Source organism: Cryptomeria japonica, chromosome 11 (genome assembly GCF_030272615.1).
Source record: "Cryptomeria japonica chromosome 11, Sugi_1.0, whole genome shotgun sequence".
In the NCBI taxonomy this organism is placed as follows: Eukaryota; Viridiplantae; Streptophyta; class Pinopsida; order Cupressales; family Cupressaceae; genus Cryptomeria; species Cryptomeria japonica.
Genome location: NC_081415.1, coordinates 617,310,940 through 617,455,118, shown reverse-complemented (window position 1 = coordinate 617,455,118; position 144,179 = coordinate 617,310,940).

Below are 144,179 nucleotides of genomic sequence, written 5' to 3'. Positions count from 1 at the left end.
CTTACCTCTCCAATGCATTCTGGTGTAGGCTATTCAACAATTGCTCTTACCTTCAATAGATCCATTTTCAATCCATTTGCAGATATCACAAATCCCAAATACACTAACTCTTCCTTCATGAAATTGCACTTCTTAATGTTTATCAACAACTTTTCTTCTCTCAATCTCTGCAAAACTTGTCTCAAATGCAACATATGTTCTTCCTTGTTCTTACTAAATATAAAAAATGTCATCCAAATACACAATAACAAACTTACCCAAAAATTTCTTCAATACCTCATTCATCAACCTCATGAAAGTACTCAATGCATTAGTCAATCCAAAAGGCATCACCAACCATTCATATAGTCCTTCATTTGTCTTGAATGTTGTCTTCCACTCATCTCCTTCTCTGATTCTGATATGATGGTATCCACTCTTCAAGTCTATCTTGGTGTAGTATTTGGGTCCACTCAAACAATCCATTATGTCATCGATCTTAGGTAAGGGAAATTTGTACTTCACTGTGATCTTTTTATTTCTCTAGAGTCAGTACACATCCTCCATTCTCCATTCTTGCTAGGTGCTAACACTGCTAGCACTGCGCAAGGACTCAAAATTTCTCTGATCAAACCTATTCTGAATGATTATTGCACTTGTCTATTTAGCTCCTCATTCTCTGTTGGTGTCATCCAGTGTGGTGCTCTATTAGGCAAACTAGCTCTGGGAATTAGGTCCATGCGATGACTGATATTCCTCTTAGGAGGTAATCCATCAGGTAAATTATCTAAAATGATGTCTTTATATTTTTTCAACAACTCCTTTATTTCCTCTTGTTGTTCTTCTTCATGCTCCGGTTTGCCATTCTTCTTAGGGACCAAGGAAAAACACACATTCTCATGTCTCATCCCATTCAAGAAATGTCTTCCATCCACCAACTAGATTCTAGCACTAGGATAAACTTCATTTTTTAGAGGCTCCTGCAAGGCTAACAAGGTCCGCTTCATCCCATTTGCAACAATAGTGTATATGTTCTTCCTCCCATCATGTATTTCCTATCTATCAAACTGCCAAAGTCTACCCAACAAGATATGACATATATCCATAAGCATAATATGATACAAAACTTCATCATGATAAGATTTAATCTTCAATTTCACCAAACATTGTTCACTTACTAGTATCTTATGATCATCCTGAATCCATGCTATCTGATAAGACTTAGGGTGCTTCAATCTTTCCAAATTTAGCTTATTCATCATCTCCTCTAAAACAAGGTTATCTAAACTACCACTATCAATAATGACTTCACAACACTTACCGGATACCTTACATTTGGTCTTAAACAAATTCCTCCTTTGCAAGGGTTCCTCGTCATCTCCAGTATGGCACAAATCTCTCCTCATCACTAGAAATTCTCCATCTTTCATTTTTTTTAGCTGATCTGGTATGGTCTTCTTCTACCAATGCTACTCTTCTAGTGTGCTCTACCTTCTTACATTCCCAAGAGCGATGTCCTTATCCTCCACACTTAAAGAAGGTTCCTCTAAACACTCTTTTATCTTGTCTTCTATCTTCTTTTCCATAACCCTCATCCCGATATCTATTAGGTTCTCTTCTCTAGATAAAAATTTCTATCATCCTTCCTGAGTGAACTACCATCTCTGCTAATTTCCTTTTCTTTTTTCTGATTTGTAAGGGGTGCTCTTCCTCCAAAATAGCTCCTTCCTTCTTGAAATCTTCCTCTAGAAAACCTTCCACTTCTACCTCTTTGCTTCTTCTCATGTCTTTTGTTTAACTTTTCTTCAACCTTCAAGGCATATTGATAGGCTTCCTCAACACTCTGTAACTTGATTAAACTAAGTTCATATTGTATAGACATCCATAACCCATTCAAGTACCTAGAAACTTGTTCAATCTCATCATCAACATGTCTAGATCTAATATTCAACTTGTAAATGTTGGCAATTGACACTCAATTGGTTGGTTTCACTATGTTGTCATTGATGGAAACATTGTATCTTATTCTGGCTTCATATTTTGGGTCAGTTGTGTACTGACAAGCACTTCACCGACATCGACATTGGCAGGATGGAAGGATTTCTTTGGTTACCGATAATGCAGGCCGACATGGTTTAGAATAAGGTTATCGGTATTGGAGGCCAACATCTTTTGGATCCAGCATCAACAATTGTTTTTGATTTATTTTATCTAGCCGACATGTATTTTGATATTGTAATTATCTTTGTAAGCCGACATAAGGCATGATAAATTGTATAGGGTATATAGGTCAGTTGGTTAGATCATTTGTGATATCATCATATGAATATGTAATTGGAAGGAAATAATGAAGGAGATACAATATACATCAAAGAGATCATGTATGTGAGGATATTAAATTGTAAAGGGTTATTTTGGTAAAGGGTTTAGGGTTTCAGACCCGAACAGATAGAGCTTAACTGGAACTGTATTCTAGCATAGATAGAAGATGCTATCTTAGCAGTTCACTTATTTCTCTGGATTATTGTCTAGATTTATATGTAGTTAGTGAGACTCCTTTTGTGATTGAGCAGTGTGCTCTAGGCTGTAAGCCTTCCTACAAGTGCATGCCCCTTATATTTTGTAATATATCTTCATATGGCTAGTGAATTGATACCATGAGTCACAAATCCCACCATGGTTTTTCCTCTTTGAGGTTTTCCATGTATAATTTTGTGTGTTATGGTGTTCATTTATGTTATTGGCTTATTTCTTTCTTTACTTCTTTCAATTCTTTATGTACTGGTATACCGGTTGGTGTATGCATGTTTTAATAAGGCTAAAATTGATCTTACCGATAGAACACTGATTCACCCCCCCCACCAGTGTTCTTGGATTCCAACAGTAAAATGCTTTGGTAAAGTCCTTCACACTAGATTCCTACTGCCTTAGGTTATGCAACTTCCAGAACAAATTCACTTGATAATCGACATGCATAAACTTTTATTTTAACTTGCTAACCATTCACTCCCAAGATTTAATCTTCTCTTTAACTCTTCTGTTTCTATCGACCTACAAATGTTCCCACCAAAGAGATGCATGTCCTTTCAACTTGGTGCAAGCATATCTCACCTTCCTATCTTCTGCAGTGCCTTCAAAATTAAAATACTTTTCTATCTCCATGATCCAATCTAGCAATTCATCTGAATCCAACTTGCCATCACAGTTTGGTGGGGTTAAATGTGGTCTGGTATTTGCTCTAGACAATGCTCTTATAAACCTTTCTTGATTTGGATCATTCGCGTGTGGATTTTCTCCTTTTTTTCCAGCTACCACTTCTTCTTCATCATCTTTGCTCACATCTTCAATATGTTGACCTCTTCTCTGGGTCGTTTTAATAGCTTCTAAATGGGCTGCAATTCCTCTCAATATTTCCATCACAATAGGGCCTTCATTTCCACGTGCTCCACTATATCTATTTCCTCTGTATTCCATCTTCATGCAAGTCTTCTATAGTTGTAGGTTAGATCCGCAATCCACCACCATACAAAAAAATCTTACAAGACAAAACAATCTCCAGAATGAAATCTCACTCTAATACCACTTGGTGCAGTCACAATGGGAGGGCCCTCAAAGAGAACAATCTGGACCATGCAACAAGAGTTAACACAATAGAAGCGACACAATGGTATGGAGGCAATGCAAAAAAGATTGAATTATATCAAAAAATCAATTACAAAATGCCAACAACATGTGGGCTTACAAGATTCAACACACAAGCATGATCATAAAACATGCATGTTATGCAACATTCAGGCTCAAGCAAGTATGCGATCCAACTCTGGACCTCCTAACCTTCAGATCTATCTTCTATGTTCTAAAAATTGATTCTAAATGCTTAATTACATTGATTTATATGATCAAGGGTGATCCACGCCAGTCCAAGATGAAACAATTATCGATGAACAAGATGGAACATGTAAAACAACAAGGTCAGCCTCCGTTAAAGAGATCCATCTAAAAAATACATAGGATGAAGTGCAGACCCAAAGGAAGGTTGGCCACATACTGAGAAACATTGGAAACAACAAAGTGAAGCTCCACAAGGTATGAAAATGATCTACAACATCCATCGAATGCCTTCTAAGCTAGAAAATTGTCTCAAATTCCAAAAGTAATAACTTGTTGGGAAAAGATCCAAACGTCTCGTAGAATTAGGATATGGAAAATGAAAATGTCCCCAATCAAATCCTAGCTCCACAAGATCCGGTGAGTAAATGCAAGAAAGATAGATTGAAATGTTGAACTGCAAAGGAACAAACTGAAAAGAAAATGTTTTTGGTTGATGCAAGATTGCCAAGAACCAGAGATGCTGCTACAACAATCGCAATCAATATTTTCATCATTATTCGCATCAACATTGTTAGCATCATTGAAATTATCATCCATATCATCATCTAGATTAATCACAATAGGATCTTTAATGTGAAAAGAATAATTATCATGCTTAGATAATTTGATTTTCTTAAGATTTTCTTCCTCACTTAGGTTGGTCATATTTTGGTCAAATGGGATCAAAACATTGGTAGTTGTCTTAGGGGAGGAAATGGTTTGAGAACCAATTTCATGGGCATTGGCATGGCGTCTTCGATGTCAATCTCGCTTTGTTCAGCTTGGAATTTGAGAAAGGTTGGGATCAACCAACATTGACTCTTTTTATTCCCTTGTAGAAGGAGGAATGAAAGGAACCTCAATAGGTTGAGAGCTAGAGGATGTGGGATGTTTGTATGATATAGTAGGTGGGATTGACAAATAAATAGGAGGAATGGTAGGTGTAGGAAGGACTCCGGGTCTAGGATGAGGAAGTAGAATATTTTTAGGTTTTCTCCAATTGGAAATAATTTTATGTTTGTATTTTTGGTTAGATAGGAAGAAAATATCTTGACAAGGTTGTAATGGTTGAGGTGTTTGAGGCTAAAAGAAGTCAAAGGTAAAGTTTCCACAAATTGCTAAAGGCTTATAGAGACTATAATTCATTACGATAATTTCTCCATTATGGGGGAACTTGAAATAATTATAGATAGGAGAAGCAATAGTTTTTATGGAAGTAAGCCAACAAAGTCCTAGTCTTACATAGAATTGGTTGGAGCTTGGGATAACGATAAAGGTCACATCTAAGCACTTCTTACCAACTTCAACAAGAAGGGTAATAGAACCATGAGTAGGACAAGTAAAACCATCATGAGTCTTAGTCCTCACATCATATTTATCATAAGTTTATTGATGAAATTGTCATGTAAAGATATATTATTCAATTATAACATTGACCATACACATGAGATCAACAAGAACATCTCAAGAGAACTTACCATTAATCTTTGCCAAAATGTAGAGGGGCCCATTGGGTGCCTTAATAGTCTCCTTAAGATTAAAGGTAATGCAAACTTTAGGACTAGATTTGGGGTTGGGTTTGGGTTGATAAATAATATTAACAACATTGTTGGCATCAATACAAGTATTATCAATATTCATTATGGTAGGGTTTATAGGAACAACAAAATTGGTGGAAGGGGAAGGTATAAATTGGTAGGCTCGATGCAATTGGTAGAATGAGAAGGAAAAGGATTGGTATAGATTTTCAAATTTTGGTTACTAGTGCAACTTATTTGTTTCCTTTGTCATTAACACCCGCAACAGTTATGGTATTGGAATCAATGAGGTCTTGGATAATATGTTTCAACATATAAAACTTATTAGTATCATGGCTAGGTTAACAATGATATTGGAAAATGGTTTTGGGATCATGGGAACTTAGCAATAGTTTAGAAGGGTCATGTAGCTTGATGGGATGAAGTTTCAAAATATTAGCATCAATCAATTTCAACATTTAATATTATACAAAGATTTAGAAAGAGGTGTAAAATTATGACCTGGTTTAAAAATGGATGACAAAGGAGCCACACCTAGTGTTGCAGCTACCACTTGTGCATCAAAATTATTTGAGGAATTCTTTTTTAAATACTATGAGAAGCAATAATTAAGCTAGGATATAATATTGATCATAGATCACATGAAACTTGAAGCAATAGGTGATCAAGAATCAAAATGTTGGCAGTGGGCCAACGTCCCTCATGGGGATTCATGACATGGTTTAACAACCTCATGTGGATTCTATAATTCTAGTGGTTGTATCAAGCATTGACAGGTCGATCTTTTGATGCAAAGACAACCATAGCTTGTAACAAGTGGTATCAGAGCTTGGTCACAAGTTTGAGTCACGCAAGCCACAATGAGTGACTTTGGGAGGGGTATTGTTGGCAGTGGTCTAGTGTCCCTCGCAGGGATTCACGACATGGTTTAACAGCCTCCTGTGGATTATATAAGTCTAGTGGTTGTATCGGGCATTGATAGGTTGATATTTTGATGCAATGGCAACCCTAGCTTGTAACACAAAATAGTTGAATGAAGATACATTTGATATGAGAGAAAAAAGTAGAGACAAGAGAATTTGGAGAAGACTCTCATTGAGCTATCATTGAACTAGTGAAGGTGAGAGTATAATGCATATTATATAGACAAATAATAGCATATACATCCAAGGGGTGCATTTAATCCTATCCCCCATAAAAGTGGGAGATTTTACCTTCTTGGTAAATGCCAGAACATGTGGCATGATCTCTTTACATGAAGATAGGAAAGGAGTTGAGAAAATTTGAATGTAATGCCAAAAGAGGATGAGAAACCTTAATACCCCATAACCCATGTAATGACCTGCCAGGAAACCCCTAAGGGTTTAAGTTAAAAACACTCGAATAGAGTGTAAATAATTTTTTTTTTTTTTTTTTTTAATAATAATATTTAAGAGTATTACTGATAAGTTACAACATTAAGATAATTTGGAGCTATCTGAAACTTAGGTAACACAGTGGAAGGCTAAATGAACCTAAGGAGTTTCCCAACGCAATTACATAACCTTACACCTAGCTCAACTTGAGTCAATTGATCCGATAAACTAGATGAATTAATTATGAGATAATGCATACGACATGGTCATACGTATGTTCAATGAATTGATGTCTTAGAATAGTTAGGAAGCGTTCATTTACTTTGGGTGATTAGGAGGCCGTTGTGAGGTTATTTACTCAATGCATATTAGCACCTAATTAATTTAAGAGGCCTCCCTTAAGGTTCAATGCAATTAATATAACGAAGTTCATTCATTGGTTTTAAGATAATCACCCACAACTGATATCTTTCTTTATAATTAAAAGTATGGCTAATAAGATGAGATTCGTTCATTAAGGATTAAACTTCCATTAATAGAGTGAGGTTCCCTCATTAAAGTTTAAGCATCACCAACTAAAGAGTCGTAGTTCTTTTATGGAGGGTAAAATGTAATTAGCCATAGGGTTCATTCATTGGAGTTTTAATAATGCTAATAGAAGGAGCTCAAATCACTAAGGTGAAAATGTATTAGGAACACATGAGTTCATCCTTTAAATTAAGATATATTTAGCAAGATGATATTCATCATTACAGGATTAAAATATAAGTTCATAGTGACGTTCTCCCTTTAGGATTTGAATATAACTATCTTATTGCATGTCACTCCTTTTTGTTAAACAAAGTTAATATGAAGAGTTACATTTACTAAGATTAAGATACAAACAACTATACAAATACTTCTCTTTTTAGTTCATTATTAGCAATCATAAGAGATTATTTTATTAGGGTTATAGTTATGGATAAATAGTTGAGTTCACCCAATTACCAAGTTAATTTGGTAGGGATTATTTGTTGAGATTTAAAACATGTATTAACAAAACAATTCATCCAATATAGTGAAACATAATTAACATGGCGTTACTCATTTACTAAGATAAAAAGGTAGATATCTATATGATGTTCATCCTTCAGATTTCAATCTAGGAATTATAACATTAATTCTAACTTTGTTTTCCATTCACATTCGTTCAATTTACATGCCTAATAACAAGTTAATCCAATGTTGGTAACCCAGCAAGATTCTTTCCACTATTATTACTTTTAATTAACATTATCAAAATACTTTTCCATAATCTTACTTACAATGTTCTATGAACCTGATTACTACATTTGTCAAGATGAATGATTTTATGCACCTTGATTTAAATTCGTTAATTTCCCGTCATACACTTATACAAGATAACAACCATACAAGATAACTTAAAGCATGAAACAAGGGAAGCTAAAACATCGCATAACACAGATATGATCTCGGAGTTCACCCCTAAAGGGCTACATCTCTGGGTTTGCTCAACTGCAAGACCCCTATGGCATTTAATATCGTTAGGATTACATAAATTACATGTCTTTTACATCTTTGCCACTTAGGCGAATACAACCAATATACAACTGACACCTCGGTCGGAATTTACATAATGATCCCTTTTGAAGCGGATCCAATTTAACACTTCAAAGAAATTACAAGTACTAATGACTGACGATACTCTGACTAGGGACGTAACCGGCTATGACCAACACAAGAAACTAGATGACAGGGTCCAAGCAAGCCTATCTAAGCCTTGCCAGTACTTAACACAAGCGAAAACATAAAATAAACTTGCCATTTTTTTTTTTCATAATCTATTTCACATCATCGGGGAAGAAATAACTAAACTATTTATTTTACTAAAAGAAGGTTTCATTTTCTTCCAAACTTCCAATCGTCACATTTTTAAGTTTCTAGTGGTCTTGTTACCATATTATTTGAGTTTTTTCCAAAATTACCATGACGAACTTCAAATACTAATACATTTTAGATTTCTACTTCTAAGTTCTCAGAATGATCAGATAAAATCACTATGTGTTTCCTGAATACTATACTAATTAAAAATCACCAGTTATAAATTTACTATTCAATATATTTATACAAATTCCCTTAAAAACTATATATATTAAAAAAAATATTGTTTACTAATGTTCAAATTCCAAATTAATTATTTATTAACACATATATTAAGTTTCACATTAAATAAATGCATTAATAAAACAAATTAACTATTAACTAAAAAAAAACATATTAAAAAGGGAACACTGTCATAAAAACCATTTTTTTTTAATTTATTGTATTATTATGTTTTATTTTTTTTTTAAACTAATAAAAAAAAATAAAACTAAAAAAAAATTAAAATAAAATAAAAAGGAGGGGGCACTATGGGGCCCACCTTCCAACCCGGAAGAGGCGGAAACCCCACAGTCTCCCTCGCTGCCGAACGGTGGCATAGGGACTACCTTGCGGGCTGCCGTGGACGCAGGGTTTCCCTGCAGAGACTGTGGTTGCAGGTTTTACCCTGCGGCCACAGTGGACGTAGGGATTCCCTATGGCCACAGTGGTCGTAGGGTTTCCCTGCGGAGCCACGGGGGAGGGGAGGAAATGGGGGAGGGGGCGGTGGCGCGAGCCGAGCTTCGGCTCGTCCGCCCGCCAAACCCTAAGCCCAAAAATATATTTTTTTTGTTTCTTTTTAATATTATTTTTTATATTTATTTATTTTTCTGTGTTTCTTCTTTATTTTTGGAAGATTCACAGTGTATAGCTAAGTCAAATCCTTTTTTTTTTTTAAATAAGGATACAAAAAAAACCAAAACACAGTCACAACCATTTCTCCTCTCTTTTTTTTTTTTCAGAATGTTTAAGCCAAGAATGGGGAAGATTTTCTCCTTTCAAAATGTCGAAGAAACCATGACAAACCTTGAATCCAAGAACAACCAAGCTATTCAAAAACTGAAACTAAATCTTAAAGACATTCATGGGCATTATCATTTCTTTTTCCAGCATTTCATGGAGAACATTCCATCACCAAATTTTTTTGATTCAACAATAAATAAAAGGGTAGATTGGAATCCTACCTCCAAACACATTCCGGGAAGAGTTTTGATGAAGAGCTCCACCTGCAACTCAAAACAAATCTCCTATTTTTCCAAAATTTCCCCATCTCCATTTTTTTCCAAAAAGCTCTCAAGAAAGAGCCCCCCAAAAATATTCAAAAACTAGGTTAAATGAGAAACCTCTTTTTTGCCCTAATTTTCAATTTCAAATTTAAGCATTTTTTTTTTTGAAAATAAAAGAAACATGAAAATGGAAATCATTATTTTCCACTACTCAATAAATCTAACCTGTTTTATTCTAATTAAAATTAACATGCTTCTATTTCTTATTTAATTCTAATTTTAATCTCTCAATATCAATTTAGGCCTACATTTATATTTTGAACTGTTAACAAGGGTGAGGTATTTAAATTAATTTAAATTTCAAAAATCAATCCTTTATACTATATCAATTTTGCAAGTAAAAAGAATAATTTCCTTTTAAATAATAAAATCTACCCTTTCTATTCCAAAATGCAAAAATGTAAATTTATTTCTATTTCCCAAATGACTTTAAATCTTTCCTTTCTAAAACCGCATAACTAATTGAATTTCGTTATTATTAAAATTAACTATTAAACTAACTCGCTATAACATAATAAAGCGACCTTTTTAAATAAATGACTAATCTCATGAAGGAGATCTATTTATTCTAATTTTCTCAACCACAAATGCGTAAATGAGCACATTAATCCAAGTTAAATACCTTAAGCTTGCTACAATAATAATTAAAGCAATCTCTTTAAATTAACGATTAATCGTATAAAAGAAAACTACCTATTTTAAATTTCTAAATTACAAATGCGCACATCCACACATTAAATTGAATTGAATATTTGGGATAACAAACTCCACTTACCCCGCGCTAGGCATGCAAATTGAGGAAGTCCACCAAATCACACGACACGCAACCCAATGAAAAAAAAACCACACACGATGCTCACCTGACCATGGTTAAGGCAAGACGAGAGTTTTATGACCACCAAATCCGAATTCTAAGGATGAAGGAGGCATTCTCAACCTTGCAAATCCCAAAGGAGATGAACCTCGCCCTAAGCGGTGTTGTACCTGCAATCTCCTGCACCCATGAATTCATACAAGCATACATATACATATACATATTCAATAAGGGCGTTAGCTCAAGATTTATCATAGGAGTTAGGAAACAATTACATTTACACAAGAATCGACGCAAGAGCACAATAATAAGTATGCACAATTATTTATATTATCTAAACTACACATTGCATCACGGTTAACCTACCATTCAAGAATGCCACATAGGAAGTCAACCAAGGTCAAACAGGTTTTACAAGTCCGACTAGGGTAGGGCATTACAACCCACATATGAAATGACAACATAGTGATTATGAGAGGTGGCACAACAAGTCAAAAGAGGATGTGTAACTCAACTACCCATGTGAGGTGGAGAGTTACAGATGTAGCTAAAGTATTTCACCACGTTACCTCATATTAACCACTCCTAATAACCTAAGAAAGCTTAATAAAATATGGGTAGGAAAAATAAATACCCCCTAATGTAAGGAAAATAAAAAACCTAGGCTAACACCCTCCTTAAGCATAGCTTATGTGGGAGAAAAGATGGGTCCCAACAAATGAGGCCATGGTAGGTACCCATGTACATAGAGAAACCCCCCAAAAGAAGAACCCCCCCATAAGAGGAATACCCCCCTAAATAGAGGGAGAAAAAATGAAGAACTAAGAAGACCTTCCTAAAGTAGATACCTACCACATCTCAAGCAAAGATTGAAAATGAAGGAACTTGATTTTGGTGAAGGGTTTGGTGAAGATGTTTGTAGTCTACTCCTATGTAGAAAAATACTCAAGATCAATGATGCCTTCCTGAATTATCTCCCTTATGTAGTGCATTTGTATCTCAATGTTTTTCGTCCTCTGGTGATGAATTGGATTTCTTGAGATTTTTATAACACTCTAATTATCACAAAAGATGATGGTAGGCTTTCTGATAGGAATACCAAACTTAGTGAGAATATTCTAAAGCCAAATAGCCTTAGTGGTGGCATTAACTACCCCTCGTTACTCAACCTCTATCGATGAAAGAGAAATTGTAGACTGCTTCTTGCTCGACAATAAAGTAGACTGGAACCAAGTGAAAAGAAACACCTTGAAGTAGACTTGTGATCCTTTGAATCACTTGCCCAATCTGAATCTGTATATCCCACTAGGTCAATATCCACACTTGCTGCGTATTGAATTCCATAATTGTGAGTACCCTGAACATAGTGAAGGATTTTCTTAGCTACTTTCTAATGCAACTCATGTGGCTCCTACATGAATCTAGAGACTATACCCACAACTTGTGAAATGTCAAGTCTCATATGAGTCAAGTAGATGAGGCTCCCAATAAGCTATTGATATAAAGTGCCATCAACCAAGGGTGAAGAGCACTTAGCCTCAAGTTTGACCCCTGAAAAAAATGGAGTAGGTATAGGTTTACAACGAGCCTTGTGAAATATGGAGAGCATATCAAGTGCATACTTGGGCTGTCCAAGAAAGATACCTGAAGATGATTGAGTGGTCTCAATTCCCAAGAAATAATGCAGAAGACCCAAGTCTGACATAAAAAATATATCATGTAGAGCAATTTTCACTACCTTGATGGTGGATGAGTGACTCTCTGTGATCAACAAGTCATCAACATAGAGAATCATAAATGTGAGAGTATCATCTTGCTATAGAATTTATATGTTTGAATAAGAATGACATTGAGTGAAACCAACTGTTAGAAGAAATGAGTCCATTGTTGGCATATCATCAGTTAGTATTGTCATTGATGACAAACACTTACCGGTGAATAAGGCCAAGCTCACAGGCAAGGAGGTGTGGTAACCCTCAATGGTTTAGTCATGGCTGCAAATAGTATGGAGGACTCAGTGCTTCCCTAATAAATATTATTGACATACTTAAGCAGTGTGTTGGTCAAAGACTAATCGGTTGAAGGATAAGTAGAGTTGCTGACCAGTCAGTCAAGCATTTGATAGGTGTTGAGATTAGTTTCTTAAACTGGTAGTTGAAATGATGATGGGGTCATAGGAGGCAACTCAGATTATAATTTAGTAGTCTTATGTACAACCAGAACACTCTGGACAGACAGGTGATCACTCTTCTTGATGATCAGTGAACGGTGGCAAAAGATGAAGAGTTACACCGATGATACAGGTTGAAGGATGCTACCCACCAAGAATCTCGAATCAGTGACCAGTAAGTTGGATGCGATGACCAAAGGTGAGTCAATTAGGGTGAGATATCATCAAAAAAACTTCTAGTGAAGTCTACAACAGTTAACAACCAGTTAAGGCAAGATTTGTGCGGATTTTCTAGTTCACATTAAAAAGTCAGAACACGACCCATAAGTTGCTAAAATTATGATTTGGGTTTGCAGATATGGATGAGTTACTAGCAAGAATGATGGAGAGCACATAGAGAAAGTGCAGGAAGATTTGAATTTCAAATTTATTGAGTTTTAGGTTTGAACTCTTATAGGAAACAATAGTTATGTGTTGGCAAAACACGGTATAAAGGTTTTTGGCAAAAACCAAAAAGTTTGATCATAAAATTGCTAAGTGCAATTTAGAAGAAAGGCGATCCAACAAGGTGAGAAGAGTGCAAAACTACTAAGTGAATAGTAGAGTGGTGAAGAGAGTGTGCAGAGGTTGGATAGTGTGAAGGGTAGAGAAAGAATGCAGAGCACCAACAGAGTGCAAAGCAAGTGTAACCGGTGGTCAAAACAAAGAGCTTCAATTGGATCTGATTAAGCTAAGAGTAGATATTATAGAAGATCATTCTCTCTATTGTTTTCTAATAACTACAATAGTAAATTACCTTAACCAGGTGGAATTTAATAGGTCCCTTTGTAAATTCCTTTAATCGGGTGACATCTTCATTGATGATCCTAAGTCCTTTAACAAGGCTACCTCTAATAGCGTAAAGGTTCTAACAGGCCTTGAAGAAAATCCCTTAACAAGGTGGCACCTGACAGTGTTTTTGTAATCTCCTAACAGGGATGGCTCCTCACCGAGCATACTCCAAAAGAGTGCAGATTTTGTGAGTTTTTGCTCACATCATTTTTTTCTCCCTTTTGGGTTTCCATGTGATAAACCTTGGTGTTCATGTATGATTGATTTTATGTGTGCATGTTTCTTATTAATGCTTCTTATACTGATAAGTGTTAAGTTTGAGTAGAAACTTTGATTAAGGTTAAATCTGGTAGAACCAATATAGTGATGATTCACCCCTCCCTTCTCAGCACCAGTTGGGACCAACATCCATCTTGGCATACCCTCCTTGAGGAGCTTTTTTAAGGCCATAGAGATACTTTTGAAGTTGACACATAAGTGAAGGATCCTGAACAAACCCCTATGGTCGTTGCATGTAGATTTCCTCCTTATGGTCACCATGAGGAAATTCACTCTTCACATCCATCTGATGAAATTACCAATGATGGGCTACAACTATAGAAAGGACAAGTAAGATGGAATTCATCTTAGCAATTGGAGAAAAAGTCTTAAAGTAATGAACCCCTAGAACTTGGGAGAATCCTTTCTCTACCAAGCGAGCCTTATACTTATCAATTGACCCATCTGCTGATTTTTTTTTGTTAGATCCACTTGCATCAAAAATTTTTCCTTCCCTTAGGAAGAGGAACTAAGTCTCATGTGTGATTCCTTTCCAAGGAATTGAACTATTCTTGTAGCATTCCACACATGAACACCTGAAGCTTCTCGAAAAGATTGTGGATTAAAAGCTGAAGCAATGAATATATGTAGACCTTTCTCAAATTGTGACCTTGTTCTTCTAGTATTTGATGGATCACCAAGCCAATATCCTGATAAATCAAGTGTTTATCAAGCCCAAAGAGGCACTGAGGCTAGAGAGTCTAGGGGAGAATCATTAACCTCTAAATGATGAGTATAAGAAGAATGTGAATCCTCATCATCACTACTACTATCTGAAGTGAAGGAAGAAGACTCCTCATCAAGATCAAGAGGATTAAGATCGTAAAGGAACTGTCATCATGATGCAATGTCTCCAATGTGATAGTGGATAGAGACGTGGTATGAGAAGAACTGAAAGAATCATCCTCAAAATGAATACTCCTCTCAATGAACAACTCATGGGTAGTGGGGTGGAGAAGTATATACCCTTTAAATCATCTAGATACCCAAAAAATATGCAAGGCTTTCTCTACATATGCATAGCCTTGCATTTATCAGCTGGAATGTGGGCCCATGCAAGAGAACCAAACACTCTAAAGTGCCTAACTATAGGTTTTTAACCAGTCCAAGCTTGAAAAAGTGCTACCCACTTCACAACTTTGTGAGGAACTTGGTTCTAGATGTAACATGCATAGTTGATGGTCTCTACCCAATACTGAGGTGCCAAAGACTTGGAGTGAATCATACAATTGACCATCTCCTTCAAAGACATGTTCTTGCATTCTGTGACACCATTCTATTGAGGACTGTATGGAACTATGTGCTGCATGTTGATACCTTCTAAAGTACAAAATTGTTCAAACTGATTGTTAACATATTTACCCCCATTATTTGTACATACAATCTTGATTAACTTCCCAAATTATTTCTCTGCAAAAGCTTTGAAATCTAGAAAATTCTCAAAGACTTCATACTTTTGTTTCAAAAAGTAAACCCATGTATATCTAGAAATGTCAAGACATATCTAGCATTGTTGAAAGATGGTTGTGGAAATGGCTTGACCAAGTCACTGTGTATCAACTCCAATAGATGTGTAGCTCTCCATGCTTTACCTGTCGCCAACAAAATGTAGGAAAACTAAGAGGGGGGGGGGGGTGAATCAGTTTTCACCAAACTTAAACAAATTAACCTCAACTTCATATTTGATCAAGAACAACAATAGAAAATATAAACACCAAATCAAAAACACAAATAACACACAATTTTTTGATGTGGAAAACCCGGTTAAGGCAAAAACCACGACGAGAACCTACCCACAATATGATGATACTCTGTAGTAGTATGTGTAAATATTACAAAGGGGAACACATATTCATTCAAGAACATTGCCTAGAGCTCACTACTCAAAAACAATAAAGGCCTACAACCTTGGGAAGGCTCACTACCTTATAAAGATCAAACAATAATCCAAATTACATGAATTGAAAGAATAGCATCTCCAAATGCCTGATCACAGTATTGGTTAAGCACATATACTCAAACTCTTCTCTTCACACTTCTGCACACTCTTTCACACTTCTTCCCTTTTCTCCTCTACTGCTGAAGGATCAAAACAATATTCTCACACGTAGATGCCTCTCTTAAAAGAATATTACATGTATTTATACAATTCATTAACCTATATTTCAAGGTCGGCTCAACACATAAGATCTAATTAGAAAATTACATCATACAATACATAAATCAATATGCAAAACAATACAATGTTAGCAAGGACATAACATGGACCCATAAAAAAACCTCAAACATGCAACACCACCAAATATCTCACCAAGATCATCCGCAATACACAAGAACCATTGCATTGACCACAAAGTTGTATAGCACAAAGAATACCATCAGACCAATAAAATATTTTATAACACGCACCACAATCAATGCGGACCACCAAAACACATAAACCATGATCGAAGAACATCAACAAGCAATGTGAATTCTGTTGGCACTATACACTCAGATGAGAATGGTAGATGTTGTCATTGATGGCAACTAGGTTCAACTAAGTGGCAACTAGGTTCAACATGGTTCACAGGTTATGCCGACAAAAGACTTCACCTACCAGCACAGACAGATACTACAAGGTTTATTCACACCGACATCCAACTGTTTACATCGGCAACAGATCATACCAACATCCAAAGCCGACTTGGCAATAATATTGTTTATGTAATGTAAATTGTAATTGCATGGCTGACATGATGTATTGTAAAGACTCATATATGTATGAGATCTTGTAGGTCATTTTGTGAGTAGTTGTATGCCAAGTAGGTAATGAAATGTATGTATGATACCAGATAATTGTATATGCACTTTGATGTATTTATTTTAAGAGCGAATAAGAAGCAGAGCAGAGAAAAGACTATTTACCAGCAAGGTTTTGGTAGAGGTATCAGACAAAGCTTAAAAACTAGTACTGAATCTAGCATTGAAGATGCTATTTTGAAGCAGTATATTGTTATTGGATTTAACCATCCAATTGTGTAGTCAGTGGGACTCCATTTTGTGTTAGGCAGTGAGCTCTAGGAAGTTGGCCTTCCTACATGTGTAGGCCCCTATTGTACTGAGTAATATGATAACTCAATGATGAGTAAATAGTACCAAACTGGTACTGAGAGGGGGGGTTTGAATCAGTACAGGCAAAAATACTATCTTAAACCGGCTTGACAACAAACACTTCAAAAGACTGGTAGATAGAGATACCAGTTGAGCCAGAGTGCAACCGGTAAAGCTAAGAATGTCTGAGACAAGCATTAACTGGTATTTCACTTAGCCTTTCACTCAACTTGAGACTACACTACCATTTCACCCTTATGCATAAACAGGTGATCTATCATCAGATCACAATAATTGCTAGTTCAACATGTTTTATTGACAGGCATAAAACATAGAACCATCATATGCTTGACAAACAATAGCAAAGCATCACAAGATAAAACCATCACACATGACACACATATTTTTCATGTGGAAACCCAACTGGGAAAAGCCACAGTGGGGATGAATACCCACAAGCTATTTTTGAACTCTTTGGAAGTCCGCTCTATTAGGAGCCTTGTCTGGTTAGAGACATTACAATAGGTTCTACTAGGAATTGATCCTGTTAGAGATGACCTGGTTAAGGGATGGCTACAATACCTGATTAAGGGTTAAACCTTTTTAGAGGTTACCTTGTTAGAGGATTTCAAGAACTCAATAGCTAAAGGACTTTGAACTTAGTAGCTTAGAGTTACCCTGTTAAAGGATTTACAACAAGCCAGTTAAGGCTACCCTGTTAAGGGATTTTCCAACTGTTGAGGTGGTTAGAGATCAACAAGTATTACAATGATCTAGTAACAGCACTCAATGCCAATGCAGATCCACTTAAGCCCCTCTTTTCCTTCTGCACTTACACTCTACAAGTATCACTTCTCTCCATTTGGTCTGGCAAGAATCACGTATCCCTTCTCTTGGATACACACACACAACTTTTGCCAACAACCCTAGAAAGAGTCACAACATTGACCTTATAGAAAATACTTAGGTCAGTAGCATAAACCCTAAACCCTAAACCTAATAGGTTAAGGAATTCAAATGGTTTGATCATGACCATTGAGCATACTGCATTAATCTCCATCGTTCGTTTTCCGCCATTTTCATGGCGGCTGATAACCCATCACACGTTATCTTCATTTTATAGTCTTCTCATATTCCTGCGGTAGATAGGCAAGATCTTCTTCATGCACAATCCTTCATGAACACAAGGCTTATGTGGCAACATGATCTTGTTCTTTTTTATCATGCTAACTCATCATACAAAGTCCCTGGTTGAGCCATACGGGCTTGAAGCACTTCAATCGGAAACCCTAAAGTTGAGACTACAAACCGGTAGTCATTCAACGCTTCCATGTGCCAGTTCCCATAACCATATGCCAATTCACCTTTGAACAAGCACACCGCTTCACTTTGGCGCAAATTCTAGTTCACAGTGTTATAGCAATTCTCACATATGCCGGTTCACACCTTTGCAACATATTGACATCAATGACAACATACAATATCATTATGTCCATATACCAGTTCTCATAATGCCAACAATCTCCCCCTTTGGCATTGATGGCAATATACAAATATATCTCTCCGCTTCACATCTTTTCCCCAATTTCTATAGATATCTTCTCCTCTCTACTTCACATCTTCTCCCCCTTTGACAACAATGCCAAAGTGGAGGCACAAGCTTCCCTGCTCCATTATGCTACTCCCCTTGAGGAGTAGCATCCTTCAACACATCAATCCAAAATTTTTTTGACTATGCAATACCTCACTCATGTGGAACATATGCTTTTAGTTCACCTCCTGAAGGGGCAGTACCCCTAATTCACCTCTTAAGTATGTAAATGTAGTGTTTGGGAGAGGCTTGGTGAATATGTCTGCTAACTGCTCCTTACTGGAAACATGCTCCAGTGCAATCTCTTTGTTCTGAACCTTTTCCCTCAAGAAGTGATACTTAAGCTCAAAGTGTTTGGTTGTAGAATGTAAAACCGGATTCTTGGAGATATTAATTGCACTAGTATTGTCACAAAATATACTTACTGGTCCAGATATAGGAACTTTGAAGCCATTCAGTACATGCTTCATCCAAATTGTCTGAGTGTAGTTCATGAAAGTTGCAACATACTCCGCTTCTGCTGTAGACTGAGAGATACAACTCTACTTTTTACTCATCCAAGAGACCAGTCTACCACCAAGAAAGAATGCACCACCAATTGTGCTCTTCTGGTCATCTACATTACCAGCCCAATCAGCATCTATGAACACTTTAATGTTGAAATCCTTGCTATATGGATACCACAATCCATAGTCAACAGTTCCCTTCAGATACCTAAGAATCCACTTGACTACAACCAAGTGGGATTCTCTTGGACTTTTCTGGAACCTTGCAGTAATGCCAACTACATGTCCAATATCCGGTTTGCTATGCACTACATAATGCAATTTACCAATCATTGATTGGGATTCCTTCTCATCGACCAGTGTTGAGTCATCCTCTTTGGATAGTTTACAACCAGTCACCATCGGTGTACCAACCAGTTTGCTATCTTCCATGCCAAAGGTCTTCAACACCTCTTTGACATACTTGGACTGAGTGATAAAGATTCCATCTCTCATTTGCTCGATCTGCAGTCCAATGAAGAACTTAATCTCCCCTATGAGTGACATATCAAACTCTTTCTTCATCTCATCTGCAAACTCATGACTCATCTTGTCATCTCCATCAAAGATAATGTCATCAACAAATACCTCACAGATCAGGATCTGATCTCCTTCAGACTTCAGGTAGATATTGCTATCTTCACTTGTTCTCTCAAATCCAATCTTCACAAGATGGGAATGCAGGGGCTCATACCATTCTCTAGGTGCTTCCTTTAGACCGTATAAGGCTTTATGTAGCCTATACACCATGTCACTATCTTCAGATAGGGAAAACCCATCTGGTTGCTCTATATACACCTCCTCTTCAAGTACACCATTTAGGAATGTAGATTTTACATCCATTTGATATACTTTGAAGCCTTTAAAAGCTACATATGCTAGAAGCATACAAACTCCTTCCAATCTGGCTATAGGAGCAAAGGTTTCACCATAGTCTTCTCCTTCTTCTTGGGCATATCCTTTGCACACTAGTCTGGCTTTGTTTCTAATCACTGTGCCACCCTCATTCAGCTTATTTCTGAAGACCCATTTGGTACCAATGACATCTTTGTGCTCTGGTCTGGGTACCAAGGACCATGTACCATTTTCTCTATTTGGTCAAGTTCCTCTTCCATTGCCTTGATCCAGTCTTCATCCTTATGTGCCTCTTTGAATGTTTCAGGCTTGAATTCAAAGATCATGCATGAGTTTTCTCTGACTTTTCTTCTTGTAAGGATTCCTACATCCTTATCTCCTATGATCTGCTTAGGATCATGATTTAGCTTAACATACCGAGGAGTGGTCTTGATAGATTCCTCTTGCTTTTCTTCTTCATCCTCATCTCCATCAGTATCAGCATCTACATCTACCGGTGTAGGAACAGTGTTATTGGTACTTGGTTGACTGACAACTGGTTCCTAGAAGGTTGCAACCGGTTCACTTACTGCTTGCTTACTATCAGTTTCCTCATTTTTCTCAGAGGTTTCATCAACTTTTACATTGATGCTTTCCACAATTCTCTGAGTCCTGTTGTTGAAACACTTGAGAGCTTTGCTCTTGGTGGAATATCCTAGGAATATTCCCTCATCACATTTTACATCAAATTTGCTCTGGTGTTCACTTCTCTTGATGTAAAATTTGCTACCAAACATTCTAAAGTAGCTAACCACAGGTGTCTTACCGGTCCAATACTCATAAGGAGTTTTATCCTTACCTTTCTTGATGAGTACTTGGTTCATTGTGTAGACTGCAATGCTCACTGCTTCTCTCCAAAAGGTGTGAGCTACCTTTCCTTGAATCAACATGGTTCTAGCTACTTCAACCACAGTCCATTTATTCCTCTTTGCTAGACCATTCTACTATGGGGTCCAAGGGGCAGACAATTGCCTCTTGATGCCATGTTCTTGACAATACTTGTTGAATTCACCGGAAGTGAATTCCCCTCCTTGATCAGTTCTCAGGCACTTGATCTTTTTACCACTTTCATTCTCCACGAATGCTCTGAAAGCTTTAAACTTTACAAAGGCTTCAGACTTGTCTTTCAAGAATGTGTCCCACATCATTCTTGAGCAGTCATCAGTGAGAATCATGAAGTACCTATCACCCTGCACACTCCTAGTTTTCATAGGACCACACAAATCAATATGCACAAGATCAAGCAAGTTGTCAGTAGTGAAAGATTTACCTTTAAAGGTTGAGGAAGACATTTTCCCCAATTGACACTTTTTGCACAATGTATTATCCTTTTTTCTTAGCATCGACAACCCTCTAATTGCCTTGATCTTACTGGCCTTTACAATTTTATCAAAGTTTACATGACAGAGTCTCCTATGCCATATCCAGCTATCATCAAATTTAGCCATAAGACATGTACTTATATTTGCATTCAAATGAAATAGGTTACCTTTGGTCTGCATGTCGGTGGCTACCAATTCACCATCTTTTCCTTTGATTCTGCAAACTCCATTCTTGAATTCCAAAGTGAGGCCACTATCGTTTAGCTAGGAAACACTCAGAAGGTTGTGTTTGAGACCATCAACCCAGTACACATTGTCAGCACTACTCTTTCCATTTAGAGAGATGGACCCTCTACCTTTGAGCATGCATGGTGTATCATTGCCAAAGTGAACCACACCACCATCATACTCCTCCAAGGATAGAAACTTGCTCCGGTCACCAATCATATGGTGAGAACAACCATTGTCAATGATCCACTCATTGGAATTATCAAACCGGGAGACAAGATCCTTCTTGTCTGACACATCTTCTTTGATAGAAACAAACACAATATCTTCATTTTCTTCATCCTCTGATTCTTCATCTGTGACACCTTCATCAACTACCACAAAATAGTTTCTCTGGTTTCCTCCTTTGAATTTATTGAACCTTTTCGGTTTGTCCTTGTTGTCACCATTAGGAAAGTTTACAACAATATGTCCTATCTGGTTACAAGAAAAGCATTTCAAAGGTAGCTTACCTTTGTATTTTCTGGTTCCCTTAGGAAGTTTCCTGGCAAGGAGAGCTTCAAATGCCATCAAAATATCCTCATCATCCATTTCTCTACTCTGTCTTGGTTCACCACTAGTGCTAGCTTCTTTTCCTTTTCTGGATGGTGTAGCAAAAGCTTTAAAAGCTAATTCAGTATTTTGAACATTGCCATGAAAACTATTTAGCTCATAGGCTGTCAACTTTGCTATGATGGAGTCCAAGGATACCTTAGTCTTGTCTATTGATCTCAGCTCCTGAATAGCAGCAACCCTTATTGCATAGACCGGCAATAGGGATCTCAGGACTTTGCTTACCACAGTGGAATCTTCAATTTTACCACCTGCACTCTTGATATCTCCAACAATGGTTTTGATTCTTATTCCATACTATTGAATGGTCTCACCTTCAACCATCCGCATATCTTCAAACTTCCCTCTCAGGCTTTCTTCCTTAGCCTGTTTTACATGTTCATCATCGCCATAGATATTTTCAAGAGCATCCCATGCCTCTTTGGGATTTACCTTGTCCTGAACATCAATAAACTCAATGTCAGATAAACTACTAATTAGGGCTTCCATCACTTGCCCATTTTCTTGTATCTCTCTCTTTTGGTCATCGGTGAGAGTACCGGTAGGGGCAACATAGACATTCTCAACATAGCTCCAGTGTTGAGCACCCATGCTTCTGATGAATATCTTCATCCTGTCTTTCCATATACTCAAATTTTCCCTATTAAACTTTGGACCTTCCCTCTTCATCATTTGACTGGGATCTTTACCTCAAGCAGTTAAGCTTATAACACAAAGGACGTAGAGGATGCTCTGATACCAATTGATAACTTAATGATGAGAAAATAGTACCAAACCGGTACTAAGAGGGGGGGGGGTGAATCAGTACAGGCAAAAATACTATCTTAAACCGGTTTGACATCAAACACTTCAAAAGACTGGCAGACAGAGATATCGGTTTGAGCCAGAGTGCAACCGGTAAAGCTAAGAATGTCTGAGACAAGCATTAATCGGTATTTCACTTAGCCTTTCACTCAACTTGAGACTACACTACCATTTCACCCTTATGCATAAACAGGTGATCTATCATTAGATCACAATAACTGCTAGTTCAACATGTTTTATTGACAGGCATAAAACACAGAACCATCATATGCCTGACAAACAATAGCAAAGCATCACACATGACACACATATTTTTCACGTGGAAACCCAACTAGGAAAACCCACGGTGGGGATGAATACCCACAAGCTGTTTTTGAACTCTTTGGAAGTCTGCTCTGTTAGGAGCCTTGTCCGGTTAGAGATCACCCGGTTAAGGGATGGCTACAATTACCGATTAAGGGTGAAACCCTATTAGAGGTTACCTTGTTAGAGGATTTCAAGAACTCAATAGCTAAAGGACTTCAAACTCAGTAGCCTAGAGTTACCCTATTAAAGGATTTACAGCAAGCCAGTTAAGGCTACCTTGTTAAGAGATTTTCCAACTGTTGAGGTTGTTAGAGATCAACATGTATTACAATGATCTGGTAACAACACTCAATGCCAATGCAGATCCACTTAAGCTCCTCTTTTCCTTCTGCACTTACACTCTACAGGTATCACTTCTCTCCATTTGGTCTAGCAAGAATCACGTATCCCTTCTCTTGGATACACACACACAAATTTTGCCAACAACCCTAGAAAGAGTCACAACATTGACCTTATAGAAAATAGTTAGGTCGGTAGCATAAAACCTAAACCCTAAACCTAATAGGTTAAGGAATTCAAATGGTTCAATCCTGACTGTTGAGCATACTGCATTAATCTCCATCGTTCGTTTTCCGCCATTTTCATGGCGGCTGATAACCCATCACATGTTACCTTTGTTTTATAGTCTTTTCATATTCCCGAGGTAGATAGGCAAGATCTTCTTCATGCATGATCCTTCATGCACACAAGGCTTATGTGGCAACACAATCTTGTTCTTTGTTATCATGCTAACTCATTTTACAAAGTCATCGATTGAGCCATACAGGCTTGAAGCACTTCAACCAGAAACCCTAAAGTTGACACTACGAACCGGTAGTCATTCAATGCTTCCATGTGCCGGTTCCCATAACCATACGCCGGTTCACCTTTAAATAAGAACACCACTTCACTTTGGCACAAATGCTAGTTCACAGTGTTATACCGATTCTCACATATACCAGTTCACACCTTTGCAACATATTGACATCAATGACAACATACAATGTCATTATGTTTGTATACTAGTTCTCATAATGCCAACATAATATTTATTCATATTGGCTAGTGACTAAATATTGTGGATCACAAATCCCATCGAGGTTTTTCCCTTACCAGGTTTCCTTGCTAAAAATATCTGTGTTATGGTGTGCATTGATGTTGATTCTTTTGTTTCTCTTTACTGCATTATTATTTGCTTACTGGTATATTAATTTCAATTATAAAGTTGCAAATAAGTTTAAATCTTTCATCTATCGGTCAAGCACTGATTCACCCCCCCTCTTAGTGTCTTTGGGGCTAACCAAATATCGAACAATTGGTATCAGAGCCTGGTCCTCTATTTGTAGAAGCATAACAGCTTGAGGAAGATTTTGAAACGAGTACCGATATAAAGCTTGAGACAACATTTGGAAGGAGCTCTTGAAGATTTTGATGTAAAAAATTGAAGAATATCAAACTAGAAGATGAACTCAGAACTACTCGGGAATTCATCAAATAAATTCAAGAAAACCTGGCCAGGGCACAGAACAAAAGAAAAGAATTACATGAGCAACTGCAAAAACAAGATGATGAAGAAAAAGAAACTCTTAGAGATATTGCAGAGAAACCGAGACAAGAGAACAATAACATGAAGAATGAGATGCAAGATTTAACCATGAGACTATGTAAGGATATTGAAGATAGAAAGAAGAATGAGGAAGATTTGGCTAGAAGACTTAATGAAAGATCAGATCAATCTCTAAGGCTTAGTTATGAAAATGATATTCTTAAAACAAAATTGATTCATATGCAACATGACAAAGAGGAACTTATGAGACAAGTCAGCACTCTGGAAAATGAGTTGGTCACTGCAAATGAATACAAAGACAAATTCAAAAAGAGTTTAGACAAGCTTGATGATATGCTGAAAAGTCAAAAACTTGATGGAGAAACAATTGGAGTTGGATTTGAACATGGAGAAAGTTCTAGAACTGCAAACAATCATGATCACAGCAAACTGGTAAGGCAACCTAATGCTTATAAATTCAATGGAAAATGTTTTAATTGCAACAAATTTGGTCATAGAGAAAATCAGTGTAGATTTAGGAATAATCAGAATACAAACTCATCCATCGATAAATGTTCCAAATGCAATAAACATGGTCATAACTCAGACAATTGCAGAAAGAATTTAAAATGCTATGTTTGTGGTAGATTTGGACATCTATCTAATCAATGCAGAACTCAAACTGATCAAGGTTATGGAAAAGCTATTCAAAGAAATAGTGTAACCCGTTATGCATGCAACAAGATTGGGCATATTGCAAGATTTTGCAGAAGCAAGAATGTACCGACAAACAACAAAGGATATAATAACAAAGGCAAAGAAAAGGTGAATGAAATCAAGAAAGAATTCATTAAACAATGGGTCAAGAAGAGAGATCAGAGAAATGATGAATCTATCTTTGCACCGGCAGAACAGAGCAATCCTGCACCGGCAGGAGATTCTTCATCTAACTAAGGAATAATCCTTAGGGGTAAGGAAACTAATTGAAGATCATGCATTTTACCCTCAAATGGTGGTAAGAAGTCATAATTCTTCTTTACCAGCACATATGTTGAGTTACATGGAAATTCACTTAACCGATGAAGCATTTGATGCGGTTGTAAGTTAACATTTTGGTTATAAAGCACTAGAATTTCTCATTTCAACTTACCAAAGCATTCAAGCATTCAAAGAGTGCAGAGTTGAGCACCAACATTCAAGGAGCAAAGCAACAAGATTTTCAGGGCATCCAAGATTTTTAGTTAAAAGGTATTTATCTTACAACATGGATTCTTCAACTTCCATTCTTGAATTCATTGCAAACCCTACTATTGTGGAAAATATCAAGCGACCTAGACTAGTCTTTAAGATCATCCCTAAGATAGCTAAGTTGGATGACTCCATTGGTGCATTTTCAAAAATCCCAAAGGGAGTTGCATTTGCTGAATACCCTAGGGCATACATTCACTGTAACATCGAAGATTTAGGGTTCGAGGATATAAAGAACATGTTCATGAATGTTATCACTGACAAACAAGGTGTAGTCAAACCGGAACATAAGATTGTGGAAGATTTAGGGTTTATTGACATCCTTCACATGCCTGAATTTTTCAGATGAGACTATCTGTTATGTTCTTAGCATGGTTCACGGTGGATTTTTATGGCTAGGCTCAGTTTTCAAAATCACTAAGGAAGCAATTAAGGCTCTTATTGGTTTACCTTCTACTGGCACTAGGCCTGAGAAGAAAAATAAAATTCCAAACAAAGAGGTTATGAACTTAACCAGTGCAACATCAAAAAATAGATCACTTAGGGTTAGCGATATAATTCATAACAATGTCAAATATGCTAGTATGGTTATTGGATATAAGGTGGCACATACTAATAGGCTGAATTTCGTTTCAAGTCTATGCATTCATAGTGCCTATGAGATGATAATGAACAATGCTAAAATTGATCCGTGTGAATGGTTGAAAGATGAACTGATAGAAAATTTGGATAAGATCAAAGGTGATAAGAAGGGAACTTTCAAATTTGGCAATTTACTTGTATGTTTAATGCTATACTTCTCAAAGGTGATTCCTGGTATAGGCCACAAAGACTTTGCCTATGATATTTCTATTGGAAAATAGATAAAGGAGGTAATTACTAGCATGGGCTCTGATGGTGACAAGTAGGTAAAAGAGTATTTCAAGGACTTTCATGCTAAAAGGAGACAAAGGGAAAGAATCCCTCAAACCATTGTTGATAAATATGAAAAACATATATGCTTTGTTGTAAAAAGAGATGAAGTATGGATGGAGGCAGTTAGACCTAGAACTATCTGGATAACTGAGATGGGTTATGAAGTGGATTCAAACATTTTGGAATCTTATGCCAAGATACTCCTAGATGCTCCTAGATGGGCACTACAAAAACTATACAGAGTGATGTTACTATTCATAAGCAAAGGAAGAAAAGAGACAAGATAATAAAAGATGCTTCAAAGTTTGTTGAAGTTGTTAAAAAGGGATTGTTAAAACTTGATCCGATGAGTGGTGTTGTTGCACAAGAAACAAAATCAGAAAAGCAACCGATAGCACATATTTCTCCTGTGGCTACCTCATCTGACTCTGACAATGACAAGGCTTCTGAATTCAAAAGGGTGGATAGGAAGAAAAGAAAAACCTCACTGACACCTGCTCCTTTGCCGAAGAAATCAAGGACACTTAGAAAGAAACAATAGGTGGTGAGAGAGCCCAGTAGTTTGAAGAAGAAGAAGGTCACACAGAAGAAACCAGAACAAAGGTATCTGATACTCTTTCCTTGGAAGAGCTTATAAATGAAATAACTCGGGAAGGAAATCGTGGTAATGTTAGCAAGTTCTATCATTCTTTCAAAGATTCTGATAAGGATACTATTGAGGAGAGTATACTGTTGTATCTAGTTATATATAAGAAGGTTCTTATTGAAGTTATAGATGTTATTCCAAATGATTTATATCTAAGACTTGAAGCCAAGAGAATGTCTATTATGGAATTAGATAAGAAACTAAAGGTTGAGGCACTGTTTGCGGTTCATCCTATTAACTCTAAGCAAGAAATTGATGATTTAATATCTGAAGCTAACATGACTATTTTTGCAAGTGGTCATCGATAAGTTAGCCTCATGGCCAATAGAATAAAAGAGATAGTGGATGAAACAACAGATAAGTGGGACATATTCTTTGTAGAGAAAGAGAAAAGAGAAGAAAATGAAAGACATAAAGCCGACAAACCCTTCACTATGGTATATCAGAAAGTAGATAAGGGTAGGAGTAAGGTTGGCAGTGTTCCTAATTTCACAATAAAAGATAACTTACCCCCACTGGCACAGGACACCCCACCGACAGTAGCAGAGGAACCGACAGAAATGCAAAATTAGACTAAAGAGAAGTCAGAGGAAGTGAAAGAAGATGATATTGATCCTAATTCAAAAATTCTATTCACAATGAATGTTGACACTCAGGACATCAATATTGTATTGGATAAAAAAATTGCCGAGGAATAGAAATTTGAATCTGCAAATGTTGAGAAATCTGAATCATCAGTAAAGTTAGTTGACACTCAACAGAATGTTGAGATACTGATAGAAAAAGAACAAGAACAAACAAAATCTGAACCAAAATAAAATAAGAATGAGAATACAGATGAAAATAAGGAAGAGAAAGTGAATAAGGAAGTGGTTAAAGTGGTTGAACAGGTATCTAGAGAAGAGAAGAAACTTAATGCAGAACCTAGCACTTCTCTAAGTACTTCTACTGTGGATTTTAGACCGACAAATGTCACTAATGTACTATTGGATTCAATAAAGAAGATAACTGAATGCAATGCCTTAGCATTTAAGGCTATTGATGAATCTCTACCGATTTTGCAAATGATTGCACTGGAGTGCAAGGTAGATCACATTGTTGGCTCAATAAGTAAATTGGACACATTGTCCAAATTCATTTCTTCTAACATTTAGTCTGTAGATAAAATAAATGAGAAAAATATTCAAAAAAGAGTTAATAAAGAAAAGGAAGATTTCTTTGACAAAACAATAAAGGATTGTACAAGATAGATTGATTCATTTCTACCAAAATTGAATTCCACCATTTTGGAATACAAGGAATTGTACCGGGAAGCCTGCAAACCTCATCATTTAACTGAAGATATTGATGAACAAATCAAGAAAACTTAGATGGAGATTGATGACATTGCAGATAACATGATTGGTTATTCAGAACTAACATCAGTTTTGGATTAGGTAATGGCTATTTATGAAGAGAAAATTGAAAAACTGGAAAGAGAGAAAGCAATATTGAAGATGAAAACCTGGGAGTTAAAGAATAAACTTGGTCCTAGATTGGATAATCTACTAACACACCAAAATGAACTATCCAAGGCAACAATTCAAGGAGACAGATCACTGGAGCAACAGATGCATTACCTCACCGGGATGATCAAGAAGATAGAGACAATAATTTCCGACAGTACAAAGTTTTTGCAGAGTCATAACTTGGTTTTGGCGGGTATTTTTCAGATTGTACATAACTGGCTACAAGTATCTAAGTCATTTTTGAATTTTGATACTTTTGACATTCTTTGTCATTGATGTCAAAGGGGGAGTGGTATAATGAGAAAAATGTACAAAGTAAGGCATGGTGACGAGTGAACAGAAGGAGATCATTTGCTCAAAGGGAGATTGTTGGCATTATACACTCATATGAGAATGGTAGATGTTGTCATTGGTGGAAACTAGGCTCAACTAAGTGGCAACTAGGTTCAACTAAGTGGCAACTAGGTTCAACATGATTCACAGGTTATACCGGCAAACAACTTCGCCTACCAACACTGACAGATACTACAAGGTTTATTCACATCGACATGCAGTTTACATCGTCAACAAATCATACTAGCATCCAAAGCTGACTTGGCAATAATATTGTTTATGTAATGTAAATTATAATTGTATGGCCGACATGATGTATTGTAAAGACTCATATATGTATGAGATCTTGTAGGTCATTTTATCAGTAGTTGTATGTGAAGTAGGTAATGAAATGTATGTATAATACCCGATAATTGTATATGCACTTTGATGTATTTATTTTAAGAGCGAATAAGAAGCAGAGCAGAGCGAAGACTATTTACCAACAAGGTTTTGGTAGAGGTATCAGACAAAGTTTAAAACAATATTGAATCCAACATTGCAGATGTTATTTTGAAGTAGTACATTGTTATTGGATTTAACCATCCAATTGTGTAGTCAGTGGGACTCCATTTTGTGTCGAGTAGTGAGCTCTAGGTAGTTGGCCTTCTTGCATGTGCAGGCCCCTATTGTACTAAGTAATATTTATTCATATTGGCCAGTGAGTAAATATTGTGGGTCACAAATCTCATCGAGGTTTTTCCCTTACCGAGTTTCCTTGCCAAAAATATTTGTGTTATGGTATGCATTGATGCTGATTCTTTTGTTTCTCTTTACTGCATTATTATTTGCTTACCAGTATATTAATTTTAGTTATAAAGTTGCAAATAAGTTTAAATCTTTCATCTACCAGTCAAACACTAATTCATCCCCCCTCTCAGTGTCTTTGGGGTTAACCAAATATCTAACAAATTCATCCACAACAACTTGGATAGCTAGAATCATCATTATTTCATCATTGGAGCTCAAGACCACCAACATAACTTACTAAAAAACTAAAAGATACGCTTGTGAAGTTCCAAATCATGAACCACCCAAACTGAGGACACACATGAACGTCCCAAATACTCTCCAAAATCTACTTGACATAATGAATCAATTCTAGAGAAATACAAATTAGAAATCACAAATCTTCAATATAGAACCAACAAAAAACCAATCATCACATTGGATGACATAACTAGATCAAATCACCTTCTGGAACACTGAAACTCATACTAAATCAGCTAGAGATAAGTATCTCAAAACCCATTAATCCACATCAACATATCTAAAACCAAACCAACTCTCTGCAACACAATAATATGGTGACAACAATGACAACAACACATTCCAACAATTCTAATATCCAACATTACCTTTATCATACTTATCCTAAGGATTCTTACCAAGAATGCATCCCTAGCAATATCCATCAAAAAATTGAATAGAAGGCAACCTTGTGTTGGTGCCCCAAATGGGGTTTACATTGCAAGAGGGAAAATACCATGTTGATTCTTCAGATTATCTATGAAGAAGCCAACTCCAACTACCAATATCTTCAAGGACTTGGACCAACTATGACAAGGATTCTATAAATCCTTCTACACTTTGGGCTCTGTAAGAACCAAGAGGGTGATCCCTTGGTGAATCTATAATCTTTGTGCCATGCTCACAAATTACAACAAAACTAAGCAGATAATCTCATATAAAGGCTCAACAAAGAGGGAGAATGCTCAAGAATGGTGAATTCTTCAATGATCCTCAACCTATTGGAGTATGAGATGGATAAAACATGAAATAATCATACAAAAACTGAAATATATTTTGATAATCAATAGTTTGCAACAAATACAAATGAAAGGAGCATAAAACAGACTGTAAAAACTTAAGACTAGCTAGGGCCAGTGCCTTACTCCATTGGGTGCTTGAATTCAAAAGACGTAAATGATTTATAGCAAAATTTATCTAATAGCATTCAGATCTAGGATAATATTTCCTTACAATATTTCTTATTTGCAATCCCAACTGAGACTACTTATCAAATCCTTGAACAAGCCCTATCACTCTGCAATTTTGTTTTAGCATTTAATTGATCCCTTAGATCAAAGCATAAACCAAAACTACATACATCTCAAGAATGCACTGAATGAAAGAAATCCTTGATCATATTTCACTCAAAAGATGATAGGATTGTACAATGGAGAGAAATACATCAGAATTGTATTTCTATTTGAATAAATTTTCTATTTTTGTCATAAAACAATTTACATATAACTCCTTCAATAACCTACAAAAAGTAGACACAAGACTCAATTACTTATTATAGAAAATAAGGGAGAAAATAAGCTACTGGCCAGAGGAGACAATAAGGGAGAAAATAAGCTATCGGCCAGAGATCAATTTCAGAACCCTGTCTCTTGCCCTTGAATTCCTTATTATAGAAAATAAGGGAGAAAATAAGCTACCGGCCAAAGGAGACACCTATTACTCAAAAATGACCGGTTACCCATAATTCTATTACAAAATATCCCCCTTAAGGAATGTCACAACCAAGACCAAAATCTCTAATTGCTTCAAAAAAACTTTCCAAGTAGTTTATCCCTTTTGTTGTTGCCGATGAAGATCTGATACGGGCCCACCTTGCTATTGCTCATGTTAAAAAAGGTAACTGCTGCAAGAAGACAAAACCGTCTGCCAGAGTGTCACAACAAACAACTAGCTAACTAACTATTTGCAATCCTTATTCCTCCTTTAAGTAAGTATTACTCCATTCGCCATATTCTTCATCTAATGGCCATTTGAAATTCATAATGTCATCAGATTTTTCTCTGTATGGAGTATACTTAACTGCCATTTGATTTGCCTCTCTTTCAAAAGATTCAAAGAATGTTCTTGTACATATTATTTTGCCCATGTTGTCCTCCAACATGCCAGTATCTGGCGCCTCACAAATCAAGTCCACTTGAGTGTTGATGACTCTTTCTTCCTATTCCTTCCAAAATTGTAAAGGCTTAATTCCCCCACTCTCATCTTCAATACCTGGTAGAAGAGTTTCATTCAGCTCACTGAAACTTCTAATCAACTCCCTTATCTTCATTTTAATAATTTCTAGCAGCATCTGAGCCTCCTGCATTGATTTTACCAACAAATAAATTGGTTGAAGTGTGGGTGGCCTCTCAACATGGTATTTGGAAGCCATTGACATTATTCTAAGTTCATTTCACCTTTGTAACCATTTTGTAAACAAAGGGATTGCCACTTCCTTATCTCTACCAAAACGTTTAATAGCATTAAACAATAAAGAATATAAATAATGAATTCTATTTAATCTACTATCCACCTTCTCATTCTAATGTGTTAGCACCGAGCTAACTATCTCTCTCTTCTTAAAAGCAAACTGATTCTCTTACTCCTTTAGCTTATTTTCCAACTCATTGAATTTCTCCAAAATTTGGGCTCTTGTCGGGTCAGTTGATCTAGTGGGTTCAGACTCTTTATCAACATACGACACTAATGGTGTGCTTGGAACATCTCACTATGAAATTGAACTGCTGCACCTACATATGAGACGGGTGGAGACCTAGACGTTGATGGGACTGATGCAATCGTAGGAGCTGAAGAAGATGCTCCTATCTATCTTTTCTGAAGAATTTGAACCTTAGTTTGTAGCTCCACACAACTCTGTTGAACTGCATTATAATCATTGAAAATATTTTCAAACTTCTTCATTAGCTCGTCTTTTTCCTCTAGCCTCCCTCTTTGAAGTTTCATGGGTCAATTTGGCCACATGAACAACTATCTTTGAGGCCTCAATATTTTATGTATCAGAGGCTCATTTTATAATGAGGCTTCCCCTCAAGTTTGGATTTATATCACTGATATTAGGCCTCCTAGGCCCCTATTCTAGTGCCCATATTTCCAAGGTAGCATAATCATCTACAAATTCTAACCCTTTTAGTGCCAACCTTGCTTCTTCCTCTTAACTAAATTATTGATCTTTTGATTTTCTGATTGCATCAAAGGCCACTGCATGAGCTATATCCCACTCTAGAAAAATTAAGACTCTGACCTAATTTATAATCATCTTGCCTTCATCTACAATAATTCCTTTAAATTCTTCCATCATTTCATTTTTGACCTCCTATTGATTTTCCTAATCAGATCTATCTAGCCTTTGGGCCTTTCTCTGAGTGCTTCTCTTATATTGTTCTATCTTCATTTTCCATACAAATTGCAGGAAGGTCGGGCTTCTTACAAAGGCTTGATCTTCAAGAAATCCATCACACGCCTCCTTCCTAGCATCTCTAAAGGCTCTACCCTGAATATCGAAAGGAGTAAGGTCCAATTCTAAAGTGAGTGGCACAAGAGAAATACCAATCTGCATCTCTGCATTCATCACTACAATGGTATCTTCCTCCTATTGTTCTTCCATGTGCTACTCCTCTCTTTGTTCTTCAACCTACCCTAGAGGTGAAAGCGGCACATGAGGTGGTGAAGGACTTTTGTCCGATTCTTCAAGATCAATGATCTTGACCCGTTTAAAAGGTTGTACTTGTGTTTTTGGGGGTGGTTCCTATCTTCATTATTGTTTTTCCTTTTCTTCTTACCAACCTTGCACTATCACTGCTACTCTTCTCTTCACTACTTGTTTCTTCTCTTACCCCTTTTATTAAAACACCACCCTTTGGAGGAGGCACATAGCTAGGTCTACCTTCTACTAGCCCATCTGTTTTGTGAGGTGGAGGAGGAGGTGAACCGGGTTGTTTCTGAAAGGAAATTCGCAGCCAATTTTATGACAATTTCCACATAACCCAAATTCAGATTTTAACCAAATCAACACATAAGATCCACATGCAAAGAATAGACAACATACTCACAAAATGTGACACAAGATATACCCTGGGAAAACCCTCATGAGGGAAAAACCCAGCCTCCAAAAGCATCATCCACCATGTATTATCAGCAATGCGTCCATTACAATACAACTATGGAAAGCCTTCAAAACCCAGCCATAACCAAGCACTCCATGTGATCAAGCATGAATCCACACATCCCATGCCATGCTTCCTTCTTCACAAATGCTAACCTGGCTTCTATATCAAACAACTACCCTTGTGGTGCTTTTATAGAATCAAGCAACCACAAAACCACTAAGTGGTATTACATCAAAACCATGTGCCCAAAACCATGTGACAATAAAATAATATTTTCCTTAACTACCCATGACCCACATTTAATATTGGGTACTTTATCACAATTACATTCCCCAATATAAAATAACAATACCAATGTGTCAATACAACTCATCAAGTGGTTACAAGAATATCCAAAAGGATCTCTACATGTTGCACGTCCATCTAGGTGCTCCTAGGTGCAACAATACAATGATATTACAATTTAATTCTTTGTCCACCTCACACAATAATAAAATAATGCAATAATAAACCATTATTATGCAAGGTGTACAACACCATTTCCCAACAGTTTCATTCTCATCTGATGAATCAGGGTTGCTTCTTCCGGTGTGATGGGTGTAGGCCACTGCTAATTTCTTCTCTCAACTTTCCAGCCATGAACTTTCTCAATTCTAGTTCTCTTTTCCTTTAATGCAAGAATTAGTTCATCAAAATTGTTCGTGACAAAATCTACTTTGGCACAAAATGTATTGAATTTTTTTACTAGATCATAACCGGGATCCATTTTCTGTACTATAGCCCATAGCTTCCTAAAAGCTATCCATTTCTCCTTCCTCCAATCATGAGTCATGAAATCAAATTCATTTCTTATTATATCCTCAGGTAAATTATGTTCATGGGGCAATGGGTTTCCTTTTATTCTTGCCCTGAAAACATTATAAAACCCCTTCTGGGTCACTATGTTTGATTATGCTAACCCCTAAATGATATGGTGCAAAAAGCTTGTCAAAATGCACATATCCCCCTTTTATAATCACAAAGTATGGGATGACAGTATAATCAGGGAAAAGAGTCCCTTTTCCTCTACCCTTCAACTCCTTATCATGTATACAACCTATTTGCCACAATACTTCAGCAAAACCTAACCTCAAAGGAACATTAAAAGGTAATACATGTGGCTGGCCAAGGAAAACATAAACTCTGATAACTGTACTGCCAGGATAAGGGATAATGTCACCCTAGTTGTTTCAAAAGTGGCAGCCTATCCTTTGGTCTTACAAAATCATGCAGCTGTGTGGGAGTCCTTGGTGGATTCACTGTAAATCTCTGCCTTAGTCTAGAAGCAAAACTATTATCAAACCTGATAAAACTTGCTTCATGCCTGTCCCAAGACATGTCTATATTCCAAAGCTGCACCGACACCTCAATATTGTCAACTGTTCTCTTAAGATTCATGGTACCCTCAAAATAATCTGCATTTCCATTTAAACACATGTGAATTAACAATGAATACCAATAGAAATGAGTGCTAAATACACCATTCTTAATATCTTGCAACCCCTCATTAATCTTCTCTTCAAAGTATGGGGAAAAGTCAAAAACCACTATAAAATTGGGATGCTCAATTTCTATATCCATATACATAAAATCAGATGGCATGACTGTAATAGGGTTGAACCCTACAATCTAGCACTGATGAAAGAAAGTGGCCTGCAAATATTTGGCAAAAACACCAATAGGGAAAGGCTCTTCTAAACTAGGGCTAATATGATAGGTTGTATCCCCTTCTTTTTCCAAATGAGTTGGAAGGAGGTTATCTCTAATAAAACCTTTCATTCTATAATACTCTGCCTTTAGTTCATTCAAATCTATCTGAACATAGGTAGCAGAAGGTTCATACAAGTAAAAAATATCTTGAAATTCCTCCCTCCTGATTGTCAACAAAATTTCTCCCTCATTTCCCCTTATAACTATAAATGGGGTCATATCTGTCTGCAACAACTTTGAGGAGGTTGACATCCATGAATACATTGGGCACCACTAACCTGCCCTGATCATATTTCCAAGCACTTGAAAACGAGGATTGCACTTTTTTTTGTCCATACCACAACTTAAACAATTCCACACCAGTCATTGGCACCCTAACATCTGCGATGTTATATGCCTTATCAATTAATCCTTCTCCTAGGTTTTTTCCTTGTACAAGTCTCTGTCCTTGATATTTATCATTTGTTGAGGGCTTTAATTGATTAAGAAAATCATCAAAAACATTTATGTTTAGATACTCTGTCTGTCCTGAGTGGTTTCTTAGGGGAGCCATCCTATTTGACTAGGGCTTCTTACAATTACCCACATAAGGAAAATATAAACTAGGGCTTAGCATGAGACTATCAAATTCAACACAGCATGTGGGAATTCTCACCCCCTTTTACCAAATTAGAAAAACCTAGAGAAAGTTGCAATATTTTCACTACAATTTCATACAATTTTCACTTTCAACAACTCTGAAAACATAGAAGAAGGATTTATCAACTTAAAACTTCATACGCAACATATGAAACCCAATTTTGTACTACGAGGACTCACACTGATCTTTTTTTTCTCAGGAACCACCTTCTAATAATCTTTGAATCACTTTGTGAGTCAGAAATGGCTCTAAAAATTCTTTTATTACAGTTCTAGAGCGAAGCGTCACCGTTTCATCCGCCATTAATGTTCACGCAAGTGAAGAAATGACTTGAAACTATATTTGAATTAAGGTTGAATCTCCACCATTGATTAATTCCTTGCTGGCAAATCGCATGAACAACAGTGGTCCATTTGACATTGACCATCACATGTGAAAAGCGGGCTCGTCAAAGGTATGATGCGACATCTCCCACTCACCTTCCACCTCACCTCGATCAGTGGCCCCCACCTTCTGGTTTACCTTGGCCTGCCTTGGACACGTGGCATCATCTCATGATGTCATGATCCATAACCTCTGAACATGTTCGACCATGAGGTTGCGAGAACTGTTAGATCAGTTCAAATTTTATCTCTTGGCCATGGTGTCCACCTTCTTTAGCCAATTAACGACTGAGCATCTTCTTGACCAAGATTAAAAAATATCTGTCCATCAAAACACGTGTAGATAGTAGGAACTTTTAGTAACTCGATTGTTAAACAAAGACAGGCAAAAATATTAATGCTAGACTTTAGGAAAATTCATGCCCCCAATGAAAATTAAAAGGGGACCCGCCTAGGGAAATTAAAACCTAGACTTAGGAAAACATAAGGGACCGTAAAATAAATTAATGCCTATGAAATGAAATGGCCCTGCCCACATTACTACAACCCTCAGACTTAAGTGAAAAAGGTAAGACAAAATTAGAATAAGTTTAGGGATTTTTAACTAGAACTTAATAAAAAATACATAAAACCCTAAACCCTAAGCATGAGGTCAAGAATAGAGAACTTTAAACATTCAAAATGACCAAAATATTGACTAAGGCATAAAAAATATTTGCACAGTCATTTTGAGGACTATCAGTGGCTCTGGTTGGGAACAATAATTAATCAGGAATGGTGCAAGAATCCATAATCTCAAGTGGAGCAGACCATCACAGAGAATACCAAAAGGGAAGTTATTTGGACAGGGTAACTCAAACAAAAAATGAAACTACTCTACTTATATATATGACTTTATCTAATGCTCATGTAAAATGGATACTTTAAGAAAAGTAGAGCTTCAAGAATTGTTCATGAACAAGCGATTCAAGACTATCACCATTTATATCTTAGAGAAAATATGAGTCTTCTCCCCATTTACTCTAGATTAGATATGGGCCAAGTCAAATGGCATCAAACTTGCCATGTTTTCCTTTATCTTCTATCCTAGCATTCCACATTAGAACCAAATCATCAACCTGAAAGTTTCTTGCAGCTATTCTTTTATCATACAAGTTCTTCACTTGCATCTACACTTTTGCATTTCTGGTATTAGCTTCTCTTCTAGTTTCATCTAACTCTATCAGAGCTTCAATCGTCAACTGCATATCATCATCATAAGTTTGGAAAAACTTGTACAACTGCATCAAATTATTTTGGGGCAACCTTGCTTGTATACCATACTCCAAGTCAAAAGGAGCACATCTTTTTGCTTTTTTAAACTGTTACCCTGTCTGCCCAAACCGCCAACTTTAGCTTTTAATCCCAAGCTTTCTTGTTTTTCTCTAGGATTCTTTTAATTATTTTCATCAAGCTCTTATTGCTTGATTGAACATGTCCATTTCCCTGTGGGTGGTAAGGTGATGAGTATGAGATTTGGATACCATACTTACTGCAAAAAGCTTCATATTCCTCCAACCTAAAACTCATGGCATTGTTAGAAACTATTCTTTCCGAACATCCAAATATGGTCAATATATTATCTATCAAAAAATAAATCACCACCTTACTTGTTTCTTTTCTAGTTGGTATAGCTTCAACCCACTTAGTAAAATAATCTATAGCCACTAAGATTGAAGAGTGACCACCACTGGATTTACACGCGATTTCTGCAATTAAATCTATACCCCACTGTTGAAATGGAGCCTGCACATTTACATGGCAAATTTCCTAAAAACCTCTGGCATGGATCACATATTTTGACTAACTGATGTGTATCCTTGAAGATTCTTGGCCAGCAAAACCCAGCTCTCAATATTTTATGTGTAGTTGTTTTGGCAATATAATATCCTCCACAGACCCCACTATGCATCTCTGTCAGTAATTTATGAGCTTGATCTTGGTTCACATATTTTAGCATGACACCATCATTGCTTCTACACCAGAGTTTGCCATTTACAATAACATATTTTATGGCATGCAACTTCAATGTCCTCTTTTTGTTGTCACTCATGCCTTCATGATATTTCATCTTTTGTAAGTAGCATATTATTTTCACATACCATTCACAGTTATCCATATCACATAGATAAGCTCTGTGTTCCTCCTCTATAACATTTATTTGATTGGCATCCAAGTTTTTGTGAGCCATTAATTTGTTCAATCCTTGTCCTCTCACCAACTTAGTGATCTGGATGTTAATATTGAACTCTTGGATCATGTTGATTTATCTACATCTCCTCCCAAATACTTTCTGCTGTGTGAACATATCTTTGACTGCAACACTAGGCACATATGCAACCACTGTTGCTCCCATCGGATAACTCCTAAAAGCCTTCATTGCCTTTACTAGTGCATAAGCCTGTTTTTTCATTTAAGTCATACTTCAACTCTACAACTTGTAAAGATTTACTGAGAAATGTTATGGGTTGTTCAAAACCCTTTGATTTCTTTTGTAGCAAGATTGCAGCAACAGTGTGAAAAGATGCAAACAAAAATATTTACATAGGTTTTCCATAATCAGGTGTCTTCAAAATAGGTGCATTCTTAATAGCTTGTTTGATTTCTTGGAATGCCTTGGTTGTCTCTCCTTCCCATTCTAACTTTGCACCCTTTTTAACAACTTAGAAATAGGTCTATTGATTTCTACAAAGTTAGTAACAAATCTTTTGAGGAAATTAATTTGCCCAAAGAAAGACTGGATACCTTTCACTATCTTGGGCTGAGGGATTTTATCAATTGCTGCTACCCTTTCTGGGTTAATTTTCACACCATCTTTTGAAACAATGTGGCCCAATAGTCTACCCTCAGTCATCCCAAAAGTATATTTCTTTGGGTTTAAAGATATTCCATACTCAATAGCCTTGTTAAAATATTTCCTAAGATGATCACAGTGATCACCTTCCTTCTTAGAATATGTTGTTAGATCATCCTGATATACAACTAAGAATGTATTTATAATATCAAAAAATGCAACATCCATAGCTCTTTGGAATGTCACTCACGCGTTTGTTAACCCAAAAGGCATTCTTACATAAAAATAAGTCCCCCAAAGCATAGTAAATGTTATCTTGAACTACTCTAATTCTTTAACCATTACTTGGTTATAACCTGAAAAACCCATCCATAATAGACAAAAGCTCACACCCTGTGACCCTCATCAACATTGCTTCCATATTAGGCAATGGATAGTTGTCTTTCAATGAAGAGATATTTGGATTTATAAAATCAACACACAGTCTAATATCACCATTCTTCTTTCTCACAGACACCAAGTTAGACACCCGTGATGAATGTCTGATAAGCTTAATGATTCTAGTATCCCTTAGCTTGACCAGTTCTTCTTGCATTTTGGTTGCTAAGGTTGGATTAATTGACCTTTGATTTTGTCTAAAAGACTTCACATCTTGCTTAAAAGGGATTTCATGTTGAAACAAGTCTTCCCTATAAGCTTTTAAGTCATCATATCACCAATCAAAGACATGTCTATATTTCCTTAACAAATCAATCGGTATTTTCCTTACCTTGGGTGAAATATTCTTTCCAATGTACACCTGTTTTGGGGCTCCTTCTTTTCCAAGGTTAATCTCTTCTAAATCCTTAGGGTGTGGGGTAGTAATAGCAAACTTTGCCTTATCCTGATTATCAAACACCCCTTTTAATACAACCAATCCTTTGGGAATATGATTTGTCTTTAATTGAGTTACCTCATTCCCAAAGATTGTTTTCTTTCCATCTTGTATTTGTACAAAGGCACCAAAATCAATCTCCCAATGTTCATACTATTCCACACAAGTTAGGAACCTTATAATATCATCATCATCATTGAAAACTTGCCAGCTCTCAATGTTGTTAGGGACTGAAGGTCTGGTTTGAACCTCAACTTTTGATATTTCTGCAAAAGTTATATCTTCTGGCCTTAAGGCAATGTTAGCTAGCAAGTCTATCATCCTGTTATGACTTCTCTCTTTCCAATCAATGCTAAATGCATTAAAATTCTTAATCTCATCCCACACAACACTCCTATACTACTTCAACATTTAATTTTTTGATGCATACTTTGACCTAATTTGGGATATGACTAATTCAAAATATCCAATGACTTTGAGACACTTTATCCCATGTTTTTCAGCTAATTTCAATCCTAATATTAATGCCTCATATTCTACTGCATTATTTGTACATGCAAAAGATAGAGTAAAAGATAACTTAAAATTTTTTCCATTAAGTGAGATGAATAATACACCTGCACTGGAGCCTTCCTTAGAGATAGCTCCATTAAAATACATTGTCCATAAGTTATCATCACCTAATGACTTCTCTACTTCCTTTTCCAATGGTGCAGGTTGTTCTTTCTATTCTCTTGGGGAGTCCTCAATACTGAATGCATTGATGTATGTGTCTACAAAACATGTCATTGCTTCATCAAATTCCTTTTCATGCACCATCATATATGGCACCCTTGACTCTCTTTCCATTTTTACATTCTTACCATCAATGCAAAATTTTGCATAGGATAAATCACATTGCAAAATTCCCCCCATAGAAGCACTCCACTTTCTTGACAACAACATCCCATAATGAGGTGGGATGTCTACAACTACTCATGGTCAAGTCCTTCTCAGGGAAGGTTGCAAGTTTATAAGGCAACACCCTTATAGTGCCTATCACAGGTACCTCTCTTGAATCCATAACACATCATCTGCCCTGAGGGGTATCTACATTTAAACCCATGGCTTGCATTATCCTCACTGGTATGACATTATTTGAGGCTCTAGAATCATTCATACAATTTTTTAGCACCCCTCCATTTATGATAACACTCAAAAATAAGGGATCTACATTCTCCAGGCACTCATCTACTGTATCTTGAAGATAAATTTGGGGAATCTAAGAAACCATTCCCTCTATCTCTTTATCCCTTGTCTCATTTTTAGTCACTTGTTCCTTTACATTATGAAAAACACTCTTGTGTTCCATCTTAGCAGAAGAAGAAACACCCTTGGCCCAGGCCATAGCTTTCTCCTTATGTTCATCTATTCTTAATATTTCTTGTAGAGGAACTTTGACTATAATTTGAGAAAACAACTAAAGAATATCAACAGGTGTGTAATTTGGCAATTCAAGAGACATACCCGATTTCCCTTCATGTTTATTCAGCTTGTTTCTTTCAACATTTTGTTTCTGCTTTAGGTCCTCTTCAATAGGTGCAACATACTTTTCAACTATCTTTGTCTTCTCTTTAGGTGAAGCAACTTCCTCATTAGGCCTTATAATTTCAGCCTTCTTAGCCCACTCTTTTTTCTTGACCTCCTTGATCTTGACTGCATCCTTCCTTGGTTTGTCTTCTGGTGCAGGAGCACCCAGTTTTGGTTGCATTTTCAAAGTTTTTACAATTTTGGTCTGATTAGGTTCAAATGTGTGTTTTCTCAGTTTGAAATAGCATCCCATAAGTGCATCGGGATAACCTACTCCAATGGGTTGTTTATTGTTGAGTCATCCGGTATCAGAAAGAGTGGTTTGAAACTACCTCGACAACCCGATGAGGAAACAATGGTGCAGAGTATTGTCATCGGTTATTGGAAAGAGGGGTTTCAAGATATCCTGTGGACCTAATAGAAAAGTGGATGGAGTTTCAAGCTATCCCACAGACCCGATAGGAAAGTGCTAAGTAGGGGAAAGAGTTATCGGGTATTGGGAGGAGTGTTTTCTTGTTACCCCGACAATCCAATAACAAGGAGCAAGTGGAGGAGGTCGACTTTGGAGACATCGGCCATGAGAAAAGCGTAAATTCATGCCACCTGATGACCTGATGGAAAGTGCAAAGCGGAAGTACAAAGATGTCTATCATTGGTAGTCATTCTGATGTTACACCGAAGACCCAATAGGAAGTGTGAAGAGTTGGAGGTTATCATAGGACATTAGTAATCTTGTTTGGATGTTACACTGATGCTCCGATAGAACCTGCCTGATAGTTGCCACTGGAAACCATTGGTAATGAGATCAATCTTGTCTAATAGGAGGAGTTCACGACAGAGGATAGAATGTATAAAAGATTCAATGGGCATCTATAAAAGTGTTTTTTTTTTTGGTTGTTGTTGAATGTAATAACTTGCCATGGAGAATGCACCTGTTTCTGAAATAAAAAAAGAAGTCTACTTTCTAGTTTCCATTCAATATCGGATTTTTATTGTGCATTAAAATAATATTTTAGAATCTTTAAGTTCACTATTGCAATCAATGTAAATGCTTCATTTCTCTATTTTGTGAGTTATTGGGGTTGAACCCGGGAATAAGTTCAGAATCTGTAAATAAGTTTTCCTTTTTCAGTTTAGGTTCTCTATTTGTAAATTACAACATGGCTCTGGCTTGAAAATCCACACGACCATTGGAGGTAGTCAAGTAGAGACAATCATGTACAATAGGTTTTCATTTGTGTAAATCCAGGAGATGGCATTAGATATTCCTGATAGTTCTGATACTTAATATAAATACAGATCCAATAGCCAACAAGATGAGAGGGGGGGGTGAATCATACAAACTTAATCATCCATAAAAACATCATATTCAACCTCGGTAACATATACATCAGTCATATAACCAAAAACTGTCAAACATGCCAACAAAAAAGCATATGAACAATATACACCTCATAACACCAGATTTAACATGGAAACCCAAATAGGGAAAAACCACTATGGGATTTCGGACCCACTAAGAAATATACTCTTCTAGAGTATGCTCGATTAAAAGTAAATCTTGGTAAAGATTACAAACACATTGCTAGATGTGACCCGGTTAAGGGATTTCCCTCAGATCTATTAGGATCTTCACTTTGTTAGAAGTGACCTTGTCAAAGGATTTCAAACACTCAATCAAAATGTCACCTTGTTAGAGGATTTACATATAAGACTATTAAGTCCACTCAGTTAAAAGATTTCCTATCACTTTCACAAAATAACAATAATACAATCTATCTACAACTTCACATCTAAAATGCTAAAGCAGATTCCTATTTGTTCAATACAATCTAGACATAGAACTAATCTTGTCTATCTATTGGGCATCAATACTCTGTTATTCTAACAGGTCTTCAAGCTTCTGTGCTCAGTTATCACTATGTAGCATCCCTGTGCATACACTGTTTGCATACATTGTTTATCAACAGTTTCCTATTTATAAACAATCTTCTAACCGCTTAATCTCATTGATCACATTTCCCATGATCAATCATAGCCATCAGATCTTTTAATCTTGTCCAGTTTCATTGTATCTTTCGATCTGAAAATGTTTTACCCCACCTTGGAACTTGTGTTAGGGTAATGCGGTTCAATCTAAGCTGTAGATCTTCTTGCCGACTTTCCATTGCCTTAGATTCGCTTAACAAACTTCTTCCATGGCTTACCAATCATTGATCCGCTCCAGCTCATCAGCTTCTTTCATTAAATATCACATGTAAACATTTAATGCATTCTATTATAGCTCGGTTACAACTTGGTGAATACTAAACTTCACTCGGTAGACATTCTGTCTTCATTAACCGACTGCGATAACCTTAGGGTTTACCGACTAGGTTCTTTGCTTGATAACATAGTATAGTATTAACCTTTACATTTTACAACATATGTATGATGTTAAAACAATCTAAAACATCAAGATCTCATCATTGTCTAACTCGGTAGTAGTTGCCCATTGAATATCTTATCCCCTTATTCATCATATTCTTTCTTGTGTCTTTACCGAATTCTTTATAATCTTCATATCATACTTCTCAAGATATGGCAACATCATACTAAATTAGAAAATCAATTTCTTGACATCATTGACAAAATAATAATATCAAGATAGTAAAACATCTTTAATCAGTTATGTCCATAATCATCAACAACCTTCTCAATATCCTTATAATGTAATATTGCCAACAATTCTTGCAAGATGGCCCTAGGAGATCTTGGTGATAGTCCGACTAGGTGTCAGTAGTGTGAAGGAGATAACTTGCAGGAGAGGAATCTATTGAGAACTAGAAGGAGATCTAGAAGGCTATAAGCCCTGGAACTTAGTCATTTTGTAACCGAAAGGAGAGAGTTTTCCAAACCAATCATGAAGGGTGGTTTTGCAAAGAAAGTGAACAAGTGTTGACTGTCAAGCACCCCTACAAGGATATAGTGAGCAAGCTTATCTTGGGAGCTTGAGGAAGGTGAAACAAGAAAACTACTGGTAGGGAAGTACATAGGAAAAGACTATGGGCCTTAATAGAGAATAGGATTACACCATCAAAGAATTCTAGTTGGTGGTAATTTAAGACTCTCCCTATCATCTTCTTTGACCTCCTTAAATTTATTTTTTAGTTATTTGATAAATAGACTAGAAGGCTTGCCCTAATCTTCACCAACTGTTATGTGTCTCAATTGGTATTTACTCTTGACTTGAGCCACCATAGTAGCTATTATTCTAGAAATCTCTTGATTTGAAGGCCTTCTCAAGGACACATCATCTTCTCCCTGTTCAACGTTACACACTTGATCATCAACACATGACTCATCATCAAAAAAAACTTGCTCGTGATATGATTCATTCCTTTGCCTCTGATGATCTACATGAAAGTCCCGAGTGTCAATATCAAAAATGTATTCCACTCCTCCAAGGTAAGAAGTAGTCATGAGACAATCAATCTTGTCATCCTCAAAAGTTTCTTCTTCTTGTACTTCATCCTTAGCAGAAATAAATTGTGCAACAACACAAAACTTAGATGAATGAGGTGATTAACAAGCGACACACCAGGGTGTATCCTCAACAACATTCACAATGTGATTCTGTAATGGGTTAGGAGTTTGTTGCTCCTGCTTATTCTTTTATTTCTCCTGAATCAGTTTTCCATCCTTCCAATTTGTGTTGTAAGGATAATCTTGCAACCTTGGACATCTGTTAAATTTATTAAACTATTGCTTTTCTGGTGCAACACCCTTGTCATTTTTTGCAACAGTTAACTTGAGATCCTTAAAGGTACTAAGCACCTTGTCCCATTTGTCTTCTTCTTTTGGTTTTGATCCTAAAGGTTTCTCCATCTTATCTTTTTCATTTTTAGAGAACTTGGGATCCTCTCTTCTCCAAGCTTACCTGGAGATCTCCTATTTCCTTCAACATTTATGGCTATCCTAAATGCATCTCTTAGATTTTGAGGATCTTTATCCCTAAGGATATATGCCATCTTTACGTCAAATGTGTTTACATATGTAGTTAGACAAACATTGTGATCTAACCTTAGAACCTGAAATAATTTATGCATAGCCTTTTGAAATCTGATATTAAAATTAGGGACAAATTCATTTGGTGACTTCTTGATATTTTTAAACTCATTCAACATAAATCTTGCATTAGTTTTGTCACCATACTGCTCTTTGAAACTCCTTTCAAATTCTTCCCAAGAATTGATACTTGTAGTTGGCAATCCTCTGTACCAATCCCTAGCATCTTTAGTTAGAGATTGTATAAAAAGTTTCATGACAACATCTTCATGTTTTACTTCATAGTTATTTAACTTATATGTGAAATCTCTTAGAGGTTCTTCACCAGTGATAGGATTGTTTCTTGCCAACTTACTGATCTTGTCCCTCAATTCATTTGGGACTGTGTTAGGATGTCTTGGTATCCCATAAAAACATAATTGCTCATAACTTTCTAAATGGATACGTCTTCTTTGGAATTGCCCAACAACAACTTGTCCTCCAACATTGGTTATATCACTAGTTCCAGTGGTTTTTGTCCCAGTATTACCCCCAATAGTAACTCCAATAGGTACCTTAGAAGATTGGGACTGACTACTATTTTGAGTGGTTATTTGACCTCCCTGCCTAGTGACTGCAACTCCAATACTCTGACTACCTTGAACATTTTGAGAAATAGTAATTTTATTGACATTTTGTATTACTGTAGGGACTAAAATAGAAACAAATTGAGTATTAAATGGGCCAGTAGTGAATGAAAGATTAGTTAATGATGACATTTTAAGGAAATCAATTTTTCTTTTCATTTTTGCTATTGAAGTTTCCATCTCAATTCTTTTTAACTCTTTTGCAAGAGTTTAACTCTCTATCCTAGCTTTTTCTAATTCAATGTCAGCTTGAGACAAACCATGACTTAGATCTGGGATAGTTGAGGATTTTGATCATTTATTTTAACACCGGATACCTTTTTCTTTCCTTTGTCCTGGTCTGATTTGGGGATTTGAGCACTTGGCTGATTGGGATCTACTAACTTTTGGCTATCAACATGTCTCTTAGATTTTTGTTTTATAACATGTTCAGTGTTCCTATCTAAGATTAATCTTATAACAGGACCCTCAACATTAGGCTTAATTTTTTCTTGATTCATAGCTTTGAGTGTAGCCAACTGCCTCATTAAACTATCCCTCTCAATCACAACATTTATAACCTCAAATTCCTTCTCCTTTATCTCTTTATTTCTTAAATCCATTTGTTCTTGGAATTCCTTTTTTAATGTATCCATGTCTCCAAAAACCTCTTCAAGATCTGGCAAAGTTATTTCACATCCAGAAGTATCACCTAAATCTATTAGGTTTGTTTCTCCTTGTTCATGAGTTGACTCAATATTATAAGGAAATTTTTTTGTGAGGCCAAGAGGAGGAGGTACACCAATAGTACTACTTTGATGACTTATATTGAACTTGAGTAACTTCTTTATTCTGTTGTTGTACTTCTTCTTGTACAGGTGTGTTAAAGAAAGAGTAAAAAGATCCTAAGCTATCTGACTCAGAACTCTTAGAATAAGTTTCATGAATTTCAAGAACAAGATTCAAATATGGCTTACTTGCGTTCTTATGCTTTGGTTTCCATGATGATGGAGCAATGCCTTTTTCTATGTTTCTTCTTATTCCACTCCTCCATAGGGCTGTAGCAAGCTCTTCCAATTTTTCTTCAGGATGCAGCCTCATGTAACCTTTCATATTCTTATATTTTCTCATAGTGACAAAATCTCTCAAAGATTTATTAGAAATCTTCAACAATATATGCACTGGCGCAGAGACTTTAGAGTCACCACCCAAATTATTTTGGGATACCAAATAAAATAGTATTCTGTAATCTTTGAAAGAGATTCATGAACCTTGTTCACAAATAGGAATGCCTTTCTCATGAAAAATGTAGAAAACCATTTTCAGCAGAAAACATAAACCAGAAACACAAAAATACAGGATCAACCATCAAATTACACAAGCACGATACAAACTCAACGCAATTTCTTAAATGGATGACACAATTGTCTGGAATTATGCATTACTCCCCAACATAGTCACCATTTTTGTTGGTGCCCCAAATGGGGTTTACACTGCAAGAGGGCAAACACCAAGTTGATTCTTTAGATTATCTATGGAGAAGCCAACTCCAACTACCAATATCTTCAAGGATTTGGACCAACTATGACAAGGATTCTACACATCCTTCTACACATTGGGCTCTACAAGACCCAAGAGGGTGATCCCTTGCTGAATCTATAATCTATGTGCCATGCTCACAAATTACAACAAAACTAAGCAGATAATCTCATATAAAGGATCAACAAAGAGGGAGAATGCTCAAGAATGGTGAATTCTTCAGTGATCCTCAACCTATTGGAGTATGAGATGGATAAAACATGAAATAATCATACAAAAACTGAAATATATTCTGATAATCAACAGTTTGCAACAAACACAGATGAACGGAGCACAAAATAGTCTGTAAAAACTTAAGACTATCTAGGGCCAATTCCTTACTCCATTGGGTGCTTGAGTTCAAAAGACATAAATGAATTATAACATAATTTATATAATAGCATTCAGATCTAGGATAATATTGCCTTACAATATTTCTTATCTACAATCCAAACCCAGACTACTTATCAAATCCTTGAACAAGCCCTATCACTTTGCAATTTTGTTTTAGCATTTAATTGATCCCTTAGATCAAAGCATAAACAAAAACTACATACATCTCAACATTGCACTGAATGAAATAAATTCTTGATTATATTTCATTCAAAAGATGATAGGATTATACAATGGTTAGAAATAGATCATAATTGTATTTCTATTTAAATAAATTTTCTATTTCTGTCATAAAATAATTTACATATAAATCCTTCAAGAATCTACAAAAACTAGACACAAGACTCGTATCTATTGCTCTACAAAATCTTTACAATTTGCTCATTTTCAAGTAGAACCTGCTATAGGAATCTATGACTCTAAATTTTAGAAAAAATAAGTACAAAGATGAATTTTGGAACCTTGTCTATTGGCTTTGAATTCTCTTTTATAGAAAATAAGGGAACAAACAAGTTACAGGCCAAAGGCGACACCTGTCACTCAAAAATGATCGGTTACCCATAATTCTTACAAAATATTCCCCTTAAGGAATGTCACAACCAAGATCAAAATGTCTAACTGCTTCAAAAAAAAATTCCAAGTAATTTATCCCTTTTGTTGTTGCCAATGAAGATCTGATATGGGCCCACCTTGTTGTTGCTCATGTTCAAAAAGTTAATTGCTGCAAGAAGACAAAACCATCTGCTAGACTATCACAATAAATAGTTAACTAACTAACTATTTGCAGTCCTTATTCCTCCTTTAAGTAAGTATTATCCCATTCGATATATTATTCATTTTATGGCCATTTGAAATTAATAATCTCATCAGCTTTTGCTCTGTATGGAGTATACTTAACTACCACTTGATTTGCCTCTCTTTCAAAAGATTCAAAGAATGTTCTTGTAAATATTATTTTGTCCATGCTGTCCTCTAGCATGCCAGTATCTAGCTCCTCACAAATCAAGTCCACTTGAGTGTTGATGAATTTTTCCACTTATTCCTTCCAAAATTGTAAAGGCTTAATTGCCCCACTCTCATCTCCAATACTTGGTAGAAGTGTTTCATTCAACTCATTGAAACTTCTGATCAACTCCCTTATCTTCCTTTCTATATTTTCTGCCAGCATCTAAGATTCCTACATTTGTGTTACCAACAAATACATTGGCTGAAGTGTGGGTGGCCTCTCAACATTGTATTTGGAAGCCATTTACATTATTATGAGTTCATTTCCCCTTTGTAACCATTTTGTAAACAAAGGCATTGCCACTTCCTTATCTCTATCAAAACTTTGAATAACATTAAGCAATAAATAATAAAAAGAATGTATGCTATCTAATCTACTATCCACCTTCTCGATCAAATGAGTTAGCACTGAGATAACTATCTCTCTTTGCTTAAAAAGAGACTGATCCTTTGACTCCTTTAGATTATTTTCCAACTCATTGAATTTCTCCAAAATTTGGGCTCTTGTCGGGTTAGTTAATCTAGCGAGTTCAATTTCTTCATAAACATATGACACTAATGGTGTGCTCGGAACATCAGTCTCACTATCGAATTGAATTGATGCAATTTTAGGAGTTGAAGAAGATCCTGCTATCTGTCTCTATTCAAGAAGTTGAGCCTGAGTTTGTAGCTCCACACACCTCTGTTGAACTACATTATAATCATTGAAAATATTTTCAAACTTCTTCATTAGCTCCTCTTTTTCTTTAGCCTCCCTCTTTGAAGTTTCATGGGCCAATTTGGCCACATCAATAGCTTACTTTGAGGCCTCAACATTTGATATCAGAGGCTATTTTTATAATGAGGCTTCCCCTTAAGTTTGGATTTATATCACTGATATTAGGCCTCCTAGACTCATGTTCTAGTGCCCATATTGCCAAGGTTGCATAATCATCTACAATATACATAAAAACCACTATAAAATTTGGATATTTAATTTGGATATCCATAAACATAAAATCGGGTGGCATGACTAAAATAGGGTTGAACCCTAAAATATGGCATAGAGAAAAGAAAGTGGCCTGCAAATATTTGGCAAAAGCACCAATAGGGAAAGGCTCTTATGAAATATGGCTAATATTATAGGTTGTATCACCTGATTTTGCCAAATGAGCTAGAAGGAGGCTAGCTCTAATAAAACCTTTCATTTTGTAATACTTTTCCTTTAGTTCATTCAAACCTATCTGAACCAAGGTAGCAGAAGGTTCATACAAATAAAAAATCTCTTGAAATTCCTCCCTCTTGATTATCAACAAAATTTCTGCCTCATTTCCCCTTATAACTCTAGAAATAGGGTCATATCTGTCTGCAACATCTTTAAGAAGGTCGACATGCATGAATACATTGGGCACCACTAACTTGCCCAAGTCATATTCCCAACCACTTGAAAATGGGGATTGCAAATTTCACTATCCATACCACAACTTAAACAATTCCACACTAGTCATTGGAACCCTAGCATCCGTGATGTTATATACCTTATCAGCTAATCCTTCTCCTAGGGTTTTTCCTTGTACAAGTCTCTGCTCTTTATATTTATTATTTGTCAAGGGCTTCAATTGATCAAGAAAATTATCAAATAGATTTTTGTTTAGATACTCTGTCTGTCCTGAGTGGTTTCGTAGGGGAGCCATCCTATTTGACTAGGGCTTCTTACAATTACCCACATAAGGAAAATAGAAACTAGGGCTTAATACGAGACTATCAAATTCAACACAACATGTGCAAATTATCACCCCTTTTTACCAAATTTCAAAAACCCTAGAGGAAGTCGCAACCTTTTCACTATAATTTCATACAATTTGGACTTTCAACAGCTCTGAAAACATAGAAGAAGGATTTAGCAACTTACAACTTCATACACACTAGATGAAACCCAATTTTGTACTGCGAGGACTCACACCAATATTTTCCTACTTAGGAATCACCTTTTGATCATCTTTGAATTGCTTTGTGGGTCAGAAATTGCTCTGAAAATGCTTTTATTACCATTCTGGAGCAAAGTGTCACTATTTCATCCGCCATTACTATTTGTGCGAGTGAAGAAACAACTCGAAATTGTATTTGAATTAAGTTTTAATCTCCATCATAGATTAATTCATTGCTGGTAAATCGCACAAACAACAGTGGTCCATCTTACATTGACCATCACATGTCGTAAACGGGCCCATCAAAGGTATGATGCAGTATCTCCAACTCACCTTCCACCTCACCTTAGTCAGTAGCCCCCCACCGTCCAATTTACCTTGGCCCACCTTGGACATGTGGCATTATCTCGTGATGTCAAGATCCATCACCTCTGAGAATCTTCCACTGTGGGGTTATGAGAACCGTTATATCAGTTCAAGTTTTATCTCCCAGCCACGATGTCCACCTTCTTTAGCCAATTAATGACTGAGCATCTTATTGACCAAGATTAAAAAATCTGCATCCATGAAAACACGTGTAGATAGTAGGAAATTTTAGTAAATCGATCGTTAAACAAATACACATGCATAAATATTAATGTTGGACTTTAAGTAAATTTATGTGCCTGATGAAAATTAAAAGGGGACCCGCCTAGGAAAAATTTGAATGTAGACTTAGGAAAACATATGGGACTACTGAACAAATTAATGCCTAGGAAATAAAATGGCCCCGCCCATGTTACTACAACTGTCAGACTTAAGTGAAAATGGTAACACAAAATTAGAATAGGTTTAGGGGTTTTTAACCAAGAATTAATAAAAAATACATAAAACCCTAAACCCTAAGCATGAGGGCGAGAACAAAGAACATTAAACATTCAATATGACCAAAATATTGACTAAGGCATGAAATTTTTTCTGCATATTTATTTTGAGGACTATCACCTTAAAATCATGTCCATTAGATTGAGTTGTTACAAGTAATGGTAGTTCAAGTGGCCAAATCATTGAATCCACAAACAACTCACCTCATTTGCATGAGTGACTAACACTGTCAAAGGAGAGTCAAGAACAAAGTGAGAAAACTAATATAGTCTGAAATATGTAAGGAAGTTAAGTAGCGGAACAACTTCCTACACTAACCTTGAGAGGAGGGTAATGCGAAAACTTTTATAGATCGGTACAATAGTTACATAAACTTAATATTAATAGACACAATAACATTCATACCATAACACAGTAATTTACGTGGGGAAAACCCTTTCAAGAGAAAAACCCCACACTCCAAAAGCAAATCAATATATAATCCAACAATCAATAACAAATTACAATATAATTTAAGATCAAGCTCTTCACAAGAGTACCACAAAAATACAAAAATACAAAAAAAAATAAAAATCATAAAACATAAAAAAATCGTTACTTGGTGAAAACCTGGCAAACAGGCGCCTTGTGACACAAAAAAAATTGAAAAACCAAAAAAACATTTCGTCCAATAGTGAAAACCACTTCGGTGGCGCCCTGGGCAAGTACCATGGTGAAAACTGGGTCCCCAATGCCATGTGTAGAGACATTGCTCCTCCCTCCTTCAGGATTCCATTTCATCCTTCATTTTGCACACACTCACAACCTATCCATTCATAACAAACTTACCCATTCTCATCATGGTTTGTTATTGATCTACCTAAGATTGGTTAGCCATTCATAATAATAACATTCATTTTCACCTCTTTCCATTCATAATAAATCAGCTCCTATCTATGGCTAAGGCAAATCCTACGTCTAGTGATGGGTGCGGAACTGAGAGTGTCACATGTTTTGAGGATTACAATTTCTTCCACTTTTCTTCAGTCTATCCACACACAATCTGCAATAAAGAAACACTTGCATCGCTGATCCACAATAAAGTTTCATCTTCTCCGCAATAAAGTATCAGTTGCATGGATTCAGTCAGTTTCAGATGAGGTACAACAACAACAATGGGCTTCAACAAATCAAATATTTCAACAGACTCCGACAACATTATGGTTCAGTGCTATTTATCCTTTTGTGAAAATAAACATTGTGACCACAATCAAATAAGACTTATACAAGTGACAAGAGACACTAAACTTGAGGACTACAGTGGATGTTGGTGTCGAGTCTTGGTTTTCTTTTTGATTTTTATCTTTTGGTGACATGTCTTTTAGCTTTTCTGAGATGTCTTTGACTAGAGATTCTATCTCCAGGATGTCTTTGACTAGAAAGGCGAGGATGGGGTATCGTCACCTATTTTTGTTTTGTTGTTTGTGGATTGTCTCTTAGTAATGCTATGAATTGTCCAAGGATATGAGGACACTGTGAGTCTAGTATGAACTGGGGCATTCCTTGTTTGTGACTATCTTATCTCCATGCAAACAGGTACAATGACTTTCTGGTTCAAACATATGCTTCGATTGTCATAACCTACTTGCCATAATAAAGCTCAATGATGATAACACAGAAGAATCTCTTTCACTTTCATATCTTCTATCTTCCATCCCCCTTTCTTGATTGACTTCCATCATCCTTCTCAAGTCCGTGTAGCCTGCTATCACACAACTGAGTATAATGACACACCAAAAACATTTGCATTTCATGCAGTTGCACCTGCATTACCACATATAAGCATTTCATACATACATATAGATATCACAATTGCATCACATCCTACACACAACACATGTTAGCAATCTTACATTTTTATCATTTAAATAGTTATTTGCATTATCATATTCATCTGCATTTCATACATTCACATTTGCATTTGCATAAACATAGAAAAACATAAAAGAACAAAAATATTGCATTCCATCATGTGCATATTTGAATCCATACCATAAGAATCGCATAGGAACACATAGATACACATGCATATAGCTACCGCAAAGATGAATCATCTCATATATATACATATAATCATAAGTGTCATGATACAATGATGTCAAAATCATATGGCTACAATCACCCGAAGGTGTCATCATACAAAATGGTACAAAAACTGATACATAGGGAGCCCTCTAAGGCTATGATGAACTCCCTCCCTCAGAGCTGCCTGGCCTCGACAGAGGCTGAGCCCTATTTTTTTGGCATCCCTATCTCCATCTTGATCATAGGGTATCAACTCCCCATCTATCAGTATCCTTAGAATCCTGTATACATCCTCCAAGGTGACTGTCATCTCACCCTTCGGCAAATGGAAACTACAAGTCTCTAAGTGCCATCTCTTAGGTAAAGTAGTTAGCAATCCCATGTTCGCCTGAAGCTCAGGCACATACAAAATATGTCACAAGCCCATAACCTCAATAGCTACTCTATCCTTAAAATGTCAGCTCCGGTCGTAAACTCTGAGTTGATGGGAATCTCTCCCGTAACTCCAGCATAGGTAGGTGCTCCTGCAGTCAAGCAAATCAACTGTGTCAGTTAAAGTGGCATTCACTGTTCATCACAAAATGCTGCTTATTATCCTAGTGCTTATGATACTCTATCCTAGTGAAATTCACTTTTCATCACAAAGCATTGTTGTTTATCCTAGTGGTACTTCCTGTTCATCACAAAGTACTACGTGTTTTGCACTCCCTGTTCATCACAAAGTGCTGCTCATATTTGCACTCCCTATTCATCACAAAGTGCTACTCATATTAGTACTCCCTGTTCATCACAAAGTACTATGTCTTGGTACTCATTGTTCATCACAAAGTGCCTCGATTTGTCCTATCCTAGGGCTATACTTGAGTGTATCCTCTTGAGTAGTTTCCTAATTGGCAACGTATGTTTGATCACAAAATTGTCAATCCTAGCCCTACTTGCTATCCTAGTCTTCCCTAGAGGACCTGCTTGAGTGTATCCTCTCAACAACTTATCCAATCGATAGCGTATGTTCATCATAGAACTGCCGATTTGACCTAAAAGACACAAACGTGCCTTCATGACATAAACATGCTTACATATTGCATAAACGTGCCTGAAATACACAGACATGCCTATGCTTTGCATAGACGCGCCTTCTCTACACAAATGTGCCTACATAAGCACAAATGCGCCTGCACAATGCAGATGCACTCGCATTTGACATTGACACCTTTTCCTGCATAGACACGCCTAGCACAAACATAGATGCGCCTAGCTAACCCAGAAACACCTGGCATCAGCACAAACTATTTGACATACCTAAACGTGCATTTATTTCTCTACCTAACATGCATTAATGAAAACATTTATTGCGACAAAGTACAAGGAGGTTTTGTGGTACTCACTAACTCTCCTGCATCTGCTGGCCTCTGAAATCGGTGAACGCGATTGAATCTATGCACCAATGCCATCACTACTGACAACTGCTGCTTTATTCTCTCTCTACACTCTGATCTCTTGGATGCGTGGATGAGAATGAGGATGCTTTCCCCTCGTAGTCTATTTTATAGACTGCCCTAGTTCTAACCCTAGCCCTCGTCTCCCAAGTCAGTCTTCATTATCCCATAACTTTGTCACTCTATCCTATCCGGTCAGTCCATTCTAGCCTTTCTTTCTTATCGAGAGATTGTCTATGATATTTTCAGACATTTTCATCCAATCTCTCGAGGGGGCATACCATTCCCATCTTGGGGCAACTTTGTAGCAATTTATCTTATCTTCTTTGAAACAACACGACAAGTTGCATTGTCTCAAAGAGGGGCAAAATGTAGACACCTAAAATTGTCTAGTCTAATTAAATAAATATTTTATTTATTTAATTACTTTAGCCTAATTCTTCTATTAATTAAATAAATATTTATTTAATTAATTCATTCATTTATCCTCTTCTAGCCTTATTTCTCATTTAAATAAATACATTTATTTATTTAAATTATCCTTTTCTTAAATTAAATAAATACTTTTATTTATTTAATTAATCCCACTTCTTCTATTAATTAAATGAATCTTTATTTATTTAATTAATTCATTAACCTTTTCTACCCATGACACATGTCATTCATTTCTTAATTCATACACTACCTACCCTCTCATTATTTTCTTATTTTCTTTACCTACCCTCTAATCATAGCCGACCATTTATCTTTTACACCTCTCAATCTTATCCCTCCATTTCATATAGTGTCTTCTATATAAGGAGATGCTTCCTTCATTATCAACCCCTGGACATATACATTCTAATCAAGCATCCTAGCATTCGATCTTTCATATGCGATCCTACTTGCAACCACATTTCCGTTCTTTGTTGAGCTCTTGTGCACACATAAAATCTGAAGATCAAGCAAGATCAATGGAGATAGGAAGAATGGAGATTCAAACCCTATTGGACATGTGATGGTATAATCTTTGTGATTTCATTTGATTTGCATTGTCTTAGGTAATCTTCATATGTTATGGTGGATCTTTGTTGTTGTTAGGCTAGGGTTTTGTGGTTGAATTCATTTAGTCTTTCAATATTGTTGTTATCCATTTTCACCATATACACATACCATAACATAGTAATTTACGTGGGGAAAACCCTTTCAAGAGAAAAACTCCACACTCCAAAAGCAACTCAATATATAATCCAGCAATCAATAACAATCTACAATATACTTTAAGATCAAGCTCTTCATAGGAGTACCACTAATCAAAGATTTAGAGGTAACTCAATCGCCATAAGAATCTTACACACAACCTCTATCTCATGTAACTCATATATAGGAGATACAATACATGAAATTGTCAAACGGTATTACAAAACTATGGGCTAAAACTACCCAATAAGGTGTAACCAACCTTATCTCCCTTCTAGATGCCCTATGATGTGTTAAAAAACACATCACTATGTGTCCCTCTCTTTTATAGCTCATTTATGTGTCCGATGTATTTTATATTTCCTATTTCAGGAGTACAAACTTCCAGAGGCCATAACTTGAGAACCGTGCAGAAACCGTGTGTCCTATTGACGAACCATTTGAAACATCAGAAAGCTCACAAAGTTCTCTATTGCCTCATAAGTTGCTACGCCAGTTGCACCCATTTTCAAGAGATTTTGGGGCCGCTAAAGTCCTCAAAATTAAATTTAAACCTTTCATTGCTCCCCTCCAAGACAGAAAATTTAATATCTTTAAAACTAGATGTGATCTTGCGACGTAACTATACCAAAATGCTTATCTAGCCAACCAGAAGCTTCAGAGATAATTTTGTGCCATTTTTTGCTCAAATGAAAACTTACTATAAATAGTAACCTCATGTAAATGCAAGGTTGAGACACCATTTTTCCCAAAATTCTCCCACTTGTCAAACACCTTGCAAGAGCAAAGGGAGTATCAACATAATAAATTAATTGCTAGGGGCCATGAGGGCCATAGACTCTAAACACCATCTGAACTTCTTTGTGCTCACAACCTTAGTTAAAGAATTTGCAACATTCATCAAATTTTTTACCTTAACTAGCTTCACTCTACCATCTTCGACCACATCTCTGACAAAATGATACTAAACATCAATATGTCTGGTTTGGGCATGTAATGTTGGGTTCTTAGCTAGGCAGAGCGCACTCTAACTATCACGATAAACTATCACTATACTTTATTTTATTCTAATATCTGAACATAGTCTCTTAAGCCAAATAGATTATTTACAAGCATGAGTAGCTGCCATATACTCTTCTTTAGTAGTGGACAAAGAAACCAAAACCTATCGCTTGCTCATCCAACTAATTGCACCACCAAAAAAAGTAAACACATAAGAACTGGTGGATATTCTGGTATCAATATCACCTGCCCAGTATAAATCCACATAACCATATATATCAAGGGAAGTCATTTCTCCAACCGAATTACCATGATAACACAAAGAATACTCTGAGGTACCCTTCAAATATTTGAAAACTCTTTTGACTGCATCCCAATGAACTCTACTAGGATTAGACATATATCTCGAAAGAACTCCCACTGCCAAGGCAACGTCTAGTCTTGTACAAACCATAGCATACATGAAACTTCCAACTGCACTCTATTAAGGTACTTTTCTCACTTCTTCCATCTCTGATGGTGATGTATGACAATTTGAAGCAAATAATTTAGTTCCAACTACAAAAGGAACACATAATGGTCTATAATCCTGCATGTTGAACCTCTGTAATACTGAATTCACATACTTACTCTGGCCTAGCCATAGCTTTTTGTTCACTCTATCTCTTCTAATTTCCATCCCAAGAATGTGTTTCTTTATACCAGGATTTTTAATTTCAAATTTAGCAACGAGTTGAGACTTCAGCTCTGAAATCATACCTTTTCCTTTACCAATGAATAAAATATCATCAACATACAATGCAATGTACTGGGAATAATCACCATCAGATTTATAATAAACACAATGATCTAATTTAGAACGCTCAAATCCTAAAATCAACACCTATGCCTCAAATTTTTGGTACCACATCCTAGGACTCCATTTGAGGCCATACAAAGATTTCTTTAATTTATAGACCAAATTACTTTTACCTTTCACCACATAGCAATCTGGCTATGTCATATAAATATCCTCCTTTAAATCACCATGAAGGAAAGTGGTTTTCACATCCATTTGCTCAACCTCTAAATCATAAGTAGCAACAATAGAAAGGAAAAATTTAATGAATGCTATTTTTGCAATAGGAGAAAATATCTTACCATAATCAACACCCTCAACCTAAGAGTATCCTTTTGCAACCAACCTTGTTTTATACTTATCAATGCTTCAATATAAACCAATCTTTTTCTTGAACACTCATTTGCAACCAACAGGCTTCTGTCCTTCAAGCAAAAGTACAAGATCTCACGTATTATTCTTTTTCAAAGATGTCATTTATTCTTCCATAGCAATCTTCCAAGATTCTGCATCATTCATACCTAATGCCTCTTCTACAGATCTAGGTTCATCCACATTAGTATTCAAAACAAAAATACATCTCCAATCATCAGGTGAATACCTTTCATGTGGTTTTCTATATCTTGTAGACCTTTGAACAAGCTGAGTTGGAGGTTCTTCCTCTTAGCATTGTGTTTCCATTGATGTCAACTGATATAACATAAATCAGGACAATCGGTATGGGAGAATAGTTGATATGCTGTTAGAGCCATCACTTGGTAGTGTGGATAGTGAAGCCACTAGGTAATCATGTTGGAGTAACTGGTTTACATATCAGTATTGGGAAGAAGGATCCGGTTTGTGAGTATGCATGCTGATGATGAACAAGCATTGTAGATAAGTGATTGGTGAGTGAGGATAACTAGAAAGCATGTGATCGGTAGAGCTCACTGCAGTATGATCTAATGAAGGGTTAGTAGTGCAACTAGTATGCTAGTGTGAGGTCATCTAGCAAGACTCCCATCGGATGAAATGAAGGTTGATAGAAAGTGTGCTACTTCAGTGAGAAAAGATGACATATGGAAAAGATACTAGGACATATGTCAAGTTGGAGATGTATCCTCTCTTCAATGAAGTCACATCATTACCGATAGGTGACATAAATCTACCTCCACCGATATTTAGTAGTTGAAGTGTAGTTGTCTATTCCTCCCCTTGGTAAATGGTAATACATCTCTTATCCCACAATATACATGACATACATCATGACTTTGCGGAATAAGTTAGTCAGAGTAAGCAAAGGCAGGTGATTGGATGCATAGACCGGTTGACTAAAGTGAAAGATGAGGATGCCTCCAGAGGATAAGATATGAGATGAACACCGGATCAACATGAGAAGTCAAGATGTGCTATAGGGATAGACAAGGAAGTGTTGAGACGATGGGTTTTCCATCTTGGCAAATTGGTTGAGAAGGGTACCAGTCAGATGAAGATGATCTCTGCAGTTACACACTTGGAGTTAACAAGGCTCAGGTGGAGATTGTCATTGCCACCAATGGAGATGGCTAGAGGTTGACAACATGAAGTTATCTAGTGTCCCAACCGGTAAATAAAGGTTACTAGCATGCAACTTATTGAACTAAGAGACAAATGTGAAGTGCTCTCAATTAGAAGAGGATGCACATGATGAGTCATCCTATATTATTGTTGAGGACCAACATGGTTGGTGTTTTTGTAAATGTGATACATCGGTAAGATAGAGATGGTGATGGAAAGAAGGTCAACCAGTAAGGTGAGGCATACTGGTAGGGTTAGATGTTTGGTAGGTGTGCATCGATTAAGTGTTTGGTCGGTGATCTTGTCTGAACTAATACAAAGGTCTAAGCTGAGATGGATACCGATAGGGATGCCACCTGGAGTTAAAGTGGAAAGCATGCAAAGGTTGGTTAAATGTCATGTCGGTGAGGTTGTTGGTGTTTGGTCAACATTTAATGTTGACTACAACAATCATGGGGAATTGCAAAAGAGTGCAGCTCAAGGCAAATCAAAGGATGCCCCCTCAGAAGTTGATCGAAGTAGGAGATCTGATCAACTTATCATCCTGGGAAAGATAACCATGAGACCATTTAATGTGATGGATAGAAGCGGGTCAATGATCAGTCTACTGTATTTGCTAAACATAAAAAATATGCATTGGAAGTCACAAGATTGGCAGCGATGGATGACTTGTTGCAAGTCCACAATATCAGAGAAGAGATTTGATTGGATCTAGTACGTCAATTTGGTTGGTAAGCAAACCCTAACACTCCTAAGTTCAAACTCACATTTTAGCGGAAAATATATATATGCAGATAAAAGATTGAGGATTGGTGATGTTGGTTGGTGAAGGAGAGTGATCTTAAGTAGAGAAGAGAGTAGATAAGACTTAGAAGAGTCAAGGAACTCAACATCTGAATAAAAGAGCTAGCAGGGATGGTTAAACTGGTGAGAGGGTTTAACAGTGGCTTAACCGACAAGATCAAACAAACCAGCATACTGCAAACTGAGTTACAGAGGTAGGAATCGACAGTGTTCAAGCCAAATGGAAGGTAGTGGAGAGTGGAGCATTTTCATGTGTGTATGGGAGAGAAGATCCAATAGGCAGTGAGTAGAGAAAGGATAAACTAGTGAGCAGAGTAATCGACACCAAGTGTATGTTCTAACTAATCATCCAACAGGCAGAGGTAGAACTGATGTGTCAGTAGTAGCTAGTGAAGGCAAGTAGAGAGATTGAGAGAGAGATAGAAGGAAGAGTAGAAGTCAACCGATGAGGCAGAGGAGGTGAGAAACTGGCAGGGTAAAGTGTATGCACTGGTTACAAGATTCAATTGTAATCAGACTATTACTTTGGTAATTGATTAAGTACATGATAGATCACTAAGTTGGATCTCAGTGCAGGGGTTGTTGCTCCTTGGGTTGGTGCCCTAAAATCAGGGGTTGGTGCTCCTTGGGTTGGTGCCCTAAAGTAGGAGTGGTACTCCTTGGGATGGTACCCTAAATGTTGTAACCGAAGGGTTTCTTTGTGAGGCTAGATTGGAGTAGTAGACTCCAACAACACTTCTCACTGAGGTTTTTCCCATCTTGGGGTTTCCTCATATATACTAGTGTCATGTGATGTTCCTTTGTGTGATTGCATTGTGAAGTCTTTAATTATCTCACCAGTAGGTTTACTTGTGTTTGTTTTACTAACAGATACTCTCTCTTAGTATGAAAAGGTTTAAGATTTTTGGAAACCACTGATTCACCCCCCCTCTCAGTGGTACATTGTGTTCAACACTTCCTCCTCTTCTGAAGATTTAGAGATAGATGAGATCTCCTCAACTTCTTGCCTATCAATTGGTCTCGATTCAACTCTTTCAAGCGTAGAAGGGAATTGAATCACATCTTTTTGTTTAGTCTATTATGGCTACAATGTAATAGAAGGATATTGGATTCTTGGGGAGATTGTTGCTTTTGGTTGATCATTGCTACTACTAGGATATGTTGTTGTCATTGATGTCAGCATATTCTTGTGGTCTATTCCGGTGAGTTTGGGGAGAGTTTCTAATCTAGTTTTGTAGTTTGGTTTTGTTGATCACTGTTTTGCAAAATCTAGTATTTCCTCTAGTATATTTTGGTGTGATCAGATATTGTGCTGAGACTTTGGATTATTGTCTTGGATGATCTTGTGTATCTTCAATTTAGATGGTTCATGATTTTGTACTCAGCAAGTTATCTTTCTTCATGACAATTGCTAATTGGTTGTGTTCTTGAGCCTTGAGGCATTGACCGATGAAGATTTGAAAAGAGGTGTTAGTGCAATTATTCTGGATGACTCTAACGTGCTTGGTGCAATTGATCTTTGTGCGATTTTTTGGTGACTTCTATGAATCAGTGATGGTTTTTGTGTTATGCAGTATTTCTGGTGGTGGAGCGTGTTGCAGTTGATCTTGGCGTAATTTCTGGTGGATGTAATCATTTGGAAATTTGAATTAGGTCCATGCTATGCAATGTCAATCATAATATTGGTTCGGTGGTCGATATTTTTATCGTGTGATGTGATTTTTGTAATTATAAGTTGAGGGTTTAGGGTTTAGATGGCCTTATTAACAAGGTTGATGAATTGTATATATAGGTGAGATGCTTATGTAATTTATGTGTTGGTATTGTGTCTGCATTATCAGAGAGAGGCTTTTGTGTGAATAAGGACTTATCATTCAGTGAAGTGATGAGGTAAGATTTGTGTTGTAGAGCAGACAATTGTGCTTAATTGGAACTGTAATCAGACATTTGTAGAAGCTATCATTGTAGTTCATTCCTTCCAGATTGTAGTCTGAATCATATTGTAAGTCAGTGAGACTTCCCTGAGGGTTGTAGCCTTCCCAGCTAATATATCTTTCAAGTAGTGAACTCTAGTCAGTGTGCCTGAATGCATGTGCATTCCCCATTATAATATTTTCATATGCTACTACAGAGTATCATCTTACTGTGGGTAGGTTCCCACCATGGTTTTTCCCTTAACTGGGTTTTCCACGTCAAAAATCTTGGTGTTGTGTTTTGTGTTGTTAATTTTATTATCTGTTATTGCTATGATCTATCAATTTATGTTTTGAAGTTTGATTTGTTGTGATCCGGTGAAGACTAATTCACCCCCCCCCCCCCACAGTCTTCCTTTTTGATTGCTGCTAACAACTGGTATCAGAGCTAGATCCTTCGGTAGAATCTTAATCACTTGAGGAGATCCAGGATGACAGCTCAAGGTATTTTTTTCAAGAAGGATAGTTTGAGGTTTGATGGAAGCAACTATACTGTGTGAAAGAGACATATGGAGGTGCATTTGAAATATCTTGGAGAGGATTACTGGAAGATTGCTAAGAATGTCTATGTTGTTCCTTAGAATAGACCATCCACTCCTAATGAGGTTAAGGAAGTTGAATATAACATCATAGCGAAGGAAGCATTTCTTAGTGCCCTGACTAATTCTGAAATGATAATTATCATGGAACTAAAGATTGTACATGAGATATGGGAGAAGGTTGAGATCCTGTATGAAGGTGATAGTCAAGTGAAAGTTGCTAAGTTGCAGAGTTTAAAAGGAAAGTATGAGACATTGAAGATGGTAGATGATGAGAACATACATTCATACATGGCTAAGGTGAATGAGCTTGTCCTTGGTATCAGATCTGTCGGTGCAAAGATTGAAGAAGATGAGATTTTTTCTAAGGTGTTGAGATCTTTGCCTCCTTCTTATAAATGCAAGGTTGCTTCTATCGATGAGATCCAGAGTGTGACTATAGTGACAAGATATGTGTTGGTTGGAAAACTTGCTGCATTTGAGCTGAGCGAATTTGGAGAATCAAATGGAAAGTATGAGACAACATTCAAATAATCAATGTCTATATCCGATAAGCAGAAATATGATCCTGATGAGTACAGGATATCCAGATATGAAAGAGAAAGAAGAGAGATAGTAGAGCAAGAAAGAGAGCTTGATGAGTTTGAAGCATTGATTGCCCAAAGATTGCCTAAAGATGTTGGTAAGTATGATGGAAAGTTTCCCTTGAAATGTTTTTCTTGTAATAAGATAGGACATTTTTCTTCTAGATGCTCAAAGAGAGTGGCCAAATATGACAGACATGATAAGTTTGATAAGCATGATAGGAATGATAGATATCAGAAGCATGAAAAGTATGATAAGCCTTATAAGTTTAACCAAAAGTTTAGGAACCATAAGAACTGTTATTATGTTGTAGATGAAGGTGTTACAGATGATTAATCAGAAGGAGATGAAGTTGTATTTATTTCCACTAAAGAAGATAGACCTGTTCCTATTGATTCCACTAGTTGTTCTATTGAGGAGAAAGATTTGGTTGCAAAGGTAGAAGAGAAGGGTGTATGGGTGATTGACATCAGTTGTTCACTATTGGCATTTGCATGAAAATTGTATTAATGATATGTTATGTTGTCATTGATGTCAATTAACTGGTAATGATATTGTTGATATTGTTGTAATATTGTTTTGTAACTGGTAGGAAGAGCTAATGAAGCAAACTATAAACAGTAGGAAGACTTTGTGGAGTGAACCGGTAACTGGTAAACCCTACCTGTTGTTTTTGATAAACCCTAACCGATTAAGTTTGGTGAATTGGTTATATTGGTTTATAATCTGATGATGAGCGACACTGATTATGAAACATATGATTATTGTATGAAGACAATTTCAAGTGATTTTTGCATGTTGATGTAACTGTTTTTGTCTAGGGAATGAACATGTATACTGCATATAATACAAAGTGCATGATGAGTTACTAAGTTTGATGAAGTGGTGATCAAGGAGCGATTGAGGTTTTCTTGATTGATGTGTAGAGATTTCTATGTAATCCAATGGTCATACTTGAACCAAATTTTTTGTACTTTATGAGAATTATGTTTTTGTTGTGTCACCGACCTAATTGATTTGTTTATAAGGTCGATGAAGCTGTTTAGTTTCAGTGTTGGCAAAGATCAGTTGAGTGTGTGGTTGTTGAACCGGATGATGTATCTACAGTTTGAGTAGAGGCAAATAGGAGCATGAAAAGGATCTGATCAAGCATGTGTAATGCTATTCAGATAGATCAACAAACTCCTATTGTTTTCTAACAATTACAATAGAATTGAAATCCCCTAACCGGGTAAGCTCTAACAAGCTTGGTACTATTCAAATCCTCTAACAAGGTGATCCATTAGCTTGTATTTTCAAATCCTCTACCGAGGTTACTCCTTATAGGGTATTGCTTCTAACAAGGCATTGTAATCAATCCCTTAACCGGGTGGTTCTTAACAGAATTTGTTCTTAACATGACATTTGTAAAGCTTTAACAAGCTAGGCTCCTAACAGGGTGAACTTCAGAAGAGTTCAGATAGTTATCTTGTGAGTCTCATCTCACTGTGGTTTTTCCCATTTGGGTTTCCACATCAAAAAATATTTGTGTTGAGTGGTGAATGTTTTTTGGTTATGTTCTTATGGTTCATTTACTTAACTACTTTGATAAGTCATGATAACCAGAAGCATTGAGAAATAAAGTCTGTTGACATATGAAAAAGCATTTGGATGTTTACGAGTTTGAAGTTGTTTACTATTAATTTGTTGTAATAGTCAACCAGTTTATCTTATAATTTTTTATCTTGACAGTGGTATTACATTAATAGTTCTAAGTTTACTTGGAGAGATTGATTTTGAGATTGGTGAAGTTATTTTCAATTTTTCTATCTACAGATTCAGCCCCCCCTCTCAGTAGTTGACCGGATACTTATTCTTTCATCATACCATCAATTGGTATCAGAGCTTGTCAGGTCCTTTAAGGTCTAAGCCTAACAACTTGAGGTAAAGATCTTGCAGAACATGATGAAGAAGGAAGGTACGAAGTTTAATAGAGAGAACTATAAGATATGGAGCGATAGAATGAAACTTTATATTAATTCTGGGAAGCCAGTATAGGGAACATGTCGATACTAAATATATTGCACCTATTGAGATTTTGACTGATGATCAGAAGAAAGAGAAACAAGAAAATCATCAAGCATTAGAGGCCATTATCATTTCTTTGTCGGATGTAGAGTATGTAGATGTTCATGGTCTAGAGACTGCATATGAGGTATGGAAAAAACTTGAAGAGATTTATAGCGGTGATGAACATGTTAAGATTGCTAAAGAAGAGAGTCTAAGAGGAAAGTTTGATGACATGTGGATGGTTGAAGGTGAGAATATCCAGCAGTATGGTCAAAGGATAAAAGAGATAGTGAGTGAAATTAAGAGTACAGGAGGTAAAGTGGAAGATGTCACAATGACCAGTAAGGTACTAAGAACCCTGCTACCGGTCTATGCTATCCAAGTTGCTGCCATTTAGGAACTAAAGTCCATTGAAAAAACTAAGGTAACTCTTGACTCCATTATTAGCAAGCTTACTTCTTTTGAATTAAATGGTTATGATGATAGTGTACAAAAATCTAAGTTTGCATTTAGAGCTTCTGTTTCTAACCCATCTGTGAGAAAAAGTAGAGATGCCAGTCACAGTTATGAATCTAGATCCAACAGAGAAGTTGATGATGAAGACAGTTTAGTTGAGCTTGAAGCATTGTTGGCCAAGTGGTTGCCTAGAGGTACAGGTAAATATAGAGGTAAATTACCTTTGAAATGTTTTGCATGCAACAATATTGGACACATAGCTGCTAACTATCCTAATGGTGATAATGAGCACAAATGAGAGAAATCCAAGAAGTATAAGGGTAAAGACAAAAGAGATTGTCTTATTGTTGTTGATGGTGGTATCATTGATGAAGAATATGATGGTGATACTAATGAAGACATTGTGTTTGTAGCTATTAAAGAAGAGATATCAGACCAGAAGGAATTAGTATCTAGGATGGATAACTCTAATGATTGGATCATTAATAGTGGTTGTTCACATCACATGACTGGTGATCAGAGCAAATTTATTTCTTTGAAGGAATTTGATGGTGGAGTTGTAAGATTTGGTAATGACTCACCCTGCATGGTTAAAGGTAAGGGAACTATTTCTCTTAATGGAAAGAGCAGTGCATATGATGTCTATTGGGTTGAAGGTTTAAAGCACAATATTTTGAATGTGGCACAACTCAATGATAGAGGATACCCATTGGATTTTAAGAATGGTATGTGCAAAATCTATGACAACAAAGGTGAACTGATTGCAACCAGGAAGAAAACTAAAGGTAACATATTTCACCTTAATCCTAAAGTTAGCAACTATTTAATTGCAAAGATAGATGATAGTTGGCTTTGGCATAGGAGATTTTTTCATATAAACTTTGATAACATTGTTAAAGTGAGTAAGTCCAAGACAATGAGAGGTTTGCCTCAGTTGGAAAAGATGGTTAATGCTCTATGTAAAGAATGTCAATTGGGAAAGATGACATCCTCAAATTTCAAGAGAAAATCTTTTTCAGTGGAATATTTGTTAGATTTGGTTCATACAGATCTTTGTGGACCAATAAGGATAAAAACTATTCAAGGTGACAAATATTTTATGATCTTCACTGATGATTGCTCAAGGATGATGTGGGTCACATTCTTGAAAGATAAGACTGAAGCTTTTGGTAAGTTCAACACATTTAGGGCCTTAGCTAAGAAGGAGAGCGGTAAGAAGATAAAGTGTCTGAGGACAGATCAAGGCAGTGAATTTACTTCTAAGGAATTCACTAGGTATTGTGAAGAAAATGGTATCAAATGACAACTTTATACACTGAGGACACCACAACAAAATGTTATCACAGAGAGAAACAACCAGCCAGTTGTTGAAGCTGCTAGGATGATGTTGATACAAGGAGGTGTAGCAAAAACTTTTTGGAGGGAAGTTGTCAGCATAATTGTCTACACTATGAATCAAATTCTGGTAAAAAGAGGTAAGGACAAGACTCCTTATGAATACTGGTATGAAAGATCACCTGATGTTAGTTATTTCCAAATATTTGGAAGCAAATGTTTTATTAAGAGAGGTGATAGTATTAACAAATTTGAGGCTAAAAGTGATGAAGGTATATTTCTTCTCTATTCCACCAAGAGTAAGGCCTACAAGTGTTTTAACAACTAGACATAGAGAATTATTGAGAGTGTTGATGTTCAAGTGGATGAATATCCTTAAGTCTCAGAGGAAACCAGTTTGGAGAAACAGGATGAAGATCCTTGCATTTTCTTTTTGGAACCGGAAACTGTGAAATCTGAAACTGACAAATCAAATACTGATGTACCAGTTTAGCCGGAACAGATAAGGATGCTAGAGTACTAACAAGAAGAAGAATCAAAGATAACTCTTGCATGATCTCCACTATTAAACCAATAATTGCTAAGGAAGCATTTGGTGATGATCATTGGGTTAAAGCTATGGAGGAGGAATTAGATCAAATTGAGAAGAACAACACATGGACCCTAGTACCCTGACTGGTAAATAAAAATGTTATAGGTACTAAGTGGGTATTCAGGAACAATTTGAATGAAGATGGTGTTGTAGTTTGCAACAAAGCTAGGTTGGTTTGAAAACGTTATGCACAAGAGGAAGGAGATGATTATGGTGAGACTTTTGCACCAGTGGCAAGACTGGAAGGTGTCAGAACTTTACTTGCATTTGCAGCACATAAGAAATTCAAGGTATTCTAGATGGATGTTAAGTCAACATTTTTGAATGGGATACTGGAAGAACAAGTATACATTGAGCAACCAGATGGTTATGCTTTGACTAATGAGAAAGACATGGTATGCAGATTGCATAAGGATTTATATGGATTAAAGATGGCACCAAGAGCATGGTATGAAAGGCTTCATACACATCTAATGAAGATAGGCTTTCTGAGAACCAATGATGATAGCAACATTTATCTCAAATCTAAAAGAGATAAAATACTAGTTAGCGAAGTATTTGTAGATGATATCATATTTGGAGGTAATGATGACATGAGCAATAGTTTTGCAGATGAAATGAAAAATGAGTTTGAAATGTCTTTAGTGGGAGAAACAAAAATTTTCAAAGGCTTGCAAATACAGAAAATGAAGAATGGTATTTTCATCACATAGTCTAAGTATGTGAAAGAGGTCTTGAAGACATTTGGCATGAATGACTCTAAACTAGTTGGGACACCAATGGTTATAGGTCATAAGTTGTCTAAGGAAGACAAATCCATAGCTGTTGATGAGAAGGAATACAAGTCAATGATTGGAAAATTACACTATGTTTATCACAATAGACCGGATATAGCTCATGCAGTTGGCATAGTTGCTAGATTCCAGAAGAATCCTAAGGAAACACATCTGATAGCAACCAAGAGAATTTTTAGATACTTGAAAGGTATTGCTGACTAGGGATTATGGTATCCATATGGAGGAAATTTTGACTTGAAGGTGTACACAGATGCAAATTGGGCAGGAAATGTTGATGACTAGAAAAGCACAACTGGTGGAGCATTTTTTATTGGAGGAAGACTTGTTTCATGGAGTAGTAAGAACATAGTTGTACTTCACAATCTACTGCTGAAGCTGAGTTTGTTGCAGCTTACATGAATTATACTCAGGCTATCTGGATGAGGCACATTTTGGAAGGTTTTAAAATGAATATTTCAGAACCTATAAATATTTTATGTGATAATACAAGTGCCATAAATATTTTCAAGAACCTTGTTTTGCATGCATGAACCAAGCATATTGAATTGAAGTATCATTTCTTAAGGGAAAAAGTACAAAGTAAAGATGTGATCTTGAAGCATGCTTCTACCAAGGAGGAGCTTGCAAATATCTTTACTAAACCTTTGCCTAAGACTACTTATGAGTATCTTAGAAGTTAGCTAGGGGTTTTACCCCTTCATGAGGTCAGTTAAGAATGATGTAGATTACATCAATCCCAGAGCTACTTGCACAATTTTACAGATGGATTGGTGTAGAAGTGGAGTTATTCCACAGGGGGAGCATTAAGTTGTAGGTTGTTGATGATACACAGTGAAATTTGACATTACATGTTTTACTTTCAATTTGGCATTGTTGTGAAAGGGGGAGAAGAATTATGTGATTATGGGGAGAAGAACTAGTGACAAGCTGAAAACATGGAGTGCATGGTGAATACTTGGTAATGTAAACTAGGATTCCTATTCACAATCACAACAGCAATCAATGGTATTGATATTTGTATTGCCATCAATGCCAAAGGGGGAGATTGTTGGCATTTGCATGGAAATTGCATTAATGATATGTTATGTTTTCATTGATGTCAATTAACCGGTAATGATATTATTGATATTGTTATAATATTGTTTTGTAACCGATAGGAAGAGCTACTAAAGGAAACTATAACTAGTAGGAAGACTTTGTGGAGTGAACTGGAATTGCTATATATTGGAGAGTTGAACCAGTAACCGGTAAACCCTACTTGTTGCTTTTGATAAACCCTCACTGATTAAGTTTGGTGAATTGGTTATATTGTTTTACAATCTGATGATGAGCGACAATGATTATGACACATGATTATTGTATGATGACAGTTTCAAGTGATTTTGGCGTGTTGATGTAATGGTTTTTGTCGAGGGAATGAACAAGTATACTGCATATAATGCAAAGCACATGATGAGTTACTAAGTTTGATGAAGCGGTGATCGAGGAGAGATTGAGGTTTTCTCGATTGATGTGCAGAGATTGCTATGTAATCCAACAGTCATACTTGAACCGACTTATTTGTAATCTCTATGAGAATTAGGTTTTTGTTGTGTTACTGACCTAATTGCTTTGTTTATGAGGTCGATGAAGTTGTTTAGTTTCAGTTTTGGTAAAGATTAGTTGAGTGTGTGGTTGCCAAACTATATGATGTATTTGCATTTTGAGTAAAGGCAGATAGGAGCATGAAAAGGATTTGATCTAGCAAGTGTAGTGCTATTTAGACAGATCAGCAAACTCTTGTTGTTTTCTAACAATTACAGCAGAATTGAAATCCCCTAACCGGGTAATTTCTAACAAGCTTGGTACTATTCAAATCCTCTAGCAAGGTGATCCATTAGCTTGGATTTTCAAATACTCTACCGAGGTTACTCCTTACAGGGTATCGCTTCTAACAAGGCATTGTAGTCAATCCCTTAACCAAGTGGTTCTTAATAGAATTTGTTCTTAACAAGACTGTTGTAAAGCTTTAACAGGCTAGGCTCCTAATAGTGCGAACTTCAGAAGAGTTCAGATAGTTATCTTGTGAGTCTCATCTCACCGTGGTTTTTCCCATTTGGGTTTCCATGTCAAAAAATATTTGTGTCAAGCGGTGTATGTTTTTTGGTTATGTTCTTATGGTTGATTTACTTAACTAATTTGATAAGTCATGATAACCGGAAGCATTGAGAAATGAATTCCATTTACATATGAAAAAGCATTTGGATGTTTATGAGTTTGAAGTTGTTTACTATTAATTTGTTGTAATGGCCAACCGATTTATCTTATGAGTTTTTATCTTGACAATGGTATTACATTGATATTTCTAAGTTTACTTTGAGAGATTTATTTTGAGATTGGTGAAGTTATTATCAGTTTTTCTATGTACTGATTCACCCCCCCCTCTCAGTAGTTGACTAGATACTTATTCATTGAGGAGAAAGATTTGGTTGCAAAGGTAGAATAGAAGGGTGTATGGGTGATTGACATTGGTTGTTCACATCATATGACTAGTGACAAAAGAAAATTTGTAAGCATGGAAAGATATGATGGTATAATAGTTATATTTGGAGATGACAAAGCCTGTGTAATCTATGGGAGAGGTTCTATTTCTTTTGATGGTAAGCATGACACTGATGATGTCTTTTATGTTGAAGGTTTGAAGAATATTATTTTGAGTGTTGGACAGATGCTTGATAAGGGCTATGATCTACAATTTAAGGATGGTAAATTCAAGATCTTGAATGCCTCCAGTATAGAGATTGCATCTGAAACTAAGACTGAAGGTAACATTTTTCATTTGAATGCTGGTGAGAAAAGTTGTTTTATTGCTAAGATAAAATAAGTGTTGGTTGTGGCATAGAAGAACGTGTCATTTAAAATTTGATTCATTGATCAAGATTAGTTCTATACAAGATGTTAGGCTTCTGCCTAAGATTGTTAAACCTGTTAATCCAGTATGTAAGGAATGACAGTTGGTTCAGTAAACAAGGATTTATTTAATGAGTAAATGGTATACATCTGATGGATTATTAGATCTTGTGAATATTGACCTGTGTTGACCTACAAATTTTAGAAGTGTGAAGGGTGATAGATACTTTATGCTGCTAATTGATGATTATTCCAGGATGATGTGGGTTGTCTTTTTGAAGGAAAAATCAGAAGCATTTGAGAAATTTAGGATATTCAAAGCTAAAGTTGAAACCGAATCCGGATTGAAGCTGTAGTGTCTGAGATTTGATAGAGGTGGAGAATTGTTCTGATGAATTCAATTCTTTCTATGAGATGCATGGAATCAGAAGACAACTATTTGCTCCTAGGACTCCACAACAGAATGGGATTGTTGAAAAGAAGAATTGTACTATTTTGGATGCTGCAAGAACCATGTTGATTGAAGGTGTAGACACCTAAAATTAACATTTGATTAATTTAAGCCTATCAACATAATTAATTAACTTAATTGTGTTATCATTATTCCTCTCAGAATCAATCAAATCTAATTTAATTAATCTTATCACTATAGTCCAATAATTAATTTATTAAATAAATTAATTTCTCCTATTCTTCTAAAGTCCTCTCAATAATTATTTCCTCTAAAACCCACTCAGTTAATTAATTCTAATTAATTAACCTAGTCATGTGATTCCTACAAATCACTTTTCCTAATCCCACTCAACCTAATTAATCCTCCTTGAATCTCTCATAATCATGGTTATCATTATTCTCCAATTTTTAATTCCCACTCATGTCACATCAAACTTTGAATCTCTCAAAGAGATTCAAATTTCTTTGAATCCCTCAATGCATCCTTATTTTGGAATTTTTAATTCCTCAAGTTTGAAATTCAAATTTCTCCCCCCTTTTTCCAAAGGAATTTTATATTCCTATTTATTTTCCCAAGGCACCCTTGATCCATGCCTTCTATCTAAAATCAATCTTGGCCCTCCATTGGCTTCCTCCAATCTATAAATTGGAGCCAATTATCTTCACAAAAAATTGACTTCTCATGCATCCTCATGCTACTCTATTCTCCACTCATCCTCTTCTAATCCTTACTCAAATCCAATAATCCAATAATCCATCAATCCACTTACCTCGCTAAGCACAAGGAGAGAAATCCACATTCACTCATCTCTCTCTCGAACTCTCCATTTGTCAAACTTTGGAGCTAGAAAAGTTCGTGGAGGCAAGGAGGACAAGGAAGAGCTACTTGCAATGGGAGCTTCATGAGTATACTTATGTTTTATTTTGTTTTCATGATGTTCTTGTTCAAATCTTTCTTGATATCTCATTTAAATGGTTTTTGTGTTTATTGAATACTAATCAGGGACTAAACCATCTTATTGTAGAGACAGAAGGAAATGTTCCAAAGGTCTACATGAGAGAAGCTATTATCACTATAGTCTATACATTTAAAAAAGTTCATATCAAAGGTGATATCGGTAAGACCCCTTATGAGATTTGGTTTGGTCATGTTCCTACTGTGAAATATTTTAAAGTTTTGGGTAGAAAATTCTATATTAAGAGAGATGAGGATATTGAAAAGTTTGATGCTAGAAGTGATGAAGGTATCTTTTTGGGATATTCTACAAATAGAAAATCCTACCAGTTCTATAATAAGAGATTGAGAAAAATAGTTGAGAGTGTAAATGTGAAGGTGGATGAAAACCTTGGGAAGGAGATCAGAGCTTATGATGATGGTCAACATGTTGTTTTAACTCCTATTTAGCCTAAAGAGTCTAAGCAGAATAATATGGTAGAAACTGTTAATCCAGATGTTTCTATTGCTGGTGATGATGTTCATGAACCTAAGGATCAGAACAATCAGAAGACTTTGAGGTATGTTAGACTAAATCATTATGAGAATCAGATTATTGGTGATAAGAATAAAGGTGTGATGACTAGAAGAAGGTTATCTGTAGAAGAAGTATGTTTGATTTCTAAAGTTGAACTTAAATATGTTGGTGAAGCCTGTAAAGATGATAACTGGATAAGAGCTGTGTAAGAAGAGTTAGATCGGATTGAAAAGAAAAACACTTGGGAACTTGTGCCTAGACCTAAGGATAAAAATGTTATTGGTACTAAATGGGTATTTAGAAACAAATTGAATGAAGTTGGTGAAGTAGTCAGAAATAAAGCAAGACTGGTCTGCAAAGGAAATTCACAACAAGAAGGGATTGACTATGAGGAAACATTTTCTCTGGTTGCCAGAATTGAAGCTGTTAGATTGTTGCTTGCTTATGTTTCTTATAAAGATTTCAAGGTATATCAGATGGATGTCAAATCTACAATTTTTGAATGGTGATCTAGAAGAAGAAGTTTAAATTGAACAACCTGATGGATTTTCATTATCGGATGATGGAGACATGGTATGTAAATTGAAGAAAGCACTTTATGGATTGAAACAAGCTCCTAGATCCTGGTATGCTAGATTAGATAAATACTTGTTGAAATTGGGATTTACTAAAGGTGTTGCTGATAGTAATTTATACTTTAAGATTGAAAATAATAACATTTTGATTTTTGAAGTCTTTGTAGATGATATTATCTTTGGTGGTGATGATGATATGAGTATGAAGTTTGTCGGTGATATGAAAAAAGAATTTGAGATGTTTATGATTGGTGAGATGAAATTTTACTTAGGTTTGCAGATTGCACAGACATGAAAAGGTATCTTTATATCTTAAACCAAGTATGTGAAGGAATCCTTGAAGAAGTTTGGATTAGATGATTCCAAACCGGTTGGAACTCCTATGGTGACTAGTTGTAAACTGCTAAAAATGATGAATCTTCTAAGGCTAATCAGAGTTTGTACAGATCCATGGTTGGTGGGAATCTATATCTTACTCAGACTAGGACTGACATTATGCATGTTGTGTGTATGGCTGCTAGATATCAAGCTAATCCAAAGGAGATTCATGTCACTATTGTTAAAAGGATGTATCTAAAGGGAACTGAGGATTATGGCCTATGGTATCCAAAGAATGATGATTTCATGTTGTGTGTCTACACTGATGCAGATTGGGCTAGTGATGTTGATGACCAAAAGAGTACTCCCGATGGAGCATTCTTTTTAGGTAATAAGTTGGTTTCATAGGCTAGCAAGAAACAAGATTAAATATCCTTATCTATGGCTAAAGCTAAGTACATTTCTGCTACAAGTAATTATACTAAGATAGTTTGGATGAAGAAAATGTTGAAAGATATCAGAGTTATTCATGATGAGCCTACTATTATGTACTATGATAATTTCATTTCTATAAACATGTCAAAGAATCTGGTGCAACATTCAAAGACTAAGCATATATCAATCAAATATAGCTACTTGAGAGAGCAAGTCAGTGAGGAGAAGGTGAAGCTGGAATATGTATCTACAAATGAACAAATTGCTGATATTTTCACTAAGCCTTTGCCTACAGATATATTTGTCTATTTAAGAGACAAGTTAGGGGTATCCACCCCTCCCAATGAGAATTAGATGCATTGAGTTACATCGATCAAGTAAATTTAGAGCCTTATTCTTTTATCTGGATTTATGAATTGGTGTTGCTCCTCTGCTAGAGTAGTCTGTTGATTTGGTTGTGTATCCCAGGGGGAGAGATTAATGATTCTGTATTGACAGTTTGATTTTTTTGTTTTGGAGATATTTGGCATTTCTATCAAAGGGGGAGAGAGATCATGAGAAAAATTTCTTTATATATCTTGATCTTAGGAGGAGTTTGTTGGTGATATCTTCTTTCTTTGCATTGACTGTTTTTCACATTCATCTGTTGTCATCAATGCCAAAGGGGAAAATTGTTAGATTGTTGAGGAGATTGTTGGTTTTGGTTGATCATTATTTCTGCTAGGATATGTTGTTGTGATTGATGTCAACATGTTCCCATGGTCTATTCTGATGAGTTTGGGGAGAGTTCTAATCCAGTTTTGCTAATCACTATTTTGCAGAATCCAGTATTTCCTCCGGTATATTGCAATGTGATTAGATCTTGTGCTAAGAATTTGGATTATTGTCTTGGATGATCTAGTGTATCTTCATTTTTTATGGTTCATGATTTGGTACTCCATAAGTTATCCTTCTTCATGACAGTTGCTGATTAGTTGTGTTCTTGAGCCTTGAGGTGTTGATCGATGAAGATTTGAAAAGAGGTGTTGGTGCAACTGTTCTAGACAATTCTAATGTGTTTGTTGGTGTTTCCTATTCATTTCCTATTTTTTTGGTGATCTATATTGATCATTGTGCAATTTTTTGGTGACTTCTATGAACCGGTGATAATTTTTGTGTTATGTGGTATTTCTGGTGGTGTAGCGTGTTGCGATTGATCTTGGAATGATTTCTAGTGGATGTAATCATCTAGAAATTTGAATTAGGTCTATGCTATGAAATACAAATCATAATATTGGTTCAGTGGTCAATCTTTGTATCGTGTGATGTAATTTTTATAATTGTAAGTTGAGGGTTGAGGGTTTAGCCGACCTTGTTATCAAGATTGATGAATTGTATATATAGGTGAGTTGCTTATGTAATTTAGGTGTTGGTATTACGTCTACATTATTAGAGAGGTTTTTGTGTGAACAAGGAATTATCATTCAGTGAAGTGATGAGGTGAGATTGGTGTTGTAGAGTAGACAATTGTGCTTAACCGGAACTGTCATCAGGAATTTGTAGATGGTATCATTGCAATTCATTCCTTCTGGATTGTAATCCAAATCATATTGTAAGTCAATGAGACTTCCTTGAGGGTTGTAGCCTTCTAGACATATATATTTTGAGCAATGAGATCTAGGCAGTGTGCCTGAATGCAAGTGCATTCCCCATTGTAATATTTTCACATACTACTGGAGAGTATCATCTTACTGTGGGTAGGTTCCCATCGTGGTTTTTCCCTTAACTAGATTTTCCATGTCAAAAATCTTGGTGTTGTGTGTTGTACTATTAATTTTCTTATCTATTATTGCTTCAGTCTATCAGTTTATGTTTTGAAGTTTGATTTGTTGTGATCCGGTGAAGACTAATTCACCCCCCCCACCCTAAGTCTTCCTTCTTGATTGCTGCTAACAAAGGAGACTTAATTTCTCTAAAAATAACACTTCTATTATGAATTAACTTTTGTGCAACAAGGTCCCAAAGCTTGTATCATTTCACACCATGACTATAACCGATAAAGATACATTTCACAATGTTGTTCTCCAATTCTTTTCACTTCTCCTTTGGCACATGTGCATATACGTTCTAACCAAAAACTCTAAGATGTCTCAGTGAAGGCTTGTGACCTGACTATGCTTCCATAAGAATTTTATAAACAAGAGCTGATGTAGGAGACCTGTTAATCAGGTAGAAAGTAGTAGCAACAGTTTCAGCCAAAATTTTTTGTTCTAGATCAACACCACTGAACATACTCCCTTCTCCATTAGTATCATGTTCATTCTTTCTGCAACTCCATTCTGTTGTGGAGAATATGGAGTTGTCATCTATCTATTAATACCATAGTCTTTACAAAATCTATCAAAATCATAGAAAAATTAAATACCATTATTAGTCCTCAAACATTTTATTTTCTTTGCAATCTGCAATTGAACCATTGCTTTAAATTCTTTAAATCAACTGAAAATTTAGATTTACTCTTTAGAAATTATACCCATGTCCTTCTACTGAAATCATCAATTAATAAAAATATAATATGTGGGTTTTCCAAGGGAAGGGACATCTACAAAACCAAACACACTAGAATGAATAAGATCCAAAACACCACAAGATTTATGAGAACTTGAGTAAAATTGAATGGGGTTTTATTTTCCATAAATGCAATGCTCATAGAAATCAAAGTCAAGATTACAATCATTCAAACCTTCAACAAGGTTTTTATTTTTCAAGGTTCTTAGACCCTCTTCTCCAATGTCTCCAAGTCTTTGGTGCCATAACATAGTCTTCTCTGTAGATAATTTTTATTTAGAAGAAAGAGCACCCTTAGGTACCCAAAAGCCATGTCCATCCGCTAAAGGTGAAACCCTCAGATATTTCTATGAAGTATCCACAAATTTACTTTTTATAGAAGTTCTATTACACTCAACATTGTATGTTTATAGCTTATACAATGTACTGAACCTAACACCTATAGCAATCACCATAGAATCCTTAATCATCTTACATCCTACATCAGAAAAGATGACCTACACACTCACATCTGTAAATTTTCTCACAGATAACAAATTTCATTTTAATCTAGGGATTTGCAACACACCTCTAATCCTTGTTATTCTGCCATCAGGAAACCTGATCCTAACTTTACCTTAATCAACAATATCTAAATGTGAATCATCACCCAAGTACTGTTAGGATTCCCACAGATACTGAGAGGGGGGGGGGGTGAATCAGTATCTAACTGGTTTATAGATTTTCTTAACTTAAAACATGTAGAGCATATTAATACTGTGTACCGGTAAATAGAAAGTAATGCAATACACAGAGATAAAAACAACCATATGAAAAACACACCATAACACAAGGATTTAATGAGGAAACCCGATGTGGGAAAAACCTCAGTGGGATTTGTGACCCACAATATTCACTTACTGGCCAATAAGAGAATATTATTGCTACAAGAGGGGTATGCACATGTAGGAAGGCCAACTGCCTAGAGCTCACTGCTCAAATACAAAATAAGAAGTCTCACTGACTTACAAAATGGATTATATAAATCTAGTGTCTTGTACTGCTTCAAAATAGCATCTATAATGCCAGATCCAGTACCAGTTTCTACTCTGCTTCTTACATAAACCCTTAACCTATAATTCGCATAATAGGTCTGCCTTATTTCGCCTAATCACATTCCTCTTACTTCATTACAAATGTTCTATAATGATCTCTCTTATATAAGAGTCATTTTACAACTTGCCAAGTTGGCTTACAATGATTTTACAAATAATAAGCAAAATATATAAACAACAAAAATCCTGTCAGCTTCTGTGTTGGTATGCTTCCTTTCACTGCCGGTGCCGGTGATGTGAGTGCTGGTGTAGAGTCTGATCTTGCAAGTGTCAGTGGAATGCCTTGCCAATGTCATAGGATTGTAAGGTTGCCATCAATGACAAAACCTTCAATCACCTACAATGTCTCATTGGAGTGTGCATATGCCAACAAGTACACCTTACCTTCATTAAATTCTTTATATTTAGAAAACCAATCTTTATTAGAAGTCATATGAAAAGATGCACCTGAGTCAATTAACCATGTGTCATTACTTGCATGAGTAGCCAAAGCTGCAATGAATGCATCACCATCTTCCTTCTTAGACTCAGAATTAGAATCAAACTTCTTCTTTTCTTCTTTGCAGTCCTTACGGATGTGACCTGGTTTACAATAATTCCTGCATATGACTTTGGACTTTCTATGAGATTTAGATCTCTCTTTGGATTTGGACTTATTGCGCTTCTCATTCTTCTTACCTTTTTCCTTAGGTCTTCCACGAACATTTAGAGATTCCTTCAAACTGATGGACACCTTCATTTGCATCTCTTCACCAAGTAGAGAACCCACAACATCTTTAGACTTCAAAACAACAGAAGTACTATCGATAGTCATAACAAGAGAATCCCACGAATCAAGCAAAGAACAAAGAATAATCTAGCATTACTCTTTGTCCATCTTAACACTAATAAATACCAATTGAGCCACCAATATATTAAATTCTTCTAGGTGATCTTCAATTTTTTCACCCTCTTCCATCTTCAAAGAATATAATTTCTTCCTCAAGAAATTCTAATTTAATAAAGATTTGGCTTGATACATCTCACCAAGCTTATCCCATAACTTATTTGTAGTGTTTTCTTCATAGAAAATGATTAGAATATAGTCTGCCAAGCACAATCTAATTAGACCCTTGGCTTTTTGGTCCATGACATCATATTTAGTAGTTGCAATACGATTTGCAGGTCTTGAGACATTTGCATCAACAACATCCCACAGATCACGATCTATTAGCAAATATTCCATCTTCAGCTTCCACATCTCAAAATTACTACCATTAAATTTCTCCACCTCTATTCTTCGTGATGAAATTGCCATCTAAAAATTCCCACAACAAGATCAAAAAGTGTCTTTTCCACAAGCTCCCACTCAAAGTTAGATTAGTTCAAAAAACTAAACAACCCACAATTGAGACCAAACGTGATCAGGCTCTGATACCCCTTGTAAGGAAGTTAAGTAGCCGAACAACTTCCTACACTAACCCTGTGAGGAGGATAATGCAAATTTTTTTACAGATTGTTATAAAAGTTACAAAAACTTAACAAAAATAGACACAATAACATGCATACCATAACACAGCGATTTACGTGGGGAAAACCCTTTCGGGAGAAAGACCCCACACTCCAAAAGAAGTTCAATATATTATTCAGCAATCAATAACATATTACAATATACTTACATAGTAATCTCTTCGTAGGAGTACCACTAATTATAGATTTAGAGGTAACTCAATCACCATAAGACTCTTATACATAACCTCTATCTCACGCACCTTATATATAGGAGATACACTACAAGAAACCATCAAACGATATTACAAAACCACGAGCTAAAACCACTCAATAAAGTGTAGCTAACCTTATCTCCCTTCTAGATGCCCTATGATGTGTTAAAACACACATCAACATGTGTAACTCCCTTTACAACTCATTTATGTGTCCGATGTATTTTATATTTCTTATTTCAGGAGTACAAACTTCCAGAGGCCATAACTTGAGAACCATGTGTCCTATTGACAAACTGTTTGAAGCGTCGAAAATCTTACAAAGTTCTCTATTTCCTCATAAGCCACTATGATACTTGAACTCAATTTTCAAGGCATTTTTGGGCCTCTAAAGTCCTCAAAATTAAATTTAAACCTTTCATTGCACCCCTCCAAAATGGAAAGTTTAATATCTTTAAAACTAGTTGTGATCTTGTGACATAACTTTACTAGAATACTTATGTAGCCAACTAGAAGCTTCAGGGAGAATTTTGCACCATTTCATGCTCAAATGAAAACTTATTATAAATAGTAACCACACATAAATGCAATTTTGAGACATAATTTTTCCAACAAAATGATGATTTTCTTTTTCCACAACAATAGTAAACCCATTATACATTTCACTAATTACCACTATATCTGGTGTGAACTCAACTCGTTTTCTAGAACTAGTGTGAGTGATGTAATAAATATATAGGAGATTAGTTGATAAAGATAGAACACAAAGGACATCCTCAAATGTTCCTTTTCCCACATCAAAATACCCTCACCCATGCATGTCAATAGGAGTGTCATAACCCATTAGTATGGTAGGCATAGAATATGGCTCTAAATAGGTGAAAACATCTTTGGAAAAAGCCATGTGGTGCGAAGAAACCAAGTATATTATCCAAGAATTGTGTTGTGAAGCAACAACAACTAGGACCTTACCCTTTCCTTTCCCCTTACTCTTATCTACATCCTTTAACGATCCTTATGATGAAGCCTGTTTGACTGAATCAGGCACCTTGATATTATTCTTTTCAAGAAGATGTGAAGGGTGATCAATTTTTTTTTTAAACACTTATGTTCATCATGAGTAGGCCTCTTAAAATAAGAACAATTGAGCTTCTCCTTCTTAGGTTGTTCACCTTTTGATGAAGAGGTCTGATTATCTACTTTTAAAGTAGCAACTTTTTGATCTCTATTCTTCTCTCCTTGGTTCTTTCATTTCTTATATTACCTACTAGACCCTTTTTTTTCTTTTGTTCCTTGATTTACAACTAAGGCATGTGACTTAGAGAGGGTTTTATTGTACCCATTTGAACCAATTTTTCCTACTCCCTAGTGAGTTTTGTAGCAAAATCATCTAGAGATGACATTTTTAATGTGGTACCTAGGGCACATTTTGTAGCATAGAATGTAGAAACAAACACTGAATAGTTAGGACCAAGCTTTGAAAGAATACTCAAGAACAATTTCTCATCATCTTTCTTAGTTCCACACCATTCCAACTACAATCTTACAGACTTCAATTTTATGAAGAAGTCTTGTATAGTGTCAAATTTGTTTGGATTCAACCCTATAAGTTCATTCTCCAACTGATAACCTCTTAGCTCATCTCGCTTACCGAAAAGGTTTTTCAAAGTGGTCCACACTCCATTTAGTGAAGTGGTAGATTCAATGTGAAAAAGGTCAAGAGAGACTAACATACACAGAGTATGGAAAGCTTCATCACATTTATTAAACCATTTAATCTTTCTTGCAGAATCTTGAGGTTTAGTTTCAAGTCCCATAGTAACATGATGATATCCATGTCTTTTCAAATATATTATCATCTAAGATTTCCATTCAAAATAATTATATGGTGTGAAAAGAGGAACTGTAGATGCATCCATGATAGCAGAAAAGAAGATTGCAATGAATCATGAAAAGTGCAAGAAAGAAGATACATGAGAATCCCCCCTTTTCACAAGTCTCAAAAATCAACCCCCCCCAGATATTACAAGGTTGGCACTTTATGATTAGTGCGTTTACCATGACTTTTATCAAATTACAATGCTTTTAAGGCTTCAATGGCAAAAAATAGAAAGTTCTTATACAAATAAATTTGATACAAGATCAAAAAAAATTTATCCTTATAGTTGTGTAATATTATTCAATACCTTTCCAACAACTATTCATTTTTCAAAAATAGAGTTGTGAGGTGAAATATATGAATTGTTCAAGGAAAGAAAAGCAGTTGATTCAACCTACAATATCTGATGGAAAAAGGTAGAATTTTTCAATGAGACTCACATGAATATAAATTTCTCATTTCCAACTTTCTGTCAAGTACTTGATTGTGAAAATCTGACACTTGAGGCAAAACTTATGGAACTTTAAAAAATGGTTGTTGAATTTGTCTGCTAGAAAAATGGCTCATGCCCTATTCAAACTCTATTTCTGCAAAAAGTACTAGTTTTCTGGGAACAAAATAAAAAACCCAAAAGTTTTTTGATGTTGGGAAGAAAACCTAGAAATCATTTTTCCTGAAAATGAACAAAAGTTGGAATTCTAAAGCTGAAATGAAAACAACTCAAGTAAAAAGATTTCGCTTTGTTTTTTTACTATCCTCCAAACTTTGATTTTGGTGAAATAAGTTACTTATGACTTTTTCAAGCCTTATGGATACTCTAGAAATGCTGAATAAGCTTCTAATATTACCAAAAACTGCAATCACCCAGATCTCACAAGAACACATGTTTATTAAACCAGATTTAACTAGAAGCTTATTTTCCTTTAAACTGTACTGATTCTCTAGGTCACATGAGATTGAGAGAGAAGAGCATACTTGGTTTTTAAGGAAAATATTATCTATATAGAAATCTTAAATCTCTCAAATAAATTAAAAAAACAATGAGATATACCAGACAACATGACTTTGATACCATGTTAGATTCCACAAGAAGTGAGAACCGAGCCAAGATTTGATGTCGATCGTAGATCACGTGCAAATCCAAGCAACAAATAATCAAAGATCAAAATAGTTGAATGACGATAAATTTGATATGAGAGAAAAGAATAGAGACATAGGAGAATTTGGAGAAGACTCTCACCGAGCTATTACTAAACTAGTGGAGGTGAGAGTATAGTGATTATTATATACAAAAATAATAGCATATACATCCAAGGGGTACAATAATTCATATTCCCATAAAAAGTGGGAGGTGTTATATTCTTCATAAATTTGAAAACATGTGGCATAACCTCCTTACATGAAGATAGGAAAGGAGTTGAGAAAGCTGGCACATAAGGCCAAAAGAGGGTGAGAAAACCAACTCCTCCTAACCCACTTATGAAATGACAAAGTAGTGGTTATGAGAGGTGGCACAACAAGCCAAAAAAGGATGTGTAACTCAACTTCCCATGTGAGGTGTAGAGTTAAACATGTAGCTATAGTATTTTGCCATGTGTCCTCATATTAACCACTTCTAATCACCTAAGTAAGCTTAATTAAATATGTGTAGGAAAAATAAATACCTCCTAACATAACGAAAATAAAAAACTTAAACTAATATTTTTGTTGTTAATGAATATTTTGTTTGGTTTTTGAGAATTTCAAAAATCTTGTTGAGTGACATCATTCTTATCAAATGGAGCCATTAAAGTATATGATGGAAATTGGCTCACTTGAAGTTGATAATTATGAAGAATTGCACACAATTGGTTGAAAGAATAAAACTTAGAAATCAATAACTTATCTCTAATGTCTTTTTGCAAATTAGAATTGAAAATGATTTGATCATCCATATCAGGCACATGATAATATATTTGACCATGCAAATGTTTAAATCTACCAATAAAATCAGTTAGTTTTTCTTTAACACTTTGTTTAGAATGGATAAATTAGTCAAATAAAATTTAGGACCAATATTATTTTTAAATTATTGAATGAAAGCATTAGCCAATTTTTGGAAAGAATCAATGGAATAAGGAGGCAATGAACAAAACCATTGCAAAGTATTATCTCAAAATGTGCTATCAAATAATTTATTCATGTCTATGATCATTTGAGAAGTCACTAAATAAGGTTTGAAATGTTTTCACATGAGTCAAGGGATCACATTTTCCAGTGTATGTCTCATGATAAATTTCCATTTATTAAGGGATAATGGTACAAATGACATCTTGGGAAAGTGGGCTAGCAATGTCACAAGTGCGAATATTGAATTTGGATTGGGTCAAGGAATTGATTTGTTGTTGGAAAGATGAAACACTTTGGGATATGTTACTAATGGTTGGTTCAGTGGATAGGTTAGTATTGGACATGGATAATGAAGGATGTGGAATACTATGGGAAATGGATGGAGAATTGAAATATGAAAGTGGGACATTGTGGTAAGTTGGTATAGGAGATGGTTGGGAAATACATGGAACACAAGTATGTAAGGAGGTGCGATGGGAATTCCTCTAAGACTAACATGTGTAGGATTGATATTTTATATATATGTAGCCATTACAGGTAGAGTATAAGTAGGAACATTAGGAAATTCGGTTGGGAAATGAATGGTATTTTCAATAATATTAGGGGATTATAAAAGTTAAGATCTTTGACACAAATTTTCATGGACATGATATTATGATTCGCAATATAAGATATGTCGCATGTCAAATCCACACTATGTTTGAATCATTTTGGAGCATCCTCCTCAACCCTTTAACCAAGGGGATTGCCTCACTATTCACATACTCTTGACCCATCCAATGTTCAAGATATTTCAAATCATTGACAAGATATACTCCTTGGTTAGGAGACACTCATGTTAGGGAGTCATCCTGATCATGAAAAGTGTGGGAAGAATAATTGTCAACAATGTTAGGTATTTCATGTGTAGGCATAGAAGTTTCACCTAAGATCCCACATAAAATGTTAGTTGAATTTGGCTCTATGCCTCTCAGGGAAGCCATAAGTCTATAACTTCTTCTCACAAGGATATTATATTTAGGGATCAAAGTCATAAAATTCATGCAAAAGGCTAATGAAGGAAATGTCTAAATAATACAAATCTTTAACAAATTGACTAATTAAACATTCCATAAAATGAATAAAATTTGAATCTCTAAATGGATAAGCTATATGATTGCAAACTCAAATATAACCTAAAAATAAGAAGTAAACATAGGATTTGTTACATTCACCAAAATGTAAGGTGGGGGAAATATGATGCAAACAAGGAATCTAATTCAATTCCCTACCTTATATTGGAAGGAGGATGATCCACTAGGCTCAATAAGGCTCAAGCACAAAGTGGATGCAATGATCCTTCATTGTGGGGTACTTGACAATGACCATGTAATTGTAAATGAGAATCAAATGAACTAGGGTCAAATAGGCTAAAATTGACAGCTTTTGGTATCCACAGAAAGATAGTAAATTGACATACCACTTTTAGAAGAGGAGACAATAGAACAGACTATAACTAACTTGCAATCCAACTTTGAGGAAGAAATGGAGGGATTGGGTCACCTAGATTGTCCCACTCCTAGGGTTGGTTTATTGTGCTTGGTCTACTCTTGGGGCTGGTTCACTGTTCTTGGCCCACTCCAAATTTTTCTACTCTGATGAATTGTAGACTATAGATATACACTTGATTAATATATACCTATTTCTATAGTTGTACCACCTATTCATGCACAACAAAAAAGGAGAAAATGTTGGGTAGAAAGGGGTTTACCTATGTCAAACCTTGGTTTTGGAATTAACATTGAAATTGAATTGAAATCATGTTGTTAGGTAGTAGAGGCTAGAATTGAAAATGGAATGTTTATACCTTCATAAACCCTCCTGATGTAAAAAATTGCTTATGAAGATGTTGATGTTGACTTGAATGTAGTTAATTTTAGGAATGGAAGATAATGGATGCCATCACAAATGCATAGATCTGCAAATTACTCCTAATATTCAATGCCTTGATGCTTGATCTCTTTCTCTTGGAAATGAATTATCTTTTATTGTCTCCATTTTGTTTCTATACCATCAAGCTACCCAAAATGAGGAGGATAACTTTCTTATATAGCTCCCTCAATCATTTTGGGGTGAAAAAATCAGAGTAGGCCAACATGGGAAAATATTTCTTGAGCACAACCTAGCTGAGAATATCATTGTTTAAATTTAGGGCCAAACATCAAGGAGTAGGTTTCCCTAGGTGACCCGCTCCCTCCATTGTGGCCTCAAATTGGGACTTGAGGTCCAAAATGAGATGGGGATTCTAAAAAATATGCTAAATTAGGTCTAGATCAAGCATGCCAAGCACAAAAGGTGAGGAATATTAAAATAGGGCTTAGTTGAACAAGAAATTGCATAGGGATGCAATTTACAATACTACACTAGCCATTAGAGGTTAAGATGCATATGAAACTTAATTTAATGTGGTGATGATTTTTTTCTATCTCCTATGATTACAAAAAGTTTCATTGTATAAATGTAAGTGGCAATGTATAATATCCTCTTCAATTGGCTGTTGTAATGTTGCAAGTTGTATACTTTATAGTTTTACAAGACATAACCTCCAATTAACTCGACAAAGAATAATTTTATAATAAAACAATAATCTCATCAAATATACATCTTTCTAGAAAATCAAGACTGATTTTTTACCTCTAATTTTGACTTTTCCTAGATGAATACACCATGTGTAGATGTCCACATGATGCACTAGCATCCTAAAAAAATGCAGAACTCACTTGATTATTATAGCATTACGCTTCCTACATTTTTTAGTGTAAGTACCCTTTCAAATAAGCTCGATGTCACAAATAAATCTAGGCCTACTAAATAAGTTTTGAGCTTCTATTTTGGAAACAAGGTCTCTTGGACTATATATTGCATTCTCTTCAAAAAAGTTTCTCATTCTTGCATGATTAGTATTCTATTGAATCTTTCAATACCCTATTTGATTCCATAATTTTATTTTAGGGAATCCTTGTGCTCTATATATAAGCACATCATTATGCATTGTAATTTAATCTTGTAATATTTTCTTTTGAGGAATATGGAATATTTTTCCTGATACTCTCACTTGTGGAAGGCATTCTATTTTGTTATTTGATCTTGTAGGTTTGTGTTGCAAACTTTTATTTTGAAAAATTCAACAATATTGACTTGTAAAAGGTTTATATTTATATTTTATAAAAATCCGATCCTCTTGTGTAGATTTTGTGGGTCCAAGACCAACAAATCCCAAGACCAAGAAGTTCCAAACATAACTCACATTTAAATTTGAAGGAATGAATCTTTGCTTTTACTTTTATGTATGTGTATCTTATTGTGTTGTTAGACTCGTGTATGTTATTCTCTTGCATCCTTATATGCTATTTAGAATAAAATATGATATAATCACATTTATGGTTATAATTGTGTGTGATATTCTCTTATTCCCTTGTTTGATCTTGATAGTAAAATCGAATCTATCTTTTTATATCACCAAGGATCATCATGTATTATCTTTCCTTGTGCCCTCATGTAATTTAGGAAATTAAAAGTGATCTTGTATTTTTCTTTTTCTTTTTCTTTATGTATTAGTCTACAAACTTGGTTTTATCATTGAGAAATAACCAAATATTTTATTTTTCCAAGCTATACAAATTCCTTGGAGGATCCATTATTCTTATCTAAGATGTTGTGTGTTTTAATCAAATTCTAAAGTAAGGAAATGTCATCATACCACTACCTAGATCTTAAACAAAACCTTTGTATTAAGGACTTGGGCCTCACATACCTCTTAGAGAATTGATAAATCCCATAGTTGATCCTTGTATATAACCGAATAGTAGAAACCTTTTGATCAAAATTATTTGTTAATTAGTTCTAAGAAAATATCATTCCCTACATTTGATTTCTTATACCTTTGAGGTATATTTATGAACTAATATTCCATTAAACTCCCACTTGACTAATTTATGATTTTTTATTGTCTTATTTGATTTTTACCTTCATGTCAAACTCGTGAAAAAATAAATTCAACAAAACACCTTATTACCCATAACAAGACATCAATTTAAATTATTTTAAACTTCAGCAAAGAAATTCCTTTCAATGAACATGTCTTCCATTTGAGTCATGCTAAAATATATTGAGTGATGACAATGATAGCCTTGTTAATAAAAGTGAGAGTAACGGTGACCATAAATACATGCTTAATACTGTAAATATTGTCATGTCGAAGTATAGAAATTCATATTTTAAAACAAAGAGATATTCCAATGTATCTCATAGATATAGGAGCCAATATTTCCCTAGACTATAAATCTTAGAACTTGAACAACACCATAAGACAAGTACTTATAAATCAAGGACACGACACTAATAGCAACACCATTGGACAAGAGAAAATATAAAATAATAATCTAAATACTTCTCATGAAAATATGGGGAAAGGTACACAAAATGGCACTCAAAACTAAAATTAAATCATGTTTGGCAAACTATTTATTTTGGCTAAATAATTAGCAAAATTAACCTTGCACATAGGAACTTTATCAACAAAACTTTATCCTACACTTAATGCCAAATATTTGGTCCATCTAGGATTAACATGAGTATGTTATAAAAAACTTGTGTTACATGTCTATGACAAAGAAAAAACCAAAGATGTTGAGTTAATTTGAACTTGGTATTTTATCTCTGCAATTAAAAAATGCAAGCAAGAAATAATGTGCATACAATTTGGAGTTGATCAAGATATCATCAAAATGTCACTATAACATCCATGAAGTTAAGGAAGTAGTTTTATGTATTTATTTTTTAAGCGTAAAAATTGAATATAATATCAATTTAGCAATGATTTTGATTCAATAATTTTTAATTTCTAAGAATTAAAAAATGTTTACCAATTGATGAAAACCCTAATGGTGAGCATGGTAAACCAAACCCTCAACAAAATAATCCACATAATACTTTACATCCTCTTGAAATGAATGAAAAGATAATAGGTGAAATTGAAAAGAATAAAAGGGAACTCCAAGAATTGAAAAATCCAAATGCAAATAGTTTCCATCAGTCAAGCCTTTCCATCACATTATAATCTATCATCTCTCATATATATTTTGTGAGTGGCCAAATTAACATATGTTTAAAGAAGAGGAACTACAAAAAAATTATGCCTTAAAATTATATATCAACAAGTAAAGGAAAATAAAATATTTAAATCTAATTTATGTATTTTGTTAATTAATATATGAACTAGTGCACCCCTACATTCTAGTTTCAAGGGGATCCTTATTCATTGGTACCAACATCAAAGAATAATCGAAAATTTTTACGAGAGGTAAAAGATTGCTTTTGACCATCCTACATGCAATGTTGTATGAGATCCCATAAAATTTATTGAAGAGAATCTACTATTATTTTATCAACAATGACATCTCAAATTACATTGACATGGGTGACTTCCAAAGTATAGGTGGGGGATCTACATAGGATGGAAAGTAGGTATGTCATGCCTTAGACTAAATATAAAGACCCCTAAGTAGGATAAATATTCGACACATGACCATCCCTTCTAATATGAAGGAGAGTGTTGAGGCGGAGACTATAAATATATAGACCTTATTACAACATAGCAAGCCTTCAACATACTGTTGTTAGGGAAAGGATCTTAGGTAAATCACCTTACCTTTTTAAAAAATGTGGACCTATCTACAATTATGGGTTTGAGGATGTTCAAAATGCATGGGGCTAGGTTTAGGGAACATCCATATTGGATGATGTTGTGTTCATAGATGAGTTATTGGATAGTAAATTTATCAATAATAGACATAATTTTAAATAAGGTTAAATGCAATTTACTATGTTTCCTTTTGAAATGTAAGATACTATATTTAATCTATGATTAGAGCTAATATAAATTAACATTAACAAAATTTTAGGGTTAGAGTGTTCATCCTATGTTTGTCAATATTTTAGCTCCTTATTATGTGGCCATGTTGAGTACATAAGTATGTAATTATTAAATTTTTACTTTTATAATACATGAAAATATATTTTTCTTTTATGAATGGTAATCTTAAAGTTCCAATTTGATGATAAATAGTTAGATGTTGGGCCTTCAACGTCAAGACCTATTAGTGGGAGTGGTCATACAAATTTCACTAAGGTAATCTTAATTATTTTTAATCATTACATGTTTATAAATAATGTTAGGTAGATTCAGGTAAATAATGTTGTTCTATTTTAATTTAATGATATTAGTTCAAACTGCTCCTAATATTTATGGTGCAATGAACATGGGCATTATTTTGGAAATTTTGTCTCAAATTCCTTTGAGAGAGGTATGCATGAGATTAATAAATTTCATATTCTATTTGGGTAAGTGCAAAAAGATGGGGGACCAAAGAAAGGTCTTAAGATGCCACTTTTTTTTTCTTATGAAATTAGTGAAGTCTAAACTTCAACAAGAAAATGAAGATGCAACAAGAACAAGAGTTGTAGTGCTTCGAGTCTACTTTCTAAACTACTAATTGTTTTTGAAAAAGGTAGATATTAAGGGTTTCAAAAAAGGGGAGCACACAAAGTGGTCATGTTTTTATTTAGAAAAACATAACATAGCACTTGGTGTGCTCCCCCTAAAATGACAATTTTTTTTTTGAAATTTTTAAAATCACTCAAGTGAGAAATTAGCTAAAACTGTGTAGTTTATGCCAGATTTTTTGACTATTTTTTAAAATGAACATATGATTTTTCACTAATTTTTGAAGTGGACACATCCTAAAATATAGAATTTTGAGCTTGCTGCCCCCTAAAATTTGTGGAAACATCAAAAAACATTTTTTTAAAATTGTTTAGAATGGAGTCTAGTTTCTAAAAATGTAATTTGTTTCAAAATTCAATTAATGAGTAAAAATCTATGCCCAAAATATGACATGTTGGTTTTTGATATATATATATATATATATATATATATATATATAAGAAATTAGAGATGAAGACCTAAACATAATCAAAATGAGAAAAAAATTGCATCAATGGATAGATAGCTAAGAGAGAGCTTGACAATGTCATGGTGTTTATCTTTCTTTGCATTGAAACACGTGCAAACTCGATGGAGAGAATGGACAAAAAATTTTAGAAAATTTTGTATTTATTCCAACAAACAAATCTCAAGCTTGAGAAGGACATCTAAACCTTTGGGTTGGATTCCCAAGGCAAACCCAAGTCTAAGGCTTGAGTTTTCCCAAGGCAGTTAGTTTGGCACACACCAAATATGGTATGCACCAAATTTGGTGTGCACCAAGTTTAAAAAATGAAACCTTTGCATTTGGCGTACACCAAATATGGCACACTCCGAATAAGGCACACACCACATGTATTCCATGAGCATTTTTTCAATCCCCATCTCTCTCTATTCGACAATGTAATATATACATAAAATATAACATTTTTATTTGTCTTTTTCCTTTCTTTTATAGTTACATTTGAGAGTGGTTTTAGATATCTAGGAGATATAAGTAGATTCTAGTTTTTAGAGTATTCATATAAATTTTAGTAATCAACATGCTCATATCAACATTATCTCTCTCTAGTCTCTTCCTTTCATTCCCCCTCTCTCTCTTCCTCAACCTGTACCTCTCTCAATCTCTCCCCCCTCCCTTCCCCCCCCTCTTTCTCTCTCTCTCTCTCTCTCTCCTTCTGTCGGGTGTCTTTCTCTCCTATTCACTCTATAACTAAGAGTTTGGAATCACATATCAAAGCCTACATTATGCAACCACAAAACATAACAAGCCAAGAAATTAATCCTAATACATTCAATGAAAGAAGGAAAGACAAGATTTCAAAACAAAAGTGAAAATCACATGTAAAAATCTCCTTCCTTGATCTCTATTGTTTCTCTTTTTCCTCCAAATGTGTTGTGGATCTCACCTACAAAATGCAAATGTGATAGAAGAAAGATGATAGCAAAATCGCCAGCATGAGGATACTTGAGATGTCGTTGTCAAAAATGAGCAATGAGAGCTCAATTTATAGAAAATAGGATTTTGAATCAACAAATGAGATTAATTTGGAGATAGGAAGAATCAATGGCTAGGATCAAACACAAAGAACTTTCCATTAGGAGACAAAGAAAAAGTAGAAAAAAATCTAGAATCAAATCGAGGAAGATAATATGGGGATTTAATAAATAAATAAAATTATTATCCTCATATTTTTCGAATTGACAGGTTTAAAAGATAAATATGGAGATAAAAATTAGAAAGTGGAATAGCTAAGTGGGGTCATAAATAAATAAATAAAATTTATTTATTTCACCCACACATTATAATTAAATAAATTAATAATTTATTTGATTAGAATAATTTAGAGAAAGGGATTAAATTTAATCATGGAAGAATGATTATCTTAAGAATAAAGGGATTAAATAATTAAATGAATTATTTAATCAAAGAGGAATAGTTAGGATTAGTTGATTAAGATCAAGATTAATTGATTAAAAATAGATAATGATGACCATTCATTAAATAATGAAGATTATTTAATTAATGGTTTAGAAGAACAATAATTAAATAATTAAAAATTATTTAATTATAGGAAACTAGAAGAAGAATATTAGTACTAATTAAATAACTAAAACTATTTAATCAGTTTAGATGAAAAAGGTTAGTGAAAAGTGTCGTCAAAGACTTAGGACAATTTTTCAGTGTCTATATTTTGCCCCTCTTTGAGACAATGCGATTATGAGCATTGTTTCAAAGAATAATTAAAAAGATCATGCCCTGGCAAACCACAAGATGGAGGTAGGATTCTCCCTTGAGAGATTGTTTATGTATGAAAAAAATGAATGATCTCTCGAAAGAAGAGAAGAATGTTAGATGAAAGAGAAAAATGTTAGTAAGAAGTGAAGAATGTTAAGTGATTGTAGAAAAAAGGGTTGATTGATATCAAATGAAGAAATTCTCAATTGATTTGATGAATTGATAGAATGATGGATGGGATAGAAGAAATGTTAGCTAGAAGAAATAAAAATGAGAAGTGAAGAATGATTAGTGTGACAAAATCTTGCTTTCACAAATGCAAAGTGTAGGTGAGAACCTTTATTTGATATTGCAAAATGGATGAAGTGCACCATGGCATTGAAAGCTAGGGAGATAATGTAGTCCCTTTTGCATAAAATAGACATGTTGCAGACAAGGAATGGTTCAACCATCCTAAGACATACTTGCCCCAGAATGTTATGAAACACTCTGTAAACAAAAGGACAAAAAAAAAAAATGACCATGAACCATCCCAACGACTCTAAATCACTCAGTGACATCATCAAGCTACATAGGAACATGATCAAAGATAAATCAATGAAAGATAAGACTCACAAATCCAAGCAAGTCAAACAAACATTCTGATCTTCATTGTTAAAAAGTTGAAAGTGTTGATAGGATGATGATGTTGTCTAGTTTCAGGGAATTCAGTACCTCATCTAAGACATGACATAGTTTGGTTTCGAGTATGCCACACCCTATATAAGACCCATGATAATGTTGACAAAGGACTGATAATGTTGGTGTTGTTCTGATACAACAATTGAATAAGTTTGAAAGTTTGATTGGTTGAATATTAGTTCATCTATTGATATGTGATTTTGTTTAAGTGCAATGTTTATTGTGTTTTTGTTGGATGTCTGCTCAAATGTCTGTCCATGTATAAAGGGAACAACTTATTGATGGAATGAAAATGATTGTTTTGGATTTTTTAGGTTTTTCAATTTTTTAAGTTTTTTTAAGTTTTTGATTTTTTTGTTCTTTTTTAAGGACATTTTATGATGTTTTTGGATTATTTCAAGATGTTTTATGAATGTTTTTGTGTTATTTCAGGACATTTTTTGAATGGTTTTTGTGATTTTTTCAGGATCGTATTTTCTTTTTAGTGATTTTTACAAGACTTTATGTGATTTAATTTTTTTTGCAATTTTTGAGGACTTTATTTGAGTTTTTTGCAAGTTTTTTCAGATTTTACCACCAGTGTCTAGCAAGGCAAAGAATATGACAAATGGATAAACAAGCTTGCTAAAATGTTGGTGGATAGAAGGAAGACAAATGTCATTTATTATGGAGACAAAGAAGATTAAATTTCCAAGGGCTATCACGCGATGGGATAAAGGACTGGATATGGCAATGTAAACCAATGGCAGACCATGAGGGACATGTCAAGAGGTTTTTGAAACCATGTTTTTCATTTTACATCCTTATGTAAGATCAAGATCAAGAGACACAAAAAACAGTATGGACGGTGATAGGATATTAATAGGATAAGAAAGATAAAAAATGGATAAGGGATAATGGACTAAAGGTTGTGATAGGCTAAATGATAGTGATAGAAGGTTGCAATAACCCAATGAATATGGATGAAAGGTTGTAATAAGCCAATGGATAAAGACCAAAAGCTATGATAGAATGAAAGTTATGAACAAGATGTATGATGTTCATGAAGATCCTCAGCCTTGTAAAGATTAGAGGTGGAAAAGGGGATATGGACATGAGGGATGATAGGATAAGGAAATGATATAGGATATGATAAGATGATAGGATATGAAGGAAGGGGAATAGGATATGATAGGTAATAAGATATGATAGGATGGCTTAAATGAAACATACCCCCCAAGTATGGTACTCAAGAAGTTCATGGATTATGCATGATTCCTATTTGCTAGGTTTTCATCATGGTACTTCCCCAAGGCATCTATTTTCCAGGTTTTCACCAAAGGACATTATTTTTCTTTGACTTTTTTTCTTTTCTTTTTGACTTTTTCATTTTTTTAGTGGAATATGGACACATGATAGGGGATAGAAAGAAATACTCAAGCATCTTGTTTTTTATATATTAGCCTTGAAAAATGGACCATGATTATTAAAAGTATGCTCAAAGATGTTGGTACGATAATGACATGGAAATGGGATGGGACTAAGGATTTAGGCCAAGGATGGGATATGATGGATGAAAGGATGGATAATATGCATTGGATAATGAATAGGGTATTGGAATAATTGGAACTGATAAGATGTAAATGTTTGTAAGATCAACATTGGCACACACCTTGAGGGGTGGTGGATTGATGGAGGAAAAGTGGATGTTGGATATTGAGATTTTGATGGACGAATAGCTAGAGATTTTGAGACATAAGAACCTAAAATGGATGAAGGAGGTGATGGAGGAATAGATTTAAAAGGTTTGGATGGAGGAATAGAAATTTTGGATGCCAAGTTAGATGCTTCTTTTGACTGTTGTGCTTCAAGGAGCCACTTAGGAATCCACACGGTTCTCAATTTTTCATTCTTTTGTAGTTCCTTGGAACACATTGCTTGCACAAGGGATTTTGGAATCCATATAGATTTTGAATTTTCTTTCTTTTTCTCATTGGGCCTTTGTGGCCTTGTGGATATTTCTTTTCCTTTACGGATCATATTGTTCTTTTTTTTGACATCTCGATTAGACTGGACATGTTGATCCTTGACTATATGCAGATTATTGGACTTATGACCTTTATGTTTTGAATCCAAATTGCTTGGAAGGGAATGCGTGGATTTATAGAAATTAAATGGAGGTCTTTTGGATGGATGGGATATTCTCAAAGATGTGTGCCTTTTTTGATGTTGAATAGGGGATGAAGGGATATAAGGACCTAAAATGGATGAAAGGGATGATGGAGAAGGCATATATTTTTGTTTAGGTTTTGTAGGGATACCAATGCCTTGAGGGATGTCATTGAACCCATGAACATTAATATGGTCTTTGATATGGAGGGGTTCTTTCTTGTGAAGGTATAACCCTTTTCTTTAATAAACATTTTGACCCATAGGATACTCTTTGATTTGGGAAGAAGATACGAGTCCATTATGAGGTGGATATGATATGTTGGGAATGATGGGATCATGAAGTGGATCAAACTGAACTAAAGTAGAGGAACCCATTGTGCATGTAGTGGGTTCATGAAAATCTTGCATCAACATGTTAGAATCATGAGGGGGATCAGGATCATGAGAGGGATTATGATCATGTGGTGGGCATGGATTGATGACAAGCTCTTCATGAAACAAAATGGGAGGAATAAGGGGATCATCAAAAGAAATGAGATCTTGGAGTATATATGGAGGATTAGGACATGGAGATGGAGGAACAAAGGAATCTTATGGAGGATTTAAAGGTATGAAAGGATCTTGAGATGGACATTAATCTGGAAGGATACTCTGATCTTGACAAGGAGGAAGATCATTGGATTCCTCTTTAAAGATTTTCTACTCTTGACTTTCAATGGGATCATCGGAAAGGATGGAAGGGACATTTTGACCTTATGTAGGGATTTAAATGTCAACAAGACTTTGGATAAGATGGTCAGGAATGGGGGAATCATCATGGGTGTCTGGGAAGATGGGATCCTGGTCATCAATTAGATGGAATAATAAGGTTGGAGGATCTTGATCTTGATTTGTTTTAGGACTCATTTCTTTGTGCTCTAAGTTATCCTCTTGACATGGGGTTTGACTTTGGATATGCGTTGTCTACTCCAACTATAATAATAATAACTCTAATTGAAATCTCAACCCAAAGTTTGGATATTCATCTGGTAAAGTTACTATTTTCATGGGTAGTGTTCATTTAGTTATCAACCCAGGGATGTAAAACTTGAAATGGGTCTGCACTATATATGCACTAAGCTCCTCCAATGGCTATTTTGCATTCTTGCAGTAACTAACATTATGCGGAAAGGAAAGGCAAGAATGGAAATTATAGAAAGCTATAGGAAAAATTATAAAAAAAATGTTGGAATGATCTAATATAAATAACATAAATCACTATGTTCTGGCTTGGCTGCAGGAACAGTCAGTGGATCTATTTCCAGTGGCTGCAGGAACAATTAAGGCATGAATTTCTACTGCAACTAAAGAAGAACTAATTTCAATGAGCATAAACACAAGATCACTCACCAAGTGGGCCCCCTTGGATGAGTGATATCAAGCTTCTAGAAAAATACTTTTAACAGATCAGAACAACCTATCTTTTATTCATTGCTTCTTGAAAATGATTACATATTTGAAAAGAAAATTACAAAATGCTTATCAAAATTCTCTGTTCTATTCCTTTCTATTCTGTCTAACTTCTTAAAAAGGAAGAGCTTATTAAAAAGAAAATATCAACTACAATGGACAACTCAAATCATGCCCAGACAAAGAGGCAGATGATTGACTGATGAAGAAGATAACTAGAGCTTGGCTACATGAAACATGGATCTAGACCGAACCATAGTCTTTCCATGCCATATCGATATTTTGTGAATTCAATGCCCACTAGAGTTAAACTTCCGTAGTGCTGACTAGCTACTACATCCATGCCATACCTTGCGCTCGCTCGGCTCCTCTTCAGTTTCATCTCCAATTATTTCCTACGCGATTCTTCCTTCTTCAGGCGCAAAAGGAGAATATCCACTGTGACATCATTTATTATCTGCACTACAACAAAAACAACATACAAGGAAATGCATACATATTTTATTTAATTAATACATTCATTAATTCACATATGATATTACCCTAAATAATCTGTATAGCAACAGGAACAAATCACTTGGCTGCAGGAATAGACAGGCAAAGTTCAAACATGATTTCATCAGTTTAGGTTTAACACATGGAATACATATAGTTAATTTATAATACTTCACTACTACTATGCAAACCAAAAGATGTCAAAAACCTAAGAGTTTTGATGAAAAAAACTTGAGAAAGTCTCAACTTATCATGCCCCCCAACTTTAAGAGTTTGTTGATCCTACAACAAAAGGAAAATTTTTGACTCTCGATGTAACTCTTAAATCACCAATGGTGCCCTGACCTGTCCCCCCTGAAGCCAAGTTCCAATAAAATCCTTTTATTTTTTCCAACCTAGACCATCTAGCTATTTCTTCTGTGACTGCATCATAGTTCTGCTCTGTAGGCTGACATGCCAAAAGTGGCCACATAAGGATTGGGGGTTGAAAGATCAATGGTAGCCAGTTGTTGGTTTTCTCCATGCCTAACTGTATGTATCTGGAAGCTCTTTGCATGGTTGCATGAAAATTTTGTAGTGAATAAGGTTCTCCCTATTTTAACTATTCCGGTAGATTATTCTAGCGCTGAGTTAACCCTTCTATTGGAGTTGTCCTGTCAGTCTAAATCAAATGCTCATATGCTTGATAGATTTCTTCTCTCATTGGAAGCATTAATTTTCTAACATCATCTCTTACTAGTAACTTTTGCCAATCATAATAAAGAACTCTTGGTGCTTTTGATTCCCTTCTTAATGGTAATGGACAGTCAAACTCCAATTTTTCATACTCCTTGGCTTGTGCCCCCATGATAATCTCATTTTGGATCCATGACATTAAAGCTTTGATATGGATATCCCCAATATACAATAAAGGGTTCCACTCCCTGTTTAAGAGTACAACATAGTTATGTAAGTATAATTCACATAGAAAATTCTTCACATCAGGTGGAGAGGTTTGGTAAGCATAAAATAATTCTTCAAGTGTTTCTCAAGAGGGGTTAAGGTCCCTAACAATGCGGTTTAGTTTGAAGTTTAGATACCGCTCTTTCAAATGTACTACATAAACTCTTGGAGGTGCCCTACATTGCATCAACTCAGGAACCATACCAGAAATTATTTCTACCTTAGCCTCTAATTCCTAAATTTTGTTATCTCTCTTTTCAATTTCCTTTTGTTGTTTATCAATAATCCCTTGCAACCTAGCCTTCTCTATTTCCCATTGTCTATAAAATGTTAAAGCAATAGATAAACTACTTAGGGATGAAGGAGGTCTAATAGGTACTACATTAGACTGTGGGATTTCCTCAATAAACTCCTCAATCTGAGTTGGCATCTCTCCAATATTTTCCTCAGGCTGCTGTAGAATATCTTCAACGAATTTCTTCAAATTGTTGTGCCACTGAAGCAAGATTTTCTAGTTTATCCTCAACAATATTTCCTTGGATTTCATCCTCTATAGGGCTTCCTTCTTCTAAAGTTTCCACTGTAATAACTTATGCCGGATTACCCACAGGATGAGTCTTTTGTGTCTTGCTATGTGTTCTTCTTACATAAATTTTTGGAATGGTTGTAGGAGTTGCTTTAGTTGCTGCAAGAATTTTTATTTTTGTCCTATGCCTCTTGGTTGCAGGAGGAATTTGAGTTACCTACGGCTGGGTCATAAGTTCTTCATTTGTTTCATCCCTTTCCAACTCTTTTCCTTTCCTTCATAGAACTGCCAAATCTCTTTGAAAAGAAGTAGAGGGTTGTTCTTCACTTGATTCCGCTGTCTTTTCTTCCATAATAACCGCAGCTCCTTCAGCAACAAGCAAATCCTCATCTACAACAACTACGGGGGAAGAGGGTTCTAGAACATTTTCTTCTTCAACCGGAGGGTTATCTGCAATAGGGGCATCTTCAACCCTAAATTGTTGTATATCCTCAAATACACCCCATTCCATTTGTGAAACATCTCTCAGGGACTGCTGTACAAGTAGCTTAACCAATCCATGATAGCTAACAGAGCGATTTCCATTTTTTCGCGTCTCCTTAGCACTTGTATAAATGAGGTGGTATAATAAATTAGGAACATTCACTCACCGACCATGCTGCAAATGACTAAGTAATTTAAAATGAGGTGAATGTAGATTTGAATATCGCCCTTCACATGTAATGTATTTCATAATATATAAAGCTACTTGAGGCCAATGTGGTGGTATAGAAATCCTTCTAGTTCCTTGTTTGTCCATCATTAAGGGTCCATCTGTGGGAATTGTGAACTCTGCCCTGGCACTCCTTCCATCTTTTGATTCAGGAAATAGTTCTCCTTGCTACGGTAACCCTGTTACTTCTGCTATTCGCTGCTCCATAGCAATAACCCTCAAACCTTTAACTGTGGCATTTGATTAGCAAAATGTTGCCCTTGTTCTTGTAAACCATACCAATTTTGATAGTTACCAAGATTTTGAGAATATTGTGGTTGCCATTGGTTATTTGGTGCATAAGAATTTCCACTATAACCAAAAAAAGAAAGTGGATCGGGTGGCATACCTTGTCTTTGAAAATTTGGTCTTCTTTGAGCCACATAGAAGAGTTTCTTGTCCTCACCTTGAATTGGATTGAATTCAGGTACCTCCACATTTGCAACCATCTTACATCTACAATCTTTCTTTCGCTATTTACAATGAGGACAGAATTCTGCAAGGAATGCATCAGCTTCCTCATGCTTCTTCTTAGCTGCCAGTGTATCCAACTAGGTAGCCATATTGTTTATAATGTCCTCCTTGAAGTCCTTTAACAGATGACTAAGTTCCAATCTAGAAACTCCAGTTCCAGATGCTGATAATGGTGCCCCTGGTTTAAATCTCCCATTCTTCTTAGAAGTAGATCTGGAATACTTCTTGTAAATTTGTCCTATTTCAGCTCAAATAGATTGTGTAATTTCACCTCCTCCCATAAGATCCAAGGAATCAGTGCATTCATCACTGATTCCTCTCAAAAATATCAATTTGAGGGAATCTTCATTGAGAGTGTTATGCTTGGACTTTTTGACACTAAAAAAAAACCTTTCCAAGTAATCTTCAAGACTCTCATCTTCAGTTTGTGTCATTCTAAAGATATCATCCCCATGACGATCAATACCTCTACAATAATATTTGTATTTTGCAAGAAACAACCATTTTATCTCATCCCATGTATTGATTGTGCTACTACCCAAGCTCATAAACCATCTCAAGGATGACTCCTTCAAAGTGGCAGGAAAATTTTTGAGTCTATGGGCATCTGTAGTATAGTCAAAACTCCTACAAAGAACATCAAACTCAAACAGAAATGTGTCCGGATCCTCTCTCACCAATCCATAGAATTTAGGGAGTGATGATGCTAGAATGTTCTTGAGATTAGTGTTATCATGCTGATCAGAGATGGGAAACTCAAACATTGGACCTGGTGGTGGTGGTGGATTATTCCCCCAGGAGGAGGGTTCCCCTGCACTAGACTTGTGGGGGTTGTTACTATAGGAAATTATTCTTCTTGAAGACCAAAAAGGAACTGAAGACTACCTTCTAGAAATTCAGATTCAGGGTGATTCAAATTATGTGGGGCTTGGTAAAGTTCAGCAAAAGGATTTATATCTGGAAAATTATCTTCTGCATGATTAGGATGGGTGGGCAAAAATCTACCTCTGGGGTCTCTTCTTCTTCGATGCATGCAGATTCATGAAATTTTCAAACAATAAGGAATCTCAAAAACAATTAACTCAGAAACAATAATAACCTTGAAAGGTTCTTAGTTTGATTCCATCCCAGACAATAGCACCTAAAATGTCTACTCCAACTATAATAATAATAACTCTAATTGAAATCTCAACCCGAAGTTTGGACATTCATCTGGTAAAGTTGCTATTTTCATGGCTAGTGTTCATTTAGTTATCAACCCAAGGACGTAAACTTGAAATGGGTCTGCACTATATATGCACTAAGCTCCTTCAATGGCTATTTTGCGTTGCTGCAGTAACTAACATTATGCGGAAAGGAAAGGCAAGAATGGAAATTATAGAAGGATACAGGAAAACTTATAAAAAAAATGCTGGAATGATCTAATATAAATAACATAAATCACTCTATTCTAGCTTGGCTAAAGAAACAGTCAATGGATCTATTTCCAGTGGCTGCAGGAATAGTCAAGGCATGAACTTCTACTACAACTAAAGAAGAACTAATTTCAATGAGCATAAACATAGGATCACTCACCAAGTGGGCCCCCTTGGATGAGTGATATCAAGCTTCTAGAAAAATACTTTTAACAGATCAGAACAACATATCTTTTATTCATTGCTTCCTGAAAATGATTACATATTTGAAAAGAAAATTCTAGAATGCTTATCAAAATTCTCTGTTCTATTCCTTTCTATTCTGTCTAACTTCTAAAAAGGGAAGAGCTTATTAAAAAGCAAAGATCAACTACAATGGACAACTCAAATCACACCTAGAAGAAGAGGTGGATGATTGATTGTTGAAGAAGATAAGTAGAGCTTGGCTGCAGGAAACGTGGATCTAGACCGAACCACAGTCTTTGCATGCCATAGTGATATTTTGCGAATTCAATGCCCACTAGAGTTAAACTTCTGTAGTGTTGCCTACCTGCTCCACTCATGCCATACCTTGTGCTTGCTTGGCTCCTCTTTAGTTTGATCTCCAGTTATTTCCTATGTGATTCTTCCTTGTTCAGGCGTGAAAGGAGAATATCCACTGTGGCATCATTTATTATCTGCACTACAACAAAAAAAACATACAAGGACATGCATACGTATTTTATTTAATTAATACATTCATTAATTCACATATGATATTACCCTAAATAATCCACATAGCAATAGGAACAAATCACTTGGCTGCAGGAATAGACCGGCAAAGTTCAAACATGATTTCATAAGTTCAAGTTTAACACGTGGAATACATATAGTCAATTTATAATACTTCACTACTACTATTCAAACCAAAATATGTCAAAAACCTAAGAGTTCTGATGATAAAAACATGACAAAGTCTCAACTTATCATGCATGAGGGATTCTAGCAAGGAATCAATGCTTTGACATGAGGGAGATGGACTTTGAACATTTGTGGGGGAATTTGGAAAGAAATAAGTGTTTTGGTACAAGGAAGATGGACTTTGAATGAGGTCCTCTACAATAGGTTTGATGGGAAATGAAGCACATGGTGACACTGGATCTAGTATTTTTGGAGCATGATAGGGAATTACATCATGAATTGGATCAGCTTTGCAATCAATTGTGGATAGCCCTTGGGGAATTTCATTCTTGGGTTATATCGTTTGATGTGGATGATTTAGAAGGCTCTTGTAGATTTTCAAAATGTGTAAGAATAGATTTCACTAGAGAGTCAATTTGTTTATGAGGGGATGGTGAGCCATTGCTAGACATGGGTAAACAATTTTGATCTTTCTCAAAAGAATCACTTAGGATTCTCTTTAAGAGTTGTGTAAAAGAGATACCTTTCTTTGGATACGCATTTGAATCCTTGCGAGTTTTTGACATGGTTATGTTTGGATTTTGTACTTGTTTGAAAATGATTTTGTTTTGGTTTGGTGTGATGTTTTGAATTGGATTTCAATTGAATTGTCCTAACATGTTTGAATTTTGGCTTGGTGTGTGTTGCGACTTTTGTTTTTTAATTTTTGGTTGTATTTGTTGACTATGTTTTTGTTGTCAATAATCCATAGTTGGTTGAAGAAATTGTTGACATTGTGTGTTTGGTTGAGCATGTTGTTGAAATTGTACCTTTGATTTTGTTGGTTGGACTATTGGTTGTGTATGTTGAGTCATTGGTTGCATTGGCTTGATATGTTGAATGATTGGTTGTTGTTTCAAGATATGATTGAACAGGGTTTGATTGAATGAATTCTAACTTGGGATTTAGTCAAAAAATGTTCTTGTTGTTTGAAATTGTTTCATCATCTCTATTTGAGATATGAGAGTTGGTATGTCTGATCCTTCAATGAGAACTTCTACATCAACTAGCTCAATGTTTGGATTTGGACCTGAAATTTTTTGAAACATTTTGGACATTTGTGATCTATTTTTCTCAATGTTTTCCACTTTGTTCCAAGATCTCTTTTTCTCGAGCTAGTTTCTCCTCTAGTTTTTCGTATTTGGATACTTGTTTCATTGTAAAATGTTTGACCGATATTGCCTTATTGTTGGGTTGGATAGAATTGTGTTTGCCTTGCATCAAAACTTGATTCCATTGTATTATTCATTGGTCCAATCATCGATTGATATGTCAAACTCGGTCGCATCATAGGAGATTGGAACCTTGTTTCAATAGAGATGTCACTGTGCTATGTAGTATTTTTGGGATTTTGGATGTTGAGAATGATAATGATATGCAACTAATGGAATTTCAAATGCAACCTAAATGATTGACAATGCAACTTTTTTTTTTTTTTGAATTTTTGAAGTGAGAATGGTATGCAACTAAATGCAATCTTTAAAGATGATCATACAATCTAGGACAAGAATGCAATCTATGTTTTTGGATTTTTTTGTACTTTTCAAGGTTTGGACAAACTCTTCGAATACAAACCTAAAGACTCAACCTTGGGAAATTGAAATGAAGCCAAGACCTTAATTTACAAAAGGACAAAGGACAAAATGACAATAGAGCAAATTGACAATGTCGCACCTATACGCTTGGATACTAAGCTAGGTTTGACAAAATGATGTTGATAAGAAGACAATTTTTGGACAAGATCAAGAGTCCCTAACAACAACTTAGGGTTTAATATAGAAATTTGAATCTTTGAAGTTTGGAAAAATCTAATTTTGGGACTATTATGCAAAAGGACAATGATAATGACAAGGACGTAGGGTATGAACCCAAGATATGATACGCATATGAGCTCAAGATGCATTATGACCTAGAGATATGAAATGACCTAAAGATATTTAATGGACCAAAGATATGACTCAAAAATGTGACATGATCTAAGGATGTAAATGAAACCTTATGTTATGATATGGACCAAAGTTATGATTATGATGCAAAGATATGACCTAAGGTTATGATATGACCCATTGTTATGATATGATATGATTTGGAGAAATGATATGATATGACCTAATGATGCAATCTTAGGGATGTAAATGCAAATGTATGACAATGTAAACATAGGATAATACCTAGGGTATAAGCTAAGACAAATCCTAGGTTAGGATGATGATAATGCAACAAAGACTTAGGGAAATGATTTTAAACTTGTACAAAATCAAAGGCAATGTCTATGGGACCTAAGACCTAAGGTTGGAATATGAAAAGACTAACCCTAAGTGACATAAATGTTGAAACAAGGATATCCAATGTTTTGACAAGCCATGTTCAATTGTTGGATGAATACTTGTTCAAAATGTGAACTCTTGTTTGAACTTTGTTTGATATGAAACTTGTTTTAACTTTTTGGAAACTTTGTTTTGCTTTTTGATGAAAACCAAGGTTGTTTATGACCACTTATGCGAATTAGTTTTGCTTCAGCTTTTAACAAAGAAAAAATGTTTATTTGACTTTGACACAAGACAATCATGCACCTTCGACAACAAATCTTAAGGCTGGCAATGACAATAGTTGTTGGGTCTAACTTGGTTTCCCAAGTATGCTTAATCAAAGAGGATACTTAGATGCTTGACCCAACTAGATCTACTCCACAACACTCACTTTTATGGGGCAGCCAAGCATCAGTTCCCATGAAAACTCCCCATGGCAAACTTTGTATCTCTACTAAGAGTCATAAGAACGTGAGACGTCATCAGAGGTTTGACCTCTTGTACCAACAACTAGAATGTTTTTGGTCTCTAAGAACAAAGGTTTTTTAGTCAAGGCATCCATTTGAGTGGCCATACATGTGGCATTTTGCTCAGTTAAGGAGGCATTCTGGCCTGTAGAGGTTGTTAAGATTTGATGCCAATAGCTAACAAGATGAGAGGCGGGGGTGAATCATACAAACTTAATAATCCATAAAATCAATAGATTCAACCTGGTAACTTATACTTTAGCAATATAACCAAAAACCGCTAAACATGTTAACTTATAAGCACATAATCATCATAACACATATAACACCAGATTTAACGTGGAAACCCAAATAGGGAAAAACCACTGTGGGATTTCAGACCCACTAAGAAATATACCCTTCTAGAGTATGCTCGGTTAAAAGCAAATCCTGTTAAAGATTACAAACACATTGCTAGATGTGACTCGGTTAAGGGATTTCCCTCAGATCTATTAGGATCTTCACTTTGTTAGAAGTGACCTTGTCAAAGGATTTCAAACACTCATTTAGAATGTTACCTTGCTAGAGGATTTACAAACAAGACTATTAGGTCCACTCGGTCAAGAGATTTTCTGTCACTTACAAAATAACAGTAATAAAAATATATCTGCAACTTCACATCTAAAATGCTAAAGCATATTCTTATTTGCTCAAAACAATCTTGTCATAGGACTTATCTTGTCCCTCTGCTGGGCTCCCTACTCTGTTATTCAAACACGTCTTCAAGCTTTTGTGCTCGCTAATCACTATGTAGCATCCCTGTGCTTACACTTTCCCGCATGCATTATTTATCAACAATTCCTTATTTATAAACAATTTCTAACCACTTAATCTCCTTGATCACATTTCCCATGATCAATCATAGCCATCAAATTTTCAATCTTGACTAGGTTCAATGCATCCTTCGATCTAAAAACATTTTACCTCACCTTGGAACTTGCATTCCTTCCTAGGAACTTGTGCTAGGTTATTACGGTTCAATTTGTGCTATAGATCTTCCTCTTGATTTTCATTGCCGTAGATCCTTAACAAACTTATGCGCGACATACCAATCATTTATTCATCTCTAGCTCGTCACCATCCTTCATTAAATAATGCTTTTATCCATCCAATGTGACCTATTATAACTCAGTTGTTACTCGGTTAATACTGAACTTCACTCGGTAGATATTCTTCCTTCTTTAACCGATATCGATAACCTTAGGGTTTACCGACTAGGTTCCTTAGGGTTTACTGACTAGGTTCTTTGCTCAGTGACATGGTACAGTATTAAACTTATAATCAACAACATATGTAGGATATCAAAACAATCAAAACAACATGATCTCATCATTATCTAACTCGGTAATAGTTGCCCATTGAATAACTTATTTCTCCCCTTATTCATCATATTCTTTCTGTGTCACTTACCGACATCTTAATTCTCATCAATAGATACTTCTCAAGATGTGGCAACATCATACTGAATCAGAAAGTCAATTTCTTGACATCAATAACAAAATAATATTATAAAGACAGTAATCATCCTTCTTCAGTTATATCAATAATCTCCAACAACCTTCTCAATATCCTTATTGAAATACCAACAATCTCCTTTCTATTGTAATGCCAACAGAGGTTGCGCTCTACAGTGTTTCACATGCCACATGAGCATTGAGGGAGACTTACATCGGTATGACACATCAACACTCGTCGCTTGCAAATTTTGTCACAAACACATATATTTACAGTGGTTTGGAAGACCTTGGCCTTAGCTTGTTACCGCTTGGGTTGTTCCCTCTCACCAATGCATGCGCGAAGTGCCAGGCAAATCAGGAGGCAGGCCCTCTGAAGGTAAAAACACACACACAAAATGAAAGAAGACATAGAAAATATGGTGTTCTTTAATCTTTAGGAAAATAAAGTTTGCAGTAAGATAAAAATAACAAACTCTTTGTTTTAAGTATAAATCTGTGACTGCATCCTACACCAAATGTGTTAGTAGTTTCCACTTTATACTTTGACTTGTGTTTGCAACAAAGCTACCAACAATGTTAAAGACTCAAGAACTATAAATCTCCATCAAAATTAATCCACCAAAATTGTGATTCTTTGACCTCTTAGATTAATCTATGTGAAACCTGTCCAATTTACCACCCTAGATTAATCTAGATGAAATTTGCATGAAATCAAGATTAATTTACCAACCTAAATTAATCTAGATGAAGGTTGCATGAATACATGATTAATTGACCATCCTAGATTAGTATAAATAAAAGCTGCATGTATGCAAATATTATTTTACCAACCTAAATTAATATATGTGAAAGTTGCATGAATGCATGATTAATTCACCATCCTAGATTAGTGTAAATGAAAGTTGCATGTATGCAAGATTAACTTACCAACCTTAATTAATCTATGTGAAAGTTGCATGAATGCATGATTAATTCACCATCCTAGATTAATCTATGTGAAAGTTGCATGAATGCATGATTAATTCACCATCCTCGATTAGTGTAAATAAAAGTTGCATGTATGCATGATTAATCCACCATCCAAGATTAATCTATGTGAAAGTTGCATGAATGTTTTTGAAATTTTTGTCTTTTTACAGAAGCAGAATTAAAAACACCCTAACTTCCTCAATTATTATCTAAAACAACAACCATAAAATGATTTGGAAAGGTAATAACAAGATCTAATAAACCCAGAAATAGTTTGATTTAATTCTGCACGTAAATAATCGTGCAACCAAATGATTAGGACGGTTTTAGATGAAAAATCTGCAATTTCTCCACGAAAAATCTGCAACTTCACAAATCCTTCAAAAAAATATTAGATCCAAGCATGTTCATGTTGGGTTCACCAAGAAATGTAACTAGGAATTTGGAAACACATATCAAAGCCTAAGTTATGCAGCCACAAAACATAACAAGCTAAGAAATTAATCCTAACACATTCAATGAAAGAAGGAAAGACAAGATTTCAAAACAAAAGCGCAAACCACATGTAAAAATTTCCTTCCTTGACCTCCATTGTTTCTCTTTTTCTTCTAAATGTTTTGTGGATCTCACCTAAAAAATGCAAGTGTGATAGAAGGGAGATGATAGTAAAATCACTAGCATGAGGATACTTGAGATGTGGTTGTAAAAAATGAGCAATGAGAGCTCAATTTATAGAAAAGAGGATTTTGAATCAACGAATGAGATTAATCTGGTGATAGGAAGAATCAATGGCTAGGATCAAACACAACAAAGTTTCCATTAGGAGACAAAGAAAATTAGAAAAAATATGGAATCAAATCGAGGAAGATAATATGGGAATTTAATAAATAAATAAAATGATTAGCCTCAGATTTTTCCGAATTGACGGGTTTAAAAGATAAATATGGAGATAAAAATAAGAAAGTGGAATAGCTATGTGGGGTCATGAATAAATAAATTAAATTTATTTATTTCACCCACACATGATAATTAAATAAATTAAAAATTTATTTAATTAGAATAATTTAGAGAAAGGGATTAAATAATTAAATGAATTATTTAATCAAAAGGAATATTTAGGATTAGTTGATTAAGATTAAGATTAATTGATTAAAAGAGATAATGATGAACACTCATTAAATACTGAAGATTATTTAACTAATGGTTTAGAAGAACAATAATTAAATAATTAAAATCATTTAATCCGTTTAGATGAAAAAGGTTAGTGAAAAGTGTCATTTAAGACTTAGGACAATTTTCAGTGTCTACACTCTCCCTCTCTCCCTCCCCCTTTCTCTTTCTCTCTCAAGTCTATCTCTTTCCCTCTAGCTCTCTTTCCATCTCTCCCTCCCACTCCCTTTCTCTTTGTTACAAGCTAGGGTTACCGTTGCCCCAAAAGATCGACCTATCAATGCCCAATACAACCACTAGACTTATAGAATCCACATGAGGTTGTTAAACCATGTCATGAATCCCTGCGAGGGACGTTGGACCACTGTCAACAATCCCCCTCCCAACGTCACTCACTATGACCTGCATGATTCGAACTTGTGACTAAGCTCTGATACCACTTGTTACAAGCTAGGGTTATCATTGTACCAAAAGATTGACCTGTCAATGCCCAATACAACCACTAGACTTATAGAATCCATAGGAGGTTGCTAAACCATGTCGCAAATCCCTACGAGGGATGCTGGCCAACTGCCAACACTCTTTCTTTGTCAAGTCTCTCTCCCTCTCACCCTCTCTTCCTCTCTCAGGTCTCTCTCCCTCTCTTTCCCTCTTTGATCCCTCTGTCCCTCCCCCTCCATTTCCCTTTCTCTATCTCTTTGTCCCCGCTCTCTTATGTGTCTCTCTATCATATTCTCTAAATTGTCTCCCTCCCTCTCTCCCTCCCCCTCCCTTTCTCTTTCTCTCTAAAGTATCTTTCCTTCTCTCCCTCCCACTCCCTTTCTCTTTCTCTCAAGTCTCTCTCCCTCTCTCCCTCTCTTTCCCTCTCTCTCTTCCCCTCCCCCTCCATTTCTCTTTATCTCTCTCTCACTCTCCCCCTCTCTCACATGTCTCACTCTCCTATTCTCCCCATTCTCTCCCTCTCCACCCTCCATTTCTCTTTCTCTCTCAAGTCTCTCTCTTTTTCCCTCTCTCTCTCCCACTCCCTTTCTCTTTATCTCTCAAGTATATCTCCCTCTCACCCTCTCTTCCTCTCTCAAGTCTCTCCCTCTCCTTCCCTCTCTCCCCCCTCCATTTCCCTTTCTCTCTATATATACATATCTCTCTCCCCCTCTCTTACATGTCTCTCTCTCTCTCTCTCTCTCTCTCTCTCTCTCTCTCTCTCTCTCTCTCTCTCTCTCTCTCTCTCTCTCTCTCTCTCTCCCCAATTCTCTCCATTCTCTACCTTCCCCTCCCATTCTCTTTCTCTCTTTCCCTATAACTTTCTTTCACTCTCTCCCTCCCACTCCCTTTCTCTTTCTCTCTCAAGTATCTATCTCTCTCTCTCCCTCCCTTTCCCTCTCTCCATCACCCTCTCTCTCTCTCTCTCTCTCTCTCTCTCTCTCTCTCTCTCTCTCGCTCGCAAGTGTCACTCTCTCCCATTCTCTCCATTCTCTGCCTCTCTCCCTCCCCCTCCCTTTCTCTTTATCTCTCAAGTCTCTCTCTCTCTTTCCCTCTGACTTTCTTTCCCTCTCTCCCTCTCACTCCTCTTCTCTTTCTCTCTCAAGTATCTCTCTCTCTCTCTCTCTCTCTCTCTTAGGTGTCTTTCTGTCCCATTCTCTCTATTCTCTCTATCTCTTACTCCCCCTTCCTTTCTCTTTCTCTATCAAGTCACTCTCTCATTTCGTCTAACTCTCATTCCCTCTCTCTCTCTATCCCACTCCCTTTCTCTTTCTCTCTCAAGTATCTCTCCCTCTCACCCTCTCTTGGACTCTCTCAAGTATCTCTCCCTCTCTTTTTCTTTCTCTCCCCTCTATCTCTCTCTATCCCCCCTCTCTTAGGTGTCCCTCTCTCTCATTCTCTCCATTTTCTCCCTCCCCCTCTCTTTCTCTTTCTTTCTCAAGTATCTCTCCCTCTCACCCTCTCTTGGACTCTCTCAAGTCTCTCTCCCTCTCCTTTTATCTCTCCCCCCTCTCTTAGGTGTATCTCTCTCTCATTCTCTCCATTTTCTCCCCCCTCCCTTTCTCTTTCTCTTCCTCTCTCTCCCTCTCACCATCTCTTCCTCTCTCAAGTCACTTTATCTCTCTTTCCCTCTCTATCTCCTCGTCTCTCAACCATATTTCTCTCCATTCTCTCCCTCTCTCCCTCCCTTCCCTTTCTCTTTCTCTCTCATGTATCTATATCTCTCCCTCCCCATCCTCTCTCTTCCCTCTCCCTCTCTCCTCCCCATTACTTTCCTCCCCTCCCCCTCTCTCTCTCCCACCCCCCTTTCTCTTTCTCTCACAAGTCTCTCTTTCTTTCCCTCTAACTCTCTTTCCCTCTCCCCCTCCCACTCCCTTTCTATTTCTCTCTAAAGTTTGTCTCTCCATCTCTCTCCCTCTCACCCTTTATCTCTTTATCTCTCTCTCCTCCTCTCTCAGGTGTCTCTCTTGCATTCTCTCCCTCCCTCTCCTTATCTCTTTTTCTCTCAAGTCTTTATTTCCATCTCTCTATTTCCCTCTCTCCCTTCCTCTCTCTCTCTCCCTCACCCTCTATCTCTCTATCTCTCTCTTATCTCTCAGGAGTCTCCCTCTCTCTCTCTGGTCTCTTACTCTCTTTACATCCCTTCCTCTCATTCATTCTCTCTCTTTATCTCTTACCCTCCACTATATCTCTATCTTTGGCACTCTTTCTCTCTCTCAGGTCTCTTTCTCTCTAGTCTCTCCCTCAACCCCCACCTTCCCCCTCATATATCAACAATTTGCTTCTATAAGTCTGAAAACCCTTAATTTCCCTAGGGTATGGAAAAGATGAGGCCCTAACTTGCAATCTAGTCATTGCCTCTCAACGGCCTTTGGTAGGATGCAAGTTAGGGGGGTGTATTATGAGATTCCAAAGGGGTGAGATCAGGGGAGTTGGATTGGTATTTTTACCACCAAGCCCTAGCCTAAAATTTGTAAGGGTTTAGACTAGTATAGTCAAGAATTGATGGATTGCATGATGCCAGACATTAGAAGGAGTTAGATGGTTGAATTGGTACATTTAGACATTAGACAATCCCTCTGAAGCATTGGATCTTCCTTGTGGTCCTATTTCCATACACTTCCTTTGTAACCTAGGCCTAATTTGATCAACTAGGTCTGTGACCCAAATAGGTGTCTAAGAGTGCCGAAGCAAGTTGGAGATCTGGTTCTTTGGAGTCTGAGAGAAGTTCCAAAAGGGTATTTGAAACTACAATTATAATTTATTGGTATAATCTTCTGTTGGTCTAAATTGGATGCCAGCGTGAATGAGTCATGTTGTATCTACTGGTGCCGGTAGGTGAAGTCTATTGCCGGTTGAATCTATGGAACCTTCCATCAAAGATAAGAAGGTTGTGGAAGATCTTGTGAGACCCTAAGGGCATAGTGAAGGTGTTTGCCAACCCTTGTGAGAGATAAAGTTCAAGTTTTGGTTTTGGTGTGAGTTTAAGCCTTCATAGGCTTGAGATGGTGAGAGTGAAAGGTGAGAGAGTGTGTGGGGTTTGTCACACTACTGCTGAAGACCTTTGCATCAGGTGGTATCAGAGCTCTAGAAGAACTTGGGAATATTTTCAACCATGGGAGATCGGATAGAGGGACAAAGTGAAGAGGAGATACCCTCTAGAGTCACCAATGTAGAATTGACTAGGATAGTGAGGAGGCAAGTAGCCAAGAACAAAAGGATGGAAGCAGAAGTAGCAAAGTTGAAGAAGGATCAGGCTGGGAAGGAAGTTGGATTAGACTCCGAGGAAGAAGAAGAAGGAGAAGAAGAAGGAGAGAACCCAATTGTACCTGCAAATCAAAGGCAATTCATTGAAGCCCTTAAGAGAGTAGGTGGAAGAGACACTAAGGAAAAATTACCTATGTTTCAATGGAAGATGAATCCAAAGGAGTGCATGGATTGGATTGAGGTCTTAGAAAACTATTTTGAATATTAGGAGGTGAAGGATAACCAAAGAGTAAATGTGGCTAATTCAAAATTGAAGGATCCTGCCCTTATTTGGTGGAATGTCCTACAAAGGGAAAGAATGGTGGAAGGTAAGTACCCCATCACTTCATGGAAGAGGATGGTCTCAGAAGTTAAGAAGCAGTTTGTCCCTGAGGATTATGAGATAATCCTACATAAGAAACTACAAAATTTGAGGCAAAGGGAGTTGGATGTTAGTTCTTACACCGAGGAGTTCCACAGAATGACACTCAAAGAAAAGATACCAAAGAGTGAGACACAAAATCTAGCAAGGTACATGAATGGCTTAAAGTTCAACATTCAAGATGAACTCAGTCTATTTAATCCTGAATCAGTGCCTAAGTGTTATCAAATGGCACTTAGGATTGAAGAGAATCAAAAGAGGCAAGGAGAACACCATAATAGAGGAAGGGGTACAAATTTCAGAGTCAAGGGAAAATTCAATGGTAGAGGATCATACCCTAAACCCCAAGGAGAAATAAGCAGTCAGGAACATGAGGGAGAATCAAGGAATAGAGGTAGTTTTAGAGAGAGAAGAGAAAATGGTAGATGAAGATTTGGTGGGAGAGGACCTAGTGTTTTCACTGGTAGGTTTTTCTCTTGTAACCAAGTGGGACATCAATCCTTTAGGTGTCTAGAGAAGCAAGGAAATGGTGGTCAAGGGGGTGAAAGAAGAGCACATTTGATTCAAGAGGAAAATAGTCAGAGCATGACCTCCTACCACACATCAACTTCAAATTCTGTAGACCCAAAACAAGGAGATCTCTTGATGATAAAAAGGACTCTCTTGAAGGAGCCAATCAACAAAGAACCACCTCAAAGGAGATCTCTTTTCAGAACCACCTGCAAGGTACAAGGTAAAGTTTGTAAGGTCATTGTAGATTTTGGATCCACAGATAACATAGCTTCTATTGAGATGGTCACCAAGCTTAACTTGCAAAGAATGCCTCATCCCTATCCCTATAAGGTATCTTGGTTGAATAAGGGACAACAAGTGTTGATTAGTGAACAAGTGTGGGTAGATTTTTCAATTGGTGAATATAAGGATAGAGTGTTGTGTGATGTGGTAGAAATGGATGCTTGTCATTTGTTACTTGGTAGGCCCTGGAAATATGATGTGGATGCTAGGAATGAGGGTAGGAAGAATGTATATACCATCACCAAAAATGGAGAGAACTTTACCATGATCCCTCTCTCGGATGACATTACATTGTGACTAGTGTCATGCTAGTAGATGAGAAAGAATTCATGAGGGATTTGAAGGAGAAGGATACTCCTTTCTTTTCCATAGTTGTCAAGCCTAGGGATGAAACTAAGAAGCAACCTAAGAGCCATGAGGCAAAAGGGAAAGTAGGGCATAAGGAGGTTCAGGATCTACTAGATAAGTACAAGGGAATTGTTGCAGATAGTACCATAGATACTCTATCTCCTCAAAGAGAAATCAGTCATTACACAGACCTTATACCGGGTGCTAGCCTACCTAATAAGGCAGCCTATAAACTGACCCCTAAACAAAATGCAGAATTTGCAGGACAGATCCAAGAGTTACTTGAGAAAGGGTTCATTAGAAAGAGTATAAGCCCATGTGTAGTCCCGACAGTGCTAGCTCCTAAGACAGAAGGGACATGGATGTTGTGTATAGAATCTAGGGCTATCAACAAGATAACAATAAGATATAGGTCCCCAATTCCAAGAATAGATGATTTGATGGATTGTCTAGGAGGGGCCAAGTAGTACTCCAAAATAAACTTGAAAAGTGGTTATCACCAGATTAGGATCAGAGATGGAGACCAATGGAAGACAACATTTAAGACCAATGAAGGCTTGTTTGAATGGATGGTAATGCTATTTTGGCTTTCCAATGCCCCTAGTACATTTATGAGGTTAATGAATGAGGTTCTTAAGCCCTTTATCAATCATTTTGTGGTAGTATACTTGGATGATATACTAATTTTCAGTAAGGATAAAAATGAACATCTGATACACTTGGATTTGGTATTGAAAAGGTTGCATGAGGAGCAGTTGAAGGTCAACTTGGACAAGTGTGTTTTCTTGTAGGAGGAATTGGTGTTTCTTGGATTTCTTGTTTCCAAAGGTAATCTAAGAATGGATCCATCTAAAGTTGAGGCAATCCTCAATTGGCTTACACCTAAATTTGCAAGTGAGGCAAAAAGTTTTCACAGCTTAGAAAGCTTTTATAGAAAGTTTATAAGAAATTTTAGTGGAGTTATTTCTCCTATGATAGATACCATCAAGGGTGGAAGAAAGTGTCAATTTTCTTGGAATGATGAAGCTAACAAGTCTTTTGAGTATTTGAAAACAAAGATTGTAGAGCAACCCATCTTAGTCCTTCCTGATTTTCATAAGGTATTCACTATTGAATGTGATGTATCTAAGAAAGCTATAGGAGGAGTCTTGAGTTAGGAGGGTAGGCCTGTGGCCTTTTTTAGTGAGAAGTTAAATGAAGTAAAATAAAAATATTCAACCTACGATCTAGAGATGTATGCTTTGGTAGAATCTCTTAGGAAATGGAGACACTATCTATTGCCTATGGAATTTGTTGTTTATGTTGGCATTTTGATGATGTTGTTGTGATTGTCATTGATGGGCACACACTTGCTTTGAGATCACTTTTTGTATGTATGAGTTATGCTCAACCTGTATTTATTCCAAACTGGTATTATGTATTATAGCCTTTAGGCTATCGGTTTTTGAAGAAAGTGTCTATCGATCCCAAGCGGTATGAAGACCTCAAGGGGTTTGAGGATCTCAAGCGGTACGAAGGAACTGAAGTGACAGTTAATATTTTTCCTAGTCTTCATTTTGGCAAACCGGTAATCGGTAAAATATGTGAACCGACAATAGGTAAATGTATGAATCGGTATTACTCTATGATGAGTTACTAACCAATATTATTTTTGTGATGAGTAATCATCCAATGACACTTTGGTGGTGATTCTGTGTCATGTTACCAAATGTGTCCAGATGCATTGAACCTAGGAACTTGCAATGTAATCCTATTGGACCGACATGAAATTAGATTCCTTTATAAGGACACCATGTCTAGGGTTTTAGTAGGAGTTAGGGTTTTGTGTGGCTGATGAAGTTTCTATATGTGCAATCTTAAAAGAGAAGATCAAGTCTGTGTACAGTAACAAAGTGTGGATTTACTGAAGACCAAAGTAATGCCGAAATGAATTAGCAATGAGCTATCATGGATCTAATCAAGCTGACTATGCTATTTTCTAGATCATTCACTTGTTGATTACTCACATCTTTGACAAGTCTGTAACCCTTAACCGGGTAGGCCTGGTAAATCCTTTGTAAATTCTCTAATAAGGTGGTTCACAAATGTGGATCTGAAATCCTCTCACAAGGTAGTCTTTAATCAAACTTATCTCCTAACAAAGATTGAGATTCCTAATAGCATCTATTCTGGTAAAGAACATTGTATAACCTTAACTGGTCTAGTTACTATTTTGGAGATAGTTACTTGTGAGTTTCATCTCACCATAGTTTTTCCCATTTGGGTTTCCACGTCAAAATCTCTTGTGTTATGGTGATTGTGCTTCTGTGGGTGAATGCCTTATTTGCTGTTTGGTTTGCATTTGTGTTAACCAGTTTGTTAGTAAAATTGTTATACCAGTTTATTGCTAAACTGTTTAAGTGTTTAAGTTCTGTATTTTTTGGTATACTAATTCACCCCCCTCTTAGTATTCATCAGTTTACACTGACAACCATGCTGTAAGCTTTTTGAATAGGCAGGAGAAACTCAATCACAGGCACATGAAATGGATCGAGTACCTTCAAGCTTTCACATTCACTATCAAGCATAAGACGGGAGTGGCCAACAAAGGTGTAGATGCCCTTAGTAGGAGGAACTTGGTAATCCAAGAGATTCAATTAGAAAGCATGGGAATCACTACTATGAAGGACATGTACCAAGAAGATAAAGATTTCAAGGAGGCTTATGAGGTTTATCAAGCTATGAATGAAAGGTATCATATAGATTTTTATGAGTATATGCTTCAAGAAGGTTTACTTTTCAAGGGTAGTCAGCTTTGTATTCCTAATTGCTTAATGAGGGAGAATATTGTCAAAGAAAAGCATTGTGGGAGTTTATCAGGATATTTTGGACTTGATAAGACACTTGAGTTGGTTAGAAGGTTTTATTTTTGGCCAAGAATGCAATCAGATGTGAGTAAATTTGTTTTAGAGTGTGTGGTGTGTCAAAGAGATAAAGGTACAAGTTCAAATGTATGCCTCTATACTCCTTTACCAATCCCTACCAAACCTTGGGTTTCGGTTAGTATGGATTTTGTCTTAGGCCTTCCTAGGACTAAATCAGGTTATGACAATGTCTATGTTGTGGTAGATCGGTTTTCAAAGATTGCACACTTTTTACCATGCAAGGTTACACATGATGCTTCTAATATTGCAGGTTTATTCTTCAAGGAAATTGTCAGACTTCATGGGTTACCCTTGAGCATTATCTCGAACAGGGATTTTAAGTTTTTTGGATGCTTTTGGAGAACTTTGTGGCATAAGTTGGGGACTAACTTGTGTTTCTCTTCTTCTTATCCCCCTCAATCTGATGGGCAAACTAAGGTAATAAATAGGTCCCTTGGAAATGTATTAAGGTGCTTGACCAAGGAGAATGGAACTACTTGGGATGCCATTCTCCCATAGGCAAAATTTTACTATAATGACTCTGTGAACAAAAGTACAGGGTTAAGTCCTTTCCGAATTGTGTATGGTGCACATCCTATGGGTATTCTTGAACTTAGAGATGTGAAGAATATTAATAGAAGAAGTTCTCAGGTAGATGACTTTACTGAAGGAATGAAGGATATACACCAACAAGTCAGAGATAAATTGATTCATACCTCTGAGAAATACAAGCAAGAAATAGACCTCAAAAGGAGAGATGTTCAATTTAAAGTGGGAGATATGGTGATGATTCATCTCAATAAAGAAAGACTCCCTAAGGAGAAATACACCGAGTTACTCATGAAGAAGATAGGTCCTTTCAAGGTCCTTAAAAGATGTGGGAACAATGCATACAAAATAGATCTACCCCCGGATTTGGGACTATCACCTATATTTAATGTTTCTAATGTATATGCATATAAGGGTGTTGTTGTTGATGTTTGTGATGCAGGTCAATCTAATTCCTCTACTGTAGACATGATAGAAGGACTTCCCACACAACCCAAACCAGAAATTGAGTGTATTTTGGATCAAAGGGTCAGCAAGCAAACAAGGAGGAAGACTTATTTGGAATACTTGGTCAAATGGAGGAATCAACCTTTAAAAGATGCTACATGGATGACCTCCAAAGCCATTGAGAGGACAAGAACCAAAATTGCAGACATCCCCACTCAAGGGACTTGAGTTCCATTAACTCAGGGAGTATGGTGTAGGGCACCTCTTCTTTTCATGGTGTTTTCATGCCATTAGGGGTGTCTAGTGTTTTTTTGGTGTTTACTTGTGCCATAATGGGTTGGATCTCAAGGATCACCCTAGATGTAATATAATGCCTTTGTGTGGTCAATAACCTCTGAGGTGCACATATAAGCCTAGAGGTCTATTAGGCCATGTGAGCTTGAATCATGAAATTTTGTGTTTATGATCATAGAATGTCATCTTAGGTGTTTTAAAGGTTAATGATTTTCTTAGATATGTTTGATATGGTTTAGGTGCTTAAGAATCCAAAGTTGCAAGAGTTACAAAAGTTGTCATTATTGTCAAAGCAACTTTTGAAAAGTTGCCGGTTGGAATGTAACCTCTTTCCAACAGTCACAACCATTTAAAAGTTGGTTGTGGTTATTGAGAGGTGCCTATTTGTGCTTGTACAACTGATGATAAAGATTGGTTGAAAGCATGAAATTATTTGGAGAAGTTTGGTGGAGAGTATGAAACGAAACAAATCTGATTTTGCCTAAATTCTCTTACTTTTCCATACTGTCCATACAAAAAATTGAATGATTTTGTAAAACTTAGGCTTGGTACAGTAGAAAAATGAATAATATTTCATATGAATCTTGTCTGACCCCTTGAAGTGGTGTTTGGGAGGAGATATCGACAAGTTGCTTCTGCAAGTCTGAAAACCCTTAATTTCCCTAGGGTGTTGCAAATATGAGGCCCTAACTTGCAATCTAATCATTGGATCTCAACGGCCTTTGATAGGATGCAAGTTAGGGGGGTGTATTATGAGATTCCAAAGGGGCGAGATCAGGGGAGATCGATTGGTATTTTTACCACCAAGCCCTAAACTAAACTTTGTAAGGGTTTAGACAAGTACAATCAAGAATTGATGGATTGCATGATGCGAGACATTAGAAGGAGTTAGGTGGTTAAATTGGTAAATTAAAACATTAGATAATCCCTCTGAAGCACTGAATCTTCCTTGTGGTCCCATTTCCATACACTTCATTTGTAACCCAGGCCTAATTTGATCAACTAGGTTTGTGACCCAAATAGGTGTCTAGGAGTTCCAGAGCAAGTTGGAGATCTAGTTCTTTGGAGTCTGAGAGAAGTTATAAAAGGATATTTGAAACTACAATTATAATTTACTAGTATAATCTTTTGCCGGTGTAAATTGGATGCCAGTGTTAATGAGCCTTGTTGTATCTACCAGTGTCGATAGGTGAAGTCTATTGCCGATAGGTGAAGTCTATTGTCGGTTGAACCTGTGGAATCTTGTTTCCATCAAACATAAGAAAGTTGTGGAAGGTCTTGTGAGACCCTAAGGGCATAGTGAAGGTGTTTGGTAACCCTTGTGAGGGATAAAGTTTAAGTTTTTCTTTTGGTGTGAGTTGAAGCCTTCATAGGCTTGATATTGCGAGAGTGAAAGGTGAGAGAGTGTGTGGGGTTTGCCACACTACTGCTAAAGACATTTACATCTCTCTCCCTCTATTTTTCTCAATCCCAACCTTCCCCTCCCTCACTTAGGCTCTCTGTTTGGGATCTCTTCCTCTCCCTCCCTTTATTTTCCTCTTTTCCTCCCCACCTCTCTCTCTCTCTCTCTCTCTCTCTCTCTGTCTCTCTCTCTGTCTCTCTCTCTCTCTCTCTCTTGTAGGTGTCTCTCTATCCCATTCTTTCCATTCTCTTCATGTCTTACCCCCCCTATCTTTCTCTTTCTCTATAAAGTCTCTCTCTCTCCCACTTCCTTTCTCTTTCTCTCTCTAGTATCTCTCCCTCTCACCCTCTCTTGGACTCTCTCAAGTCTCTCTCCCTCTCTTTTTCTCTCTCCCCCTCTATCTCTCTCTCCCCCCTTCTCTTAGGTGTCCCTCTCTCTCATTCTCTCCATTTTCTCCCTCCCCCTCCCTTTCTCTTTCTCTCTCAAGTATCTCTCCCTCTCACCCTCTCTTGGACTCTCTCAAGTCTCTCTCCCTCTCTTTTTCTCTCTCCCCCTCTATCTCTCTCCCCCCCTCTCTTAGGTGTTCCTCTCCCTCATTCTCTCCATTTTCTCCCTCCCCCTCCCTTTCTCTTTCTCTCTCAAGTATCTCTCACATTCCCTCTAACTCTCTTTCCCTCTCCCTCTCCCACTCCCTTTCTCTTTTTCTCTCAAGTCTCTCTACCTCTCACCATCTCTTCCTCTCTCAATTATCTTAATCTCTCTTTCCCTCTCTCCCTACCCCTTGCTTCCTCTTTCTCTATCTCCATCTCTATCTCCTCATCTGTCTCCTATTCTCTTTATTCTTTCCCTCTCTACCTCCCTTCCCTTTCTCTTTCTCTCTCATGTATCTATATCTCTCCCTCCCTTATCCTCTCTCTTCCATCTCCTCCTCTCCCTCCCATTACTTCCATCCCCTCCCCCTCTCTCTCCCATTCTTTCCCTCTCTCTCCCTCCCTTTCTCTTTCTCTTTCAAGTCTCTCTTAATTTCCCTTTAACTCTCTTTCCCTCTCTCCCTCCCACTCCCTTTCTATTTATCTCTCAAGTTTGTCTCTCCATCTCTCTCCCTCTCACCCTTTATCTCTCTATCTATCTCTCCTCCTCTCTTAGGTGGCTCTCTCACATTCTCTCCCTCCCTCTCCCTATCTCTTTTTCTCTCAAGTCTCTCTATTTCCATCTCTCTCTCTCTCTCTCTCTCTCTCTCTCTCCAATCTATCTCCCTATCTCCCTCACCCTATATCTCTCTATCTCTCTCTCTCCACTCTCAGGTGTCTCCCTCTCCCTTTTTCTCCCTGTCTCTGGTCTATTACTCTCTTTACATCCCTTCCTCTCACTCATTCTCTCTTTCTCTCTTACCCTCCACTGTATCTCTATCTTGGGCACTCTTTCTCTCTCTCTCTCTCCTTTGTCCCTCAACCCCCACCTTCACCCTCTATCTATGACTTGAGCTCTCTCTCTCTCTCTCTCTCTCTCAAACCCTCCCTACCTCCCTCCCTCTCTCAAGTATTTGTCCCTCCCTTTCCCTAGGGTTCTTTCTCTTTTTTCATCCCCCTCTCATGTGTCTCTCCCTCTCTTTCTCTCAAGTTTAGTTGGCCTCTCTCTCTCCCATTTTTCTCTCTCCTCCTCTTTCAGATGCCTCTCTCTCCACCTCCCCTCCCTCCTCCCTCTCTATCTCTCTCCCATTTTTCTCTCTCAGGTTTTTCTATTTCTCTCTCCTCCTCTCTCAGTTTCCTCTCTCTCTCTCTCTCTCTCTCTCTCTCTCCATCCCATCCAGTCTCTTTCTCTTTCAAGTATCTCTCCCCCTCTCTTAGGTGTCTCTCTCTCTCTCATTATCTCCCTCTCTTTCCCTCTCTCTCTCTCTCATGCTCTTTCTCTCTCTCAAGTGTCTCTCTCCCTCCCTGCCCTTTATCTTTCTCTCTCAAGTATATATCCTCTCACACACTCTCTCTCCTTCCCCCATCCTTTGTCTTCCCTCTCTATCTCTCCCTCCCATTCTTCCCCTCCCCCCTCTCTCTCTTTGTTTCCCTCTAACTCTCTTTCCTTATCTCTCTTTCTCTCTTAATTATCTCTCCCTCTCACCCTCTATCTCTTTATCTCTTTCTCCTCCTCTCTCAGGTGTCTCTCTCTCCCATTCTCACCCTCTCTTTCTCTCCCTCCCTCCCCCATCCTATACCTCTCATCTCTCTTTCTCTCTCCCATTTTGTGCCTCCATCCCCTCTCTCCCTATATCTCTCTCTTTCTATCTCCCCCTCATCAAGTGTCTGTCTTACATATTCTCTCCCCCTCTCCCTCTCCCTCCCTTTCTAAACTCTCTCTCTCTCTCTCTCTCTCTCTCTCTCTCTCTTCTCCCTCTCTCCCTAACATTATCTCTCTTTGTATCCTTTCTCCCTCTATCCCAAATATTCTCTCTCTCTCTCTCCTCCCTCTCTCCCTAACATTATCTCTCTTTGTCTCCCTTCTCCCTTTATCCCAAATATTCTCTCTCTCTCTCTCTCTCTCTCTCTCTCTCTCACACACACACACACACACACACACACACATTCTCTTCCTCTCTCCCTCCACCTCCACCTCCATTTCTCTTTCTCTTTCTCTCTCTCTCTCTCTCTCTCTCTCTCTCTCTCTCTCTTTCACAATAACACTTTATTTCTCTCTCCTACTCCCTTTCACCATCTCTCTCTCTCTCAAGTATATTTCCATCTCTTTTCCTCTCTCCCTCCCCCATCTTCTCTCTTGCCTCTCTCTCTCTCCCTCCCAAGCCTTACCTAAGAGAAAGATAGATCTTGAGTGAGAGGGAGGAATCCGGGATGGAAAATGAGTAAGAGAGAAGAGAGATCCCAAATGAGAGAGATGGAGAGGTCTATGGAAAGAGAGGACACTACTATAGATAGAGATAGAGAGAGCCAATGTGAGAGAGAGGAAGGGAGGAAGAGGGGGTTGAGAGAGATAGAGCTGAAGTGAGAGAGAGGGGGGAGGAAGGTAGCTATCTCTCTCTCAAGTCTCTCCCTCTCTTTTTCTCAATCCCTACCTTCCCATCTCTCTCCCCCCCTCTCTCACTTAGGCTCTCTCTTTGGACTCTCTTCCTATTATATCCCTCTCTTTGGAGAGACTAGAGGGAGAGAGGAAAAGAGAGGGAGATACTTGATACACACACACACACACACACATACACACACACACACACACACACACACACACATAGAGAGAGAGAGAGAGAGAGAGAGAGAGAAACTAGAGAGAGAATGTTGATTAAGGTTGAAATTTATATTAACTCTAAAAACTAGAATCTACATTATAACTCCTAGAGATCTAAAATCACTCTCAAAAATCCTCCCAATATAAACATAAGATATAACTTAAAGTATAAGAAAGCTTATACTTAAATGTTATATTTTATGTATATATTCAAAGAGAGAGTGAAAAAGAAAGACAATTTATGGTTTCCAAAATGAAAATGCATTTGTCAAAATGCAATTTCATTTGGCTCATGCCAAATTTGGTGCTTTCCTTATTTAGTGCTTTCCTTATTTGGCGCTCGCCTTAGTTGGCGCATGCCAAATAGATTTGGCATAACCAAACCTTAGGTTTGACATGCCAAGCCTATTTGGTGCATGCCAAATAGGGCACACACCTTATTTGGCATGTGCCAAAGGGCTTGATGGGGGCGAAAAATTTTTTTGGCACCTTTTTGGTCCCCTATCTTGGTGCACTCATCCATTTCTTGTATTTTTGACATGTATTGCTATAAATTTGAATAAAATTTATTTATAACCTATTTTTTTCTTGATTCTTTTCATAAGAGATTACACATTTTATCATCACTTAACCCTTCAATAGATTAAGAGAGGGAACAATCAATAGATTGACTAATTATCCATTGGCAATAAGAGATTATTTTATTATAGGTCATTATATAATTTATTTTCTCAATATTTGTGTGAATTTTTTTATTGTATGAAATGGACCTCCAAAAGTTTATAGGGAGAAATTCAAGTTACTTGAAAGTTAAATGGTTCTTGGCTCTTCTATCCCACATTAACATTCTTGTATTGTATGCAACCTATTATATTATGCACTTACCTTGAGATTGTTGGAATTGTTAAGCAATTATGTTTTGATTTAATAAATCAAGAGAGTACTTGAACCCTTAGTGAACAACAAACTATTAGAAGAGAGAGAGATCTCACAAGAAGTGAGACAACCAAAAATTAAAAAAGATAGACACATTTTTAAGAACAAGAAGCTTTGACTGGAGCAACAAACTAGTGAGAGACAATTATTTCACGTCCTACAAAACTTGTAGGTTTTCTATATGGCCAAGAAACCTAAGACTAGATCCACCTTGGGCTGGAAATAAACACTTCCAAGTAAAGGGAAATAAAAAATCTAGGCTTTGAAAGGAACCCCTGAACCTTCTACAACATTGTAAATTGTACACCTTTAATTAAGGTGTCAAATTTCACACTCTCCTAGCACTCATTTTTAATGTTTCCCATTCCTCTATGCATTATAGGACCTTTATTGTATTAAATTTATATTTGATTTAATATTATGAGTCCTATTCCACTTTAATACATTGATATTTTATTAATTAGGCACCTTTTCCCACATCTAAATATTATAACATTTCATATAAACTATAGCTCTTGTATCAAGGCCCTATTATCTCATAATCCTAAAAATTTGGGCATATTATTTCACAAAAATATATATATATCATATATCATTTTTTTAAATACATAACATATATACATTTGTAAACAAAAAAATACATAACAAAAAAACAAAACCCAAAAAAAGGGGAAGAAATTTATACATATCTTGAATTTGGGAGACTTGGCCCTATCAAAGCTTCGATCAAACCACTAAAGGACCCAACTGCTAAATGGTGGGGGATGAGAAATTGACAAGTTTTATAATAAACAATTTTGGCCAAAATAGGTTCGACCTAAATTATTTTGGCCAAAACCTTTGTGCCATTAGGTGCCATGTAGCCACCAAATAGTTTTGGCCAAAGTTTTCTGCTTGAAAACTTGGCTATTTGGTTGGCCTCAAGTGCAACATAATTTTGTGTTTTTACACAATAGTGCTCAAGCCCCATTGTCTAACACTTTTTGGCTAAAATTTTGAGAGGATAATATGTAAGTCTTACCATTTCTATAGCTATCCCCGATGTGAAAATATGATTGTGCTAAGTCGCCCAAAAGGTGATTTTACTATTAAATATCTATATAAGGCATCCCTCCTAATTCATTTCATCATATCTCATTATCATCTCATCATTATGCTATCATTCTAATTCCAAGAGCAACTATAATTCAAGGAGCAATAAGATACAACAAGGCATCTTATATTATGTTTCAATTATGATTTCTTGGTGGATTTTATGGTGATTTATGATGTTATTGCATCAACACATGGAGGACTTATCCTAAGAGAATTACATAATCAATTGAAGGTATAATCAATTTAGTCAATCATTTCCATTCAAGCATTTCAATTATAGATCTATCCTTTGCCTATCAAGGACGACATTCTATTTCAATTTCAATTAAATTATAGGGTTAATTTTGAAAGTAGGATTTAACCTAGGGAAAACCATCTCAACCCAATATCCCCTCTTGTCTGTAGATTTAGGTTTAGCTATAAGATTTTTTTTAATGAATAAGCATTTTCATTAAAGGTATAGTTTTCACAAAAAAGGGTAGGAGGATATGATATCAGTCCTCGAGAGTAACTCAAGAAAAGTCCAAAAAAATAGCTTAAAACATAAACATGAGTAGAACCCCAAAATAAAAATACTAAAACCAATCACTAGGAAGCTAAGACAATGGCTGATGGTGGTGGTAGAGAATCATTATCATATTACCTACCCCATACATCAATGGGTTGGGAGTGCTATCTAGAAGGGACCACCCCTCCTCATTAGTAGAATCATCATCTTTCTCATTTTCCTTCTTGGCTAGAGAAATGGCCAGTGATAGTAATGGAAGACATTTGGATGAGCTTCGCCAACTAGAATCAATCTCTGTATCTATCCAACCTGTACTACTACTAGGAAAGGGGTCCACTCCTCCCATGTGTTGGCATTTCAATAAGGATATTGAGAAGGTTGTTGATGATTATGGATATAACTGATTAAGGATGATTTACTGTCTTAATATTATTATTTTGTCATTGATGTCAAGAAATTGATCTTCTAAATTAGTATGATGTTGCCATATCTTGAGAAGTATGATTTGATGAGTATAAAGGTGTCGGTAAAAGACACAGAAAGAATATGATGAATAAGGGGATGAATAAGTTATTCAATGGGCAACTATTACCAAGTTAGACAATGATGAGATCATGATGTTTATATTGTTTTGATATCATACATATGTTATTGGTTGTAAGGTTAATACTATACTATGTTATTGAGCAAATAACCTAGTCGATAAACCCTAAAGAACCTAGTCGGTAAACCCTAAGGTCATCACTATCGGTTAATGAAGACAGAGTTGTCTACCGAGTAAAGTTTAGCATTTATCGAGTTGTAACCGAGCTATAACAGAATGCATCAAATGGTTACATGCGTTATTTAATGAAGGGAGTTAATGAGCTGGAACTGATTAAATGATTGGTATGTCATGCATAAATTTTGTTAAAGAATCTATGGCAAAGGAAAATCGGCATGAAGATCTACAGCGCAGATTGAACCGCATACCCTAGCACAAGTTCCAAGAAAAGTATGCAAGTTCCAAGGTGCAGTAAAACATTTTTCAGATTGAAGAATACATTGAACCTAGTCAAAGTTTGAAGATCTGATGGCTATGATTGATCATGGGAAATGTGATCAAGGAGATTAAACGGTTGGCAATTGTTTATAAATAGGGAACTGTTGATAAACAATGTATGCGGACAAGTGTATGCACAAGGATGCTACATAGTAATTAACGAGCACAGAAGCTTGAAGAACTGTTTGTATAATAGAGTATAGAGCCCAGCAGATGGACAAGATTAGTTCTATGTCTAGATTGTATTGAGCAAATAAGAATCTGCTTTAGCATTTTAGATGTGAAGTTGCAGATAGATTTTTATTACTATTATTTTGTGAAGTGACAAAAAATATCTTAACCAAGTGGACTTAACAGTCTTATTTGTAAAACCCTCTAGCAAGGTGACATTCTGATTGAGTGTTTGAAATCCTTTAACAAGGTGAAGATCCTAACAGATCTGAGGGAAATCCCTTAACTAGGTCACATCTAGCAATGTGTTTGTAATCTTTAACAGGATTTTATTTTAACCGAGCATACTCTAGAAGAGTATATTTCTTAGTGGGTCCGAAATCCCACAGTGGTTTTTCCCTATTTGGGTTTCCATGTTAAATCTGGTGTTATGAGGTTTATGATGTTTATATGCTTTTGAGTTTGCATGTTAAATAGTTTTGGTTATATCTTTGAAGTATATGTTACTGAGGTTGAATCTGATGTTTTTATGGAAGATTAAGTTTGTATGATTCACCCCCCTCCTCTCTCATCTTATTAGTTTGGCATCTGTACTTAACATTAAATATCAGAACTATCACCATGTTCCACTCAGAAGCTAAGCCACCATGTGGTAGAGAGGTGGAGCACCTAGGTTGAAAGTCTCTTCCACCACTAGACTTTTGGCAGGGGGCCTAGGAATGTGGAGGGTGCAAGTGACATGCAAAGGAGATGCAACCACATAGCCTCTCATAGGGCAAAGAATAGGAACCAAAAACAAAAGGGTCTGATGACACTCTAGTAACCATACAATAATTGCTTCCCCAATGTTTCAAAAGCTCCTATAAGTTTCCCAACTCAAGCACAACTGTATTGGCTTTCACTTGGATTTGAAGCATCATATAATTACAAATACATGCTTTAGTAAACATAGAAATATGAATACTAAGAGAGTTGTGAGAAAAAATAGCAACATTTTTATCTTTTCATAGCATGAAAAGGATTCTGGAATCCTAAAAGCATGCCATATTTGCATGAACTAAAAGGGAAATTGGGGGGAATCTCCTAACAAGATCACATGCCAAGAAAAAGGCTCAGGTTGAAAGGGCTAAATAATCACTAATCTATGTCCACAACTATTGTGCTCTTCTTCAATACCAAATAAGGTGAATAAAGTATCAAGATGCCCATAGAAAGGGCAACAAGGGTCTGGAACACCCAAATGTCGTAGGTGAGAGCCCAACAACAAGCCTTGGAAAATAATACACCAAGCAAAATGAGCTAGCTTTAGCTCAATAATAGTTGATCAAATAGTATGAAATATGTGATGCCACATAGACTGAGAAGATAGCAAATGTCACTAGGTATCCAAGGCTAGAACCATAGGAAAATGAGCAACAAGCCAAGTATAACCCATCGTGGGTTTTTTTCGTTATAGGAGGTGTTGGGAAACCATCATCGATCCTTCGACCATGCCCTAACCAAGTGAATGCCAATCTTGTGAAGCATATTCAAAGGGAGAGTCGACACGACAATATCAAATGCCCGTTGATTAAGTCAACCGAGGAAAAATTGGGTATGTAAATATTCCCAACAGTGAAGATTCATATTACTTTTGGAAAAAAGATCCTAAGGAGTGCAAATGCCACACTTGTGAAAATGCAAGGCACAAATTCCTCGAACATAGGCTAGAGGGAGACCTTGAACTTGAATTAGAGGCGATCACCAAATATTGTGCTATTTGAAAGAAAGGCCATCTCTAAAACCAACCCCATCCCAGTAGAGCCAATGTTTGATAGAGATTGAAGATGAAAAAGTGCTCAAGACCTGAAGATAGAAGAACCCTCCAAAGCTCATTAAAAAAAACTTGGACAAGGCTAAATTGGGCACCACTATCCGGGAAAAGGGCACTTGGGGTGCCATTTTCCTCCCAATTGATGTTTAGGTTTGACAAGGAGTCAATGTAGTGTTTTAGAGACCTAGATCCCATTCAATGCTAAAAAATTCACTCATTTGGATAGGGATTCCCTAGGCACCATTTTCCACTATATTTCAACTCAATTTCTATGACAAGTTCCTCTCTACATCCCCTTTCCAAATCTAGGTTGGTTTCATGATTATCGGTTCTACATTTATCTATTTATGCTCTCTATTGTTAATTTTGCGCCTTTTAGTCCTAATTCTCACAGTCAATTGCTCATTTTTAACTGAATAAAAGGGAGTAAAATCTAATATGCATTTAGTCCTCTTCCTAATATAATTGAGGTTAAATATATTGGCTTCATTCTCCTTGTAATGTAACCATAGTTCTTAGTTTTCTTGGATGAAATTGGGAACCCTATTTTCATTCATTACATTTTGGTGAACTTGAATCTTCCTACACTTGCATATTCTTTGATTTTAAAACTATTTTTTTTTATATAATTTTATTGCATACATTGGTTGAACATTACTTTGATTACATCATTCTTGATTAATATGATATATGAGTATCCTTTTTTATCATAAATGCATTTGGCTAAATGGAGTTGTTATCTTCTTTTAATGCTAGTTCAGTATCAAGTTTCATTCAAGATGTTTATGATGTTCCCTTTTATGCATATGATGATAATCTAGCTCTTCCTTCATCCAAAACTATGATTTGACCTCTCCAAAATTTTATACCACTCATGAGGAAATTCTGGTGGAAGAAGAGATTATTAACACTTCTTTTAAAACCCTCCCTCCTATGGATGAGGTTTTGAAGCATGATGTTTATCTTTATTCTTAAATCTTCCCCTCCCATAAATATAAATTGGAGAAAGAGGATGAAATAATTATAACTTCCCTTGATGCTCTCCCTTCTAAATATAAATCCTTGGAGAATAAAGAGCTTAATCAATTCAACACCATTAATCTTTCAAGCCATGTAAAGCCTAAATTTGGTCAACATCCAATCCAACCTCAAAACCAATATGTGATTAATGCTAAGAAACCAAAGAGACCTCATGACTATCTCTTAAGAGTTGTAAAATATGCATGCAAAACAAGTGATATGGAAAATAAACTAGCACAAAAATATGGTCTCAAAGTGCCTCACACATATAACACTAGAATCAATAAGAAACATTCCAATGTTCTTCTCACTTTCCTTCCTTCCCTCCCCCCATCTTTAGTAACATGCTAGTAGGTAACTTAATTTTTTTGAAAAACTTCATGCAACCTTAGCTATAATATCCTTTTGGGACTAAATGCAAAATTAACCATCATACCATGGGTTGATCCAATCAGCCTTACAAAAGGTATTTTCTACTCCTTGTTCCAGACCAAATGATATAACATTTTCACAAGATGAATTTCCTTCTTTAGAGGTTAAAAATGTAAATGATACCCTTATGATCCCACCTTGCATTTATGAACATAAAATACGAGTTATCTTAATTGATAATGGGTTATCCCTTAACATTTATTGTGTTGACTTATTAGATAAGATAAATTAGGATTGCTCTTCCATTCAACCTATTTCTCTATGTGTTCATGTCATTGATAATGTTTCTAGAGAGTTACTTGGTATAGTCATATTACCTATCAAAGTAGGACCTTTGAATTCACTCACTCCTATCAATGTCATGCCTAATGATCCTAATTATAATATTTTTCTAGGTAGACCATGGATTTATGCTATGAAATCACTCGCTTCTACTCTTCACTACACAATCAAATTCATACATAAAAATGGAATCCACACAATCAAAATTGAAGCTACTCATGATAATATTCGAGATGAATTAGGATGCATATCTCTCTTTCACACTATGATTCCTTCAATAGAAAATTTGCCTATCAATGATAATTTATCAAAGAATTGGGGTACATTAGAATTTATTCCTTCTTTTAATAGATATAAGCTCCCTCAATATAAATATGAAGCCTTGAAGGATCCTTGTGTGTCATTTATCCAAGCCTCTTCTAAATCAATTCCCACCTCTTCTTCTAACACATGTCTAGATGTTAATTGGGCTCTTTAAATTTCAATCTAATTCAACCTCAGAGTGAACCCTCTCCCCTAGACATTTCAAATCCTCTATTTGATTCTAAATATGATACAATGTACATTATTTGGGATATGTAAAATAAATTTTTTAGGCTCATGAGAAATCTACATCACACTTTTCCAAAGTGGGTTGAGGTTTCCGATCTTCTCCTTTGTCAACATCGCCTCCCCCATTGTCTAGTGCATCCATGTCTTCTTCTTACTACTTTTCATCAAAACAAGAGAATATTTTGTATCATTTTGTTAAAGCCAACTTTATTACTCTCCATTTGAAACATCAAACAAATAATTATAAAAAAATCAACACAATCCTTCTTTTTGCATGTCTCATCAAATCCATGGCTATTCCACCAATGAATGCCATGAATTGGATAATAAATTTCAACAACTTATTATGACTAGTATCATTCAAATACTAGACAACAATGAGTTGGACTCTCATCTTATTCATTATACACAATGTTTAAGCTATTGTAAGATGGTAAAAAATAGAGTTTCAACACCGTAATTGGTAATAAAGCCACTAATTTTGATGGGATCACCTTATATTAAGGGAAGGGAATTAAAATTGACTGATACAATCCTAAAAGGACTAAATTTAGATGAGGTTAATTCTTCCCTTGTTAGAGTTGAAATGAAATTATTAACAGGGTTGATTTGCAATGCTAGATCTAGGACAAACAATGAGAAATTAACATAAAACAATAGTAACAGAATATTCCAGATGTCGAGCAAAGCTATAAACCTAGATCTAAGGAAGGAAAATGGATCAGAACCTATGACATAATTTTTGAGTTGAATTGTCGAGACTGAGGGGGGTAGCTCACCCTAGTCCTTTGAATAATGGGGGCAGACAGACTAGATCCTTTTTGGATTAGGATGATACCAAAAATGCACTTTCAAAAGGTTGTCAAAATTTATTGGGATCGAGGGTATTTGGTTTCCTCGGTCCTTCATTTTTCATGCTTTCAAAATCTAATTTCAATTGCCATTGTCTACACTATTAAACTCCTGGCTCATAGATCTTGAGACAATTCCCTACACACAAAAAGAAGGAAATAGATTTGTTTGATGGGGGTTAACCTTGAATTGATAATTGAAATGGAATTGAAATAGAATTGAAATAGAATGCTTTCCTTTTGAGGGAAATGCTAGATCTGATATGAAAATGCTTGAACTTAATACCTTGATGAAGCATGATTGAATCCTCATGCAAAGACTGAGGATGTAATGCAGAATGTCTTCATAGAAGGTTGATCATGGATGCTTTAACTTGAATTCTTTATCTTTACTTAACCTTCTCTTTCAATTCTTCATGAATGCTTGAATGCTTTCTCATGTAGGCTTGAATTGATTTTGGTATGGTATAATGGTATGTGCACCAAGTTGTGGTACCAAAAGGGGGTCTTAAGATGCCACTTTTTTTTGAAATCAACAAAGTCTGAACTTCAATGACAAATTGAAGATGCAACAAGAACAAGAGTCAGAGTGATTCGAGTCAACTTTCTAAACTACTAATTTGTGTTGAAAATGGTAAAGATTAAGGGCTTAAAAAAGGGCCGCCACAAAAAGTGGTCCTCTTTTTATGCAAAAAACATAACATAGTGTATGTTGTGGGCCCCCTAAATGTTAACTTTTTTTTGAATTTTTAAAATCGCTTCCTTGAGAAATTAGCTAACACCTTGTAGTTTATGCCATATTTTTCAGCTAATTTTTTTAATGAGTATATGATTTTAACTAATTTTCAAACTGGACACATCCTAAAAAATAGAAATTTTAGCGTGCTCCCCCTAAACTCAGTGATAACTAATCAAAAATAAATTTATTTTTTTAAATTGTGTAGAATGGAGTCTAGTTTCTAAAAATGTAAGTTTCCTCAAAATCCGATGAACATGTAAAAAACTATACCCAGAATAGTGCATGTTGGTTTTTGACCAAAAATGGACACACTAACAAAATAAATTATAGATGAAAGCCTTAACGAAATCAAAATATGAAAATAATTACATTCTTGGGTAGCTAAGAGAGAGATTGAGGTCTTTATGGTGTTTTTTTTAGTTTTATTGAAACACATGCAAACTTGATGGAGAGCATGAACAAAAAAATGTGAAGTTTTCTAATCTTTTGTTAAAAACGCATCTCAGGTCTGAAATGGTCATCCAACCCTTTGGGTTGGATCCCAAGTACAATCCAACCCAAATGGTTGGTGGTTTCCAATGTAGACCATTTGCTAAGAGTCAAATGAAAAAAAATTGACTTTTCCCATTTGGTGCGCGCCAAATTTGGCGTACGCCAAATGAGAAAAGTCAACTTTTTTCATTTGGCAAGTGCCAAATGACCTGCATTGTCCAATTTGAAGGTTTTGTGATGCAAAATTTTCAACTTGGGCACAAGTTATACCCATCTTGAGAGGAGAATATATACATGAAATATAACATTTAAGTATATATTGGCATGATGTTTGAGAGTGTTTTTCAACTCTATAGGAGCTATAATGTAGATTCTAGATTTTAGAGGATCGTATTGAATTTCATACTTAGTCAAATTTCAGTAATCAACATGCTTCTATTAGCATTCTTTAGATCCGTATCTCACTATCTTTAACTTCCCTAAACTCTACACCTATCTCTCTACCTCTCTTGTCTTTCTCACTTCTCTCTCCCCTCTTTAGGTATATCCCACCCTCTCTACCTTTCATCCTTTCCTTGTACCCTAATTTATATCCTTGATTCCCTTCTTCTCTCTTCTCTCTCACTCTAGTATTATTTCTCTCCCCTCCCACTCGTTTCTCTTGTTCACTACCGATCCCTTCTATCCTCTCTCTCCCCATATCTAGGGGTCTCCTTCCCTCCCTTTTCACCTTGCTACCTCTCCCTCCCTATATTATTACTCACCTCTCTCTGCCCTTCTAGGTTTATCACTTATCTAATTGTCCACCCTCTAGTTTTCTCCCCCCTCTCCATCCATCCCCTCTCACTCATATCTTTGTTCTTCTATCTCTTCTCTTCTCTCTCCCTTCCCTCTCTAGATATCTCCCTTCCTTCCTTCCCCTCTCCATTTATATCTCCTTTCCCCACTCTCTCATTATCTCTCTTCCTCTCTTATTGTCTATCTTCATTATCTAGTTCATTAACACTCCAACCCGCCCTCTCTCCCCTCTCTAGGTTTCTCCCTCCTTTCCTATCCACCTATCTATATTTGCATATAGGTCTCATTACCCACCTCTCTTTATCCCCCTCTATGTATCTAACTCGTCTCTCACAATCTAGGTCTCTCACCTATCTATATGTCCCCTCTATATTTCTCTCTCTCTCCCTCCTCCTTAACCCTATCCCTTTATAAACTCCCTCCTCTTCTCTTCCTCCCCTAACCTATTTATCCCCTCCTTCCATAGGTCTCTCACTTCATGTCTACCTCTCCATCCATCCCCTCTTACTCCTCTCTTTTTTCTTCTATCTCTTATCTTCTCCCTCCCTCCCCTCTCCCTCTCTATCTCCCCATTCATACATACCCCCATATATATCTCACTCGCCCACTTTTTTGTTTTCTATTCCTATTGTATTCTCTCTCTACATTCTATGTCATCAACTTTCTCTCTCCCCTCTCTAGGTTTCTCACTTCCTTCTTCTCCACCTATCTACCTCTACATCAAGTCTCATTACTCACCTCTCTCTCACCCCCTCTATCTGTCTCAATCCTCTCTCTTGTTATCGAGGTCTGTCATCTCTCTTTCCCCATATATTATAACCCCTAACAACATGTAATTAGTCATATGGTGTCCTAAAGGGTCATAGGACACCATATGACCCATAACAACACCATATTGTATCCTACGGGGTCATATGGTGTCCTAAGGGGTCATAGGACACAATATGACCCCTTACGACACTATGACCCTTAAAAACCCCATATTGTGTCCTAAGGGGTCGTAGGACACAATATAACCCCTTACGACACTATGACCCTTAACAACCCCATATTGTGTCATAAGGGGTCATATGGTGTCCTAAGGAGTCATATGGTGTCCTAAGGGGTCATAGGGTAGATGACCTCTGAGGACACCATATTGACACCATATGGTGTGCTAAGGGGTCATATGGTGTCCTAAGGGGTCATAGAACACCATATGACCCTTTAGAACATAATATCTTCCCTAACGATATCTAAGGGGTCATAGGACACCATATGACCCCTTAGGACACAATATGAACCCTAACGACACGTAAGGGGTTATATGGTGTCCTAAGGGGTCATAGGACACTATATGACCCCTTAGGACATTGTGTTCTAAGGGGTCATATCATGTCCTAAGGGGTCATAAGAAACCTAATGACCGCTTAGCACACCATACAACCCATAATAACACCATATGGTGTCCTATGACCGCTTAGGACACAATATGACCCCTTAGGACACCATATGGTGTGATTATGGATCGTATGGAATGATCCCTTAGAACACAATATGACCCCTTAGGACACCATATGGTGTTATTATTGGTCGTATGGTGTCCTAAGCAGTCATTAGGTGTCTTATGACCCCTTAGGACACCATATAGTGTCATTATGGGTCATATGGTGTCTTAAGAGGTCATATAGTGTCCTATGACCCCTTACGAAACCATATAACCCCTTACGTGTTGTTATAGTTTATATTGTGTCCTAAGGGGTCATATGGTGTCCTATGACCCCTTAGGACACTATATGACCCCTTAGGACACCATATGGTGTCATTATGGGTCGTATGGTGTCCTGAGCGGGCATTAGGTGTCTTATGACCCTTAAGACACCACATGACCCCTTAGGTGTTCTTAGGGGTTATATGGTGTCCTACGAACCCTTAGGACACCATATGACCCCTTAGGTGTTGTTAGGGGTCATATTGTGTCCTAAGGGGTCATAGGGTATCCTATGACCCCTTAGGACACCATATGATCCCATAGGACACCATATGATGTCATTATGAGTCATATGGTGTCCTAAGGAGTCATATGGTGTGAGATGAAGAACACCATATGGTGTCGTTATATTTTGTATGGTGTGCTAAGGGTCACATGGTGTTGTATGACCCCTTAGGACACCATATGGTGTTGTTATGGGCTATATGGTGTTTTAAGGGGTGATATGGTGTCCTACGACCCCCCAAGGGGTCGTTAGAGGTCATATTGTGTCCTATGACCCCTTAGGACACCATATGACCCCTTAAGATACAATATGGTGTTGTTATGGGTCGTATGGTGTCCTGAGGGGTCATATGGTGTTCGATGACCCCTTAGCGAACCATATGACCCCTTAGGATACAATATGGTGTCGTTATGGGCCGTATGGTGTCCGAAGGGGTCATATGGTGTGGAAAATAACACGAGCCCTCACATGGTGTTGTTATGGGTTTTATGGTGTCCTAAAGGGTCGTATGGTATCCTATGACCCCTTAGGACACCATATGGTGTCATTATGGGTCTTATGGTGTGCCAAGGGATCATATAGTTTTATATAACCCATTAGGGCACCATATGACCCCTTGGGACACCATATGGTGTCATTATGGGTCATATAGTTTGATAAGGGGTCATATGGTGTCATATAACCCCCTAAGGGGTTGTTAAGGGTCACATTGTGTCATAAGGGGTCATATTGTGTCCTATGACCCCTTAGGACACAATTTGGCATTGTTATGCTTCGTATGGTGTCCTAAGGGGTCATATGGTGTTCTATGATACCATAGGAAACAATATGACCCCCTAGGTGTCATTAGGGGTCATATTGTGTACTAATGGATCATATGGTATCCTATGACCCCTTAGGACACCATATGGTGTTGTTATGGGTTGTATGGTGTCCTATGATCCCTTAGGGCACCATGTGACCCCTTAGGGCACAATGTGAACCCTTAGGACACCATATAGTGTCATTATGGGTCATATGGTGTCCTAAGGGGTCATATAGTGTCCTATGACCCCTTTGGACACCATATAACCACTTACGCATTGTTAGGGTTCATATTGTGTCCTAAGGGGTCATATAGTGTCCTATAACCCCTTAGATGTTTTTAGGGGTCATATTGTGTTCTAAAGGGTCATATGGTGTCCTATGACCCCTTAGGACACCATAGGACCCCTTAGCACACCATATGTTGTCAATATGGGTCATATGGTGTCCTCAGGGGTCATCTGGTGTCCTATGACCCCTGAGGACACCATATGACCCCTTAGGACACAATATGGTGTTGTTATCAGTCATATGGTGTACTAAGGGGTCACGACACACCATATGACCCTTTAGAACATAATATGACCCCTAACGACATCTAAGGGGTCAAAGGACACCATATGACCCCTTAGGACACAATATGAACCCTAATGACACATAAGGGGTCATATGGTGTCCTAAGGGGTCATAGGACACTATATGACCCCTTAGGACACCATATGACCCATAACGACACTATATGGTGTCTTAAGGGGTCACATGGTGTTCTAGGGGATCATAGGACACCATATGACCCCTTAGGGCACCATACAACTTGTAACGACACCATATGGTGTCCTAAGGGGTCATAGGATACCATATGACCCATTAGTACACAACATGAGCCCTAATGACACCTAAGGGGTCATATAGTATCCTATGGTATCATAGAACACCATATGACCCCTTATGACACCATACAAAGAATAACAACACCATATTGTGTCCTAAGGGGTCATAGGACACAATATGACCCCTAACAACCCCTTAGGGGGTTATATGACACCATATGACCCCTTAGCACACTATACGACCTATAACGACACCATATGGTGTCCTAAGGGGTCATATAGTGTCCTAAGAGGTCATATAACACCATATTACCCCTTAGCACACCATAAGACCCATAATGACACCATATGGTGTCTTTCCTAAGGGGTCATAGTACACCATATGACCCTTTAGGACATGATACGACCCATAACAACACCATATGAGGGCTCATGTGGTGTCCTATACTATATGACCCCTTAGGACACCATACGACCCATAACGACACCATATTGTATCCTAAGGGGTCATATCACACCCTAAGGGGTCATTGGAGACCATATGACCCCTCAGGACACCATACGACCCATAACAACACCATATTATATCCCAAGGGGTCATATGGTGTCCTAAGGGGTCATAGGACACAATATGACCTGTAACGACCCCTTAGGGGGTCATAGGACACCATATGACCCCTTAAAACACCATATAGCCCATAACAACACCATATGGTGTCCTAAGGGGTCATATAACACCATATGACCCCTTAGCACACCATACGACACATAATGACACCATATGGTGTCCTTCGTCTGACACCATATGACTCCTTAGGACACCATATGACCCATAATGACATCATATGGTGTCCTATGGGATCATATGGTGTCATAAGGGGTCATAGGACACCTTATGACCCCTTAGGACACAATATGACCTATAAAAACACATAAGGGGTCATATGGTGTTCTAAGGGTTCATAGGACACCATATAACCCCTTAGGACACAATAAGACCCCTAACGACACCTAAAGAGTCATATGGTGTCCTAAGGGCCATAAGACACTAATATCTGCTTAGGACACCATACGACCCATAATGACACCATATGGTGTCCTAATGGGTCATAGGACACAATATGACCCCTTAAGAATAGAGAGATAGAGAGAGATGGTGACCTTGAGAATGGAGAGAGAGAATAAGAGAGTAAGGAAGATATATGAGAGAGTTGGGGAGGAAGATATATATGAGGGTAAGCAAGGGGGAGACATAGAGGGAGGGAGGGACTTAGGGAGAGGAGAGAGAGGTGAGAGAGAAGAGAGAGAGGAAGATGGAGAGATATAGGGAGGAATAATTATGACCACTACCCTCAACCCTATGTTCCCTAAACTATGTACCATCAATCTTGTATCTTATACTATAAATCTTATATCCTACAACCCATTATCTAAATACTATATCAGGGAGGAAGAGGTGATGACCTGGAGAGGGGAGGGAGAGAGAAGAGGAGAGTGGGAAGAATGAAGGGAAAGAGAGAGATAAGAATAGAGGGAAAGTTAGGTAGTGGGTGATTGAGAGACCTAAAGAGGGATGGGGTAGATATGTGTGAGAGAGAGAGAGAGAAGAAAATAAGAAAGAAAAATAGGTATGGAGATAGAGGTTGGGAGGGATAGGTAGTGATCAAGAGAAAAAAGGGAGAGTGGAGAGAAACAATAGGAGGAGAAGAGAGATGGAGGGAGGGAAGGATATATATGGAGATAAGGAGGGAATATGAGAGAGAGAGAGAGAGAGAGAGAGAGAGTATAAGAGAGACCTAGAGAGGGGGGAGGGAGAGAAGAAATAGAGAGAAAGGGAGAGTAATAGGTCTAGAGTTTATGGAATATAAAGAGGTTATAGGAGAGATAAACGAAGGAGAAAGTTTATAAAGGGAGAGAACTAGAGAGGGGATAAATAGAGAGATGAGATATGTAGAGTGTGGGAGAGAGGTTAAATACCTAGATGAGAGAGAGGGGGGGTCATAGAGATGGGTTGCTAATGAGGTATTGATTGATAGGTATATATGTGGAGAGGGAACGAGGGAGAAACCGATAAATCTGAGAGGGAGAGATGGTAGGAGGGAGAGGTGATGACCTAGACAATGGAGAGAGGGAATAGATAGAAGAGTAAAGAGATGGGTAAGAGGGAATATATGGAGAGGTAGACATGGAGGATTTCAGATACCTAAGGAATGATGAAGTAGATAGGTTTAGAGAGAGATAATAGAGGGAGAGAGTTCATAAATGGATAGGGGTAAGGGAGAGGGAGATAAAGATGGAGATGGAGGAAGAGAACTAGAGGGTGGACAATTAGATATGTGAGAAACCTAGAGGGAGGGTGAGAGGTGGATAATTATATAGGGAGGGAGAGGTAATGAGGTGAATAGGAAGGGAGGGAAAGCCCTAGATATGGGGAGAGAGAGGATAGAAGGGATAGATAGTGACCAAGAGAATGGAGAAGGGGGGGAGAGAAATAATAAGAGAATGAGAAAGAAGAAGAGAGAGGGAGGGAGTCAAGGATCAATATGGAGTTAAGGAAGGAACAAAAGATAGAGAGGGTGGGATATACCTAAAGAGGGGAGAGGGAAGTGAGAGAGATAGAGAGGGATAGACATAGGTCCAAATTTTGGGGAAGATAAAGAGAGTCAGATCTACATAGCTAAAGAATGTTGATTACTGAAATTTGGTTGTTTGAAATTTTATATGATCCTCTAAAAACTAGAATCTACATTATAACTCCTATAGTGTTGAAACCACTCTCAAACCTCCTGCCAATATATACATGAAATATAACTTAGAGTATAAGAACCTTCTTTCTTATACTTAAATGTTATATTTCATGTATATATTCTCCTTTTGGGATGGGTATAACTTATGCCCAAAATAGGAAATCTGCACACTCACAAAACCTTCAAATACAAAAAACAACTTTTCACATTTGGCGCACGCCAAATGAAAAAAAATGACTTTTTACATTTGGTGAGCACCAAATTTGGTGCACACCAAATGTTAAAATTCAAAAATTTGAATTTGGCGAGTGCCATATTTGGTGCTTGCCAAATGTTTTGCATGGGAAAATACCAACCCTTTCGGTTGGTTTTTCCTTGGGCATCCAACCCGAAGGTTTGGATGACCTATTCATGCAAATGACACGTTTTTATGAAAAGGTAAAAAGTGGCACCTTTTTGGTACCGCAACTATGTGCACTTACCCATAATTGAGAGATCACTTATTATTTTCTATAGTTGCCAAATTAGGGGGTTAGGCTTCCTTTTATACCTAACTATACATGAAATGTTCAAATTTTTTGAGTAGGACAAAATAGAGCCAATTTTCCTACCCACATTAGGTGACAATTGTGAGATCCTATTTTGGGTCCTAATTGGGAGGACCAAGATGCCCAGGACATCCTAGTGTTATGGATCATGACACAAAATGGGATAGTGGTTGAATCAATATTTTAAAATACAGATTTCAAGATGGCAAGAGCAACATTAAGATAGTCATTGAGCAATGGAGGCTGAAACAACAAGGTGTGTGATAGGAAAGGACAAAATTGTATAAGGATACAATTTACGATGCTAAATTTAGTCCCCACTTTAATGGAAGTATGGACCTATCATTAGAATCATCAAGATCAACATTGTTAGCATGAACAAGTATTATTTGTTAGATAGTTCAAATAACTAGAAGACAACTGAGAGGGGGGTGAATCAGTTGTCTCAGAATATCGGAAATTTAAGCAATTAAAACTTTAATACCGGAACCCAAATAATTAATACTAGAATGCTTAAACAAATTATGGAAATAACAGATAAACCAATTAAGCATAAACAACAATCAGAGAATAGATACCATCCACATGACACCAAGATTTGTAGGTGGAAAACCTGGTAAAGGGAAAAAACATAGTCGGAAGCCTACCCACAGTCAGATAATACTTCTGTAGTAAGTATGTGAATTAAAATTGAGGGGCCTGCACTTGTAGGAAGGCCAAAAACTTAGAGCACATTTCTCGTTAGAAAAGGAGTCTCACTGACTACATACAAATCTAGACTACAATCTGGAAGAAGGAATGAACTCCAAAGATAGCATCTCCTATGCCTGAGTATAGTTATGGTTAATCTCAATACCAGAGGAATAAATTCTCTTACATAAACCCAACTCAATCACCAATGATCGAGAAAATCCTCTGCCTGAATGATTATTACATTATTCACTCATTACATATCCATATCCCATACCCATGATGATCTACAATGAGATCTTACATCATATATATACAAACCCTCGACCATAAACAATAAGGTCGGACACCAGACAATAAACTAATTACATAATTACAAAACATGTGGGTTGAAGACCAAACAAATAATATCCAACCCATAATACATCCCAGAAACACATGGAGAGGTCCAATCCACACATTACATTAAGCCGGTCCATAACCTAGATAAACCAAGACCAAATTTAGGTCCACACATGCTAAAGAAATGATCCCAATCAACTAAGTATCAAACATGAGCACCATCAACATCCTGAATCTCCACTATAAACCACACCAACACCACTTATGCATATCATCAAAGATATTCAATAAAGCTTTGTTGGTGAAACCCTCGCCGGAACAACAAACCAAGCTTACTAGCAAAACAGGATAGCATCTGATCACCAGATCAAAACCAATTGGTTGAACATGAATTTGAGTAGCATGAATAAGCCAATTCCATAACCCAAACATATCAGAGCATACTAGATCATACCGGATCTAATCCAACTAGAAACCAAACAACCTACTAGGACCTGAAGGATGTCGGTAAAGCAACCAAAACAACTAGTGTTGACATCAATGACAAAACATCAATGCAACACATAATCAATTCCTCCAAATGGCCAACAATCTCCCCCTTTGGCATTGATGGTAATACTAGATGTGAAAAACATCCAAGTACCAAGAAATGCCAAACAAATCTCCCAC